General features: G+C 40.0%; 3 protein-coding genes across 6 annotated transcripts; 2 read left to right on the plus strand and 1 right to left on the minus strand.

The window, feature by feature from the left end:
- Nucleotides 1-4980: 4980 nt before the first annotated feature.
- Nucleotides 4981-109839, minus strand: MEGF10 (multiple EGF like domains 10). Of its 4 annotated transcripts, XM_038170738.2 has the most exons (27): nt 109497-109619; nt 98088-98189; nt 87198-87243; nt 83017-83143; nt 79865-79966; nt 78800-78900; nt 70792-70884; nt 55998-56244; nt 55275-55395; nt 53158-53294; nt 49606-49818; nt 43469-43643; nt 42475-42595; nt 39384-39547; nt 36182-36284; nt 25982-26128; nt 23639-23773; nt 23124-23252; nt 21300-21428; nt 19530-19658; nt 16970-17098; nt 16162-16398; nt 14713-14840; nt 14426-14549; nt 13367-13411; nt 10332-10538; nt 4981-9352 (listed from the first exon to the last, which is right to left on the minus strand). In XM_038170738.2, the coding sequence occupies exons 4-27, from the start codon at nt 83124-83126 to the stop codon at nt 9192-9194; spliced, it is 3387 nt and encodes a 1128-aa protein (XP_038026666.1). In that variant the 5' UTR covers nt 83127-83143; nt 87198-87243; nt 98088-98189; nt 109497-109619; the 3' UTR covers nt 4981-9191. The 4 variants fall into 4 exon arrangements, with proteins under 4 accessions (XP_038026666.1, XP_071887228.1, XP_038026664.1 ...); XM_072031127.1 differs by lacking the exons at nt 87198-87243; nt 109497-109619 and adding an exon at nt 109821-109839; XM_038170736.2 differs by lacking the exon at nt 87198-87243.
- Nucleotides 109840-120070: 10231 nt separating this feature from the next.
- Nucleotides 120071-121616, plus strand: LOC140000778 (uncharacterized). The gene is made up of 2 exons (XM_072031538.1): nt 120071-120301; nt 120441-121616. The coding sequence occupies exons 1-2, from the start codon at nt 120078-120080 to the stop codon at nt 121501-121503; spliced, it is 1287 nt and encodes a 428-aa protein (XP_071887639.1). The 5' UTR covers nt 120071-120077; the 3' UTR covers nt 121504-121616.
- Nucleotides 121617-129547: 7931 nt separating this feature from the next.
- Nucleotides 129548-131953, plus strand: LOC140000761 (uncharacterized). The gene is made up of 2 exons (XM_072031500.1): nt 129548-130645; nt 130778-131953. The coding sequence occupies exons 1-2, from the start codon at nt 130422-130424 to the stop codon at nt 131838-131840; spliced, it is 1287 nt and encodes a 428-aa protein (XP_071887601.1). The 5' UTR covers nt 129548-130421; the 3' UTR covers nt 131841-131953.
- Nucleotides 131954-144179: the final 12226 nt, after the last annotated feature.

Raw genomic sequence — 144179 nt, forward strand, 5'->3', positions numbered from 1 at the left:
TCCCTCGATATAAAATAGTTCATATCGGTGCTTTATTTGGCATTTAAGAGACAACCAGTTTGTCTTCTGAGCATATGCTTCTATCCATAATTGACATTATCCCATTAACCCCCCAAACTTCCGTAGTTCTCTCTTAGTTTTGGGTAGGGGTAGCTCACCAGTTCCCTGAATCTTCTCTAGATTTATTCTTTATTTTTTCCTCAGACACCACATGCCCTAAATACTTGACTTCTCTTTCTACACATTGTAGTTTATTTCTTGATACTCAAGCCCTGTTTTCTTCCTTTAATAGCATGTTAGTGGCTTTCTTTACAACTGTTTGCTCCCCTTCTGACAATAAAAAATCATTCACAGATTGTAACAGTAGCACTCCCTCCAGAGGCTGGAATTGCTCCAAAATCTGTTCTAGAACTTGCCCCAAAATTTCAGGGACTCTCTATACCCCAAGGTAAAACTGGCCACCTGTATTGTTGCTTTCGCCCCATTTCAGGCTCTTGTCACTCAAAGGCGAATCTATCTTTGCTCTCAGGGCCTGAGAGCACCCCGTTAATAACACTTTGATTTCAGTCTAAAAACTGATTATTCAAATGTTCAATTTCATCATCAAATCCCTTACCAGCAAGTTAGTCCTTGCCTCGGGTGCTTATAGTAATTGCCCAGTGATCATTTTATCCCCTGGTCTCAGCTTGGTGTCCACCAAAAGTAGCACTGTTACCCCAGTCCTTTCTACCCCTGTCAGCTTCAGGGTTTCATTAGTTAATTTCAGCCCTGATACTTTATGGGCCAGCAAAGACAAAGCTGCTGCAGTGTATTGGGTTTACACGGCAAGGGTTTGGTACTGGGGAGCTGCAGAAGTGGCTCCTGTGAGAAGAGCCGAGCAGCTGCCCCATGTCACATAAGGGCTAGCTTCAGCCAGATCCAAAGGGAGCCAGAGCCGAGCCATGAGTGACACTGTGCTTCTGTGAGAGCACACCCAAGAAAAGGTGGGGGAAAAAAAGAAAACAAACAAACAAACAGAAAACTGCTGTGCAACTGCAGCTGGGAGAGAGGATTGTGAAAGTGTGAGAGAAGCAGCCCTGCAGCTCCCAAGAGAAGGGCCGCAGGAGGGCACGAGGTGCTGCAGGCAGGCAGCAGCAGTTCCCCTGCGGGCTGTGCAGGGAGAGGCCCCTGGTGGAGCAGGCTGTCCCCCTGCAGCCCATGGGTCCCCCATGGAGCAGATCTCCACGCTGCAGCCCCCCCATGGGTGGAGGAGCCCCCGCTGGAGCAGGTGGATGTGGCCTGGAGGAGGCTGCGGCCCATGGAGAGCCCCCGCAGGAGCAGGCCCCGGGCCGGAGCTGCAGCCCGTGGAGAGGAGCCCACGTGGAGCAGGGGGTCTGGGGGGCAGGAGGTGTGTGGGTTCAAAATCAGCTGCCTGTGGGAGTCCCAAGCCTGAGCAACATGCTCCTGACGGATGGACCCCGTGACAAAGGCCCACACCTGGAGCAGCTCCCAGAGAGCCGCTGCCTGTGGAGAAACCCACACAGGAGCAGTCCTGGAGGGACGGCACCCCGCAGAAGGGACCCCATGCCAAAGCAAGGGAGAGAGCGACCGTGAAGGAGTAGTGAGAACGAAGCACCACGGACTGACCACAGCCCCCACTCCTGGCCTCCCTGCCTCACTCAAGGCCAGGAGGAGGTGGACCAGATTGCAAGGGGGGAGGTGCCCCTAGCTTGTTTCTTTGTTTCTCACTGCTCCAGATGGTCAGTACTAAATGGTATTCATCTCCCTATGCTAAGTGTGTTTTGCCCATGACAATCATTGTAGAGTGATCTCCCTGTCTTTACCTCAACCCTTGAGCCCTTCTCGTTTATCAAGGCCTCTCAGTGGGACTAGCTTTCTGAGAAGCACTGGCTCCCCTGGTCTGAATTTAGAACAGCAAACCATGTGTCCTCCTTCTTCCACTCTGGATATTCCTATTGGGAGTGGCCATGGAGCTTGGCCACATTTAAACAGCTTCTCAAAGCCTGTCCCTGCTAGGATTTAGGTTGCAACCCAGGCAGCTTTCCTTGCCTGCCATCCCTATGTCTTTCTTCCTCTCCCTTCTCTCCTGGGTCCAACTTCCCCTGGAAGTTTTCTCCAAACTTGATCTCCAAACCTCTGCCCCACCACCTGGTCCCCTGTGAACACTATTAGTTTTGCTCTCTGCTTTTCCTTCTCATCTTCCCTCCTGACATACACCTTCTGGTCCTCCTGCAGGAGCATCTCTAGTGACCGTTCTCTCCATCCTCCCACCTTCTGGAGCTTTTTCTGTCTATCTGGCCAGGCTTTCGTCACAAAATGAACTTTCAGGAGCCCTTGGGCTACAGGATCCTCAGGACTCATCCGCGAGTACTTTCTCATTCTGACCCGAAGTCTCTCGTATGGTTTCTGTGTTGTGGGTCATTATTATCCCAGTTGGATAAGCAGGTATGTCTGAGCTATCAGAATTACTCCCAGTCCGGGGGGGTCGGTTCTTTCCCATTCTTGCACAGCTGCCTGGGGGGATCTGCCCCCACCCGTGGGGGACCCGTGCTGGGTGATCCAGATTCAGCTGGAGACTGGTCTCCAATGGTGTTCCCCAGGGTTCAGTGTTGGGCCCGTCCTCTTTGATATCTTTATTGATGCCTTGGATGAGGGAATTGTGTGCTCCCTCAGAATGTTTGCAGATGACACCAAGCCAGGGGAAACGTGTTGCTCAGACACACTGTCTGATTTTCTTTCACATCCCTGTGTGAAACCAGTGGTTGTATTCAAAGATCTTTGCAGGTATCTTGCAATTTAGGATGCTATGAATCTGTGGATTTTAATTATATATAATGTGTTTGAAATGAGGTGTAATTTCATTCAACTACAGATTCTGATCAGATTCTGAATAGGGGTACAAATCATTTGGCGCCATATCATTTAAGTGACTGTAATTTAGGGTTTCAAAGATGTTTTTGTTGCATCAAATGAACCTTATACATGTATTCTGCACATTTTAAAATAATTAACAAAAAAGAAAGTCAATTAGTGATTACAGAGAAAACTCTGATAAATCAGTGATGTTATATATGTTTTTGTGTGCAGAATGGATTTTCTTCTTTTAATAGAAATTAGATTTTAAGGCCCTCTTTGGAGACTGTAGAGGTAGCTAAAAGAAGTGTATAAGGAGGAGAAGCAGTCAAAGGGGTGACTCACATACTCTATTCTTCAAACTAGTAACTCACTAATCTGTTTTGGTTTTGTTTTTGTTTGGTTCATTTTTGTTTTGCCCAGTGTGAAAAGCACAATAGTGCTGTGTCTTGTTATTTCAGGAGCTAATGTTGCAGCTCTTAGCCATCCTCAGTCACAGTCAACAATGTCACAGATAAAAGGGGAAAATGGAAGATGCAGATGAGTAGGAAGAGGCAGTAGAAGATGAAGTGCAGGTTTTCCTTTTTATTTTGAAGAAAATAATAAAGTGCTTTTCTAGACCACATCTGGTAATACCTTACTTTCCAAATTTTTTTGCAACATACTTTTTGTTATTCAAAGAATAAGTAGAAGCAGGTTTTAACCATAATGGTACACAGAAATTGTTTGCATTCTTCAGACAAATGTAGCAGAGCTTCTGCATTGCCATCCATTATTGCTGATTGTGTCACAGACTCATGACGGTAAGAATCTGATTGACGGAACACTCTTCGTCTTCATGTGCCATACAGAGCATACAGTAACCATGCTAGGTTCCATGGTGATAAAATAAACCAATGGCTAGAAGAAGCTCATATCCAGTCTTTTCTTTGTCTTGCTGCTGTTTTCAAAGTGTTATCTTTTCCAGTTCCCTATTTTAAAATGATGTTCATGTGGAACAAAATCTTACAGACCATTAGCACTGCCGTGATAGGGATTTAGGGGAAGATTAAAGTGAATGGAAATCAAATTTTCCTTATATTATCTCTGATAATTATCTCTGAAGAGAAGGGATGAGCTGGAGGGTGTAGTGAGGCGGGGCACTTGTTCAAAGGCAGGTAATTGGTTTGAAAAACTTCTTTTCAACTGCTGCTGAGGTTATACGTTGGCTGATTGCAGTGTAAAGTCTCATCACAAATTTAAGGTGTTAATGAGGTAATTTAACCCATGCAAATATCATCAGATCCCGTCATTTTTGGAAAATGTGCACATATGTTTGAGGCATTTCATTTATTGTTGGCTATCCTGTTGAAGGCAGTCCACTTGGTGTTTTAAGTGGTCCTGGGAGAACTAGAGAGTCTTTACTTTCTATTGGTGGTTAGAATCCTAGAAGTAATCTGTATAACCCACACAATCACTCACAAATCTGAGGCATGATCTTCAGTGTAGGTGTCATGGTAACTAACTACTACTTCTTTGCTTAGGGCGAAACATAATTGAACCAGTCCTTAAGAATCTTCAGTGGGATGTAACGCTTTTCTGTTAGTATCTAATGCTAAATCCCTCATCCTTGAGCAAACGGTGATAGCAATGAACAATTTCCCACACCACCTACCCATAGCCACTGCTTTTAGGTTCATATAGAGAGTCAAAGTTAAAAATCAAAAAGAACAGCATCTCATTTTACCCCATGTTTTTACATGGATTGGTTTTTACTTTGGCTTTGGTCGGTCGAATGTTATTGTCCTACAAAAAAGGAAAAACACCTTGCTTTTGGCAGTTCAGTTCCACATCTTTTTCAAGGGCAAAGCTTTATGCATTCAAGAGACAGGTTTGAAAGAGTCACCCGCTTCAGAGAATTGATTCCTGCGTGATCTGACAGTAATAACAAAAGTTCAGCAGTTTAGAATCCCAAATCAGCCTTGCTATTCTGCAAAGCATCTCAGAAACTACTGGCTTTTTATGAGAGAAAATAAAATACATTACTTGTTGGTCCAGCAATGATAACATTATTTATATTTCCCAGTCAATTTAATATTCATCCTAAGGAGCCTAAGGGGGAGGGGGAAGGAGGAATAAATTCAACCATTTCCCATCTTTCATTAGAAACTTTATTATGTTAACCTACAAGTATGTGAAGTGAAATAAATGGTAGTGAAGGGCAAAATGATGAACATCAGTCATCTTTGGAAAATAGATATATTTTAACAATGAAACAGGTTTTTGTTTTTGTTTTGTTACAGCTACGAAAAAAAAAAAAAAAAGGAAAAAAAAAAAGAATCCAGACATACTTGATAGGTTTTCTTTAAAAATATATTACAATTCAGTCTTATCAAAGTGAAGTATTGTGGGCTAAAAAACTGAAAATATAAGGGTTAGGTTCAGTGCTCTAGCACTAGTGTAAGTGTACCAAAAATGGAAAGATTTTCTATACAGTAATTAATAAACACACACACAATTGTTTTCAGTCATTTAAACTACTATATATACAATCTTTAATATAAAGCATTTTTGTCAAAATTAGCTCTGTATTCTTCAGTCTGGATTATAGAGCTTCAGCGTAAGGATCACTATTTGGAAACATCTAATTAAAATATCCAATTGTAGTCACAGTACTTTGAAAATTCAACGTATGTTAAATGATGCATTTTCTGCTTCTGAACTTTTATTCTAATTTCAGTATTAACTTGACTTTGCAGATTGTCTTAGCAGAAAGTACGATTACAACAAAATCTTCATTCTCCTCTAATCTGCATGTGCATTTACAATTAAAATTGATGGGAGTTCTCTGAGTAGATCAAGATAAGGACAAAGTTTATGCATAACAGTGTGTTTAAAATATTAAAAATATTTGATAAAATAAAAAGCCCTTGGGGTTTATTATGCTTTCAAGTGACCAGAATTAATAAGCCTGTACTATTTAAACTTAAAGTTTATACTTACCACATTCTTTAAAATCAGCTATTCACTTTGTGCGGAATTTTGCACTTTATTAAACTGCTAAACAACTTGCTAGGGGATAGCTATCTCAATTTTTCAGTGCTATATTTCTCACTCTTATCATGTGAACATGTAGAAACAAGCATTTCTTTCCAATCCTATCTGTGGTGAAGCCAATTCTCTGTGTAGCTGGTGTTTGGTAAAACTATTGCATCAACTTACTCATTAAGTTCCCACCAGCATATGGAATATATGTTCAAAAGCATTTTAGTTCTTTAAGAGCGGACTATGATCTGCATAAAGGATTGTTACAGTCATGAGAGTTGAGTTTTGAAACTGTTAAATTGATAACAGATGTACTCCAGAGCTAGCCTCCTTAACAGCCGTGCAGGAGATAGAAAGATTGCAAACAGAAGTCCCAGGTGCTTTTTTTCCTCTCAAATGAATGATATAAGGATACCATTCAAGAAGAACGTATTACCCCTACAGGCAACCCATTTTGTGAGTGTCTACTAACAACCATCCGCTGAAGTGAATTCACAAGTCATTTACTTGACCTAGATGTACTGCAAATACAGCTCAGACATATCCAGACATTGCTTACGCTGACTACACAGCAGGATTTTTACTCACAGAAAGGTTGGCTATGTATACATGGCTATGTATATACTTAGAACATACACAATTGGCAAAAGTATCAGAAATTCATTTGTTCTCACAAATATCTGGCTGAATATATCACTAGAGGAAGTTTTCAAACCAATTAAAATTCATGTATTGAGCTTTTCATTGCTTCATATTAAAAAAGAACTGTTTCCGTGATGAGGATTTATTTATCTAGAGGTCTCCACATTTTATACAGAGTAAGAAAATAATTTTTTGTGAGCTTACAATTGCCAAATACAGCATTTTCTATTCACGGCTTCAAAGAAAGGTTTTATTTTAAAGTCTGTTTCACGCAGTACAAACACATGTATATACCATTAGCACTACATGTTCCTATATGCACACAAATTTGTTTTATGGAGGGATTAAATGGTGACTGGCTTTCAAAACCTTGTATTTAATTGCTATGCTGACAACAACCAAAGCTGATCAAGTTTGTTCCAAGGAAGTGCAAAGGTCAGTGCTTACAACCAGCAAGAACCAGGACCATTAAGGGGCGCTGCAAACAGGCATGTGCTTTCCCCGAGGTTAAGCACACCTGCTACAAAGTCTCTGATGCAGAACTCTCATGTATCACCACTTCAATGACAACAAATAAAAGCACATGGTAGTTCCATTTCAAACCAGGGGTTTGTTTTCAAGAACATTTCCAAAAGTGTGTGTTTGTTTGTTTTTCCATTTGATACCCTGTTGCATTTAGTATTTCAATGGCAACTGGTTGTGATTTTCACAGGAGTGCATCTATTCCACCATGATAGATAATTCATTGTCTCAGGCTCTGCTGCACTCCAGGCTTAAAACTGTCACAGCGGTCCCTGTGCTGAGCTGGCACACATACCAGACTACTGACCTATCAGCTCCACTTCACATCATATAGTGAGTGTATCACAGGTCTCATGTGCCAAAATGTGACTCCAGTGCAGAAAGAAGAGACTAGTAGGACTTTATGCTTCCCATTGTATGCCATAGTATGCAAGCACTAAACTCCTCATAACAAGCTACAGAGTTGGTGCTAGGGCAGGGTGAAGACTGCTGCGATTGTGTCACAAGCACATCAGCAGATGGCATCACCGTACAAGCAGCTGGAAGTAATATTGCAACAGCTGAGAATATCTTTTTTAGGTTTCTAAAGGTATCTTTACTTTTTCAGACTGTTTCAAACAGAGAAAAGATCCTTTTGGAAGGATGGTCTCCATCCATGTAGTCAACAGAATGAGCTACACTTCAAAGAGGCAGTCTGGTTGTTTTTTTTTTTCCGTTTTTTTTTTTTTTTTTTTAATACTTTTTTTGCATTGTTATTATCCCCAACAAAAACACCTTGATATTTTATTTTTCCAATGAATTCATTTCATAAAGTTAAACTATTATGTAATTGCTAACCACCTCTTATAGTATCACTATGACATTATCCTTACTTTAATCCTCTTCCTCCACCCAGAGGTCTCTTTAACCAGACAAAGTAAAGGCCAGTTGGCAAAAATGCAAAAAAAAAAAAAGACAAAAAAAAAAAGACACACAGTAGAATATTTTTTGCAATTACAAGCTAGATCACTAGGAACACAGACATACACCTTAAAAATTGAGACAGAAGTTAATGAAGAATGGGAGTACATGTGTCACGTTATTAGCAATGCAAAAGACCAGCTTAAGCATGTTTTCCCCTACATCAACTATAAAAAAGAAAAGGTGCCTTTAGCAAGTATGCACAGAGATTGCTTAGTTATTTCTAAGAAAAAAATCACAACATTTAACTGTTTTTACCCTATATTACAGTAATTATTACTACCTGTTTATAAAATGTAAACCTTTCATTGCAAGTCAGGTTTACATAATTCATCACCTTTTTCCACTCCTTACACACTCAGTCCATGCTGACAAAAATAATCTGATTTAATTTACATATTTTATGAAGTAATTACTGATATGTTGTGGATTATTAGTTGTGTATGGAAGAAATAGTGGTCAGAACTGCAGCATATGGAGTTGAAATGTAGCAAAAGATTTGTTGAGGACTGGTGCTGGGTTTGGAGTACCCAGAGATCTTGAGGCATCATATAATATTGATGTATGCAATGCTTTTGTCATCTTCAAAACTATTCAAGCAAAGTATTCCCACCATCAGTAAGGGACAAAAAATGCCTGATGATGGAATTCCCAAACAATTGCAGCATTGTGCTTACTCACAACCCATCTGATCTTGTTTCTTAGTATGTCTTGACTAAAGATCAGAATGGAAGGTAAAATTTGGCAAGGCAGTTTTTCTTCTACATAACTAATCACCTGTATAAAGTGGCATTTGGCAAGTCGCACTGTCCTGGGAGTATTTCTACTTTGAAACATGACAAATATCAAGTCCACATATAAAGTAGCTGAAGTGGGATCTGTTAGCAAAACCAATCTGCAAACTAAGATTTTTAAGCCAGTATATTACAGTATAAATGTGTTGTATACCTGTTTCTATAAAATTAACTGCCATGAAAAAAAAAAAAAAAGAACAATCAAGGTCTCCCAAGTGTGGCATTTGTCCATCCATCACTTGTATACACAATACAAACTTCATGTAGAGATTCCTGTTTTATGTACAGCAATCGCTTGCTGGACAGATTAGGAGCCATAGGATGGTAAACTAGAGGAAGGAGCCATGCCACTTGTCCCCTTGAGAGTCCCACTGTGCTACACTTCAGCTTTTGGGGTCATTCACTGCCAACCTCCTTTGTAGAGGACGTGGGGCTGTCTCGAACTGGTAGCAAGTCATAGTGACATGGAATGTGGCTGTTTTTCGGAAGATCATAAGGATCCTGGCTGAAACGTCCACTGCTGCTGAATGCTCCCTGGACAACGCTCACTGTTGGTTCTGCAATAAAAGAGAGCGCATATGTTCAGCACAAGAAATGGCAAAGAGAAAACACTGTATTTCATTGCAGTTTGCATAACAAAATATTCTATCTCCTCCAAGACAAAGATTCCTTGTCATGCTGAGTCCTGAAATGAAGGTGTGTTGGTGAGTTGATGCTAAGGCATTCCAGCTTTACACCAAATAATGTCTCTAAGCTTGCATTGGGGCCCTACCATGAGTATATTTAATGACAAAACCAAGTGGATCAGCATACATGTATGTACTCTCTATATGGACAAATAAAAAAAAATAAAGAATTATTTTTTTTTAAATGGGGGATTTTAATCAAGATCTTATAAAAATCCTTAAAAAATACAACATAAATACTGATGGATTTCAGAAGAATAGCTAACTGGGAACAGTAATGGAAAATGGTGTCCTGTAATGTGTGACACACACATTATTCTGGTCTTGAGACCATTAGGGAAATAATATGCTACAAGACCCTAATGTTTTCTGTAACTACAGTAATGCAGCAACCATATAGGACTCCTATCATCAAAATATCACTTCTGTGGGTGAAAATGAACTTTTCTGCTCATGGAGAGGAAACAGACCTTTTCTATCCCTCCTATATACTTGTTCCACCTGTGTTCAGTACTTAACAGATCTGAATTATATTGCAGTTAAAAACTGAGCATATCTTCTGCTGTTGTTTACAGAAAGACTTTCAAACTAAGGAAATCCAGAGGTACCTGTGGATTATGGAACATAGAGCTCAAGGCATTTTTAAATGGTGCTCTTGTGAATTACACCACTTATCTGACAATAATGAGTTTGTTTTTACAGTTTTTGAACAAAAAATAGAACTTGAAAGGATCATAATTTTTTTCAGTAGGTATTTTTTCATGTGTTTTCATTAAATTGATTCAAAGGAAAAGAATTTTGTGCTTCCTCTTATTAACCTTCAAAATCTCGAAGCAGAATTTCTACTTACCAACTTCATAAACATTTTTATTGGCTGAAGCAGAGCTGGCAATCTCAGCGTATGGGGAGTCCCTGCGAGCTGGTGACTTCATTTCAACATAGCCACATTCTGAACTCTTTGGTACAAGAGCTGGTGGGTCTTTTATAGTAGCGTATGGGTTTTCAGAGCTACTCAATGAGCAATTGCTTAAATTGTATTCTGAGTTCTTCACTAGATCTGAAAAAAGAAAAACATACTCTCTCAAGTACACAATGTAATTTGGACGTTGATAATAAACAGAGCAAAATGCATTTCCACTTTTACACAACTCTGAAATTACACAGACTTTCTTTAACCTTGAGTTTTAAAAGTCACTCATACATGAGTATTTATATTGAAACTAGTCATAACATTTCCAAATTGTTATACAGCAATTAACCCCTTTTGCTGATGGCAAGATAGATCTTGCCATCAGCAAAAGATAGATCTTGCCATCAGCAAAACATCTGAGTAACTTCACTTCTGATTAAGATAGAAGCTAGCATTAAATACAGACAATGTGTAGAATCAGATTTTTATACGGTCTTCAGAATACTTTTGCCTTTGCAAGTGCTGAACTAAGGACATGATTAAAATAAGTGATCTAACAAACTATTTCTGATAGCAATGGCAAGGTGGCTTCTAGAGATGGCCTATTTGGTGCAAAGTTTGAGCATGCAGCCACACCAAAAGAGTTTCTCAGAAGTTTCTCTTAAGAGATTTTGTGATGTCTGTGTTACTTTATTCTCTGTGTTGCTCTGTGGTATGTTGTTGTGGTGTAAATGCCTGAAGTAACTAGGAAAATAAAATTAACATTCACGCTTTTAAGAAAAAGGTACAGCATTGAAGAGGCTTTCAGGGTAGGGCATAACTGCATTACCTGAGCATTCCCTAGGCTCCCAACCTTAGATGCTATCGCGCTGGGGAAACTTGGTGTGCTAGCTCTAAGGAACACCACGGAGCGTGGAGTGGAGTGGAGACACCACGGCTAGGCTCTGTAATCAGGTGGGGCCTCGATTGTTCTTGTGCACAAAGCTGCACTTTTTGCCACCCTAAGCCAAAGGCCTGTCATGTTTTGACAAATGCTGTACCCTAGTGTACTTTTTGCTCATTATAATATCATTATAATACCAAAACACACCTCCATCCCAAAAGCTACCCGCCTCCAAGGTGCGACCACCCCCCTCCGAGCAAGCACCCTGAATTTCTCGGAGCCTATTACTTTAAACGCAGACGGGAAAACTTTACACCAATCATAACTAAGATATGCTTGACTAGAGCCACTCAAGCTCCACCTAAAAGATAGAAAACAATATAAATTGGCCCAAGAGAGAGGGGATGTTAGGGAAGATACCATCGTCAGGGGAGATACCATCCCGAGGACATACAACATCCTTAGGACCTCCTGACTCCTGGGATCAGTCGACGGGCTGAGCCTCTCTTCCCCCCCCATTGGGACGCCTTTGGGTGAGATCTGAATATTTGCTTATAAATCTCTCTAGAGTCTTTGATCCTTTTAACACGTTTATTTCTAGGCTGCACACCTGTAACACCTGTAACACCTATAACATCTGTAACACTTATAACATTTATAACATCTGTAACATCTATAACATCTGTAACACCTACAACACCTGTGTATTTCATGCATACTAGCTTGCTTTTGCAGATAGTCACTATCACCGGCAATCCAAAAGAACCTGATTATCTGTTGCTGTAATAAACCATACTTGATTGCATTGTGATAGCTCTCATTAATGCAACTAGGGTGAGGGTGGTTATCCGTGATAGTTCAGTGTTCTGAATCTAACCAGACCCCCAGACGGTTAATGCATTTTTGGTGAATGTCTGAACGGACCCCCAGGTGGTTAATACGTTTTTGGTGAATGTCTGAGCGGACCCCCAGGCGGTTATTACGTTTTTGGTGAATGTCCGAACGGACCCCCAGACCGTTAACGCGTTTTTGGTGAATGTCTGACTGGACCCCCAGGCAGTTAATGTGTTTTTGGTGAATGTCCGACTAGTTCAGTACTCTGAATCCAACTGGGCCCGTAACGGTTAATCAGCTACACCCCTTTAACGCGACAGTTGTATTATTTAAACTTCAGAGCTGAGACTTTCTCAACTGGTTCCTGAGTAAAGATTCAGCTTGAGAATGACTTTGGTAAGCCTGCCAGTGGGTATGTGCTCATAAACTTGTGTCTCCTTTAAGATATGTTGCATTAAGACCCTTCTAGTCCAGCAAAACCAGGGAATGTCAAGTAGCAATATATTGCAAATTACTTCTCCAGCTTAAATTGTCCAGTATTATAAGTGAGGTGACAAACCAGCTGTTCTTTCCAACATATTTAACTTATTTAGCTACACTTTTCCAATCACCCTTGCTATACCTCAGTCATAAAACAAAAACAGTTGCATTCACAAGTATGGTCCAGCATCAAGTCTTATGAGTAAACTGGATAATTCAAAATATCAAAATACCATCATTACCGTGAATGTCCCAAGCTTTTTATTCTTCTCTATGCATTCATACTTTGATAAACATTCCAAAGTCTTGCAGTGAGCATGTTGAAGCATTGCAGGCTTGTTTGTGATTATGTAGTCCTACACTGTCCATGCCATTTGCAAGAGGAATTGGTTCTCTTTTAAAGCCTTTCATCTGAGGCAGCATGCATCCTTACCTAGCTCACTAAGCTGAAATTCTTCTTCACCTGGCTAGAATAAGAGCCATTTTGTGCCTCGTGCATTACAGAAACATTTGTTGTATGGGACACATAATGGACTTAGAAAGCCTTGAGGTTTTTTGTTTTTGTGTGTGTGGTTCACTTCGTTTTAAGAAACCTACCCTCACAAAACAGAAAAAAAAATACACAAACAAAAATTCATGCATTTATGGCACTGATTCAATTACACAGTAATTTAGTCCAAAATTATATTATATTCTCTTTGCAGAAACCAAATATAATTTATAAGAGTAAACTGAATATTGATGTCATTTCATCTAAATGCAACAGAAAAAAACTCACCTTTCAGGGATTTTCCCAAATATCCCCTATCAAGTCCAAAAGCACCTGAGAAAAATGATATCAAAACCAGAGAAGTTTTAAAATCAAAGAAAACTGATTACATAACAGCTTCTATATTTTTCAAATTACCTTTGGGATTAATTTCTACCTTAGTGGAAGTATTCTCTCATAAGCCCTGTGAGACTGCCCAATATAGGGTTGCAAAAGCATTATTAGTATCTGCAAGCTTTCAGTAGCTCTCTGAACAAGAAAGGTGGATAAGGTTATAAAGGACTATGAAATTACCTGTTTGACCTCACACAAGTCACAGGCCATTACATTTTGCCCAGTTACTCTTGAATGAGCCTAATAACTGATGTTTGATTAACACATATTAACTTCTGTCTGGGTAAACTGTATCTACCAGAAAGGCATCCCATCTTGACCTGAAAACCTCAGAGTATGGAAGTTCACTCCAGCTCTTGGTATTTTGCTTTCACAGTTAATCACTCCCACTGTGTTGTCCAAGGTCACTCATTTACAGCTCTTTGACCTGAGGGAATGGCCTGAACTACTAGTGCCTAGGTCTACAGCTTTACAATTAGCTGTTAGGAACAAATTTATCTCAATATATGCAACCTCTCAAATTTATCTCTATATATGCAACCTCTCATTTATTTACTATGAAATCATAGTTTTGCCAAACAAAAACACTACAAAACACACTACTGTAAAACATTCATTGCATTATGACATTAATTAATATGAAAAACTTTTTATAAAAATGAGATCTTTTGCATATCACGCCTCCATGGGGCATGAAATGGAGCAACAGATTGATTGACAGTCCCTCATAAGGAGTCACTTTTTCCTCTGTATGGGTACTGCCTTAAAGGAAGGACAAACCCATAACCCTGAGCCTCACAGAATCTGACAAACCTGATACTACAAACAAGGCTTACTAGTGTCACAGAAGAACCATTCTGATATGCTGACTGGAGAACACGGAAAAAAAAAATAAAAAATCTGTTTTCTATTCCATCTCAGCTACAATAAAAATAACATTGATTTTTTTCTTACCGAGCTCATTGAGGTAACCACCATGTTTCCAGTCAGCAGGCAGTGTTCCAGTGTAGTCCATCATGGTGCCTCGTTTTCCAGGTTCCACATTTTTAAGGTTCACAAACAGCTGATTGTTTTTTGCCTATTTCAAAGAAAGACAGATAATAGAAACTGAAACTGTTAGGGGATTGATGCATGCCACTAGGAGATAGTCAGGGAAAGCAAAATAAATCCAATGAGAGGGAACATAGTAAAATAAATTGGCAGCTAATCTACACAGAAGAATCTAGATTTTTCAGCTTTACCTTTGCCAGGGTCAGCCTGTCCATGTTGTTGACATGAGGTGGGGTAGTGCACTGTGTTAGAGTGTGATAACTAGGGTTAGAGAAATAGTGACTGTTAGCATTTCCACCATTACTGTGAGGGATGGTTTCTGAAAAGGAAACGAAAAAAGAAAATGATCAACTTAAAATAACATGCAATTTCTTTCTTAATCTATGTTTTCCACAGTGCTACATTGATTTCAGAATCTAATCTGGAGTTTCTTGAATAAAAATCTAGAAATCTTGCATACATCTAAATGAATAAGAGATACAGAGCAGTAACTGACTAGTTGCATCCCCACTTTTAGCAAGAGCATTCTCAAGTATTAATGTCTTGAGACATTAAAGTCTTAATGACTTTCCTTTCTGCTCTGATCCCTTGTTTCATTTTGCATCTGTAACCATGGCACTGTCCAAGTCATAGACACTTTCACCATAGAGTTCACAGCAACATTTTTTGGTGCTTAAACAGCACCACTGTCTTCGCTGGTATATCTTTCTTTGCTCTGACAACTGCTTCTGCTGGCTTCTTTAGCTGCCAGCTTCCTTAATAGCTGTGAGCAAAACAAAGGATTACCTGAATTTTCATGTACACCTGCATCCCAACTCACATCCATGGATCAAAAACTCCTGTCCTGTTTCAGGAACATTGCTCCTTCCCCTGACCTATTTCAAACTTGGACCACTCTGCCCCTCTACACAGACTTGCTGCAGCTAGTGAGAAATTCTGATTTCCTCAATCTATAGCAGTCTTTCTGTATACAAGCTGTTGGCATTGAATTTGAAGTCCCAGCAGAAACTACATTTTGCCACACTTTCCAAGTCTGTTTAAAACTAGGCACAGAGGAATAGTGAGGTCCATATATCCACTGATTAATACAGAAAAATATTTAGGGGTGTAAAATGTTACTGAGTAAAGCAAGATATATGATCACTTGATCCTTTATTTAGCAAGTAGCATATTTTACCTGCATATACCAGCTTTTTTGTACTAAATGCGCAGATGAAACGACTACGATACAGAACAAACTAAACAGTTACAGATGCTGAACCAGCATCCTTCTGAACCATGTTGAACTGTCTCTGGCAGCTGGAAGGTGACACAAGCCTGCCACTGCTCTGGTGTGCTGGTTTACTAGTAAGTAGTGTGGTCCCAGGGGCTGCTCTGCTATAAAGTGCCATAGGAAACAGTGAGTCTGACTCCTCTTTCCTAAAGACAGAAGAACCCTCCCCACCTCTTTCAAGGGAGGCTTGAAAAGCAGACTTGCAGATGTACTCTCTGGTGACAAATATGCTCCTGCTCAGAGCAGCCTTCACTAATGTAGAAAGGTGAAATGCACATTCAACCCTGTTATATGAACCCTGTCAGAGCTCGACTGAAAACACGAAGTCAAGAGACAGAGGAAACAATCTGTTCTAAATCTCACTTACCTGAAATGGTGTAATCTGCATTGATGACTCTCATAGCAGGTGTATAGGTCACTGAGGGCATATTTGTTTCTTTCCCTTTCTGCTTTTGTCTGTAAATGATGAACAGCACTAGCAGGAAAAGTACAACCAAGACAAGAATGATAATGCCTGCTATAGCCCCTATCTGGTAAGAATCAGCAGGGATGGCAGTACTGGTACGGCTTAAACTGTTCAAGTTTCCCACTATAATTACACCAGCTGAAATACAAAAAGAAATGAAAATATATTACATAAATTATGAGGCTCACGTGTCAGGAGCAGAAGACAATATTTCACTTCTCAATCTTTCTTTCTGTTAATTTTAACTGTACTTCATAATGCCAAAATAGAACTATGTCAGAAACCAACATAAAAACAGCCCTAGCCTGGAGGAAAATCATTCATCTTTTTCACAGAAAGAGGTGAAAAAGTAAGAAAAAAGAAATTTTCTAGGCAGAAGTGCAGAGCAGATAAAGTGCATGCTCTTATCAGCAGCTTTGGACAGTACAGCACTGTAAAACATTTCATGCAATCAGCACCTGAGTGCTTTGGTCCAATAAACTACCACTGAGGCATCTAATACTCACAAATATACAAAATATATACAATTTATAAAAAGACAATTTAAACACATATTAAACACACACAAAATTAATTTAATGGCTGATGCATAGACGACCTCAAACAGGTTGTCAAACAGGTAGACCTCAAATAGTCAAATAGGTTGACTAAGTTTTAGAGAAAATACTTACAGTAATTTTCAGCATCTACAGTAATTTTGGCACCTTACCTTGATCACACCTGGCCCCCTTCCAGCCCGGGCTGCAGTAACACGTCCCTGTGATGTGGTCACAGGTCGAGTTGTTCAGACAGTCACATATCTGCCGGCATCCGTACCCATAGGTACCTTGAGGGCATTCTGCACAGAATTAGACAAAATACGTGTAAATGAAAAGCAGACAGTTAGCGCTTCTGAAATGTATACAGATCTGAATGTATTGCAGGCCTACAGCACTACACCAGCTACCATTTGCTGTCTAACCACGGATGTTTTTCCACATGGCCTGCAGATGGCGATATCTTATTAGTGGTAGAACTGAAAGATTTTATGAAGAGGAACGCTCTACCTACGTGTGTGTGTGCGTGTGAAAAACGGAAAAAGAAACAGATTAGAAAGGCAGAAGACAGCGAAGACTAGGCATGCCTGGTCTCACACGTTACACAGATCTAAGTGCTTGAAGAACCCTGTAATGACAGGAGTGACGCCAGGCATCTGGCTGGTGTTACGTCCATGACAGATGTGTTAATGTGGTGACAGGGCAAGAGACTAGGACTGCAAGACTAATATGCACCACCTACTTACATAAAAATTAAACTGATCCCAGACTGCTTATAGCATACTTTGATACCATAATGTGTACACTGAGAAGCTACACGGAGTAGAAAAATATTAAATTATGAAAGATAACTTAATTGGAACAGTTTTACATGCATTTGTCTCTCCCAGAATGATTTGTATACAATAAATAATTACCAATCAAAATGTATCCTACATCACATAATTAGCATGATAGAAAATTATCCTACACTGATAAAAATTATTTCTTTCATATTGACACCTGTGTTACTGTGTGAGTTGTTACATTGTTGTAGTACTGATAGTTTGAGGAAGAGTGGTGTTTCTCTTTCTGAGACTCAAATTTCTGAACCTCAGGATTTTTAACTATATTATTTTGTCCTTTAAAAAAAAAATCTAACACATCTTTTATGTATTCCTAGTTTACAATAATTTATGAGATAATATAACACAATAGGTGACAAAAAAAATTCTTTGCAATCTTGATAAATCCAGATGCACGTGTAACTTCCTGCTTACATACCACCACCTTCTCTTGGTTACATTCCATAAAACAAGATTACAACCAATGAAGTCAATGTCTGTGCAAAAGATACTATTCCAAGATATACTTTGGCATCTTGAAATCTAAACTGGAATGCAAAGTCAATTCTTTAAAACTGAAGTTCCAATTCATAAATATCAGAACACTTAGTTTAATATTGTTGAACCATCATTACCAAATTATAGTATAAAATGTCCAATCTATAAACATCCTAACACAGCTAGATTTGCTAAAGTATTTGAAATAATATTTTGATATGATGACATCAGAAGAGGATCTTAAAAACTTCACCTTTTCCTAAGCATTATTCTCATTTTTAAGTGAAACATCCTGATATCATCAGAGTAGAATAAGAAAATTTAAATAACTAATAATTACATGTTGCAATGTATCATTTTACTGAAATAAACATATTCCTCCAAAATATTTTGATTTCATTGTAACTGTATTTTTCTTAGGAAAAAAAAGTACTTTACTGTATTTTCAGTGGTTCTACTCCAGGTGCCCATTAGCCTTACCTACAAAACACCTCCAGCAGCTGGAGCTAGGCTCACTGCTGAGGGAATAAACTGTGTCTGTGGGGATAAAGTTCAGTACATGGTAACCTCCCCTCCCTTCTGTTAGAGTACTGCCAGGTGTGACATGCCATAGATAATACGGAACAACCCCCACATATCAAAACCAAAGACTTATGCACAGTGCTGACGAAAAACACAAGTTTAAATCTTCAAAATAGTAATTAAGTTAAATTAGGGGTATGTGGGACCTTGTGTGGAACGGATTGCTTCACATTGCACTAATGCATGAATATGGAGAGCACCACTCACACTGTAATGCTTCACTAATAGAGTTCTGTCTTCACGAGCTTTCTGTCTTTATGAGCCTGATTATCTTTTAATGTTGTACAACATTATACCACCACTGATGTCAGTGGTGCTATTCTTAATTTTCTGGGGTAAAGAATCACATGTAGGAAAATAAAATGACATTTATTATGCTTTTATAATCCATCTGAATTGTAAAGACACATCACAAATTTTAATTTTATCCTAGTAATGATGTGATACTACTTATCTATAGTTTTCTAACTAATAATTTTCATTGTTCTTTATGCTAATGATAATTATTCAGACTAATTTGTTACTTTTACGTGTCAGAGCTGGTTTTTTTTAAGCATTATGTCCAAAGCAGCTAGAATATGGTACAAACGCCTCTGAAATGTAGCTACAAGGTGAAAGAAACAACCACCATCATAATCAGTCTTAATAACTAATTCAGGGGGCATTTATCTGTTTGGAACTAGCCTGGGTCTGACTCCTGAAGCTCTTGCACAGTTAAGATTCTCACTGAAGCCAGGAGGTTGCATCACAGCACTTGCCAAAATAACAGGAGCTTGGCTCAGGGTTTGGTGTTAGTTATCAAGCATGGACAACTCCCGTTCCTACTCACTCTGCTCACAGTGCTTCCCCATGAATCCTGTGCGGCAGGTACACTGCCCACTGATGTGGTCGCAATCAGCTCCATTCTGACATTGGCATATCAATGCACAATCCTTCCCATAAAACCCAAGGGGACATCCTGCAAAACAAGGAGGGAGAGGAAAAAAGGAGTGAAACAGGTGCTCTAGCAATAAATTCAAATATTCTGATTAAGTATGTCATTGAAAAGCCATTTCAATGTGGCACTGTATAAACACAACAGATTAAGACCTACCTCATTTTAAGGGATTTAGAATATTCATTAGGCAACAAATACATAAAAATGAGATTGCAAATTTTGGGGACAGCAGATGATCATAAGAAGGCAGCAAGAAGGGCTCCTCGAAGAAATATGTTTTAAGGAGAAAGAGGGTACTTTGTGAACCAGAGCAGTGATTCTGATTAGTGATGAATGAACCTTTGGACATATTTTCTACACAGCTGATGTCAAATCATAAAAGAATAAAAATAACATATTGAATCTCAGCTCTTCACAAAGATACCATTTCAGTATGAAGAAGATGTATCACCGCAAAGAGATCATTATTCACCAGCAGGAAGCAAAATAACCATGATAGCTGACAGCTGAACCAAAACAGTGAGTGTTTTCCAGAGCTGCATCCATATGGCACTATAATGTATGTGTTACTTCCTGCCACTATGACATTGTTCAGCTGAAAAAGAGAATTCTGATTTTATGAAAACGTTATTTAAACATGGCATGCTAAACAGTCAGTAGTCTTATTTTTCGTTAGTTTGAAGATAATGGATGTGCCCGGATTACAGAAAGTGTGGATACCTGTATTGATAAACCAAACTGAAGCCATTAATTTACAATTTGTAATAAAGATAAGAAGACAACTTGTCAGTATCTAAAGTTTCTCTCTCAGACTTTGTATGAATTGTTGCCAAGCACATAATGTGTGCCACATACCTACACAGTTGCTGTACTTTTTGTATTTTTACTTGGATGAAAAGGTCTCAGGAAAAAATCAGTATTCAAGTACTAATTACCTAAAATCCAAAACAAATGATAGAATAACAACTTAGTGAATTTATGTTTCTAAGTTCCAAGTAAAATTGTTTCTACATAGAACTGTGAATTACAGCTACTGACCTACAGCTGCTGTTGCAGTTGCCCCCTGGATGTAACAGCTACAGGTCAGAGATGTAGTCTGACCATTTTGGAATGACAACAGGGACTACACGTCGGTAGATCACAGCCACAGCTAAGCCAGAAGCTATTCTCATGGCTTTTGTCAGCATTGTGTTATGTTATTATCTTGGTTGTTGGTTCTCCACTGCAACAGTATTTCTTAGGGAGGTTTTGGAGAGTGAAAGATTTACATGGTACCGTCATCTTGCCTGGTACATATTTAACATTAACCATGCTATGGTCCACAGCCATAACTGTACAGGTATAGTGGTAGCACCTGAATGCCAGTCATTCATTCTGCATGTGCACATGACAGCTTTTTCCACTGGGATGTCTGCCTGTGGCCAAAGGTTATCTTCCTCTGAAGGAAGGCTAAAAAGGAGCACAAATGCAATGGCCAGCAAGCCTCCAGTGATTTTGCAGGGCCTTCCCCTGCAACCGTGGAGGCTATGCCTTGCATCTTCTGGATGAGAAAGGCTTAGCAGCAGCAGCAGAAATTAACAAAGTGTGAAAATACTGAAGGAAAATTTTGTCACTGATTTGTAGACATGTTAAGACTATGAATGGACAATAACAGTTACTTACGCTGTGTACAGTAAAGGCCAGTCCATCCTGGGGTACATTTGCACTCTCCATCGTAGGCACTGCAGTAAGCTCCATTATGGCAGTTGCACGTGTGGATGCAGTTTGGTCCCCAGTGTGAAGGTGGGCAAGCTGAAACAACCAAGAGCAAGTAATCAATCACAAATGACAAGTTCTTTGGTACTCATGAATGGAGAGCTGCTTACAAGCACATGAGAGGGCTGTTTGGTTTGGGGTTCGTTGTTTTTCTTTTAAACAAATATTTTGGGCTGCTCCATTTAGAGACAATAGCCACAGACTTTTATAAGTTATGGATTCATTTTACTAAAGACAAAAAGTGCTCAAAAAGACTGAATGTATGAAACCAGAGATACATACTCAATTCTTAGTAACTAGAACACTTAACACCAGCTTTCTTGTGGAGAAAGCCATGTAAGCTTCCTTAAGTTCATCTGAAGACATACAGTTGAAGACAACCTGAGCACAGTTAAAGAGATAAGCCTTTTAAACCCCAGATGTGAAGGAGAACAGAGAAGTCTGAAATATATCTTGTAGCCTACACCTGAAGAACGATACTAAGATTGCTCCCTGCATTTCCACTGTTAGATGCTACATACACTCTTAGATGCTACATTAAAGGTTGGACCTGGTGTTTAGGGACATGGTTTAGTGGGTAACATTGATTGAAATTTTTACATGCATGCATTGCAGATTGTGTGGATTTTGGTACCTTATACAATTAGCTATGTGCTTCCTCTGAAAATTTTGCTTCATCTAGTTCTTTCTTGTCAACAGTAATTTGTATGGATCCAGTAAGGCATCTGGAGAATGCCTTATTTAGTAATTATTTAATAAAATAACTTGATCAAATATAAGAAAACTAGGGCCCAGGCCTGCTTTTTATGTCAGTAACTAAGTCTTCACTGATTAGCAGACCATGCACAAATCAAGTGAGGTAGAACAACACTAAGAAAGTGCATCTGTGAAACTTCTTTATGAAAGGAAGGAAAAAAAAAAAAAGTACTTACAAAAAGTCATAGCGAAAGAGATTTCCTAATAAGATGTTAACAAGTTTAAGAACAATGAGCTTGTTCTCACAACCACAGTACAGACTTGCTACTTGAGAAAATCTTGGCTTTGTTCTGAGCCTTGCCTGTAGCTCTCTATGCAATGGTAGTTAAAAAACAAAACTGAACAAAACAAAACAAAAAGGCCACGAATATTCATAAAACTGTCCTGAGGATACAAATCATGGGATGCTTACAACATTTACTGTGAGGAGACTACATAATTGCACATGCTAGCAAATAACAGGTCATGTAGCCTCTGCACAATGCAAATTCACAAATCACAGAATGCTTCAGGCTGGAAGAGACCTTTGGAATCATTTGGTCCAATATTCTACTCCAAGGATCTCCAACAATAAAAATTTCACAACTTCTTCCAGAATGGAGACTCTGGAGCTTTGGAGGAATTTTTTTTCTTGCATCCTGTTAGAGTTGCCCTTGATGTAATCTGTGAGCATTGTCTCTTGTCCTTTGGCAGCACACTTCTGAGACAAGCCTGATGCATATTCTCTAAAACTCATCTGTAGGCAGAGGAAGACTGAAAATGGATTACCCAGTTGTATGCTCCAGCCCACTTACTAGAAAATTCATTGTGTTTATGATAGTGCAAATGAAATGCAGTAAACTTTAGGATCTCTTAATTAAATACAATGAAGTCCTCATTTCTGATTTATCCAGTATTTCTTTACCAACAAGGAGAGAATTTATGTAGCTGAACCTTGATTGCTTCAAAAATAAAGGAAAAAAAGCTGATACTTACGCTGAGAGCAGTCACTACCAATCCAACCAGGGTAACACTGGCAGGATCTGTCAATAGGATTACATGTTCCATTATTGGTGCAGGTGCATATTCCAACGCAGTTCTTGCCAAATCTGCCACTGGGACATACTGAGAACAAGTTACCAGTGTTAGAATTCCTTTAGTAGTCAGCACAAAATTGTGATTTCTTTATTTCAAGAATAAGAGATTTATATTTGGATCAAGAAAAGTATTTCTTAGTATAATATAGCAGCATGCATTACAAATTCTGGTAAGCCCATTATACATACTCATTATAAAAATAATATATATAAGCATAAAATGCTGTTTTGAAGAAAGATATTTTTCATACTTAAGGATCAAGTGTTCAGAGAACTTTAAACTGCTTAAGATTCTATATTTGTAAACTGCACATACCACAACAGAAATCACTTTTTGTTTTATACTTTCAGTAGATGGAATGAAAAACAGCGCCTGGTCTCTGCACCCCACAGAGTCTTTACTATAGCTTGTACCTTCATTACAGAGGGCTCCAGTAAATCCAGGTAAGCAGTCACATAATCCAGTAATATGGTGGCAGGGGCCACTGCTGTGTACACACTGTGGACATGTCTGGCTGCAGCGGTGTCCATAAAACCCAGGGGAACAAACTGGAATCAGAAAGAGCAAATTGCCATTGATCCCTGCACTTTATACACAGTTATGAACTGCTCTTCAGTGCAATTGTTTATAACTTCTAATTAGCTCTGCTTTCTAAATATGCGAGGGTTGCAATGGTCATCGCTACTTGTACAGATCAATGCTTTATACCTGTGGAAGATTTGCTCATCTTCCTATGGAGCTTTCTGTACTATAGTCAGTAACTACTTATCTGACATTATGTAACTTCTCAGGCCATATTTTACTTGTGTTATGTTTGATATGCATATATATTTCATATATTATGCATACTTGCCTATACATTATATGCCCTCTACAATATGAATGTCCTCTAAAGTATATTGGAATAAAAGTACCTTAAAAAACAGGGTTAGCTTTATCTGTAGATGAATACAGTCACCTTAAACCTTAACTTCTTCTGTTTCCTAACCTGGCAAACAAATTGCCAGCTCTTCACTCAGAAAAATGTACAAATGTTTTCAAGTCATCCATTCATCTAGATACTGTAACTCATTACCTTGTGCAGACAACTACACACCACCTAACTTCTACAGAAGAGGTGAAAAATACAAAGTGCTCCACTTAATACTTATGCCGAAGGTACTCATTTCTTTGGGGGTGGGGAAGGAGGAGAGAGGAGTTGGAGTTTTGCATAAAATCTCTTTCTTTGTTGCTCTAATTCGTTTTATCATTTTTTCCTTGTAAATTAGAATACTATGTGATACAATCACAAGAAATACATGTTGCACAGCAGCAATCAGCACTGACAAAAATGCTGTTGGAATCTTTCGATATTTCAATTTCATTCAAGATTGTCTTTTGGTTATACGCGTAATACAAATTAGGTGGCCACATCTCTCTAAGAAACTAACTTTTCCAAGTGAAACCGTGCCAAAAGATCTTCCTGTTTGCTGAAAAGGCACTTTCTGATTGGGATCCAAATTATTCCTATGACCTTTGTCTTTCGGCCTCCAGACCATGCACCAGAGAGGGGCTCTGAGATGCACTGGCATGGAAGTCACTTGTCCTGATTTTAGGCATAGTTCCAAAACACAAGGGACATTTGTACATGTAGTGTTACATTTACTCTACCTTTGGATTATCTGATTAACTGCAAGTCCTTTAGAGATTAGATAGCGAGGATAATTACTGCACTTACTTAGAAATGCTTAAGGAATACTAATGCTCCACTGATGTGGGATTTAGAAGTACCAGAGGCAATCACATTCTTCAGCTTGAAATCTTGCCCATTCCTGGACTGTTTGTCTTCCTCTGCCTTTTCGTCACTCTACCTTTTGGTAATCATTTCATGTCTCCTTCTTCCTTTTCTGCCACTTCTAGAGGACCAAGTACCATAGCCAGGGCTTTACTTCCCCTGCTTCTTGACCCTGTTCCTGGGAGAGCTATGAAAACACTGTTACCTTACATTTGCAGAGGACTCACATTTCTCTGCCCTGAGCACCTTTCCCTCAGAGCTTCAACAATGTAAACTGAAGAAAGCTTCATTGCTGGGAAATGGTGATACATTTTCTTGGTTAGGTAGATATCTGTACATTATCTTATTTTTCCCTCCTTATTTCTGGTATGAATTGCCTCAGTTCATCTGTATCTTTCTTCTTGCAACGCTTAAAGTTTACAAGGACAAGTTTTTTAAATGCAAGAATACACACCTATGCTATCCTGTACTTACTGTGAGGCCTGATCCTATTAGGCATTATCTGATGCTTCATAATAAATGTTAAAAAAAAAAAAAAAAAGCAGTAGTTAAACTAATGATTCCTACCAGATTCAGTGGGACAGTGGGAAGCTAAGGATTTTAGTTTCTGAAAATCATGGATGTTTTATTTACCTGTCAAGATGTGTACTGAGAAATTCACATTTGTCAATAACATTTGGAAATGTTGGCCTTAGAACAGAGTTCCCTACTCTATTTGTTTCTCAAAAAGTCATGTGTGTAACATTGTCACTGCACACAATGTGAATAAAAGTAAAGTTATACAACAAAGAGAAGAGCACTACTAGTTGGAAACATTTACTGAGTTCAGGTAACACATTTCTGTGCACTCATACATTTTGAAAATTAAAATGTCTGATCAAGGACTGTACTTGACAGCACAATTAACAACATACATGTATCTTATGTATTCCAGTTACAGGATGAAGAAGCAGAAGTTTTAAAGCAATTATTTTGTCCTTACTTCTTTGACAAGTAGTGCCTCGGTATCCTGGTGCACACTCACAGATTCCATCATCTGGAGAACAAGATGCCCCGTTTTTGCAGTAACAGGACAGCGAGCAATTTGGACCCCACTGTCCCTCAGCACACACACTGTCACAGTGTATGCCTGCAACCACAAAGAAAAAACAAATGGTCAGCTCATAAATAGAAAGCACTGTTATGCATAGCTGTTTTAAACCTTTGCTTCCCGGAGGACTATTTTTTTAAAACACTACTACAAAAAACTGCTTATGAAAACTTCACCAAAATCAGGAGAATAGAACGAGAAGAAAGTAAACCTGTATCTCTGCTCCTGCCTTCCCCAGACCCCCAAACAATGAGTTTCTTTTATATTGCAGTTTGATGAGATGTACTTAAGGGCTGATCCTGAGCTCCGTAACAGGAAAGCACTTCCGCAGCCAATTCACATGGAACATAAGAGCTCCATGGGATGCTAACTCTAGGCTTCCTTCCCACAAACACTTTAAGACTTACTACAAAGATGAATGCAAATTTCTCGGTATTACGAAGAGCTCCATCATTTTCCAGGACCGTTACACGTATATATTAAAAAAAAAAAAGAGTCTTTTATTCCTCTCACCACTGGTATCAATAAAGAGAAATGAAAGTAGAAAGTAATTCAAATGTAGCGAAACAATGTTTTTTGCTACCTCCATAATGACTGCTTTAAAACAGCAAACGCTTATTTTCAAATTTTCTGTTAGGAAATACTTGATGAAAAGGTATTGCAGGAACTTTTCCCCCTGAATGTAAAAATTCTTAAAGTCTGAGATAATTTTGTCTAATAATGGGGTGCAGGACACAGAATGATTTCTAATTAGTAGTGAGCTGATTACTGCTAAGCCTCATACCAAATGGAAAAATGTAGTGCACACAAAGAGTTTCAAAACACACCATGTGAGCATTCCAAAATGCTTAGCTGCAACAGTGTTAAGGATGCTGGTCAGTCAGTGTTTTGTCTAACCATTTCTAGCATAAAATTGATTAGAAGATCACCACAACCTGAACCCCTATACATGAGCCATAGCACAAACCACTAACTATCATCACCTAATTGCCTTTTTTTCCATTGCAGCACAGAAATGTGAAATATAACATTCCTGTTTCTTTTTCACACTATCTGCTTTTACAAAGTACGCTGCATGTTAAATGCCAGCAGGCTCCACTGTGGAACTCAGACCGCATTGTGTCTACAGTACTTTGCATTAACAATTAAGTATTATTGTAGCGCCTCTACTGAATGAAGCCCTTCGCTAAGGGAAAAGTGGACTGAATCCAACCACAAGTATGTCTTGCTTTGTAAGTATTTCCAGCAAAATATGCCACAGGTCCAGTGGCTGCCAGGATCCTAAAAAAAGCAAAACAGTTTCACATGTGACAAGAAAAAATCTTTAACTTTGAAGAGCAAACCCCAGTGTTTGTAGCAACACTGAAAAATAATTACAGTGTTTATTCCTAGGCCAGGCACAGAGGTAATTCCCCAACCCCCACAGCATGTGCCGTGTAAAGCTGCCTACATCCAAAGACCAAGTCTCTAATTAAAGGAAAGGTGAAACTCCAGACACTCAAATTGTTTGTTTCTTTGCAAGAAAATCAACAGATTGAATAATCAAATATGTGGTTCAATAGACTGCACCAACTAATGCTGGCAGTAGAGAAAACACTTGATTTTTAGAAGCCAGATAATAACCATCAGCAGACAGTGTATGGGCCACCTAAAAGCACAGTTTGTAGAAGATCATTTAGTTAATACTGACCTGAAAAGAATTTATTGCCAAGAACACAGCCAAACAAACAAAAAATGAAAGGTTTCTTCTACCATTACTTTTTTGATTCTATGATTTTTTTTTTTTTTTCATTTTTGCCTGGACGGGCAATGTCATTCTCCTAGCTGCATCCACATTTGAGAGGCAGAGAGCATAAACTGCCCTCTCAGCAGTCTGGGACAACTTTTTTCCTAAAGTGCACTTGTGCACGAACCCAGATAGAAGAGAGCGGTTTGATTCAGAGAGATGATGATGCACATGAGCAGGATGAGATCACTGCATATTTTAGAAACAAGACCACTTATTTCAGACACTTCAGACTTCTCTGCTTGAGGTTCCCAAATCTGAAAACTTGGGTTTATGTCCGTGAAAGCACAAGCTGACACATGCAGGGGCTTTCAGTGCTGAGTCTGACACTCTGTTCGCTTGAGTGTTATCTGTCATATCATACAGAGCTTCACTCAGTGAACCCTGCCAGAGAAAAGACATTTTTCACAGAGTCTTAATGGGTTTCAGTGGTGTTCAATATACAATGGTCACTGTTAACAAGTCAGTGGTTGCCAAGAGTTACCACAGTGCATTATCTGAGATTATGTAGACCAGTGACATACAATAACACCAGGCTCAATTATATCGTCTTGATCAGTGCACAGAGGATGCTTTATGACAGTGCAGTGTCAAAGGGTGATACTGGGCATACTGGGATGGAAAAGACAAGAGACCCCATGCTATACAGATCCACAGAACTTAAAAGAGCCAACAAGCACCATTAAAAATGAAAAAGGAGCAAGTTCCTCTAGCACACATCAGGGAAAATTATGCATCAGGGAAAATGAAATTTAGCTTTTGTTCCCCACTTTCACCACCTTTGAGGAGGCAGTCAGAATGACATTCCTCTACTTTGAAAAGCAACAGTGCATCCTAGGTATCACTGAATAACAGTTGTGACAACATAATGTACTGAAAGAGTGCTGCGTATGGCATCTGTTTCACTATAAAAGGAATTTTATTAAATTCACTACTGATCATAAACAAAATCAATTACACTCCTGTGCCTGATAGTGCCAAGAATGAATGTAGCAGGGCAGAAACATAAATTGATTCAGGGGTTTACTGCATCTCTGTTTAGAATATTGTTGTAAGTCTCACTCACTCACTGGTATTTAGATGAGCCCAAAAGCCATTTAAAACTGGGAAACTGAGTTTAAAATTTTCACAGAATTAATTACATACATTTTTGAGAAATAATGTGTTGGAAATATTAAAAGAGTTCAGAAAAAGAAAAGAAGAATTTTCCTGAGCCTGATGCTTTATATTTCCATAAAAAGAGCTATGCTTTAAGAGAAAATATAGACATCAGAGAGGAGAAAATAACATTTTACTAGAAGTTGGAAGCAGGATTAGACTTACCTTTCACAATGGTATCAGCAAGCTTATGACTGATACAGTTTTAAGTGAATATTAACTTCTTATACAACAAAATTGGTTTTGATAAGTTTTCATGTTGATTTTGATAGTGATAAGGATATCTGTGAGGAAATGTTTTTGCCAGAGCAATGGACAAAGAGCTCTTTGATGGCCTTCACAAGTTGCTAGGCAATAGCTGAATGGTCATGATAAACTTCAGCTAAGCTGCTCTGAAGAAATGCTCATGCATTTTATGCCCAGTGCTTTATGCCAGGGGCCCCACATCTAAATCAGCATTCCCCCAGCATTTGTGATTGCATGAATGAAGAAAATAATTATTTAAGGATAGGAATGTTTCTGCCCTTGTTAGCAGAGTGTTTAAATACTCCCTATACTATATTCTGAATATGTTGAGACTCAGTGATCTGTCCAAGTCAGTTTAACATAGAGTTAATGGGTTTTAGCACTTGAACTGGAAAAATATAACAATTATTTCTTATCTTCCAAGTTAAAGTTATTATTGGACTAAGCATTACTTCCCAGTTTGTTTCCTTTAGTCTGATAAAAGTTATCCAAACATTAAAAAGTAAGGTTATTTTTATTTAATTATTTTTAATTATTTGAGAAAAACTATTAAGCACTAGATCACTGCCATTAAAGGAGTCTGAGACTTCTGATGGGGGAAAACAGAGAATTCCTTCCTTACTTCTTTGTCAAATGGGTGAGAGCCAAAAGGAAGTAACAACACAGGAAAGTGGTGGAACATTTCACAGACGCTGTAGAAGTATCCTCATTGTCCTGAGGGGAAAAGAAGGCCTTGCTCCATAGCTGAAGATAGCCGGAAGAGTAAATATAATTGTCTCTTTAAGGGTCTAGGGAAAGGATCAAAGATTTTTCTCCGAATGTTCTTACTGAGGCTTCTTCACTGGTGGCAGTAGAATAGTTTGCACCCAGGAGTTTTGATAGGAAGCCAGATACAAATGCTTCTTTACAAAACCAGTGCTGTATCAGCTTGAAAGCAAACATCAGTATCTGTAATTTTTAGTGGAAGAATCACTTTTGAGATAAGCTTGGTGTCTTTCTGAGGGCTGTATTGTTGCTGCATACTGTTGTCTGACCCAGTGATGCTCTTCTTATCGTCTACTACAGGAAAATAATAGGAAAAAAGACACTTCTCCTTTTCTTGCCTTCTTCACAGGTATAAAATAAGTGTACTTAATTTACTGATTTAACATTTTTCTTTTAAAATAGTACTATTTCTTTCACATGAAGACCTATTGCAAAGTATAGGCAACAGAGATGCAGACACAATAAAGTCCAGAGGTAGAGTATATGCCTAATACTGAATACTAAAGTTTGGAAAGCAAACAGTTTATCATGACACTGCTTCACTTTGTGGTGCACTGATGTTCACAGCTATAGGAACTCATGCTTCACAAGCAGAGGCAAAATCAGCTGACATGGAGGAAAACCTATGTCTTGGAAGAGGCTGCCAGCTTGGGTGCATGAAGGCACAAACACTATGCACACTCTCAGCAGCATCTCATTTCTCAGTCTGAATGTGAGAAAGGCCTATGACAGTACGCTTTGGTGTCTTTTTCTTCCATGTAGTGGAAAAAAAAATAATTGTGTAAGCACTAAAAGCTAAGGAGCATAGGAAAGGTCTAGTTGGTGCTTCCCTGGGGACCTGGTTATTTGCATCAGTGGGATGGGTGTCAGATGACGATCCTCTCTGTTATAATCCAGTAACAAATGTGCCTCTTGAAATAATGTCAGAAGCACATGGAAAGACACAGCACTTCCTCACAGCAACAACACATCTGGTGATGGACAATCTGACTAGCATCAGCAGGTGTCCGAGACAGCAGAAAGTCACCAATATCCTATAAACACTATGCATGCTGGTAAAATGTAGGCTGATATTTCTGCATCTGTCTTTTCCATAAACCAATGCTATTGTTTTGGTTCAGATAGCAGACTACTGGTGTTTCACAATCCCTGGCACCACACAACCTTTAAATTGATTTTAAAAATAACAAGTGTGGTTATTAGTATGACACGACATTTCTTTACAAACAGAAATGTCCAACAGAACTGTAACCAAGAAAACACAGAAGGAATTAATGTGTTACCACTGACACTCATGTTGCAGTGTAATACACAAACTGTCTAGAAGAAAACCTTTGCCTCTTTTACAATGCTTCTGTGAAAAATCTCAATTTGCAGAAATATGAATTCTCTACTATTTCAGGGAATTTGAATATCTGTGTTTTGACAGCTTCTTGCAGGACAGCAAATAATGGGATGAAACTAACATGTACTGTGGTGCTTGATGGATTATGGTTATTGAGATAGGTGGTAGAGGTTAACTTCTTTCACACAAGTTAACTTAAGGTTTTGGTAAAAACTACCAGGAGACTTTATTATCTACTGGAGGTTACATTTTCTGTGTCTTTCCTCTAATTCATGGCTCTGTATATTAATGCTTCTTCCTCTTTTTCATTGTCTGACTATTGCACTCCTTCTAAATGAAGAGAAGTTATTTATAAGTTCTAGTGAAAATGTCAAGGGATGAGAGTGTTTGGGGCAGACATCATGTTCAGTGTGGGCGGATGTTTCTCATTTGTACCATCATGTCATGTGGCTCCTGGAACGTGATGGAATGGTGAGATTGCCAGGAAAAAAACATCACCCTTAACTCTTGTTTTTCTCAGCAGAATTAAGTTGCTCCATAGCGAGCACTCAGTAAATTCAGAGAGTAGGATCTCTAACAGGAGTCCTATAAATGAAGTGACTTGTTTAGTATGAAAAATCTGAGTAGGTAAAAGAAACTAAATTAAAATCAGAAGGTCAATAAAAAAATTTTAATTATTTCTAGAGTTTTATAACAGCTATTGACACTGCAGTAGTCAGAAACAACTTACCATTTCATTCATAACTGGAACTTCCAGATAATACATCAAGCATTTTCAAAAATAAAGAAAAGCTTCTTTAAGAAACTATGCCACATAGGACCTCATTGCTGACATAATGCTCAGCTGCAGCTCTGTCTTGAGACCAAAGGGCAGGGTAGCATGTCAGCTAGGCTGCTCCGTGGTACATGACAACAGCACTTGTGCTTGCTTCAGAAGCAGGGAGCTCCCACACTATCGGAGGGAGTACGCACCCTACTGGGTCAGTGACTGCCACCAGGGCAGTGTATTTCCTCTTCCCCAGCACTGTGGCACAACTGTGTCATCCAGCAAGGGAAAAATCTTCCAACCCTGATTTATTTCTGCAAAGTTACATAAACTCTTCCCTCTGATGAAATTCCCTGGAGAACAGAGCAGTAGAAATCTGCCCTGTTCAGAAGGCTGAGAAAAATGTTGCATTTAAAGTAGCTTCTCAGAAGCTTTATGTGATTCTGTTGGTATCAAAACATTTGTATTGTCTTGGATTCATCAATTTATTCTTGTTTAAAAACAAACAAAACAAACAAACAAACAAAAAAACCCTTCATTTGGGTTAGATAAGAATTAGACTGATCCAAAATCATTTTCTCCCTTCCTTTGGGGGGATGAGGAGCATGGATGGGGAGTAAATAACACTAACAAATAGAAACTATTAAGTCTGACAGTTACTTTAACAAATCTAATAGAAAAAAATCTAACCTATTCTAATATAATTTGTTGCAGTTCAGTACTTTCGTGTATGTGTGTCTGTGTGTGTGTTTGCGTGTGTGTGTGTAAAAAAATAAATTCTCCATCTGTTTCTTCATGTATTATGCATCCACACATGTATTCAAAAACTTTTCTTAATCCTGTGGACTAATGCTATCCTTGCAAAGTAACATTACAGTACAGCTATTTGAGAACCTGTTTCTAAGATCTTCTTTCCTTTTTTTAATTATTCTAAATATAAGTGTCTACACAAAGAACAGATTCCTCATGGGTACTGCTCTGACATGTGAAGTGTGGGAGTAGGATTTTTCCAGGCACTCAGTATAAAGCAAACTATCCCATTTATGTCATGCTGTGTGTCTAGACATCACCAACATGTTGAAACTAGTCTGATACACACGCTGTTGAGATGACATCATCCAGGGGCAGATACTCAATTATATCTATAATCAAGCAAGAAGTCTTTTCCTAGTGAAATCTTATTGCTTTATAAATATGAAATTGAAACAAGCTTTTACTAAAGGCAAAAATATTTTATCCTTTCCAATACCTGAGTTCAAGCACAGGCAAGATTTCTGCTGTGCCTGAAGTTCTTGTCACATACTACATTAGCTATCCTGCACTGGTTGGAAATTTTTTGGATCTGTTATAAAAGTTGCCAGATTTTTATTGTGGCCTTTCAAACCTACTTCTTTTAATCTGGCTTTATTCATTTACATACTTTTGGTGTCTGATGATTTCTCTCAGTATTAGAAAACTTGTAACACTTACTTCAGACAGTACCTCTAAAGCTTGTGAACGTATATCTATCTACACCAAGTTGCTCAAGATCACCAACTGACCATGTAATTTTTAATGTGGGATACGTCTATTAACTTTTTTTAAAAAATCATACTTTAAACAGTTCAAAAAAATTTGAGGAAGTATGTCCAAAACACACACATGCAATTCGGAGACTACCTGACAATGAGAGCATCAAAGGCTGTTAAAATCACAACATGGTTGCCTAAAAGACAAAGCAGCACCTTTAGAAATATTAATCAATGGAATAATAGTTCATATGTTTTTTATCTTTTTGTTTGTTTGTTTGTTTTGTTTACAATTCACTCAAACCACTTCTATTGTTTTTGCATTACTGTAGTATTCATTTCCCAGAGGTATAAGTTCCTGACTGCAAGTCACAGTGTAGCTTGTGGGAAAAGAATAAATTCAATCAAATCCTACAACAGTTAGCTGAGTGCTGGCTCTGGAAGCCTCTCTCTTTCACACTGAAAGGAGCAACAAGAGAGAGGTACAAGGAGAAAAGCCTCTTCAAAGGACTTGGCAGAATCTTACAAACAAATTGCACAAATAAGGAATGGGTAAGTACTAATCAACCTGAACTGCAGACACAGAGCACTAAGTAGCTTGAACACAATCTTTGTGATCCATCTACAGAGCTAAAAAATAAACATGTGAAACTCAAAGTGGGGAGGGGAAGAGGAAGAGGGGAGAAGGAGATCAGTAGTGATTGTTTCTGAGGACATTATAAGCTCAAAGAAATTTTTTTGAGCAGAATAATTTGCTAAACTTGTACATTAGGTAACTTGTTGCAGGTTACTTGCTCATCTCCATCTAGTATGTCTGGAAGTGTCAGAGAAAGAACAATACCGTATTATATTCACAGAATCTGCGTAGGACCACCCCAAAATCAGACCAGATGTCTAAGTGTGTTGTCCAAGCACTCTTTGAACTCCGTCAGCCTCAGTGCCGTGACCACATCCCTTGGGAGCCTGTCCCAGTGCCCGAGCACCATCTGGGTGCAGACCCTTTCCCTAACCCCCAGCCTGACCCTCCCCTGTCCCAGCTCCATGCCGTCCCCTCGGGTCCTGTCGCTGTCCCCAGATAGCAGAGCTCAGCGCCTGCCCCTCCGCTCCCCTCCCCTGGTGAGGGAGCTGCAGGGCGCCATGAGGCCTCCCCTCGGCCTGCTCTGCTCTGGTCTGAGCAAACCAAGGCACCTCTGCTGCTCATACATCTTGCCCTCCAAACCCTTCACCGTCTTTGCAGCCCTCCTTTGGACACTCTCTAATAGTTTTATGTCTTTTTTGGACTGTACGACCCCAAACTGCACACGGCACTTGAGGTAAGGACACACCAGCCCAGAGCAAAAAGGGACAATCCTTTCCCTCAACTAGCTATCAGTGCTGTGCTTGAGGCACTCCAGAGCACAGCTGGCCTTGCTGGCTATCACAGCACACTGATGACTTATATTCAACTTGCAGTCAAACAAAATCACTTTCTGTGAGGCTGTTTTCCAGCCTCTTGTCCCCGACCTGTATGTATAGTCAGGGTTGCCCCTTCCCAGGTGCAGAATCTGTCAGTCACTCTTGTTAAACTTCTTATTGTCGGTGATTGCCCTGCTCTCTAATTTGCCTAGATCTCTATTATACCTGAAAGCATAAAAAAAAATAATCCTTTCTTAAAGCTGCAGAAACAAAACAGCGTGTTTTTCTTCCTGACTTCTCATCCTTAAATGGTATGAGTCTCTCCTTGACATCAGACCCTTGCAACAGTACAGTATCACAGTGGGACACAAAGTCCTGAGCACTCAAACAGACAAACTTACAGTTTCAATTAGTCGTTACTGATGATGGAACAGCTTTTCTATCACCTAGAGCAGAGATCTACGTGAGAACTAAATCTTCTAAAGTGACTAATTATTTCATGATGTTTCACACTTCTGCATAGTTTCATCATGTTTTCAGAGATCCTGCTTTACACAAACAGGGTGACAACAGTGTGAAACATGAATCTGATAAATTACTAAATACATATATTTCCTAAAGCCACACAGACAATATTGGAGAAACCTAGTGGAAAAAAAAAAAAAAAAGTGCAACTGTTTGCATGATAAAATATATATATACAGAGATTTATTTATTTTTTCAAAAGTTTGAGAAACCCATATGGCAACACAGCTTCTGCATGACTTATGATCTTTATGGCTGCCTGATCAAAGTTCCTCAGTTTCTGGATATGATGCTTCCCTAACAAAACTGCCAGCAGAATCTTGATTATCTACAGTTGTTCCCCAATTTCATGAGAAGTCATATTGTGGAGGTGCCCAAGCTGTAAGATTTTGCCTTCTGTTTCCAGTTTTCTGTGGAACCCACACCCAGTGAAGTTTCCATGCCCATGCCTGTGAATCACAGGAAGGGACACAACAGCCACAGAACTGGCCCCTTCTTCTTCCAAGCCCACATATTCCTCCTCTACCCACAAAAAGCCAAGATTGAATACCATCATACTGGAAACTTTCATCATACTTTGCAACAGTCTCTTTTGTACCTGACCATCCTGGTAGACAGCGACAGTAACCCGTGGTAGGATGACAACCATCTGCATGGCTGCAATCACAGCGTTCAGCACAATCCATGCCATATGTGCCGTCCTGTGGACAGGAAAAAAAAAAAAATAAAAAAAATGGAGAGATGACGAGAACTGAGAGTTAGAGGAGAACAAGTTCTGGTCAGTCCTGCCCTAGAAGGAAACCTCAGATCTCTGCTAAGTCTGTAATCAGCTTACTTAATATAAAACTCTTCTGGCTTTTGGAAAAGTTTAATGTTGTGCATTTTCACTTTTTCATCCATAAGGAGAAGATAAAGAATTAATTAAATTCTCTTGACAAATCACAGACTGAGGGGTCTGGAAACTGTGATTCAGAAAATAGTAGCCTATGGTATCAGTGGTAGCAATGAAAGCTCTATTGTACTATCCTTCTAACTTCCCTTACAGTGGAGTCCCTACTCTGGGACCCAGGGGTCCTAAACAGGCAAGTATTTCAGTTTCCTTTCTGTCTCAGACCCTGACATCTCCTTATTTGCCAAAAAAAAGGAAGCCATGTAAAGCCATAATTTCTAAAACAGAGAAGCAAAATGTTATATTAAAATACATGTTCAGAGTGAAGTTTATTGCATAAACAATGCAAACTATACTACTTTCTTTCAATTAACAGTCTTTTCTTCTGCACTACAGTATATACTATGTTATAAAGAGAAGTTATCTGCCTATGACATGGAACAAAAAATAAAATTACATTTTGGATGTGGAGCATTTTTGAACCCACAAAGAAGGTTATCAAGAGATTAATGTTACAAGCTGAATATCCTTCTCAGTGTGTTCAGCTGTGCCAAAAGAACATTGCCAATTTTCAGGGCACTATATGTGAATATTTGAATATGCCTTTCTCCTTCTTCAGTAGAAGGTTGCACACACTTCTAGGCAATAATTCCATACAAAATTACTCTAAGAACGAAATCTCTGCAAAAAACAATGAAGAATGATCCAAGGAAAAACACAATGTAATTTCACATAATACTTCTCAGGCAATCCACACCAAGGGAGAAAAAAAAAAAAATAAGGAGAAAAAAAGGAAAAAAGAAACATGCCACGTTTAACCAATCATTTACATTCAAGACTAAAAATTGGTCACAGTCACATTAAAAACTGGAATTAAACCTGTATCAAAATTCATCTGCTGTTCTTTGATGTTTGTGTCTACATTTCTGTAAAGTTACACAGGATTTAGCTATTCAAACCCCAGTCTTTCAAGTCTCAAGTAGATAAAAAATCAAATATTTATTGAGAATAAGTAGTGTTTTGCCCATCTCAATAATCAATTTTTATAGAGAGAAAAATAAAAGATGAAGAAAGGCAATTCCTACACATTTAATCAGATTTGGAGAGAAAGAAAGAAAACTCTCAAATATATTTTTGAAAAGAGGTAATTCTAGTCTACTATGTATGTTTTCCAAACTTCAGTCAAACGTTGATTAACAATCTGAGCAACAATATTGATTTTCTAAACTTAATGAAACAAATTGAAATACATCAATTTAAATAAACCATCTGCATATGTTGCTCAGACAAGAAAAACATTCAGATGACATTGGACCCATGAGAACTATATTTCTCTTTATTCTCCCACTCTGGAATTTTGAGGTAGAATATGCACTACAGTGTGTAAATGTTTATGGACATTATTTGATGCAGAGAGAAATAAATCAGGGAAAAAGAGACAGACTAAGACACTGAGTGTGGAAATGCTGAGTTATTTGAGACAGAAATTCTTTTTGGCATTATTTTGCTATATTTGGAACAGTGGAACAAATGGCATAAAAATACTTTTTGTTTTAATAAGTTACTTTTGGAAGTTATTGATCTTGGGTAATCTTCAAAATTGGACACTAAGCAATAAACAGAACAGCTTTAGAAACAAAAAAAATAGTTTTCTGATGGAGATGCATTTGTTGGAAATACTGCATAAACACACACTGTAGACATTCTAATCAGCTTTCCAGAATATTTCAGAATTTGTTTGCCACTTAACTTACTATATCAGAATCAGCATATGCTATACCACAACAGTTCAATAGATCAAATTTTTATTCAAAACAAAGGTGTGCCTTCCAGTCATATGCTGTAGTTCGGGTACTTTTATCATATTACTGCTAAGCAGAGCTAATCCAAAATGACAGAAGCTTGAATATGACATAGGTGGAGAATTTATATGGTTCATGTATATTCAAAGGACAGGAAAAGAAGAGCAGAGGTAAAATAAAAAATCTCCCAGATTTTTTGTTTAAAATCTCCCAGAAAATTGAACCTTGCCATTGGAAAAGATAGAATCTGGAAAGCCACATTTATCTGCAGAAAATTTCCTTTTTCCTTTTTTTTTTTTTTGTTTGTTTGTTTGTTTATTCTATGAAATGTACTTACAACAAATGATTAGTAAAACAATATGCTTTTGCATTTTCCAATTTTTTGTATTTACAAATTAAATATTTTTATGGCTTCCCTCGGCTACAGATTGCAATGTGGAACAAAACTGATTAGAAACTTGTCTTCATCTACACAGTGATTTCTAATTGTGCCGTTCTCGAAGTCTGGGAGATGACGGAAGTTTGAGTCCTGATACAAAGGTAAAGATCTGTCATGGAATTGGGTGAAAAGGGTGCTTGCTCATGTCTGGTTGAGAAGGTAGGAAAGTTTATCACAGATATAAGATAATTTAATTAAAATTATGTTGTTAGATGTGGAATATATTTTTTGCTACGTTTTTCTCTCATCATTCTTCTTAGAAATAGTTTAACAGAAGCGGTTTGGATGGCATGCGATGCTGAAAAAGAATAAAAAATTTGGTACTGAGTGTTTCCACACATTCTGTGTGAACTTGTGAAAAGTCTCAGGTTAAACATTCCAGTATGAAAGTAGAGGAAATGTTCATCTCTGCATCTTCATTGTACGTATTCATTTTTTGGGTGGCTATCTATTCTGTTTGCTTTAGTGTGCTGCACAGTAGGATTCTTCCAGAAGATTTTTTTGGTGTGTGTTTCTAATCTTGAACCCAGTAAAATATGGGCTAACAGGTACAGAGATCCTTAGGATTTATACACATTAAGACAGGAGAATCACAGGAGTGTCCCCTTGCCCAGTATTCCACAGTGCAATACTGAGCACTTGGTATATTTAATAATATTTATTAAACTACCTGGCAAGGAAGTTCACACTTTTCTCCTCTCCAGCCTGGGGCACAGGTACAGGTTCCATCCAGAGCATTGCAAGCCCCTCCATTAAGACACTGGCAAGTCAAGTTACAGCCAAGTCCCCAGGTACCACTGGGACAATTGATTGAGCAGTCTACACCATGCCAACCTGCCAAGAATAAGAATTAAAGTGACAAATGAATCAGGTTTCCCTCCATTCCTCACTAAGGACATGTTTCCCTCCGTGTCCCACTTGGAATCTCTGAGATGCACAGCACCAGTAACATTAACTACAGGACGGTATTAGCTGTTTCAGCTGATTTGTCCGGATTTGAGTAAAGGAGTTGAAGGGCACCTTGTAACATCTGTGCACAGCACATACTTTGCAGATGGGTGCCAACATATGAGAGCTATTGATGGGAGATCTGAAAGGAAAACACAGACACCTTGAAATTTTGCTAAGAAGCACCAAACTATGTTGAAAGTTTTAAAGGACGGCCTGAAAAAAAACAGGATTTTTTTCCTTACACTTAAGCTGCTGCTTTCATAATTCTTCCACCATCATTCAATAGACAGTTCTGCAGCACAGTTTTAACAGAAATCTTAGACTCTTCCCAACCTCCTGCCTCCCTTCCCTGCTACCAACTCCCGCCCCAAAAACAAACAAACAAACAAACAAACAAGCAAACAAACAAAAAACACACCATAGAGAAAGCATAACAGCAAAGTAAAGTGTAGGTTGGATTTCTTCAAGGATACATAGAAGACATTTTAGATGATTTCTATACTTCTCTCCAAATACAAAATAGATTGCAATGGAAAGTGTTTCTAAAATGCAGCATTCACCGCTGATTATGCCTGATAGCAATGCTTCACAGACTGTGCTCTGGATAGAAAGAAATGTAAATAGGTTTTCAAAAATGTGATCATCTATTGGATATGACAGAAACCGAGTGAGCCAGTCATATGTTATCATCAGCAATGACACAGGCCAAGTTGCTAATTTTGTACCTTGTTTACAGTAAGTGAAGGGAAAAATAATTCTGTGCTGAGCCTAATCAATAGACTATGCAAAACACATGTATTGAAATAAAGCTGCCTCATGGCCTAGATTAACTTCAGAGTTTAGGGGTCATTTCAGGAAAATGTTATACTGTAGTAGATAGAAAATTGAGATATTTTCTCTAAGTGTCTTTCAAGCTTTTTAAAGTTTCCTTCCACACTTCCTAAAAGAGCTTCCCATATCATAAGCACTATTAAAAATGGCAATACCATGAGATATAACATCAGGTTTGGAATCTTCTAAGGCAGAGAGGTTATATTTTCCAGCCACGTGCTGACCCATCCACATTAACCTGTTTTTCTCAGAGCTAGAGCTGCCTCATTCCTAACATAATGTCTGAACAGCAATGTGACTATTAGTTCAAAAAGCAGAGGCAGGATTTTCTTAAAGATGGAGTGAAGCAGGGAAGATATTCAGTTATATGCAACATTGAAAACTGGAAGGTATTCTGACTTCACTGAAATCAATGGGATTTTCATCACTGGCTCAGTGGTGTCACACCAACCTCCAGAATGCTGGGCACCTGAGATATTCCATATGTGGGAAATACCTCTAATTATTAGCGACAACATGGAAAGATACATTATGTTATTGCTTTTGACTTGATCCAACATCTTTTACATGATGAGTGTTGGGTTTCAGTTTAATAAATCCATTTCACCATTTGCTGTGCTTTTCCAGTGCGGTATGACTAAAATGCACAAGAAGATAGGATGATATATGGCTCAAGTAGTTTCTCTCCTCACAATGCAGCTACTCTGCAGACATGCAACAGAGTCAAATCTGCTCCACCGTCTCTGGACAGAAAACAGAAGAACAGAAGCTGGAAACTCTGCACATTCACTGCAGGGCTGATTTAATTGTAACAATCCCTAGTAAAATTTGGGGTTGGAACTAGATGATCTTTAAGGTCACTTCCAACCTGAGCCATTCCACGAAAATTAGCAGCCATTTGTCCGTTTACTCTAACATTTCTTCTCCACTCTCAACTTTCTGGCATGGGATTTGCTTGGGAGCATTCAACAGCCTGCCCCCTCTCTTCTCAGCAGTTCAGCATCACAGCTAAGAGATGCTTGCCTATAAATCCTTCCTCACAACAGAAACAAAACAAAACAAAACAAAAAAACAACAGGCTATCAGTGTGTATTTCAAGAGGGGATCTCTAATCGGAGTTTAGAATAATATTTTTGGTAAACAGGAACTCGATGTAGATCTCTGGATCTTAGTATGTGAAAAGATCTCTGCAAAATGCACCTGAGGTTGTCAGGTATCCTTGTTCCTGCCAAAAGCATATGCTGCTGGGAGATGCAGAGGCAGGCAGGCACACATAATTTCTGTAGGAGGTACACTGATCATCAAAGTTACTGTTGGGAGGAGATATGTTCAGCAGAGGGGCTGAAAGGCCTGAGCCCACCCACAGTAATGCTGGTAGATGCAGAAAGTTTTGGAAGCAGGGAGCAGAAGCTAGCACTGTTGATGGTGTCCTGAAGCTAAAGCATGTAAGTGGGTTAGACAAAGATTTGTCAGAGAACTGCTGAGAAAAAACAGTATTCAAGAAGAAAAACTTGCCGGAAGGTATCCATGTCAGTGCTAAAATGACAGGAAAGAAGACTGTGCCTCCATGGTACTGAGATGGGTGAGGATAGCAGATAGAGATGGTATTCATCCAGATGGAGCAGAAATGGGGCTAAGTGTTTTGGTTAGGTAGGCTTACAACACAGAAATTGCATACCAGTACTCATTCTAGAAGCTCATAGCCCTGCCATGAGAGACAAGACACAGCCCATCTCTGAGTAAGTAAGTACTAGTAATTCACCCAGCCACATATCTTTCAGAATGAACACAAAGTACATATTCTTCTCCCTGAGCAAATGTCCTCCCATTTTTCACTTCCCAGTGCAGCAGAAGCATAAAGTACTGAATATATGGCCTTCTAGGCTGTCTTCTACTAATCAAATGTCCTGCTTCCTCTCTACTTCAGACACTCAACTTGATTTTATGATTACAGAAAGTTAATCTGAAGACATACTTACCTGCTTTGCAGGTACAAGAACCATCTACTGGTGAACAGATGGCTTCGTTTTTACAGTTGCACACAGAAGAACAGTTCACTCCATATGTCCCCGGTAGACAAGGAGTACCACAGTCAGCACCCTGAATTATACAATAAACAGAGTCTAAAAACTCTTCCAGGAAGATCAGGCAATACAATTGTATCTTTAACAAGTGACCTAGACATGGGATTGACTGGCTGTGATCACTGACTCAGGTGCTACAACAGTCAGAAAACATGCAACTCATGACCGTTCCAGGTTGTCACAAAGTCATTTTAAATTTAGTAAAAGGGAGTCCTTCAAGCTGGGCTCTTCATGGCTTCTAGGTCTACATAAAGCCACTCATTTTCTGTTAGTTGCTGTGAGAGCTCATCACACATGGTGAACAGCACATGGTGAGACCAATGCACAGTATTTTCAGTAATAAGGATGCCTTTTGCAAAACCAAAACACACTAAGGTAGTAGTTTAATGGAAAATAATATGGCTTGTAAAATATTTTTAAGAATTATTTTGGTTGAACTATTATTCCTAGAAGAACAGTCATACTGTAAAATGTTTTCTGTGTTAGACTAGAAGCATCCAATGCACAAACAGCAAATGTGTAAAAGCTACAGAATCCTAAACTGTAAAAACAAACGTATTTATCTAGAGTTTCTCTGAATGGATCATGAGTTGGTGCGGTAGGATGACTGAAAATTATACTTCCTTTTTTTACACCTCAGGAGCACCTCCTCATTAGTAGCGATGTCTTATAAAGCAATGAACTTTTCTTTGTTAAAATGGTTTCATTTCAGAACTGAGAGCTAATCATAAGGCCTTTCCAGGGCCTTATCCTGTAACACAGCCAGTGGTACCCAAATACTCTTCTCTCTCCTTTCTTGTTGTAGAGACACTCTGGCATCTTGAACAATTTCACACTTAACTAAAGGCAGAGGAGTTGAAAATGGACTGTGAAAGTGAAATGTATTTACCTTAAATCCAGGGGCACAGGTGCATTTTCCAGTCACACTGTCACAGTCAGCACCATTTTGGCAGCTGCAAATCTGCTGACAAGACTCACCATAGAACCCCGGGGAACATGTCTCATTGCAGTAGAGTCCAGACCAGCCAGGCTTGCAGGAGCATTCCCCAGACATAGGGTGACAGCTGCCAGGAGGGGATGAAAGGATAAATAATTCAGAGCTAAACATGACACCAATATTTTTTTTCCAGAGAACAAAATGCTGTTATAGATAGGTTGCATAAAGGATCTTGCATTCTATGCATAGAGATGGTTTTCCTCTGCAAACCATAGAACAGAGAGGATATATAAATGCATGCTAACTAAGATAAGAAGAAGCAGCATTGTACAATAGGCAGACATTTGGGTAGAACATAGAAAGAAGAAAAGATAGATTATTTTTCCGTGGCTTGCTGAAAACGAACGTGTCTTAAAAAATAGGTTTTACTATAAAATGCGTAACAATAGTTACACATATTAACGTGATGAAAGCATTAAATTACACAAAATGTATCACTAGGTTTCCATTGTAGGTAAAATGGGATCCTTTTCATAACTCCACCCATATTCATCCGTGTTTTGTCTGAGAAATGTGATGCTTTACAAAAATAATATCACAGCATCTAATGCTAAAATAATAAGACAACATCTGATCTAAGCAAGCACGCTCTTTTTTGTTAAACCTTTGGTTGAAAAGAGGACAGCTAGCAACTTCAGATATACCATCAGACCTGTGACCTTCTGGAGAGTATCTCCCCTGTGTTGGCCATACCTGGTAGGAGACCAGCTGTCCCTACCTGGAACAGCAGTTCCATTGAAGGGCCAGTCAGACAGCTGTTGCCTCATGACAAATGGACATCATCAGCTGTGGTAAGATGTATGTGCTGGAAAAGTGGACACAATGGGGTGCTCTGTGGCACTCTGGCAGACAAAGCACTTGCTTAATTCTCACCAAAGGAAAGTCTTAATATCCAAATCCAATATATTTACAATGGGAAGACTGTTTAAAGATACTTGTCTCCACTGATTGAAGTAAAGTTCCTTTAAGTGTGCTGGAAAAAATGTGCCTTCGTCCAGACACATTAAATGATCCATGACAAGAGCCTGATTCTGCAAGACTTGCTGACATGTTGTGTGGGGGTGTGTATTTTTCTAACCATCTGAAAGCTTGAAAAAACACCTACAACACTTTTAGGTGATATAACAAAAGTAATAATAATGTTATTTGAAAAAGTTGCATCACAACAAGGAAAAGCAGTATCAGTTGCAACTGCTCTTGGTCTCAAGGTATATTATTTCAAGCCAGGAATTTTCTGTTGACAAACGCAGCCACCTGATAATGTAGTGATGATCACAGAAAGCACGAATCATAAAAGGTATGGGATGATATTATGCCTACATAATTAATATGGCTGCGTATTAATGCCTACACTATAAAACTCCGATAATTTGGGGATTGTAAAGACATTAAAATCTATTTTTTAAAGTATTAAGCTGGTTTACATGAAGTGAGAGGAAAAGTCTTTTCAACTAAATGATACATGCAGTATTGGTTTAAAACTCATGGCATTCACAGTCAACAGTACTGGTTATTTATTCAGTTGTAAGTATACTTACTATGGAATAAACTGAAACAGAACTATTATCATAGAAAATAAATGTGAGATTATGAAAACACATGATACAGCAGTAGAATCAGACTTGTACCCTAGTCATAACTCCTTCTTGTAGGCACCTAAGTGACATTTTGGATCCAATTCCCCTGTTTCTTACCAGCAGAGGAATATGGAAAGACTGTGCAATCCTGAACAAATAGTCATTAGAATATGAATTAGGATCTATTTAAATTGTAAAATTAGCGGTACTGTCATTTTAAGACATAAACCCCAGCATTATTTGTTGTTGGCTTTTTTCCCTTCAGTAGAAGAGGAGACTACATGCATGAGCAAGCATTGGGTATGAAGCAGACAGAGGCATTGATATTCTGTGCCCCCCAGTGAGTGTTACTAAGGCATACTTGCACATATATTGATTGACACCAAAATTAGTATTCCATAATTTGTAATTAGATGTAGGAAGCTGCAGCACTTCTGAAGCTTTTTGATGGCTTCTCATGCAGTTAGCTTAATTGGCAATAAGATTTATATGTTAAGATAGGGAAATAAAGATACATTGAGAGATGCTGCCAGTACATTTGCTTTTATTCCTGGTCTTTTGTTCACACTTTCTGGAAATACAACCTTATTTTGTACACAGACAAAAAATATTTGTGGATAATTGATAATATACATTAGGAAGACTTAGATGAAGTTGATCATTTTCTAATGATTTATATAGATTCTAAACTGCTACAATAACCTGATACACTTAAATTCTGTATCAATTTGTGCAGTACAAAATTTCCATGAAAAGTTCTACATGTTTAGATGTAGAGCTTAGGGATATGGTTTAGTGGAGACTGTTAGTGTTAGGTCAGAGGTTGGACTTGATGATCTTGAGGTCTCTTCCAACCTAGAAATTCTGTGATTCTGTGTGATTCTATGTACATACAAGCCCATCAGAAAAATGCAAAATCACAAGATGCCTGAATCCTGATTTTAAAAACACCCTCTGACTATCTGGGTTAAGCATGTATCACATCATAAAATTTCCCTCGACTGTATGTTTCTCAGAAAAGGCATAAGACAACAGAAATGCCACTAGGGCTCATGTCAAGAATAAACCCTAATTCCAGCCTGAACTGTAGGAAATTACTGGTAATCCAGAATGACCCCAGATGATACTACCTACAGTAGTGTCTAACGAGTAGTGGGAGATTACCAGAAAGAGCTTAAAAGAAGAGATCAAATTTAGTTTGGAGATCAAGCTGAAAGGAGTACTCATTCAGTAACACAGGTGTAATGTAAATCTTTGTAAAGCTTCTAGACAAATATGCAACTACAGTCTGATCTCTTTAAATTTTTCAAGCAATCATTGGGTGTTACTTAAGCAAAGCCATGATGAAACCCAGCCTAGCCGTGTTTTAGCCTAGAACGCTTCTGTAAAAAATGAAGTAGTCATGTTGACAGAAGCAGATCAGGAAGTCTTCTGTGCTCATTCCAGAAAACTAGATTATCATAAAGACAACTTTTAATAAGCCCCACATGCAGTGGGTGTGGGTGGCAGGCACACATTGGTCTGCTCATACCATCTCACAGCACTGCTCCTGTCAACGAAGAGCGTTTTATGTGGTCATAGTCTCAACCAGCTAACTCTCAATCTAGTTTTATTGTTGACTACCTAGTGAAAAGGTGAAAAATCAACAGTGTCACCTAGTCGCAGAGTTCAGAGGGAGGTCTGTGTCTGATTTGAGCTCTAGCTCAAATCCTTTCATCCATATGACGAGATGCAACAGAGAAGAACCATGTGTAAAAAAATCACTTGACACAAGAGGGTTGTTATCCACTGCTGTCCTCTGGGCAACTCAAAAAGAACAAAATCTCTCAAGTACTTCTATATCTAACCCTTTATGGAATGCTTCACTGCTGATATACCCAAGAACAATGATGGGCATGCCTCTCATTCCCAGGAAGTGCTATAAACTAACAGCAGCAGTGAAATCCATGTAGCTTGTCCTACCCAAAACATAAATTGACTCAGGTTTAAAAAAAACAAAAAAAGTCTGATTGGCAAAGCTGTTCTGATTAATTTTCCTCAGTCAATGTACAGAAATAGAAATACATATTTTTTAATTATATCTTGTATCTGTCCCTTTAAGCATTTGAAGAAAATGGCTAGTTACATTCTTGTATGGTTCGACTTACCTACATGTATTTTACAGGTTTTTTTTTTTTCTGCTAAGCATTTTTTTAATTAACTTTTAGTTCATTATCTGAGCATTTTCTTATACAAAAACATTAGCAATAACCTGGGGCTCAAGGCTGGCCAACAGCTCCTCTTTGAGAACATCTAAACCAGTGGTCATACCCAGATGAAAGGTCCCATCAGAATACTAGATATACAGACACACAACGTTTATTCAAAGAAGGAAATATACCCCCTTTTAAGTAACTTGGAATTACTCATTGTTACACTGCTAAATGGTTAATGCCATGAAGATCCTTTGGCTACTACCAGCCTAAATATTACTTGTGGTAAGCAAGTAAGGGATGAGGCTATTCCCTGATGTATTTAGCAAGTTGTCTCCTGGATGACTGATATTTAGTCACAGATGAACCCCCTAGAAGATTCTCAAAAGCATAAGGGAACATGTCCACAAGGGAGCTTTCTCTTCCATTCTGTTCCTAAGATACTCTTTGATTTTTCTTATTCGGTGGTCTTAATCATTTCCTGACCTTAGGGGATGAAATGTATAAGAAAAATACACTTGTAAAGTCAGGAAAATTTTTGTTTTCCTCACTTTTATTATGCCTTTGCAAATGTGCTTCCAAATCTAAAGTGCTGTTTTGATTTGTCATATGGAGGTAAAAATGTTCAAAAAAAGACCAACCAACCATATGCTACTGTTTACATGTGAACACTTGTGATCCGATTTGACCACAAGCTGTCTTGCAATAGTATAAATGAAGAAACAGCTGTGTTGAACATGAATCAGAAGTAATCCCCGTAATATCAGAAATACTATACACGTCATGCATTCCTGTCAAACAAAGCTTCTACAACAGTCTAGAGACAAATTTTCAGGAACGCAGCTAACCATAATTCATAACACAATAGTATTCAGTCTGCTAGCATAATTTGAGAGCTGGACAGGTCAGCATTATAGTTCCATTTATTCTTGAATGCATTGCCGAGAGAATAAATGGCTTGATTTTATGTTGAAAACTCAGTATTTTTTTTCAAAAGGCTTTTCAAGTAAATGGGATAAACAGAAGTACAAGCACACAACTGTGAAAGAGTATGAATGGAAAGTAAATTCAGTTTGCTGTCACATGGTTTGCCAGCAAAAGATATGTTGAACAACTCAGGCAATCCACAAAGTAATTTTTCACAGAGGCCTAGCAGGTATTTCCACATAAGTGCTTGAGTGTTTTAACATTACTTTTACATTCTGACTAAAGGTTTTTGTTTCATCTGTGAGGAAAACTGCATCTTGTATACAAAGTACAGCACCATTCTATGCAACAGTCGATTTCTGCAAATTTCTTCCACAACAGCTTTCAACAGCTGAACCTTACAGTATGCTCACAGAAGTTATGTAAGGTACTGTGATTATTAATAAAGTCATGTATATAAACTCATGCACAACAACCAAAGTATTTCATCAAAACAATTGTGTTTTGTTATAAGAAAATAATTGTTCTATAAATACGTTGGCTTGCTTCAACTGACATTCCTCCTTCACAGCTGAAAGACTGTCTCTGAATAGCTAGTCTATAGATTTTCATCATAATATGTCCAAACAGTGTGGAATCCAGGAAGACATACAAAACTCAAAAATAGGACTCATTATCCCTGAATGAGGAGAGATGATAGAAGGTAAGCCAACTGGAAAACTATTTTCATTTGATTTCTAGGGATCAGATTTTAAGCTGTTCCTAGAAAAAATATTTAAGTGAAACAAACAAAAAAGTATTTCTGAAATCTAGAGTTACAATTGCTAGGACTTCAGATATTTTTATTAAAAGAACCTACTCCAATTCTTCTATACATATAGAGGAGGAGTAAAAAGAAAAATGGATTCTCTTCTTATGCCATATCACTTAATGTGATATCTCCATTGATTTCAATTCAGTTACTTCTCATTTACAATATGTGAGAATACTGGCTCCATATAGTGAACAATATAAAGATTTATTCATGTGGTAAATATAGACAAAGGTCATACTTTGTCTTATTTCATGGATCATTAATTGAATATGGAGGTTAATATTAAGATCAAATACAGTTGCAAACACCAACATTCAGAAGGTCTGAGTTGGTGTTTTCTTTCTTGATATGGTTAGAGAATACTAAGCATTCTCAGAATTCTTCAGCTGTTTTTGTTTGCATGAAAGTATATCAGGAAACATTTCTACCTCAGAATATATATATATTTTTTCCAGATTATATCCTGATTTCTACGTCCTATCCAGAAACAGAGAACACGCTAAATGGTGTAAAGCCTACCTCCAGGTATTAGGCAAGTGGCAGGGACACTTTTTGTCACATTTGAGACCATAAACTCCGTCAGGGCAAAGCCTTGTTTCACAGTGCTCTCCAGTATATCCTGGTTCACAGAGACAAGCACCACTAATATGGTAGCATTTCCCACCATTCATACACTGGCAGGTCTCAGCACACCGTACTCCGTAAGTCCCCACCGGACACTCATCTTGGCATCTGTGAGAAAAACAAACAAACAAATATTAGGTTTACTTCCCATAAACTATAGTTTCGGGGGATTTAAGGGAGGTAGGATTTATGAGGAATTTCTAATACAGGTCTAAAACTCCTCATAAGTAGAGCAGGAATTCATATAACTTTATATTTTAAAGTGTCTGTCTCTCTGGCTTCCTTTGCTGCTTAGTAAGTAAGACATTAAAACATTGCTTCAGCAGATTTCTCTGGAAAAGTTCTCCCTTCTCTCCAGTAAAGGAGAAAACATGCATACAGAGACCACTGCATTTCTCATTCAAGAAACAGAACAAAAATTAATCTACTTAAATTAGACTTCAGGAATGAAATGGAATAAATTGTCAAGTATTTTGTTTCACAAGTTGTCTACCTGTAACTTTTTTTCTTTTTTTTTTTCTTTTTTCCTTTCTTTTTAAGTGTTCTGGATTCTCCACTTAGTAATACTGTGAACAGCCAGCAGACATCTGTGCCCCTGCACTCAGGCTTGGAGGTTCCCTGACAACTGCTATCAGCTGACTGAAGAGAGTATTTTCTAATTATGTTTGCAAACGTAAAGTTTCCAGAATACCCTTATTTTCATAATTTTACACTAAACTTTTTTTTTGAAGTTGTATTTGTCCTTCGAAAATTTATTCAACAACATAGGAAAATCTTCAACATCCCCAAATTATTTCTTTCATCTGACTTTACTTATGTTCATACGTTAGAAAAAACCTGGGTTTAACCCATATGGAAGAGTAGTAATATTTTTTGTTGCTTGTTAAGCAGAATGTTTCCTAATAAAGACAGTTCTTCACTAAACCTTTCCCTTTTCACAGAGCTTTCAGAAGACAGATGTTTAATATGTAAAACATTAAAGGAATACAACTTAGCTTAAAGAAATTTAACTTTATCAGACTGTATGTTTAGATGTCCAACCTGACTACTAAAAGACAATTTCCAATACTCGACTTCTATAACTTCCAAATAAATTACTAATGAGCTTCAAAAGTTCATTTGGTTTCAAAAGTTCATAAAGTTCATTTGGTGATTTTAGAGACACGATGCAAGTTTATTTTTTTCAGCTTTAACTGTCAATAGTTCTACAGCATTACTAAAGTTTCCAGCAGTAAGTACACAAAATATTTTATATGTGCATCAGGGTAGACCTCTCAGCTAAACATGTTCATGCCTTGGTGTCAGGGATGACAACATTTCATAGCTTGCATGACACAGAAAATGCCCATATTTATCAATATAAGCATCCTATAAATTATGAATTATGTTTACCATTCCACAGAAACAAAAACAATAAAACAGTTAAATATCAAAGAATCAGATCAGAACACGATGACACTGAAAGTCAGAGGTCTGCAGTCAATTTAGCACAGAATATCACACACAGAACATCTTGGATGCCCGTAAATTATATCAAGTTACTGATTACTTGACAATATGGCACACTGTTAATGCTTTTATCAGATTATAACCTGCTCATTTCCCCAGTCTTATAAAAGGATCTCCATGGTGGTGTCTTTCCATTTTCCTTATGAAATTTCTTATAGCATTTCTTTTTAAATTATTTTTTTCTTTTATGGTTGATTTCAGGAGAATTTCAAAGACTGGTATGATACAAGACACTGCACCATGTAACAATTTAGCAAAGCCCTGTGCCTGAGGTAGAATAGGAAGATGTGTTCATTTCACACTTCTGCAGTATTTGCCTCAAATTGATATAAATACCTTGAAACTTCTGGACAATACTATCCCTGTTCTGAGTGGAGCCAGCAATAAAATACCTTTTACTTTACAGCTGAAGCATTACACTAAAGTGGACAGTCCTGTCTAAATATTTCTTAATGTAGTTATACAAATAAAGGTGAGAATGAAATCTCTCCAAATGACCATCAATGACACCAGGCAAATTAGACAAAATTTAACCTTTCTACTTCTTTTTAATTTCATCTTCTTCAGCCTCAGGAAGTTCTAGTTTAAGTTGCATTCCCTTGTGTTAATATGCCCGAGGAGTTCTCTGTTTCTTGCTGTTAGGCCAACTTCCAGGAGTCACTACCACACTGAAATCTCAGATAAACACCACTAAGTTACAAACAAAACTGAAAAATAGCTTAGAACCTTTAAATATTGTCCTTTTTTCTGCTGGTGCATGCAGCCAATGCCCACACAATTCTTTCAGTACTTCCATCCCTTGCCAATCCATTGACGTGAAAGAAGAACCAGCTGTCTACAACCTTGCTTCTGACCCATTCCTGCCCTTAGTGTATCTTGAAAAACAAAACGATTGCAAATACAGCCTGTTTTGCAGGAAAGAGGGAGTTCAGACTTGCAAAATAGATCAAAATACAGAAACCAGTAAGGCATTTCTGATTACAGTCAGATTTAAATTACAAGACATAAAATTTAACTGCTTTAAGAAAGTGGGAAAGTGAGAATACACATACCACACTTTCAGAGTGTGGTATGTGTATTCTCACATTGATACTCATTTGATTTCCCTGCTGAAATGTGTTTCTTTAAATGCATCTGCCACCTTCTGCACCGTTTCTTCACAGAAGCAAATTTAATTTTTGCAAGCTCTGGACTAATTGTGTCTCTTTTTCATGATTTTGTTTTCCCTTATGCCTGGCATGGCTCTCCCCATGTCCTGTGAACAGTTGCGTGGGAAGTGCATATGATTGTAATACCTACTATTGTTGGCAGAGATCCCCTGGACTGACCCCAGTGATTAAGCTACTGCTGACTTCAGCAAATGAGTTGGGTAGTATTTAAAATATATGCAGGAAAGCACTTCTTTTATACCTTTTTCCTGCCTTCACAAATGATGTCTTGCTATGTTTTCTTTTCTCTGGCATCTACTAAAGACTTTTTATCAGCAAAGTCAGAAAATAATGAAGTTTCAACACTTTGAATGGAATACTTTATGAGACAACTCTCCAGTGTGCTCATTTTGAAGAGGAGCTGGATGAGCTTTCCTTCCTATTACCACTGCCAAACATCTGCACATAACCAAGAGCTTCCCACCTTACCCCACAGCCCAAACTGCATTATTCTGCACAGCACTCAAATGAAGACACACAGGATACTGGCAACTCATGTGACACAGCAGAAAAATTCTAAAACAGACCAAATCTTCACAGAAGAGTAATCATGTAGGCTTTTTTAAATTGTGACCCATTGTCAGCTAAGCAACATAGCACACATTTCACAAAACTCTTAATCATATCATGGGCATTCTCATTCATCTTTCTAGCAGCTTCTTAATTTTCTCTGTTGTAGCAGACCCCTTGCAGTTTCAGCAGTCTCACCAAAAAAAAAACTTTTACTTACCGTTCCCCTGTGTAACCTGGGCTGCAATGGCATTGGCCTGTCGCTGAGTCACAGGTCCCTCCGTTGTGGCACTGACACTCCTGGGAACAGTTTTTCCCATAACGACCCTCAGGACAAGGCTGACCACAAACCGTGCCCTGTGTATACAGAAAAAAATCTTAACATTAGGTTTGGAATTGCAGGTCAGATGGACAGTGAAGAAAGGTTTGTAATGAAGGAAGATCAAGATCGTGTCACTCATCTAGTGCTGATCTTGGAAATGCCATACTCCTCTCCAGCTTTAAACACAGGGTACGCTTCAGGAATGTAGGAACAATCTTCTAGGATTTCCATTTTGCAGGCCAAAGCTCAGGGAAAACACTATCTCTAAGCAACAGTGAAAAAACTCAGACATTTAAGTCTAATTGATGTCAATCTCTTCCCAATTTCTTTATCAGGAGTAGTATACCTCAAGACATCTAGAAATGCCCTCCAATGAATAGTGGCTTACAAATCTGTAATTGCTGTAATGCCCCAATTATACTAGTTTATGATCTTTTTCTTTTTTTTTCTGACAAAAGGAAAAGCTCCTTTAATTTCATTGAAAGCAGTATATATTAAAAGCTTAGGTAGGATTTCTGCTTCTTTTCCACACGTTTTGAATTTCTGCACTGCTAATTACATCACTGGAATTAACTGCACCTAGGTAGTGATAGGAGTATCAGACCTTAAGACTTTTAAGAAGCTAATTCAAGCAAAGCAGATTTACAAACATCTCAGATGAAAAATACACAGGTATTTTAGCAAACGTAAGACACTACAGAGCTTGTACCTGGCTTCTTCATTCCATCATTACATGAAAAGCAAAAAAGATTATGCTGACAAAATTGTTTCATAAAATTGAAAAATCTAAAACTAACAAGTTGTGCTTAAATAACTACAATGGAAAATTAGTCAATGAGATACATAAAAAATGAGTAATTTGTTATTAAGACACACACTGGTATAAAATTTCCATCACTTCTTCATAGGCTATATTGTTTTTCATTAGCTGCATTGAGGATAATAGAGAATGTAAAGAATTTATGCAAATATTTTGAGTATTTGCATTTAAATTTATTTGCATAAATTTATCAGTAATTTCTGTTCTTCTATCATGAAGTGGAATAAAAAGCAAAAATTACCATAATCCAAGCTAGGGAGACAGTAAACAGTGCTACTCAAACACACAAAGAGACATCATCCACTTTCAGAAAAGCTCTCTAGTTGGTGAAAAACCACCACCACAAAAGTCCTCATGTACTGTGAGATAATTAGAAGAAAAACAAATGTGTTTTTTTATCTACCTATTTACCGACCCCACTATCTTAATGTGCTTTAAAAAGTTATTAATAAATACAATTGATAAATATTATCAGCAACTGTATTTTAAGAAAATAGTTGGGCTTTATTACTTCCAACTTTTTGGTCACCTTCCAACTCCCTTTTTTTCTAAATTAGAATTGGCACGGCAGCCTTGTGGTAAGGGGGCCTACAGACAAGCAAGGAATTTCATTTGTGGCTCAGAGGTAGATTCTTCTTTCCCTACCCACTGACAACAGGGTAGGAAGTCTAAAGATAATGTCCAAGATCTGATGTTCTCTTTCTGTCACCGTCATTTAACCATTTAACATGGTACTTTGGTGTTTTCTTGGAAATGTATGCATACCATACACTTGAGAACAGATAAAAAATCCACCACAACCAATGAATAAATTAAAAAAAATAATAATAACCTCTCTCTAGGGAGGTACCTAGGAAGGTTATGATCTCCCTAAAGCACCAAACTATATCTAGAAATGAGCACCTTCTAGACAAAATTTAAAGGATATTGTCTCTTCATAGCGTGATTCATGTCCTTAGCATTCCAGAATCTTACACGGTTAAAAAGGCAGCACAGAACTGGAGGACTTTCAGTAACAGATGGTTTTGCAAGTATTTTATTCCAGTTCCTGGTGTTAAAGTACACTTCTTAGTACTCCTGGCTACAGGGAGACTGCGTTTGCTATACTAATTGGCTATCCATTCCTGATGCTGCCTGAAATCTACAAATATGGAAATTTTATGGGGTCGTGTTGATTTCAGAAAGTGTTTTTTACCATCCATCCCGATGGGCAGGCGCACTCCCCAGTCACGTGGTGACAGATGCCTCCATTCTGGCAGGGGCACCTCTCCTCACACTGCGGCCCATGCTTCCCAGGGGGACAGAGATCCTCGCAGCTGGGGAGTTGGTGCACAACAGACAACTGTTACTTCAGCACGCGCCCCAGTCCCCAGCCACCGCTTCATTTTTAATGCTATTGTTAAATTTTCTGGCCAAAAGTATGCAACAGAAAGCAGTCCAAAATAAAGAGAAGCAAACTGAATATAGCATCCATAAAAACAAAAACAAAAACTAACAAAACCTAGGGAACAGACATAGCAAACTAAGAAGTATTTCTTCATAAAGATGTTTTTTTCTGCAGTGGTTGGTGTTCATTCACTTCTGCTGACAAACTCAATATATATTCTGCTAGGACAAAACCAAATAAGTGTTTCAACGCAGTTTTCCAAACTTGTAGCCAAACAATCCTCATGGTTGTCACAAAGAAGCTCCTGCTGCTACTTTTTGTGGCTTTTACTTAGCAGCGCAGATCGAGACGACTTGAGGACGCAGTGAAATATGGTTTGCACAGCAGCCTCTTATCCAGCCCTGCTTCTCTGTGTTACACAGCAGAATGAACAACAACTTAGTGGCAGAATTTACTCCAGACTTTATTTCTCCTGTTAGCACTATTTCAATCTTTAACCTCCCCCCAGGTTATAATATTCCCTCTGCTTACAAGGCACCAGTGTATCCAGGAGGACATCTGCACTCTCCAGTCACATGGTCACAGGTGGCTCCATTTTGACACTGGCATTTTTGATGGCAGTCATTTCCATACGTCCCTTGGTCACAGCGCTCCTCGCAGCGCCAGCCCTTGAACCCTGAGGAACAGTGGCAGGCTCCTGTGATGGGGTTGCACAAGGCTCCGTTTTTGCACTGGCATCGGCTGCTGCAGTGAGGTCCCCAGTGGTCAGGGTCACATGCTGAAAGGGCAGAAGGAACAATTTATAGCACTTTTGTAAACAGCTTGTGGTAGAGCACTGAAGATACTACGAGTCAACCATAAAAATTAAAAAAAAAAAAAGGTTATGTAGGTTATGTGGTGCTTCCTCAGCTGCTTAATAGAAATGAACTACTTGGTGTTAAAACATCTGGATATTACAGTTTTGGTTATCCAATGTGTCATCACAATCACTCAAGTGCATCTTTTCTCGTCTGCCCCAATGCAGCCCATTAAGCCCTATAAGCAAACCAGTCAGGATATTTCAGCATCAAAAGAAAAAACACATTGTTTAGGAAGAAATTTTTCTTAAGAGAGAAACATAGGAATTCTGTAAATAGCCGGAAGATTAAGGTCACACAGAGTTCAACAGGAATGTGCTAATCATATGGTCAAATGACCTGGTTTTATTTTTATGTTCTGTTGATAACAGCAATGCAACAGAAAAGCCTCAATTGCAGCTACTGGAAGTCTGGGCTCTCCCCTTGGTGACTGACAAGCATTGTTCTCCCTGTCTTCTCCTGGGGCAAAAAAGCCAGGCAAAGAACAGGCACGTTTTCCGAGAGTAAGACGACGTAATTCAAGACACATCCTCAGGGTAGGAATTATTGAGCTATGGGAGCTGTTCACTTAGGCTACACAAATAAAAAGGGATTAAGGTCTTTTAAAGAATCTTTTCCTTAAGATTTTTTTTTTTCCCCAGCAAAGGTCACAAGAATGCACATGCTTAATGGAGATATTGGGAGCAACTAGACGCAAGAAAACGCAGAGCAACCTGAAGCATTATAAGCACCCAGCATTACTTTTCAAACTGACAGAGTGACTGTCCATCTGATTACTGCCATTGTTTCTCCATTTACCTATTTGAAGATGCTTATTTTCTGTTCTGAACTATACACACAACACATGGTTATCTGTGCCACACAGCATGTCACAAGATGCCTTTACCCTTGATAACTCACATTCATTCACAACTTGTATATACTTATTTTAAATGTCTGCATGGAACAGAACATGTAATCTGCTTAATCAGTCCTCAAACTGTCCTCAGCAAACGAGATATTTGGAGATATATTTATATGTAAGGGCAGTGGGACTGAGACAGTTGCATGTCTCTGATCCCTATACTTATTTTATTTTTATTTTTTTTTACTTAACACATTAGTCTGGATTCAGATAACAGTCATCCTTCTGCTCCCAAGCAAAATAGATAATTTCAATTTCAGTTATTCCTCGTGGAATAATAATTACAACAAAAAAGAAGGTCCTGAGATGTCTGATAAACAGGAGAATTCAGACTGACCAAGCATGGTTCTTCCAGTGCAGAGCTCATTCAAGGATGAAACTGGCCTGAACCCACCCTAGATATAAAGACATGACAGACAGTGTTTGGTTGAAAAATTCCAGCTTGTGCTCTTCCACGAACAGCTGGAAATGGTGGAGCCCAACACATAGCTGTTTGTAGAATCAGCACAATGAGTCTCAGAGCCATACAGACCAAAACCATCCACCACGCATCTACCATTGCATCAGACACCCAGGCATGGAGATTGCCTTGCTAGAGATTGCCTCACTTGTGAAGCAGAGGATCCTCGTAGCCCCCTTGCTCTTTTTACAGCCCCATCCCCAGTCTGCCTCCCTGAACACATCCTGCTGACACCTGCAAATTTACTGATGTTCGAGGTGAACGTGCTGTGTCTGTGAACTTGAACCTCTCTAGACTATTTTACTGCAAGAGCATGTACTGCACAGTACATAATAATTTATTAGTTTCCTGACGTGATCTTCACATTATGCTTGCAGGAAATCATTAAAATAAAAAGCATGGTATGGCTGCTAATAGGATTTCCAGTCTCATGACCATTCTCCTGGCAATGGCCAGGTGGGTAACAAATATTGACTATGTAATTTTTCACTACATCACAACAGTGAAGCATCCCACCAGGATCATGATGGCCATACCATAGCATGGCTGCACAACTGTCCATTATGCAAGTTCTGTCACCAGCGTAGTACCTAACTGTGAGTTATGGGCAGAGCTGTGGAGAAATTTGCAGGATTAATGGGAAAAAGCAGTATTTTTGAATGAGACAGATAAATCATGTATTTTACCTCTATGTCCATTGACTGCTAATCAATAATGGTCCCCATAGGAAATTAAAGTGATTTGTCAGAAACTGATACGCAGTTTACTATTAAAACAGAAAAGGGCAAAGGGTAGAAATGTTTTCTGTGGTGAGTTCTGTTTATTTTTAATTGCTTTTTGGAAGCTAAATTTACCAGCTACAATACCAGACTATTTCTGCTGCTTCCTAGTATTCAGAAACTGAGAAAGCTGGACTGGAAGTTGCACAGCTGCTAATCTGGTGGAATGGATAGTGTTTGTGCTAATGACTATTGTCAGGTTACAGACTGTCAGCTGGAGTTTAATCAGAATAGCTGCTCCACTGTCCTGACTGCACCAAGGTCACAGACGCGCATATGCTAACACTACATGCACACACACACCAAAGTGCCAGCTCCTGGCTTCTGAACAGAGCTGAGGTTGTACATCATCTGTCTCAGCAGAGGGTATGCATGAAATAGAAGCAAAGCAGAGAGAGAGGAGTCCTCTGTTTGGAATGGTTTCAACATAAAGACAATGCATCTTAGCCCCACTGACTCCTGAAAACAGTCTCAATACTGCAGAAATGCAAAACCAAATCTGTAAACCAGGGTTAATTGTCTGTATTTCTCATACACAACTTGCCTGATACTGCTGTTTCATGCAGAGCCCCATTTTTAGAAAGGTCACTCTCCTTCCCCTTTTCACATATGTTGCATTCACCCCCATTTTTTTCTGATTTAAACAGACAAGATAGCTAGCTGTAATGCTCACTACCAGTTTTTGTAGTAGATTCCCGGGATCCTCACTACCTTCATCTTACACCGCTGGGAAAAAAAAAGCATCAAAGGAAATGTTTAACAACACTGTGGTATTGATGCCACACCTTGCTGCTGTTTTTACACATTCTGTTCATCTGGGAGCATCTTTTTAGTCTCCATGGTGCCTGCAGTGCACTTCATACTTTGCCACAAATACCATACAGAGAACTTTTCCTTCAAAAGGATGCTCAGTGAAAGCGAAAGTGTGCCTTTGGCAATAGGGACAAAAACCCTCATGTAAAATAATCAAGAATGGTTTGAAAATCTAAGATAATAGTCTGCAGACATAAAAAAATGCTCTCTGAAACTGAGTGCCAAATTATGATTTTAGGAACAAGGAGAAGCTCACAGATTCAAGTAAAAAAAAAAATCTTTCATGAAAAAAAAAAGAAGAAATTAAAATCTGTGACGCAAATTGCTATAATTCTTGGGCCTTTTGTAGCATCTTTGAAAAACTGAAGTTGTGTATTTCCTATAACTTTAACACAAATATTTACTATACAAGGTGAGATATGTTTTTATGCAAATGGTTTCTGTGAGCGGCTGGTGACTTGCAAATTTCAGTTCAGGGAGCCCTGATATTTTATATCACAGAATATTGGTTTATATAATAATTAGAAGCATATCTGAAGAATTTGGTGGCTTATTTCTGCTCCTTCTAAACAAAGATGTTTTTAACAAAATGTGGTTGCATATTTGTCTTTTTTTTTTTTCTGTCCTTTTTTTTTTTTTAATTTGATTTCATTTCATTTTTAGTTGATTTCATTGAAAGGCAAAAAAAAAAAATTTGAATGAGCAAGTATTTTCGACAAACCCACCTTGATCACCTACAATTCTATACTTCTGTAAAGAATGGCCCATAATGAGAACAAAATAAGGCTATCAAATCAAGTCAAAGAACATTTCAGAAGAAAATTCTCTTTAGAAACTCTGACTTACAACTACATTTTAAGTATGCTATAGCTCCCTTTATAACATCACATTCAAGTCAGTGAATGTTTTGTTTGTTTTGAAATCTGACTTGCTTCTCCTTTTGTCTTTCTTTTAGGCTAATGGGAAGGTAAAAGGAAAAAAATCACAGCAAAACTTTACTTTTCTTACCATTGCTTTTTGCAGCTGTCTTATATGTAGCACCAAGATTTTATTTTGGTTTATATATCTTCCCTTTTGTACAGCAAAATGCTGTTGTGTGTTTTTGGCAATATATAACATTGTTGCCAGAACAGAGGAGACCCTTACTGTACAGCTATCGTATTGTTATGGTCTTTTAAAACAACTTAAAATAATATCCCCTTCCACAAGTGGCAGAAATACATTAAACCACTCTCTCACTGCAAACACATTGTCAAGTACAAATTTAAAATAAATAAACAGTGGCAAATATGCAGAATTCCTATCTTTCTGTCTCCAAAGCATCAGCAAAATTTCTTCATATATGTTCAAGGAATCACAGCCTTTTCTAAATGAAAGTTACTTTTCCTTGCTTCAGTATGGAAAACAAACTGAAGCTGCCTGTAATATCTGTGGCTGTCCTTTCCTCATTTCTAGGCTGCCATATCAAGGACAAGTCTAAATCTTTGCTCTTCCCTTTGCATCCCTCCATTGACTCTCAGATATCTATTAACTTGTCCTTACTTCATGGCCTCTGTGGTCTATCCCTCATTTATCATTTATCATTCAGTATACAAATATCAACCACCACATTTACACTGTCCATGACATTAGCCCCTTTGTTACATTTTCAGACCATTGTTTTTCTTGCTTCTCAAGTTTCCTCTACAACTTGGCACAGCTCACCACAACCCCAAACTATAAAACTGTCATGTTGCTCTTCTCCATGCCCCTACCTTGTAACTCTTCCTTCCCATGAAGTCCACAAAAAGTAGACGTTAAGCAGCAAGTACATTGAAATCAGTATCTGCTATGGTCATTTGTCAGTGTTGCTTCCTTCCTCATCTCCTATGTTTTGAGCTTTGTGTTATGTCTTTCCTTTTCCTTCAGTGATGGGTTCTCTAGGACAGAAGCAATGTTCTATTCTGTATTTTTTCTTGCAGAAGGAATTTAAGACTACTTTATAATAATAAGTACAGGGTACTGCAGGGACAGAAAAGATGTCTACAAGGACTCCAGGAACCACCACCATCTACAACTAGGAGTATATCAACTGTAACATATCCTGTTTAAAAAGTATTCCAGTCTTTTGGAGCAGAGGATATAAATAAGAAAAGAGTAACATTTCTAGGAGTGTCCACAGGTGACTTGCATTACTTGTGTTGGTTGGCAAGAGCTGGCAATATGCAGTTGCAGCCCAGAAAGCCACCTGTATTCTGGCTGCACCAAAAGCAGTGTGGCCAGCAGGGCTGGGGAGGTGATTGTTCCCCTCTTCTCTTGTGAGACCCCACCTGGAGCACTGCATTCTGCTCTGGGGCCCCAAGTACAAGAAGGACATCGATGTATTAGAACAAGTCCAGATGAGGGCCAGATCAAGGGTCTGGAGCACCTCTCCTACAAAGACAGTCTGGAGGAGTTGGGGTTGTTCAGCCTGGAGAAGAGAAGGTTCCAGGGAGATCTTGTAGTGGCCTTCCAGTACCTAAAAGTGTGGTAGGGGGACTATAGGAAAGCTGAGAAGGGACTTTTTGTCAGGAAGTAAAGTGATAGGACAAGAGGGAATGCCGTTAAACTAAGAGAGGGAGAATTAAATTAGACATTAGGTAGAACTTACTTACTCTGAGGGTGGTGAGGCACTGTCAAAGAGAAGCTGTGGATGCCCACCCCTAGAAGTGTTTAAGGCCGGCTTGGATGGGGCATTGGACAACCTGATCTAGAGGAAGGGGTCCTTGCCCATGGCTGGGGGGGAGGGTGTGAATTAGACGGTCTTTGAAGTCCCTTCCAACTCAAACCATTCTATAATTCTGATTATCAGGGAATAACAGCTACTAACAGCTAAGAATTGACGATGTTAATGAAGCAGACTAACACTGAGAAAACTTTGATGTATCTAAACATCAGTTTTTGATTTATGACAATCTGGCTGTCAAAAACCACTCAAAAGCTACCCATAGTTTTGAATTTGGAGTAGCTTCTTTTTCCTCAACTACAGAAGTGAAAAAATGCTTGTCCTAACCTAAATACACGTTAATAGAACTAGTATCTCAGATATCCAGTATTAATAAAATCTGATGGATCTCAGTAAGAAATTCAGAACAAAACAAAATGACTTTTTATGAAGGCTATTTTTCCATTCATGGGTGAAATAGCCACTCAGTTCATCTACCCTTCTGAGGACCTCAATAAATAAATGCACGCATACTTCCTTTTTCTCAATTAACAACAGATGCCCCATCTGACTTCCAATTGTCAACAGGAAAAAGGAAATTCAGTTCTAATTCATGTATTGCATACATGAACATGTGTTCACTCTTCTCCCCAATTATGGGAATTTCCTCAATTCCTATAATTACAATATGAAGGTTTGCAAAGGCATGGCATACACCATACTCTAGATTAAAATCTTGTCAGAAAATTAGATCAATAACCTTCACAGGAAACAAGGTTTTCACATACATAACAGCAGTCAGATCATATTTTATGTTAATGCATTATGTAACTTTGATCTATACAAAACTAAATGTGATAACACCTTATGGATCCTTAATTACTCTTTGTTGATATGAACAGGAAAAGTCTTAGCCATGCAGATGCTACTCTTAATTTCTGAGCATGTTTGTGTTTAGAACATCTGTTGATTCACTAAGCAAAAGCCATGACAAAAAATATAAAAGTTGTCACTAATCTAAATCCAGATAAACCTTACTGGGAAGTTTACAGAGCATTAAAACTATTCTCTGATACTATGGTTTGGTTAGCAGTGGATCTGAACTGATGGCATTTGTTTCCCTCAGAACATTCCTGCAGGATAATTAATCTCCCAAGTGGAATTAAAACCAAATAAAATTCAAGTCCTGCTGATTCTGAAATCTATAAATTACCAAGTATTTTTAAAAATTGACAAGATGCAATAAGCCCCTAGTGCCAACAACCTGTATGTCAGCACAGACTACAAGACAGTAAACATGGAACGTGACAAACAAAAATTTAAGAGATGAGTCTAAAAGGCTAGAAAACAAAGCTGGCTATTCTGAATACAAGAATAAAAATATCCTCTAGAAAAGTTTCAAAGTCTGATTTAATTAAAAAAAATGAGATTATTCTCCATGTATTTTTGGATATGCTGTTCTAGACACCTCAGGATTTTATGAAAATACATGCACATACATATCAGAATATAAATCTTTTCCTGCAGAGAATCACTTATAATAATTATAAAATATCATTGACTTTTAGTAAAAGACTTAGTATGAAAACAACCTAGACACAGAAATGCACAGTGGTTTTTTTTTGTTTTTGTTTTTGCTTTTCAGAACATACTTTCTATTAAAATCTGAATTTCCTTTGAATCTTTTGTTTCTATCTGATTTCATTTGTTATATTAAAGGCTTTTTACCCTGTGGCATATTTTTCATTCTTTCTTTTTGTTTTGTGCAAAAGAAAGGATTTTTATTCAAAATGCTAAGCTTTAATTTAATTTAGGGATTTTATTTTATTTTATTACTTTGTAAAAGCCTTTTGATCCGTGAAGTGGAAGAACAATGAAAATGTGTTTTTCAGATACTATAAAAGACTAGAACTATATGCCTTTCACATGCCATAAATTTCAGAAGACTCTTTAAAGTGCTTTGGACATCAGAACACAAGTCTGGATAATGGCTAGGGAAAACACATACAGACGGCTCTTGGTGTTCAGTTTACTTGATACTGAGATAAAATGTGTCAAAAATAATCACTATTATAAGAAAAGTTACAAAAGATTGAATTGTATAAAATATATTGTTGTCCATGATTCCGATATTCCACAGACGTCCACGTAGGACCATAAATTAGCCTTTTTCTTTCTTTTTCTTTCCTTTTCTTTCCTTTCCCCCAATTAATTGGGAAATTCCATCTTAACTGTTAAGTTAGTAAAAAATGTTATAATTATCCTTCACATGTTTGAAATCTGCTAAATGAGCCAGTGACCAAACATATAAAACAGACTGAAAAGAAACCAACTCTAAAAATACTTCTGCATTTTTACTGGAAAAAAATAAATATAAAAAAATAGGTTATCCAACAAATCAACTCAGGTAAACGCCACAAATACACTGAGTTTAAAAAATTGGTCAAAGTCAAAATGAAAGACTTCTCTGATCCAGATTTTTTTTTTTTTTTTTTTTTTTTTTACAAATGAGTAAAATGATTGCCACTTACTTCGGTGTCTTTTCAGTAAATCTCAGTTTAAGTAAATTCTGTAACTGATAACTCAACTTTGTAGAATATATATTTTTGTTTATGATTTCACTTCAAGACTGAAATGGTAATCCATCCAAAAAAAAATGAAGCATCCTATAAATCCTAAAACTTTGCAACTCACTTGCTTTATAGAAATGATCTTACACATGATAATAATATAGTTTTAAATGCATTGTTGTACTCCAGAAAAGCACAGCTTCTGTGTAGCCCTGGGAATTTTGATATGACATTCTGTGGTCCCACTGCAGTGACTCCACTGACAATGAACATGATGGCTACTTCCATTAATATCTGTTTTCCCTGTTAGCACCTGTGCTAACTTGCTGGTGGGTCGGTTTCTCATCCCAGAAATACTAGCCTTGTTAGAGGAGAAAATAAATTGTTCAGCTGGCAAAACTGCTATGTCAGTTATGGAATTATAGAAGTCCTACCTAAGGGAAGTGAAAACTATAAGAAGGATATGCATAATAGGAAAAGTTTGAATTTAAGACTGTTTATGTTGTTCTGTCACTTTTGCTAACACAATGCATTTACATGTGGCCATTCTGAAGTTGAGGGGCAGGAGGGGGGTTCTAAATTACTTGAATGAGCTAATTCTCTCCGTTTTCCATAAAAATAAATGGCTCCATATCAGGACACTCTGCAGTTTTACTAGTGTGTTTAGTAGTTTCTAAGTTCTGTGAATTAATCCTCTGTAGTACTAGCACGTGATTAAAACCAGAACTCATTCCTACTGCCTGTTGATTGGCTTAGAAAAATTAAGGAAGAACTAGGCTCTTTATCTTGCAAGCTCTCAGTTCAAATGTTTTTGAGAAACAAAACAGAAAGCAATGCCTTAGCATTCAAGGCTCACAAGTTCTGTTGTCACATATGAGATGCTCCTAGGCACCTTGATTAGCACCTAGAATTTGGGGGCCATTTTATTTGGGGTGTAATGTTGTCTGCAGAAAATATTCACACATCCACCTCCTCAGGGTTAATGGATATTACAAGCCCCACTGAGAAACTGGCAGTGTCTGCAGCTCACGTGAGTGTCTCACACAAGCTATGCCAAGGGATCCAGTTTCTGCCATACTCTGCATCTGCCAAGTGCCATGAAGAAAGCAGCAAGATTTTCATGGAATTTGTAAACTTTATAAACATCCACAAGAGTAAATGAAATCTGACAGTAGCAGGGCTACTGTACCTTTCCTTAACAGGTGCATTTAAGGGTACAAAGATGTTTTTCTGAGCTGACAGCTTTCAACATTCAACTTGAAATACTAAAGAAAAAAACAAAGCTGTTCTTTTCTCATGGTTTATAAAACTCTGGAGCCAAACTGCTTAATGCCATAAAGCTACTTGTTCTACCTCCATGCCTTCAGACTATAGTCACAATATTATTCTATTAATTACCAACAGAATTAAATTACAAATGAAAATCCAATGATTCAAACAAATCTGAGATTACAGAACAGACAGTGCATATTCATGTTTCCATAGACAGTCTTAGCATAGTTGCCATAAACCAAAATGGAATACGTCATTCCCTTTCTGCCTTACTACTGAAGCTAGCTGGGGATCGTGAAGGCTATATTCCTTGCAGACATGCCAGTGAAATATCGATTTTGGCCTTTTGCCTCTGCTCCAGCTTATTCCGAAATTGTCTTATTGATTTTGAAGGAATTATTTGTGGACTACTGGGCATAAGAAGAAAAACAAAGTGAATGTCATGATCGCTTTACTGGGGATCCACATTAGGTTGCATATGTATCTAACTTGCAAACACATTCAAAACTGATGATGAGGTCTGTATATTATATATTACAGCAAAATACTGTTCCAATACTGAGAAAAGAAAATGGGCAGAAAATATAATCTATAAATGGAAAGCATAGTCTGATTTGCTCTACACATCTGGACAGACAGCCATCACTACACTTAGCAACTTTTACAGAAGACTTCTATACACAGCCCATAGTCAAAAATGCTCTTATAACAAATAACAACGCAACCTGACACACACAATTTAAAAATCTGATACAAACAATAATCTAGTTTAGCAGGGAAAGATTGGGGTTGGTTGGTTGATGTTTCTTTTCAATAAAATTTATTTGTTCACATTTTTCATCTATAAACATATCTATCTGTGTCCCTTTCTGAGTTTTGTCCTTCTCCCCAGGACCTATCAACTTACACTCCTGAAGTTCAAAAACACTTCAAAGTGGTGCTGAGAGTGTGCTGTTTGTGCTGATTGACTCACTTCAAGGTACTTCAAGGCATTCAACATGTCTTCTGTCCACTCATTTGTCATTAATCTGTCTACTGTGCTCAGTCAATAAATCTTTATTAGAATAACTTATCTTGTATGACTTTTATCCTTCTGCTAGGATGGAAGTGTTCTGTAAATGAGTGACATCCCAATTCAAGTTGTTGATTTTTTTTTAATTATTTTTTTTTTTTAGATAGATGTATGTTAGCATCATCTACTTCATCAATTCCCACTGAAATTCACTGCAAGCAAATACTACCTAATACACTGCAATACCTTTAACTGGAGAAAAAAAGAAAAAAAAAAAAAGAAAAAAAAAGAGCCTGAAGGAAAAAAAACAACAGTACTTCACAGAGGAAACATTCTCCAAGGAGATACTATCTAATTAGTCAAATTCATAAAACATGATCCATATTCTACACACAGCAGAAAACATCCACTCATACTTTTTTTGGGGTAGGATATAAGATTTTCAGAAAGGCAGATGATGTGAAGGACAGGAGAGCTAAGGGTTAGGTTAGAAATAAGCCCTGAATGAGGACAGCCTCAGAGACATTGACAGAGTATTCTACTTAAATCTTTATCCTTCTTTCCCCCAAACTGAAAGACGCTGCTGACCTAAGCTATTGGGACGTAAAGGTTGCCACAAAAGGAAATGGACGTCCACCAAAAAGTTTAGTCCCTGACAAGTTTATTAGACCATAGCATGTGATGGTGTGCAAAGATAGGAGGAAACGTAATTACCCAGCTTTTATTGTACAATACACCAATTTAGTCCATGCAATTACTATCACTTTTAGAGGGAATATTACAGTGTTCAGGAAGCACTCGTCTGCAATTACCACCACTGTGATTCAGAATTCACTGTAATACAGAGGCCACAGCATATGGTTTAAAAAATTGTTTTAAACAAAGTGGGTAAATAGAACTGAGAGCCAACAAATAAAGCATAGGGTGCGATTTGGCAGATGGACAGATGATGCAACAGGTCTAGCAGTGTTGTTCTGATACTTACAAATGAAATTCCTTTGTAAGGAGAATAATCAATCCCAATAGAGAAAGGATCACATTTTGGAAGAAAATCTTTAGTTCTGAAGTTTTATGAAAATTTCTGTGCTTAGGTAGAAAACAGTTGCTTCCAAGGTATCTGTGTCCATGAAAATGAACGGAGTTCCAAATCTGAGAGTTTGCCTAGGATCTCCCACTTTGAGAATAGTCTCTCCCCTTCAGTCAGACTATCTTATTTAGTCATCAGTAACCACTACTGTACTGGCATGTCTTTTAACCATTGTTCCTGCTTCATTATTCAATTAAGTAATCAAGTGTTTATATGATGCACATTAATACAGTATGGCAATTTACGTGTATTTTGCTTTAATTAATATCTTGTTGTATCAACAGAAATGATTGCAAAAATAAAGCTCTCTCTTCATTGTATCCCATTGTGCCTTTCTGTTACTAACACTAATCAAGTCAGGGATCAGGCAGAAAATACAGTTAAAAGCAAAATTTGAAAATCTCCTACACCAAGCGCCAGGGCAATCAACAATAAAAGCCAGTGCCAGAGATTCAACTTATCTTTCCAAGACTACTGTCTGCTCTACAATTTGATGTGATCTGCATTGTAGCTCTCAGACACATGGACAAGTAAATCACACATGGTTAGCAACAAATAGCGGCATTAACACTCAAAAGGACAATCTAGTGAAAGCAACATCTTACTTAAATTTGTCTGCATGGAATGGGACAAATTCCAAGCCAAATCTCCCAGTAACACATGAACAAAACTATCCTCCTCCTTAGCCTACCCCACTTCTAGGGCCACACTAGCAATCTGAAACAAATTTCTGCAGTTCCAGTTAGCTCTAATGTCATGCAGAAGCCTTCCGAGGATCACAAAACTCTCAAGAGATCACGCTGTTCAAAAGTGCTTGAACAAAGGCTCTTTCAGTTTTGGCCTGTTGTGTATTCACACCAGAAAGTATTTTTGCTATTGAGACTGCCATGACAAGCAGTAAAAGGCAGTGAACTGAGGAAGAAGCACAGGAAAATAGCCGCACATGTATTCAGAATGAATTATACCAGACAGGTAAGGGAAATGGACTCTACAAAGTAGAGTGAGAGGAAGGATTATTTCCAAAGAGAGATTTAGAGATTCCTCTCTCATCAAAATTGCCCTTTCAATGAGTTTCAAACTTGGAAATTTCAATAAATAAAAGTATTTCCTCATTCTAGGTTGTATAGTGATACACGTTTCTTTTGTACATTTGATTAGTTACAGAGGAGCTCAATTCATAAGGCTTTCAAAAAGAAAGATAACATTTCTTGACAATTTCCTTTTACAATTCAGCACACTAGATTAAGATCAGCATTACCATAACACTGCAATGCCAACTCTTTCCATTTTATGCCTTAAGCAAAATTTGCTGCTTCTTTAGAGCTGTTTATGAGAAGAAGCACTTGTAAGTATATACAAACACTATACACCAAACATGATAAGTTTAAAATGGTAAGTTATTTTTCATGTAGTTTATTCTCTCTCATATTTCACAAAATAAGCAACACATGATCAGTTCCAGATGAAGAGTCACTAAAGTATCTTACTAAAAAAAAATCCATATTTTTATTAAATGAAAAAAATTAGGGTGAAATTATGACCAAAATTATTTTTGTCCTGCTGATTATCTATGTTTTTCACAGTTTTACAGGAATCCCATACTAAGTAAACCGGTAGCATAATAGCATAATAGCTATGCAAGACATAAGCTGTTTTATGAATTATATTTTTATTTGGTCTTTTAAATTTAAATTATAAACATATCTTTTATTGTTGACTAAAAAAAAAATGCATTCCTTTCAAGAGGACAGTCACTAGCAGTGACCTACTTTGAACTTGACTGTAATGAAGTACATGATTTAGTGTTAGACTAAACATAATATTTCCAAAGACCTTACAAAAGGGAATAGAAAGACTGAATAAATAACTTGTTATAATGAGCAAAAATACAGAATTACTCCGAGAAACTCTATTTTTGGTAAAGGCAAAAAATAATTTGTGCAGACTATGAATTGTTTACCTTTGACAGATGAAGAGAGAGTACACAAAATGCCACTCCTACTATGGAGGGGTTTCTGCCCTCTGTCAAGACCCATTGTCTTATGACAGCCTCGTTCCTTGACTGCAGCACCTGGTTTCACATTCAGAGGGTCTAGAAAATTGCAATGCCTAAAAATGTTGTCAATTGCTATTACTTTAGTACTTCACTACATGGTTTTGCTATGTTCTTGTATTAAGTGTGTGATGGCCTCCACCTTCATAATTTCCTTATTAAGTATGACCACCAGCTGGTTGGACTGAAGCCATTTATCAACCAGGACACCATACCAAGGTGTCCTAGACTCGTTCTACATATGTCCTCGATACTCCTTTCTTGCTTCCCTTCTCTTCTGCACACACTCTTATGGCAAAGGGGAAGGAGAAGATAGTTGGAGAAAGATGACTGAAGTGAGAGAAAAATGTAAAGAGAATGAGCAAACAGGGAGGAAGTATTGTTGCAAGAGAAGAACACAGCTGGTTAAAAAAAAAAAAAAAAAAAAAAAGGAAGATAGGGTTGTCTGGAAGATTTACTTAGAGCTTTTGTACATGACCTTGCACCGTCATTCTTCACAGAGCAAGAAAATAATGGGGAAAAAAAAAAAAAAAGAAGAAAAAAAAAAAAGATTTTATTGCTCAAATACAACTTTGTTTACTTACTCCAGATACTAAGACCTGTACTTTTCGGAATGTTTCTGAGAACAAAATAGGTCAAGACATTTGGTGCTACTACAAGGTAACACTGTCTTCAAGTAAATGAAGAAAAAAATCAGAACAGACACAGTAATCTCACAACTCAAAACAAATGCCTTGACCAGGAGACCAAGCACAGGATCAGTGATAATCCACCCAAAATAGAGGACAACACATTGGAAAGGGCCCAAGACAGGCAGAAGCAGGTGAAAACTCACCACTGGAGCAGTTGGGTCCTCCCCAGCCAGGCTCACACTGACAGGTGTTTGGAGCAATACAGCGACCATGGACACATTTGTCAGCACAGTGAGCTGTCAGAGAAGGAAATAAAAATAAAAATTAATTATAGCTTTTAACACTTCGAAAGATATTCAAAACTTACTCTCATTCCAGATGTTTCATGCCTCAAATACCGTTTAAAAGTAAAATAAATATTAGCACACTAATATTTGATGGCTGCTCTTCAAAATAAGTTATCTGACTTCTGTCCCTTCCATTTTTCCTTATTCTGAAGGATCCAACTAAGCCAGGATGGTGCTACTCAAATACTTCTGCATTTAACAAAGAGACAATTGTCCACATTCAATGGCAAAACAGTCATAGTGTAATTTAGCTTAGAGAGCTGCCTGGACATGGTCATGGGCAGCCTGCTCTTGGTGGCCCTGCTTGAGCAACGTGAAACCCTTTACCCTAAGAAAGGGAAAACTGCAAGCCAAACACGTGGTTCTCTTGAAACAGCATGGACAAAATATGATTTGCAACACGTCAGGATTTTAATATTGCTTTTTCTGAATAGTTGCACAGTTCAAATAAAGCACAACAATACGCTGATGACACTTAAGGTAAGGCACAAGGTACAAACCCTATGAATCACTGCAACTTTTTAATAAGTGATAATCAGAGCTGCTTAAAAGTTTTCATTATTATTTTTTGTTACGATTTGCAAGAATGTATGTGTGTGGTTCTGCAGATAAGGCTTATTTTGAAATGTCTTATTTGACACCTCATTTTGACACAAAGAAAACTTGAATTAGCTTCTGTATGCTGCACACCAACATAATTGACTCATAATACAAGAGGAAGAACTGGCAACCAGCAACTTTGTTGGCATCATATTCATAAGGAAATGCCCTCAGCTTTCCAAAATATATACACTGGAATCATTTCCATCCAGTTCAAACAACAATAAAACTTAAAAAATGTGCACAGGATGAGAATTTTCTTTGAACCTACATTTCCAGAAAAACATAAAAATAAAAAAATGACAGGAATATGATCAGTGTACCAACTAATACAAGGTGAACAATGGGGAAAGACAAAGTTGGTGTTTACAATAAGTTTAATGAGACTTCACACAAATCATTTCTGTGCTGAACAGATTGAAAGTGCTATACAATAATCGGAGCAAATACTTGCAAAATGTCCTGTGATAGTTTTTCTAATTAAACATGATGAAGCAGGATAGTCATATTTATATTTTGTGTGGTCACAAAGAAAGAAAGCCACAAAGAGATCAACAGTACATATTACTTAAATCATTGGTTAGCTGGGATCCCAGCCACTAATTACATATTACAGACTTTAGGTTTCCTTTGCAACTTTTATGTTTAATAAGCTACTTTTCAGATGTGCATTAAAATGACCTTCCACAGGGAGAATATGTATTTTTAAATGTCAAAAGATAAAAAAACATTAATGTGTATTAATACTCCCTAAGCTATTTCATTCTATTACAGAAATAATGACTAAATAATACATCCCACAACTCCATTAGTTTTACATCTAGATATGAATTACTTACATCTTTGAAGATTCTTGCATAATAAGTGGTGACATGGGCACTAAAGCTCTCCCTAAACCAAGTGTGTGAAAAATCTTCCCAGTGAACCATAAAACAACACGAGATAGCAGTGCACATACATGCTATGTCTGCATGCTTGAATAACTTACTGAATACCAACATACATTACCCAACATCATTACCACTGTATACGTTTTTTGACAGCCAAACCTCTGCTAACTTCAGCAATTAAACAACATGGGATAAGGGCCAATGAAAGACCTCTTAAAATGCAAAATGTAAATGTAAATAAAATGTAAAATGTAAATACTATTGTTTCCAAATAAACATAATAAAAATTGCTTAAAATTGTATGTATATACATATATATATATATACATGGCATACAAATTTCTTTCTCTGAGAAGGGTGACATGAAATTCTTTACTTTGAAGAAGTTAAAGATCAAGAATGTTTCAAAAATGTTCAAGATTTATAAAAAATAACTATCCAGTATTCCTTTATTTCTTTTTTAAGTTACTTAATGCCCCAAAATATATCTTATCAATAAGTATTTCCTTCTATATTCTAGATATACCTATTTTGTAACTAAAAGAAATTACTCTCCAGACACTAACTGGGCTAACTGATTCTTATTAACTGAATTGTAGTTAACATTCCTAAGAGACAGCATATATACCAAGATTATTTCACTGAACATTGGGACAAGAGAACCACAATTTACTACATGACCTAAAAAGTGTGCAAGGCTTTCAAGCTGAAAAGACCTGAAGTACATCTGGAACAGAGAGACTTTTCTTGTAGGCAAGATGTAAGAAAATACTTATGGGCAAAAACAGATGAAAAACTTAATGTGAAATCTCTTTGATAATGAGCAGTGTAAAGAAGCACCAATAATTCACTGACAGCAGTAAATTGCATAAGTCATATCTTATTCTTTTGCAAAGGAAAATCAATCAACATACGAAAAGCAATGAGAGCTGAAACTTGCATACTTGCTTTTTTATTTATTTTCCATTTTCTTCTGTTTCTTATTGTTTCTTTCAAAATCTTCCCTAAAATTTTGCCTTGTCCTACTTACATGTCTGTATTTCAGCAGGTCACATCTTTTTCATTTTCTTAAACACAGAAGGTAGATTTGCTTTTTCTGACTACAGAGTATCATCAGCCAACCTGAAATATCTACAAAACACCTGCTGCTGCGCACACATGCAGGAGGGGGCTGCCCAGTTCCCCAGACACAAGTGTATCTTCATCTCTGTTCCTAACACCAGGCACTGGTGTTTCTGCACCCAGCCAAATGATAATGCCCTGTTGAGAAAACTCAGCAATGTGAATTAACATGAAAAGACACGTATAACCTGTGCAGATCGTCGACACAACTAGTACAGCAAGCTGAAAGCAGCGTGAAGCCAGGGCTTCGCAAAAGTGCTCACAGACATGCTGCAGCACTATAGCTTCATACTAAGGGGGGTTAAGCCAGTCGTGCCAGAAGCATATCACGTGTAATGCAATCTTAGATCAAGTTGTCATTTTCACATGCTGATTACGTGGCTCATACTGATACCAATGAAGGGAGGGAGAGAGTGCTCCAACTCAGGAGAAGATTACAATTCAAATACCTACTTATATGCTGATGGGCTCCACCATACCACCTGCGGTGGAAATGCAGATTGCTCCTCCGCTGTGATGCCTACTTAAAGTATCACAGCTGAGAGGAGTAACTTCAGTGCCTCATGCCTCATGCCACTTCCACTTCTGAACTAGAGCATGTATGAAGAGTGGAATATGATAAGACTTGAAATTTCTGAATGGCATTTTATGAATCTGCTCTCTGTGATTAAGAAAGTGATATGAAGTTATTTAATGATAAATCACCATAGACAACATCTAGACAGCTGTACATTACATTATCTGATGTTAAAAGAAGATACAGAAGAATTTCCAGTAATCAAATGTGAAAAGGCTATTTTTATCTTTAATGGAAGTTCATGAATGCATTTTTATGATCATATTATCTGTCATTTATTTCCTTTGAAAAGCCAGGCGTAAATCAACTAACACAAACAAAAGCTTGAGACATTTTGTCTGTAATTATTTATGTATGTAAATGACCAGGAGAATCCACTATGGTTCCCAATTTAGACTTTCAGCTTTAAAACAAATGTGTCACAACATCAAATAAGCAGCTACCTGAAGACATACTTGATTTCATGAAATTTCATACCTGAAATCTCATTAAATAAATCTCATATTAAATATAATTCTGATCAACTGCACTGAGAATTCATATTAGAAGGAAAAAAGTGATACCTGAACAAGGTCTGTTTTGGGGTTGTAAGTAAATCTCCGTATTATTTCTTTCACATAAATCACTTCCAACAAAAGAAGTCATACCACATGCATGACTGCATGCTCTGGGTTTGTCATTTCTGCTAATACCACTGTATCCTGATTTGGATTCCTAGAGTCTTCAGAAAGAGTAATTTGAAGAGATATATCCCTTTTCAAGAAAAAAAATAAGCTTCTTTATCTGTTAAAGTCCTCAACATTTTGTGAATGAAAACTGAATGCATAAACCAAGTTAGATTGGAAATGTAAAAGAACTCTTCCACATATTGTACAAGATTTAACTTCGACTTCCTTGAAATTAATTAAAATATAGTCCCTCAGCATTTTCTGTGAAAAATGAAACACACATAACTTTTAAACTACATTATAAATGTGTTCTTTCAAATAAATTCTTCAATTCCATACTGTATGCTAGAACGTATCCTTTGGTTAAACCTTTTTTTTTTTTTCTTTTTTTTTTTTCTTTTTCTGTGTTTACCATCTGTTTTTTATTAAGGTGAGGGAAATTCAGTTACGTGGTAAAATAGCTTCATAATTCTACCTATATTCTGCCTATTCTCCATTTTCTTTCTCAAGGAAATTCAACAGGCTTAATCCTGCTATGTTGTCAGAAACTGTAAATTAATGTTCACGCTACCAATATGCCACAAGGATGAATCTACTTTATGTGCGTTAATCTACAGCAAAGCTACCAGAAGACGTCTTAAAGCCTGAATCCTTTTGCTTCAGAAACATGATAAAATTGAATGGATTTTGTAAACTTAATAAATAATAATAATAATACACTTTTACTAAAAAGGTCTCAGCATGTAGCCCAGACTAGCATCCATATTCCAAATTAAAATAAATAAATTAATTAATAAAAGAGAGCTGCAGTATTCACAATGCTTTACACTTCCTTAACTAAATAAAAGATGAGTCAGGATTATGCAATCCATGTAAATACCTCTACTTTAACAGACAGTGTCATGATATTTTTCTACTGATACTGCTAACAATATCTGATTCTGTTATATTCTGTTATAGTCTCTACCACTAGTGTTACTTGCCTGTTTCTTGGCTAAAAGGTGAAAGAGTTTGGATTTTTTTGAGCAATCATATGTGTATTTATATTGTTAATTTTTTACTTTGTAGCACCATATATAGGCTTATCAATGGCATTAGTAAAAGGTAATACTAAAACTCTGGATCTGGGTTTGAACAGTTTACATTACAACAGTAATTTGTCGTTTAGAGAAGAACAAACAAAATACAATTGAAGAACAAACAAAATACAAATTATTGTTTAAGTGATAAAAAGGACTGTTTGTATATTTTCCACATATGAGTTTACTTACTGAATCCAAAAACAAAACACAAATGTAATTTTAACTGAAAAGTGAAATCTTAACAGAAGTGTCACCTATTGAACCACCTGAAACTGAAAGATTTTAGGAACAGCTATGAAAGTTAGAGTCACAATTCCACATAAAACTTATATCCTAAGACAAATTCAAATTCATATGTTCAGATTGAACTTGGAAAAAATCAAAAACATATATGCAAACCACTTAAATTTCAGCCAATGCTTTTCTCTGGCTGTTGGTCATTCTTTTCTTTGTGAATACTACATTTAGAGACTTCAGCAATGTGAGGCACCCACATTCTTGCTATAACTCTATACAGTGACAAGTAATTCTCTTCCCACAATAGTGCAGTAGCACTACCATTAGAAAGTGCTACCACTAGGACAATAGGTACTGGTGAGTATTCATGCTGTAAATTCCTAATTAGTATTTTAAAAAGGAAGTCACAAGATTTAACTTCATCACTAAATGCACTGAAGTGTTGAGTCATACCAAAATCATCTGCCAGTAGAATTTTCTAATTGAGCTTTTTAAACTGAGAAGTCAAGCAAAGGAACAAACAAAACATCAAACGAAAAACATCACTGTCCTTGGGGGTGCTTAGGGAAAGGTTGGGTGTAGTGCTTAGGAACATGGTCTAGTGGGTGATATTGGTGGCAGGGGGATGGTTGGACCATATGATCTTGGAGGTCTTTTGACCTAATGATTCTATGATTCTATGATCATTTTCATTTATATAATAACCAAATATAGACAAAATTTGGTTCTTATAAGTCTAATAAATACGTTAAAAAAAAAAAAAAAGATAAAAAAATGCTGATCTGATCTTAGATTGATTCTCTATTAAAGTAGGGTGGTTTTTTTCGGTATCATTTTGACCTTGCTTTGTCTTGTGCAGAAAATACATTTTAAATAAAAGATCTTACTGCTTTATTTTCAAATTCCAGTGAGTGCCATAAAACAAAAAAAAAAGTAAACGAGGATTTCATGATGTTTTGACATTCACGGCGTACAATTTTCCAATATACAACTAAATCCAATCAGTCACTTCCAGTATGCACTTCACAAAACACAGAACTGTGCCTCTGAACAAATCTAGGCACTGTTTCACATTTATATTGAATAAATAATGTTAATGTATGTATTGATACTATTTTTTCAGACCCTGTTTACCAGGGACCAAAGATGCATCCACTGTCCTGAATTCTCCTAACCTGGTTAGCAAAATCCAGCAGCAATGGCAAATCTCTTGTTATCTGTTATCTTTTGCAGAGCGTTTTGCTGGAGCAGCTCCTCCAAACTTTGAACACTATGCTTCACCACTGTCTTTGAAGCAGTAAGGGAGGCGATAAACCTATGAAATTATCTCTGTGTCTCCCACTCTCAGATGAGAATAAGCACCAGGTAAAGAGTGCTGTAGATGGTTAGGCAGGAGGTGTGTGGTGACAGACACAAGGTGACAGGGCCCAAGGCCTGCCCTGCCCCAGGATGGCAGGAGCCCACCCGCAGGCTGCGCCGTGCAGGCCCTGGGGGCCAGGCCTGGGCTGGGGGGACATGAGGCTGATCTACACACACAAGCAGCTCACATGTCCAACAGGGCAGCATACACGCTGCGGCTCTCCCAGTACGTAGGGCTTGTCACATTTTTCCCTTGGCTGGGCTTGCCAAGCACAGGCCTGCTCAGCAACTCGGTGGCAAGCTGGGACCAATCCAGACGCTCCAGCCCCTCACTGGGCTGCTCTTAAAGACACCCACAAATGACATTACTGACAAAAGACTGGCTCTGATAAACCCAGTTTTTCAAGGAGATTAAAAGTTGAAGACAAATTCAGTGTCCTGACTTCTGGAAAATTTACAGCTACAGTCCATGCTGTGTACATGTGTATCCACAGAGGAAAATGATGTTAAATACTACTGAATTAATTTTATTTTTAGCTGTACACATTTACACATCTCTGAGGACACACTGCCCTTCACATGTGCTCACCTATTATAAGCTCCTCGCTGTCACTCTTGCCAGTGGAAGCCCCTAGCTGTCCAGTCTGCCCTACAGCTTTGAACAAGTTTCCAGCTGACCTGTGTTCAGCCACTCACATATACTCTCAAGCCTATGGATTAACACACCCTCTATTTTCATTCCTTCTTTCTGCTGTGATCTTGAATGAATATTAGTTTAAGAATCAGACCTTTCTAGGTTCTTCACAAGGCTTTACAAGAGGGAGAAAGAGATCCAAGCCAGGGTCACTGCCAGTCTGGACAGAGTTCTTCAAATTCTAGATTTAGAAAGCTTTGGAGACAGCAACATGTGCCCTACAACAGGGTGGTGCTGCTGCCTTCAAACAGTTGTTACAGACCTTCATACCTGCAAGAGTTGCTCAGGGATCAACCTGGGCCCATGCTGAGGCCTTGCATTTCCCTACTGGTTTTGTTGGTGTTTATTTTTTGTGTTGAAAAATGCTCTGACACTTGTGCTGTCTGAGATGTAATGTGCCATATAATCATTAGTGAGAATCACATCAAGGTTGGTTACTTAGACTTCTGAGATCCAATTATCCTGTCATTTCCATATGCGCAACACCAATTGACTTCAACAAGATCTGCATGCGCACCACTGATGAATAACTGAGCCCCCAGTAATGCAGCTCCCACAAATCATCCACAAAAGGGAGCCAAACCAGCCCTGAAATGAACGTATGGAATTTCAAAGCAAAAAGAAGCTAGACTTACGGACACACATTTCCCTGCTTTCATAAAATCCAGGGCAGCACTGGGATTTACGTCTGTACATCGTTTTTTCACCATGTCTGTAGGCAGTACGGTAACTGATTCTAAAGAAAAGAATGAATGGTTGATGCATATATTTCGTGGTTCAGAAACTAAATCATTTATATGCTTACATATTTTTTAAAATCTTCAGATAGCAGTAAAGATATCTCATAAATATCAGAGATATCAGAGATATCTCAGAGAAATCTCCAGAAAGAGACTTTTATTTATCTGTTGATGTATTTAATAGTCTTGTTGATTCCACAATAAACCTTATTTCCATGGTTGGACAGACAGCAGTAACGTTAAGGATTCTGGCTACTTAACCAAATCAGAAACTAGAGTATCATTGCCATTAGCATCCCCAGTGGAGACTAGAGTGTGGCAAAACAAATCCATTTCCCTGATCACTACTGGTGTCAGTTTCCAAGGAGAGACTACTTGGGGTGTATCCTTACAAGGGTGAGTCTGGTTTCTGGGGCAGAGACACAGTGTTGATTAAGACAAGAGAAGTGCTAGTTAATACACTTGAAGATACCTTGAATATCTCTAAGGAGATACCTGGACATGATCCTGGGCAACCTGCTCTAGGTGGCTCTGCTTGAGCATAGGGGTTGGACCAGATAACCTCCAGATGTGCCTTCCAACCTTCTTTTTACTTCCTTTTCAAGTTACACACATTTTCCCCAGAACATAAGGTTCAAAGCAGCAAAGTGTCTCATGAAGTTTTTGAACAAATGCACCTGGTAGGATCTGGAGAATTTCACTTCATGCACTGCATGCTTTTTTCTTAACCTGTTCTTTTTCTGTTAGCCCTCAGTAGGGTGATATACCCTGACATGCTAATGACAGATATGTGACTTTGCTTGGATCAGACATTTTTCAGTTGACTCAGACAATCAGTGCTACACAAATAAGTCACTATAAATGAAGTATCCTATATGCCATGCTTGATTTTAGCAGACACAAGGTCTCTACACGTATCTACAATATCAGCAGTTTGACAATTTTGCAATTATACATCACCTGTGTCGTGTGCACTTAAACCAGTTTAGGATGTCAGTACAGCTGGTGTAGTAAATTTGATCAAAAGGATGTGGATATGACTCTTGCACTGTGACTGAATAACTGTGGAAAAAGAGAGAGAGAGTGAACAGATTATTGAGCAAGTCCTTGACAATACAGTGATTTTATTAAGTCTTTAACAAAGTCCTAGTAAGTAGCGGTAGTTAGAACAGATAACAAGGCACATAACAAGAACAGATAACAAGGCACACCTTTTAGGCACATCCTGTAACTCCTGGATGTACACACAGTCATAGCACACTTAGCAATAGACAGCCATGGCTTTGACAAATACTTCTTTGCTTTCTAAGGTGAGGAGTCCGCTAAAAAGGTGCTCCATAAGCCCTCACAAAGTTGTTTAGTCAATTTCAGCCTAATGCTGTCTGTTACAAAGGATCTATTATAGTCTGCTATTGTTTTTAACAACTATCTAAATGCTACTAGTTCTTAATTTCCTCTTTAAAAAGGGAGGCATAAAATATGTATCAAAATTCATGAGGAAATGCTTAAAATAAAGATATAAAAAATAACAAAATATTAATATGCAACAAAACAGCAAGTGCAAGTTCAGGCTAAATATGAACCAGCTAACTTTATAAAATAGAACATAAGGAAGAAAAACGTATATGTAGAAAGCAATCATGTCTCTGTGTAATACATTTGATGAAATGGTACTACTAGACATTTAAAAAAAAGTAATTATGTCTAAATTCTAAAAGCAATTGTTGTCTCGAATGAGCAGCTAACTGAAGCAGCAAGGCAATGAGAAGTGTGGCACGTTTTCTCCTGCTTTACTAACATCACCCGAGAGCTGAAGAACTAGTTAAGAGACAAGATTATATTTATTCTTTTGTCATACAAAACAGAAAAATCTCACACGATTTTCTGAAAAAAATATATATATTTTTAAAAACTGTAGCTGTATCCATAATAAAACATCTTCATCGGTAGTGGAAAGGTCTGTCAATGTACTTACATATAAAGGTGGGTGTTAATACAGAAGTACACCCACATAATAATTACTGAAAACAGATAGGACAATTGTACCATCCAACAGTCTGTTGAGCAATCAGAAATTATAAAATACTTAAATGTGTACTTTTTCTTGTTTTCTGGCTAATTTTGAACAGAGATTTTTATTTACTTATTTATTTTATTTATTTATTTTTTGGTCAGAAGTACTATACTGAAGACCTATTACTTCTGCCCGTCAAATTATGAGTATAGTGAAAATCCAGAGCCTCCAGAGCTGTCAGTGGGGCCAGAGGAACACAGGCTGCTGCAGAAGGGAAAAATATTGAATCACCCTAGAAAACTCTTGCACAGACTGTTTGTGCTGGCAGTCCGACAGTCTGTGGTTGCGTAAGGGGGTTAGAAAATATGGGAACGTGTGGTCCGTTCCTGCTGTAGTGCTGGTTCCTGGGAATAGTCAAAACACTTGCTGAGTGCACAGCCCGTCTGGCTTTTACTCACACTGTCTTTGACCCCCTCAGCACCTACTACAGGGTAAAAGCCACAGTCTCCTCCTCCTAATGTCATCACCTACACTCAGAGAAAACGTGTCCAGATCTACTTACTCCTCGCTGCCCAGCACTTGCTCCCTGTTTTCCCTATGCCCATATAGAGGCAAGCATCCCTAATCTCTCCAGCTGTCAGAGCGAGCCCAACAAAACGTCTGCGCTTGTTTTTGGACACGATGCTCAGCCCATCCGCTCTTGCTGTGATCGCAGTTCATTTGTAAAGAATGTTTCATGACAGGGCGGGGTAGGTTTATTTAAAGGATATAGTGCTGCCAGTGACAGCAGCAGCAATGAACTGGGATCTGTCGGTTTTACTCATTCGTAGCTATGTTCCCCTGCTGCCTGCTCTGAGACACAGCACAGATCTTTCAGTTCGTTCAACAAACTGGAAACACGTGATGAGTGTATTTTCTCTTCTGTAGACTTTAATTACTTTGTTTTAAAATACATTATGCACTATATTTTATTTTTTTTTTCCATTTTGCTTTCACTATGCTGCTTCTTCCCTCAAAAAACACTTGCATAGATAAAAACAGTTAAGAAATGATACACAACATGGAGTAGTATCAGGCTTATTGTGTTTTTCCTAACCATGGGTATCTAGTCTTGTGCCTGAATATTGTAACCAGGTATTTAGTATGGTAATTACTTCATATACACAATTTCGTATATGCCGAATTGCATACCAAGAATCTGCTCCTACCTTTGCTGCACATAAGCTAAAATAAATGGCTGGGGGAAGTCCTTAAGTACATTTTTTGATATACAGACCATAAAAATTTAAATACAAGTTTCAACTTCCTCTACAAAGGTTTAGCCCAAACAATTGCAAATATATGTACAGTGGCTCAGCAGCAATTCCAGAAACTAAACATAAAAAACAATTTACCTCCAACGGAGGAAATACTTATGGTCTCAAATGAACAGTTAGACTGTCTCAGGGGTTAGCTGATCAGTCATGGGCTTAATTAAATAATAATAATGAGACATTCAGGCCTGGTTTCACTACTATAATCTTTGCTCAAGAAAACTACAACAAATGCTTGTGGTTCAACCTCTCCTACCCACTGTGAGCAATCCACTTGCAATTAACCTGAAATTGGGTGAACAATTGGACTAACTAAACTGATGAATTTATAGCTGCACGTTATAAATTTCTGAACCTCATCAAAAAAAAAAAAAAATCTTAATTTAGATTCCAGTAATGTTGAAAAAGAAAGAATCAGCATAATCAAATTTGGCCAAACTCCAATATGGCTAATTACATTTTGCATATGTAAAAGCTCCTTTTCACTTAAATTGAAAAAAGCTATTTTTAATTTCTTTCTTGTCCCTAGACAGTTCTGTAATATTACTGGTGCCACTGTTGTGTTTTTCCTAACCACTACTGCAAAGATGGCTGCACTTCAACCCACTGTGAAATAGTCTTTTAGTTATGCATGAACTTACCTTGCCCACGTGGTTATGCAAAATTTTATTCCCGGATCATTATTTAACTGAAAGCTATAAATCAATTAAAATGTAATAAGCAAAACAAACCAAAACTTTCACAATCAGAATTTGTGTCAAGTCTTACATAAAAGGAATCATTACCTTTCCCAGTGGCTACACACATTTGGATCTTCAAGGTTCAAAGATAAAGTTATCCCCACCCAATGGTACAGGAGTATGACAGGAAAGCCAAAAAAGGAGTTAAGAACCATCTTTTCAAAAAGGTGACCTGTAAGAAAAAAAAAAAAATATATATATATATATATATAAAATACATTAATTATTACATAAACAATAAAGGAGCCAAAACCATTGACTCATTTTATTAGGCTATGCATAAAATCAAAGGTTTAGTGATATATATGAATAGGTACTTCAAGAAACACATGAAGCATGCCTAGTAGCAGCAAATACATGCCCATTTTGGTAGAAGAAGACAAATAGAGTAATTAATGCAAGTAGCAGGGCAGCCAGCAAGTCCTACCGCATTGCAGGCAGCCAGGGTCAGTCTGTTTAGAGATGGCTCATACATACCAGGTAACAGAGCTGCAGTTTTAAAACAGATTGGCACTTGCTCAAGACCACAAGAGTAGAAACACCTTTGCTCAAGGTTTTGCTGATAACATGCCACCAGAAAGCCTGAAGACCACTTAACCAAAATGCTACACCATTAGCATTTTGGTTAAGTGCATAGCAGCACCAACTTCTTAAAAACCCCAGATAAAGCCCCACCTCAAGCAGCTTTAATCCACGTAGCACCATCTGTGAAAAGCTCACCCCCAAATCACACAGTGACTGCACATCCCTAGGGATGCCAGAGCACTGAGTATACTTGGGCCACCAAGGGGATGATGCTCGGGAAAGGCTGTACTTCAATACCGGGGCAGTGCCTCAAACCCAGGCGCCTCTCTGTGGGGAGACGCAGCAGCGTAATGCAGAGAGATGGATGTCAGAGGAGCAAAAAGCAGTGTTATACCGTTCCATGATGGGTGCGTGCGTGTCTGTGTGCTATTCTTTTACGCAAATGTATACGTGAAATTATATATATATATGCATGAATGCTCCTCAGTTCTTCAAGATGTTAAACATCATTATTAGTAGCTACAATGTCAGCTCAGGACTTGCTAAAAATGGCACAGTGCCTTTTACTAACTAATAATTCCCATGCAAGCAAATTAATCAGTCAGGGGAAGGGTTTAAATGACTTTGCTTTAAATTGTTAACAGACAGTCTCACATTTTATTCTCTAGCGTTACTGCTCTTTTAAGTTGAATTCCCAGTATAGTTTGCATAAATATCCCCTTCTATGCCAGTTGTACAATTCCCAAACAGAAAAAGCTTTCTGCTCATAAAAAAGTTACTATTATAACATAAAAATCTAAAAGATTATCCCAGTACTTTGACTGGGTCTATCTTAGTTTTCAAGCAAATGATTTCATTTGCATACCAAAACACTTTTAATCTAACCTACCATTAGTTCAAAATTGCCAGAATGAAAGCTGGCAGAAGGTAACCTGTAATGATTCAAACGTCCCTTTCTGGGAAACATTTGACCTCTTATCTTCATTTTCACACAAATTTTAATACTGGTTTCTGATATCACACCAAAAATTGAGATAATTGAGTGTAATCCATAGGATAATAAAAAAATAACTTCTAATTTTATCTTCTAAATATTTTTAACAAAAATAACATATTTTTAACAAAGTAAAATAACTAGGAAAAGAAATGTTTTACTTTAAATATTATGGAACAGAATAGAGTAAAACACACCAATAATTAAGACAAAAAAAAAAAAGTCCACTTATCCATGAAAATAAAGAGATGTAATAGTCTTACTTTACAAGAACTTCTTCAGAAGTCAACATAAAAAGTTCACCAAAAAAAATGAAAATATTATATTTAAGATATCTGAGGACACAGAGATGATCCCATTTTGCTAAATCCCTCTTGAAAAACCATGGCTGCTGAAGGACATTTCATGGTCTATAACTGTTTCTGTGCACAAACACCGCATAGCAGTGTCGTCAATGTGGAGCAGTTTAAGACGGAATAAAAGCAGCTATATTTTCAGTTAATAATTTCAACGAAGTGGTGATTTCCCTCATTAGAAATATGCACTTTGATTATGCAGACTATAAACTGTATTTTCTTTTTTTTTTCTTCTTCTCAACTTCAGTAACTTTCCTTTTGGATACATTTAACAAAATTTAAAATTAAAAAAATAATAATTTGCATGAACCCCCTAGTGTAAAACTTGATTGCATTCCCAATCTTTTGCTTAATTATTAAGGAAAATCAAAACAGAAAATCAGTACCACTGATTAGCATTGCTAAAGTGTTTATATTAGCAATAAAAAATGCAGATGACTGATTTAACTCTTGCTGTCTGCAGTTGGCACTGAGATACCCTGTTAAGAGATTCACTTTTCTTCTTGCTTATTGCTTAAATCATCTCACCCAATACAGCATCAGTGTCTTCACTGTCTAAATACATACATGTATACATAGTACCTATGGTTTCAGTACTAAAAGTGCTCACTCTGCAGAACGCTTTCTCTATGTAAATCAATGATTAGTTCAAGTATGAGGGAAATAGTAATTCAGGCTAAAACAGAAAGCTCCTCCAACCTAGTACAGCATATATTTATAATTCACATCCCCAAGCCATAAACACTTTCTACAAGTCATCCAGCCCTCTCCTGTGAGAAGCACTGTTGACCTCAATGAAGAACAACTTCAAAGAGGCAAATGGTTGTTCCCAAACACTCTCTTAATATCCAGCAACACGTTTGCATATACAGGAAAAAAAAAAAAAAGACACTTTTGAAACTGTATTTAAACAATTAAACAATTTAAACAATTTGTTTAAAGAATTTAAACAAAAAGCAGAATTATAGAACTGCTGGCTAAGGCGATATGGCAATGACCAAGTCATAGGGAAGCTAACAAAATGCATATTCCAGTCATTTGGATTGTTAACCAGCATGTACAACTCTCTCAATCTATGACTTCAACATCTAACTGAACACACAATTAATTTAAGTGAGCCTAAGGTGTTTTACTGCCAGGTCTTTCTAGCATTGTACGCTATAGTGTACTATTAGTACAGTGCACAACAGAACACGTATATCTAAACAGAGCACTAAAATCTTACTGCCCCTTGACATTGTATCGGAGGAAAAAACTTTAGTTGACAAAGCTGCAGCTTTACTCTCATTTGAGCAGGATCTTTAAGGCAAGGCCTGTGCAATACGAGATCATGGTCTGTTTAGCTCTGAGATGTCTCTGTCTCCACAAACTTTAATACAAATCCGTGGTTTTTAAACTCTAATAGGAGAACAGCACAGCTGCATGAAACATCTGCAGATTACCCCCATGCATTTCTCTATTCCTATTAAATAAATTTAGCTAGTGATATCTCTATTATATCAAATGAAGATATTAATAGTAATCAAAAATAGTCATAGTAACACTTTTTTCTGATCATCCCAAGGCATATTAAAATTACTATCAAGTTCATTTTTAAGATTGTATAACAGGTGTACAGTTATCCCAAAAATATACTCCTAGAAATTACAGGTATTCACCTAAAATACGTTTGATGAATTATATTCATCCCACTAGTAAGCAGATGGCAAAGCCTGTATGTGTACTGCATAAACACAGACGGTTAAACCATGCTACACGTGATCTGAGATTTGTAGGCACCTTCTCTGTGACTGCTGCCAGTTCTGTACACTTTTTTTTTCCCTGTACAGTCCAAAATCAAAACTAGAAAAAGAATAAACAAACAAAAAATAAAACTAAACATTTCTCCTCCATCTACTGAAAATGAAGTCATGATTTCAAATGAGTTTCTCCACCTGCCCCAAGCAGAGCTACAAGCAGAACACAGAGCACACAGCTCTCCCTTATGTTGGTCTGCACAAAAGGTAAAAAAAAAAAAAAAAAAAAAAATAGGTGGAACTGGGGGTGAAGAGGGAGACAAAGCAATGCAAAACATGAAAGTGAAGGTTGCTTAAGGCTGTGAACAAATATTTTATGGTCAGCAAAATCAAGCACTGCTAGTGAATTAAGCAGGATTAGCACTGCATGAGCAATAGAGAATACGATGATACAGTTGCTAACATGACATAATGGACCCAAGAGCAAGGGAAATGCTGATGTAGCTTTCTCATTACTGTTGCAAAAGCGTTTTTACCACTCCAACATAAAAAATGCAGCAAGAACATACAATATAATTAGAGGAAGAACTTCCGGATAGTAAGAGCTTCTCATACTCTGTGATGGTGTATCCAAGGTTTAACAACACTCATTTCCATCTTCCTGCAGTGATACAGCAGAAGTATGTGAAATAATGTTATCTGGGCTATAATCCAATGGGTTGTTTTTAATTATGCTAACATTGCATTATCCTACATATAGAGCAAATACTATTTAAAAAAAAATAAATCTTCATTCTGTCCATTGTAGCTGAACTTCCAGACTGAATCTGAAAACTTCACACTCATTAGTGGAGACTGTTGCTAGCACCTCTGCCTTCACCACCTCCATACCATGACTAAGCCAGAGACCCAAAATAGGCTTAATGACTGCTAGTACCCACTAGAAATTACAGCTCCAGATGAGGAAAGACTTTTTGTAAAGATTTTGTGGTGAGTTCTTTGGTTCTTCACTTCCTATTTAGTGTTTTCCATACCATTATACTATTGTCACTCTCGAGGTTCAGCTGCTCTATCAGAGACACCCACACACACCCACAAGCAAACAAACAAACAAAAGTGACTACTTGTATTGATTACATTTGAAAATTAATAGATGAAAAATAGGAGATGATTTTTCTTTGGTTGTCAGTTAGATGTGGTGTCACATGAAACTTCACCCATAAAACAAATACGAACCAACCTTAATGGCAGCATTATCACACAGAGCCTAGACTGGCTGGAGAAAAATAAAATACAATAGAATAAAATAAAATACAATAGAATAAAATAAAATACAATAAAATAAAATAAAACACAATAAAATAAAATAAAACAAAATAAAACACAATAAAATAAAACACAATAAAACAAAATAAAAAAATAAAATAAAATAAAATAAAATAAAATAAAATAAAATAAAATAAAATAAAATAAAATAAAATAAAATAAAATAAAATAAAATAAAATAAAATAAAATAAAATAAAATAAAATAAAATAAAATAATAAAATAAAATAAAATAAAATAAAATAAAATACAACAAATGTAAATAAAGCAACTTTCTTTTCTTGAGTGCTCAAAATATGTCACTCGAAAGGCATCATCCCCAGTTAGGGGAGTGCAGAAGAGACCAAACTGCAACTCATCTGGCAAGGCTGAACAGAACATGTATGGAACATGCTTGACAGAACATGTGTGGAACCTGGAGCTAAGTGATAACCTGATAGGGCCCTAAACTGCAGGACTCTTTCACACCTTGATGATCAGAGATGACATGAGGCCCTTTCTTGGTGCAGCTTAATCAAGTTAACTCTGTTAACATGTGCTTCTTTACTTTTAAGCAGTAATGCACATCCAAATGTCTACTGACTGACAGGCCACTTCAGCCACACACTTAATGACAACCTGACCTTGCTTGCTGAATACGCTAGATGTATGACTAGCCATGACATGTAGTAACCCAGACACCAAGCAAGTTGTCCTCACAAGAGAGGATGTTGATTTCCTGATTCCACATCCTACAAGACCAGAGTTACTTAGTCCCTCCAGCCTTCCATTCCTTACACATTTATTCTTCCAATGGCTTTTTCATACCAGCAGTGTCTAGGGGGATGGTAGCCATTTACACTAGTTAACACAAGTTTAACACCAGTCCCAGCAATGTCCCATACACCCTTTCTCAGTTGTTAGCAGGTCTTGCATGAAGACACGCATATCCTTAAGAGTCTCAAGAACAGCTATATCTCAGACAGAGTCTCAAACTTAAAAACTAGCATCTTTAAGATTCAAAGTGAAAAAAATGAAAACTTTCAAGAGTCCAAAGCTCTTTAAAACAGACCATGAAAATTAAATGGAAAAAACATGAAGTTAGTCTGATATCTGTAAAATAACCAAATTAAAGGCTGAGTGTGCTAGAAAAATTCTCCTTTATGGGGACAGATGTTTTGCTATTTTTTTCAAGGGTAACATTATGAAGAAAAACAAATAATGAATCACTGTTTTTTGATTCAGTTACTTTTTTTTTTTTCCTGTCTCCTTTTAATTATAGAAGTTCCTAAAAAAAATGAGGCTTATGTAATCCTACTAATTGTGTATATGTATTGGTCCCAATGGTTCCAATAAATTCCAAATCTGATGGTCATTTCAAGTGAAGTTAATGGAGGGAAAGAAGTCTTGATTCACCAAGTTCCAGAGAATCCACTGACAACCCATGTCTGCAGATGACCAGGAATTTTTTGCCCATAAGTCACAGAAATGCCTGATTTGGAAGCTATGGCATCAGGATCCTTTAACAAATGATATCATTTCATAGCCCGCATGTCTGAACTGCTTCTTCTAAATAAATAAATAAAAACAAAATAAAAAGAGGACTAATACGTGATTTTATATTAAATAACAGAGAGCACCTGTTAATTTGTGTTTTGGAGCACCTTCTACTTAAGTGTGAAAACCTTCAGGTGGGAACCTGGAGAGGCTGGCTAGTGTCACAGTGCATATTGCTCCAGACTTCAATTACAAGGCCATTTCTATTTCCAGAATGAAATAGAGTAACTATGCATGTTGGAAGAATCAGAAATCTTTAACCCTCAGCAAACTTTCAGCTTTATGCTAGCTGTGCCACCCAGTGCTGCAGCACGGTCCAGACAGCGGGAAACCCTGCAGCACTGCTGCCCAGCATCACACTGCAGTACAGACACAAAACACAGCGCTGTTCCATCACAGCCATGAAACTGGTAGTTTGTCCTGAGCACTTGGGACTTGCCTGCAAGTCACTGAGCAGTATTCTTCACAATATACAACCTCACTGTAAAAGACTAAATGGGAGTTTCCCTAGGATCTTCAGGCCTCCTGAAAAATAAGACTCTCTTTGGCTCACCAGACTCACTTACTGCCATGCAACACACTGACTGCACAGTGAGAACTTCCACAGGCGTTACAGTGCCAGGGATGATACATCCATTCATCAGTCCCCTTCTCCTCCCTCAGATCAGTATTAAAAGGAAAAGTAAAGAAAGTTCAGTGGAAATCAAGTTTGCATGGGGCAAGGAGGCATGGTAAAGAACAAATGCCAGCATGCCAGATCCTTTGCAGATGGACTCATTATTATTCCTCTGGGGCAGGCTGCCAAACATCACAAGCATGGGGTCATTTCACTGTAGCTGTAATTGTGCTCAGAGCACTGTTCGCATTAAAAGTTGTGTTGTTTTTTTTTTCCTTCTCTTTTTCTGGGAAGATAACAAGTACAGGGCTTTAACATGCAAGCTTGTGATCATTAAGGTTAGTCATAGCACATGGAACTGTGTGAATGGCACATTGAACATGTTTAAAGATAATTCACACAGGAAGCTGAAAGGATGAATTGTTAACAAATAAATCTTTTGGCTAAATGTGCTGTCCACCTATTTTCTACTCAGATGAAAAGTTACCAAATAAAGACCGTTAAAGCTGTCTAGAATCCAAGCCAAAGTATCTGAAAAGCACACTTCCAGAAGATGAAATGGCAGCTAGAGCATAAATCCTGATATAACTTCTTTTAAACAAGAAACACGAAGTGAACCATATAAAACTATGTCAAGTAAGTGTACTTACTATCTTAGTATCTATTTCTGCTCTGGGTATCCCTGGAGAATGACTTATTTAGTTCTCATACAAAAAGTAAACAAAACAAAACAAAACAAAAAAAGAAGGAAATTCCTCAATATGTTTAATGTTCCTTCATCCCAAGCCAAATAATGTAACAAGAGTAAGTGATGGACAGAGAAGCTACATGTGAAATGAGGAAGTACAAACAAATGGAAATTAGTTCTGGGAAGAATTTATAATTAGCCAGTTTTGTAAATACAGATCACTGAAAATCTTAACAGGTTGTGTCTGTACGTTGATGGCAGCATTGCCTCAGGGTCACTGCAACCTGCAGCTTTCACTAGTGGAGAACCTTGGTCTCTCTCTTCCACACAAAGTGATGTGCATACAGGAGCCTGTCTTGCCTGATCTTTCTCTCAGGTTTTGTGTAGCTGTTCAGAGGTTACCATTTCCAAGCAGACCACCTGAACACAAGCAAGCTGCTACACCTGTTTGTTGCCTGCACCCTCCAACCAGACCTTTGAGGTCCTCCTCCTCTCCTTCCAGCCCCTCTCAGCATCTGAAGGCACCATGTCTGGCCAGCTGCTCCTGGAGAAGCCACCAACCACATTTTGGAAGAAAGCAGTGGCAGGACATAGGAACATGCAGGAGCTGGGATTTGGCTGGTGCCCTCCCCCGGCTGGGACGATGCCACCAGTGCAGGGGGCTGCAGTGATAGGGGGACAGGCACCAGGCGCAAGTCTGCAGGGCTGGCAGGCACGGGACTGTTCAGAGATGCACCAGCAGCTTTCAGTCCGTACACAGATGGCACCCATCAGCCCTGGGCATCCTTCCCAGCGTGGCTGTTGACAGATAACAGAAAGCAAATAACATACATTTTAAGAAAGGCTATGCACTACAGGAGTTGATCTAGAAGCTATATCCAAACAGACAGACTTTTCCCCTCCCTTTTTCCTTTTTAATCAAATAACGCACTCCTTCCTGGACTATCAGTCTGTATGGTAATCCCAGTGCTGTTTCAATAGTACAGGTGAAGGCTAGAGCACTAAGGTCTATCCAGATTATCCAGATGCATTTCTTTAGGACTAATTATTTCTAAATTTAGATGTTAATGGCATGTATAAAAGCTCTGTTTTTAACAGAATAACACAGGAAGTAATCTTCACTGAATTTTTAGCATAGTCCCTTTATCAGATAACATGACCAGACATCTGTTTTTTTTCATTTTGTTTTGTTTTGTTTTCCTAAGGATATAGAATTCATGGATGCAACTGTGAAAACTTTGTGGTTGCTGACAAGTTGCCTGGCACAATCCTGTGGTCGCCTTAATACACCAATTCCCTGGTTCCACTTATGCGGAAATTTTAATTCATGGTTTTACCCTCTCTTGACTGTAGCTTTTGTGAACTTTCTTTTCCTTTTATCTCAAGTACCAGCCTTCCAGACATTGTATCCAACTTTTTGCCAGTGCATAAAGGAGCACAACCACAAGACTCTGAGCTTCCTATGCATTTTAGGATCCATTTCAAATGTGTTCATCTTCCTGTAACAGTCTTTTGCTTTCTTGTTTCAGCTCTCTTCAAAGACCTCCTCTGTTGTTTTTTTTTCCTTCCCCCATTACATACACATTCTCTTTTTCCACATACATTGCCCTCCTACATTAGATTCTTCTCCTTTCCTGACATAGCCTCTGTTATCACTTGACAAAAATCTTCAGTCTGCACTTCCCCACACTTGCAACAGCCTTTCACTGGCATTTTCACTGAAATATTTCATAATGTTTCATTATGAACAACACAGGTATAAACATCCTCATTTGTTTATATCTTCTACTTGTTAACAACTAGCTGTAATTTGTGAATAAATTTGTTGGTAATACTGTGTCAGTACACTAATATTTTTAAATCATCCAAGGAAATGTCATTTACATATGACACTTTAGCAAACAAAATTGTTATTTCAGTTAACTCCTGTTTTCATGATTTAGACTGAGCATTTCATTTCTGGAAATTCTTATCACATAACTTTGTTACAGTCTTCAAGTTTCAAAGGAAAAAAAATAATTCTTATGCCAACTCATTTTAACAGTCTATGTAGCTTCTCAACATTTTAATGCATTACTCACCAACTTTTGTTTTCAATCTCCAGCAATCTATTTCAAAGCATCAATGACCTGAACAAGAGTCCCCTCCCCACAACAAAGTAAACCTAAAACATTCTGATAAAAGAACAAGGAACTTTGTGAAGATGACTTCCTTCACATTTCATTCATTCATTTCTTTCACATTTTGGCTTTTTAAAAAGTTAGAATGGATACTAGAATGGGAAAGTACTCCTCCATTCTTTCCTCAAAGGGGAAAATGGAAGACCATAATGCAAAACCAAAAGAGCCTGAATAATTCTATTTAGCAAGCCCACAGTTAAAGGAGTAAACCCTACTCCCTTAAAGTCAAAGGCAATTCTTCCCTGAACAGCTTTCAGTGAGCCTAGGAGATAATCTGCTGAGGCTAACCTACAGAGCGAACAACATGTTGAGACCATGGTTACCACAGTGAAGTGGCTTAATAATAGTGGGAGCTCCTTTTAGTGCATCTTTTGGATTTGTTACTAACTGAAATAAATGGAACAAGACATAGACTAACGTGCAAGATCAAGCCAACTTTCCCATCTTGTCATTTCACTTCTCACTTATTTTCCTTCACCACAGCTACTTTACTACATCTGAAGACCCTAAGAGATGCTGCCAAGTGATCACATCATGTCCATTTATTGTCGCTCTACCTCATTGCCTCCGCCCCCAGGAGAGCATGGGCAAGACTTTGTTTTACTCTTAACTGTATGCCCTTCGTAAAGCTTATGAACATCTGCAGTTCTGAAAATAATGCTTGCATGTGTAAGCCTTCTCTCTAAATAATCCCTGACCTTTACTTTAGACTAGCTTGTTTGATTTGTACTGCTCCTTGACATTACTGGGTAATGATCTGGATTGGTCATATTGCTCCATCTGTAGCCTGTAATATCTGCAGATGTATAAATAACCAAGGGGTTAAGGAACAGCTGATCAGTTAAGACACCTAAACCCAACATTTCATTAATAAAAAATAAAAATAAAATAAAAATCAAACTTAAAAATATATTTATGGTTGTGTAATTTTAGTACTTAGTGTTCCTATTTGTCAACAGAGAGGAAAAGATAGCCCTGGAGAGAAGTTCAGCTTGGCCTATGGGGTCTAGAGGTTTTCTCTCTCCCGCGTTTGCATGCATGAACACCTGCACACATCCACACACACTGGTGCATATATATAGATGCAGGTAAATGCACACCGACACATACAGATTCACTATACGACTTGCTAACTAGATGCAGCTGCAAGGCAAGGTGCTGTGCATTAGGGAATAAATACTACTTCTAAAGAAATAAAGCTGCTACCCAACACTAGTGACTGGTAGTAATAAAGCATGTTATTTCCAACAATAACAAAGTAAACAACTGTGCATTTTATGCATAAAAATACTTTGATAATATGAAAGTAATTTCATATCAAAGTTCCCAGTCATGATTTGTATCATTTTCAGTTTTCTCTTACCTCAATTTTGAATACATTCCAAATTATTACTTTCTTAAATTCATTTATTTTAATGATGAACCAGAATCTCCTTTAAAAAGAGTGCCTGGTTCATCATTAAAAGAAACTAATGAAGGCAATTGCCTTAGAAGCTCTAACAATCAAAAGAAGACCTTTCTGGTTTTAATTAATATTTCTTTCAAGATAAATTTTCCTATTAAAATATGTTAATTTACTTTGGTTCCAGGTTATCTGAAACCTTCCTAAAAATGATGTCTGCTGCTAATTCCAGCTGAAAGCAGTGTAATTTGAAGCTAGAAGAATCAAGACTGCATTTTTATTAACTTGAGCACAAGGTCTTAAATCCCTCAAATTGTTATCCTTTAGGACACATGTTGCATTCTTTAAATCTGTACCTCTTTGCAGTATGGGTTGTAAAAGGACAGCAGTAGCATGAGCACATATCAGTCATTACAAAAACGGTCTATTGATAGCATTGTCTGACAAAGCACCTTTAGTAACAAGGCACTCTATTCAGAGATCTAATTTTTGCAGACATTTGTATGCCAAACTCAAAGAATCTCTATGATGGTGGGTTTAATGAGGTACTTTGTCATTCTCTGTAATAAAAATTAAAAGACAGACAGAATTCTTCAGCTTAATTGCCACATCTGTTATTAGGCACTTCACTGTGATTGACTGGAGTGTATGTGTCAGAGACCATGCCAGAAAACAGGCAAACTTTGTAAGCAGAGTTATAACTTATAGCTCAACTGGTATTAACAGCATCTCTGTTACAACTTCTGCTGCTACTCAGTTAAAGTTACAGGAACATTGGCCTTGATTCAGACATTCATCAGAAGAAAAAAAAAAAAAAAAAAGAGTGCTTTTTTTTAAGCATTTGCAACATTCAGAAGGAAATGCAATGGCCATTTGAATGTGTGAATGTGTCATCTCTCATTAATTAATGAGCAATATAAGCAATCCGTAGAACCAACCAGGAGAAAATTTAACATTGAGTAGTACAACTGCTGTTTTAGTTTGATAGCAGATGAGCAAACAGCTGAGAGGACAGTGAAAAACAGCGCAGAATTTGCAGAGGGATTGCACAGTCACAGTCAGGGAGCTTCTAGGAAGAACAAAAACAACATGGACACTCTCCTCTGATTGGTGTGGAAATTTGGGATGAAACCTGAATTAAGTCATGAAACTTCTTATTCCCTCTGAAATACAGAGCAGCCCAACAGCTCAAAGCTGCCAACATTTGCCAGGTCACTTGGCTGACTGCAGCAGTGATGCCCCAGGCATCTTAACTGGGCACTTCATGCAGGGGTAGCAAACCTAACTGCAGTTACACAGGTAAGGTAAAAGCCCATGTTAGTGGGAGCAATCATAGCAGGCACCCTGAAGAACTGCCTGATGCTAGGAGGAAGCACATCCCTCCTCCTGCCCATGGCGATACGCTGGATGATGCTGACAGATGACTTATAACTGAAGACTCAGTTTCATGGTAATGACACCTATGACAACTCCACACCTAGGCTGGTGTATGACCACTGTTACAGTGTTTTTACTACCAGCTGATACTCTTTTGTCTCTAAAATCCAAATGATTCACATCTACTAGTCCTGACATAGCAAAATGACTCAGCTTACTCAGGCATTCTCCCTCAACTAACTGCTCTTTTCCAATTTCACACAGCCTTTTTACTAAATGCACAGAAATGTATGTTGCTATTGTTACCAAGGAAGATGGACAGGCCAGCTGCCATATTGCTTAAAATTGCTTCTTTTCATCCAGTTCATCCAGTAAGGAGCAAGGGATTATTTGACCTTCCTCACTGATTTTCTGCTCTGTGCTAGCAAGTCAGAAGAAAGGTAGGAATGCGTAGAAGAGCAACAAAAACTCTACCAATATCCGTTGCATCCTCTCCTGAAAGGCACCAGGATGTCCTTATGTTGAAAGCCAAAAAAAAAAGCTGTCTACCATGGGCTGGGACAAAAGACAGTCACTTCATCCGACCCAATCTATCAGCTGCCTCATGAACTAATCCATGAATAAACCTTTCTTCTCTTTGGAGGGCAGACTGGGACACTCCAATTCACTCCCTCCATGACAATAAGTGAACATTTTTTGGAAAGTCTTCCCCACTGGCTGAGATGAGCCAGGGCAGATGCTCTCTGCTACTGTCTGAAGGTCTTTGTTGTGCTCTCAGGAGTCCAAGGCTGCTCCAGACTACAAGGAGTTCCAGCAAGTTCCTGCGTAATTCTCTACTTTGCAGGTCTTTTTCTTCTTGTGTGCCTTTTGCAAATACCTGATCTCCCTTATTCTCTTTAATTTAGGCTTCACTTACTCAAGCAAAATTACTTTTAAGTGTATGTCATGAAATAATCTTGCATGTTGTATTTTTATCAGCATAACTCCCTTCGAGTTCTACATTTTTTCCAACACTGTAAGGCTTTTTGTTCTCTAGGCTACTATCAAGAAACACACTGTGTATACAAAGTATTTAAACTTCTGTCTAGATGTTTTATTTAATTTCATAAAAGGCATCAACAGTAGAGCAGAAAATAGAATTTAGGTCTCCTAGTCCCTGTTTTCAGCCAACCCTCAGGACTCAATACCTCCAGCATATTATTTTGCCACATTGTGCATACCATGTCTGTAGCATCATTATTAGAACCTGAAAAGACACGTTTGGGGGTACTGGGCATTCACAAATGAATCACTGCACAGAGAATCATGACTGAGACAATTTTTTAACAGATTTGGTTTGTCTCAGAAGAGGCCAGTAATGCCCCCTTATCTGTTCACTTTTGCATTTCTGTGTTTTTCCCACTGGTGTTCTTGTTGTAAACTGCAATGAAGAAAAACACACACACATGCCTAAGAGAAAACCTTCATGTACTATAACTTTGGTATTTCCCTGGAGATAGGCAATACAGAAGAAAGCAGGGTAATTTTTGGAAGTGTGGTAAGAGACTCCCACAGGAGAGGAAAAGGAAGCTTCAAGTATGTCCTCGCATGCAGCCTCCACAGATGTTTCTGAATTCCACTAAACATATTTGGAGTGACTGCAGTGGATTTCTACTTCATTCCAACAGCTTCCTACCAAATAACAAGAAGCAGAAAGCTAGGAATTTTTTACATTTCTCATTGCCAGGAGAAAAGCATTTCCTCCCTGCATCCCAATACTACTTTAGCAAACCAAACCAAACCAAACAAAAATCTATTTTCTGAAGTTGATTCACTGTCAAAATAGAAATCAACTTGTAAAAGGGTGGGGTGTGCATAGAAAGCTTGACAGTTTTGAAAGACTGAAAAAAGGAAAAAAAAATCTGTATTTTAGTGGTGCAGACAAGGACTGCAAATTTGGACTTTTTTCCAAATCACTGCATCCTTGGAGGTTCACTTCACAACTTCTGGCTGTTGTTATTCATACATAATGCAAATTGGCATAAACTAGCATTGAGCAAGAAAGAGTTGAGCACATCTTGAAAGTGCATTAAAGTTACAGAACAACAATACCATTTCAGAGATATGACCAAGTCTCCTGGCTCTCTGAAATGGGTTATGGAGATGGAAAAATCTACTGACAGCAGCTGGGATATTTACAGTGAGGAATTATATTCCTTGCTGTGCTTTTGTTTTGGTTTTCAACAGCTACTCACCCAACCTGCTTACTCAATAATTAAAATTTGATTATTTTGTGAATTCATGGTAGCTTGCCCAGAACTACTGAAATTCACTTCTGTTCAGTGCCATCTTCTGTCTTAAAGTGGTGAAGCCCTGTTGTATACCTGCACAGCAATACTTACAACACCTAGCTCTGCATCCAAAGTGACTCTGAAGCACACAGGGCACTAATGATATTATGCGTCCTCAGCAGAGTCCATCCCAGAGTTGGCAATGCAGCTCTTCTATAAAAGAAAAAAATAATAATCTGTTAAAAGAGATAAATTGTTCTGGTTGTGGACGCAGCACTGGGATTTCTGAATGCTCACATGCCCGACAGCACGTTACCCAGGCAAAGTGTGAAGATGCTGCATTCATACTCCTCACCTCATTTACCCCCTAACCACTGATTTCACTTGAGCTTTAACTGGTTTACTCGATGACAGTGGGAACACCAGGCCATCAGCCTCTGTTCTCTTATGCCTTTTATTTTAGAAGAAATTAAAATAGGTAAAATTTAAAATACGTATATTTGCAGACAGCATAAATCTACATGACATGTACTCCTCAATTTAAAAGACACACTTCAATCTCACTGGCAGATACCCGTCAGAAACAGTTGTTATTTACAATATCAGTCTGGGGAAAAAAAAAAAAAAAAAAAAGATTAAAGGATCAAGTTACTCTTCACTTCTAAACAAGCCTGGCCACAGCTGTACACCAGCTTCTGAGCAACTGCTTCGCGAGCACACAACAGAGCTTCTGTCCTCCCGCAGGGTTTGCTCAGGTCACCCACCCGCATGTGGCGCGGGCCTGGGTAGCACCATGGTGGGGCAGGCCAGGCCGTGAGGCTCAGGGGCCACGGAGCCCTCGATGCTGGGGTGCAGTGCCCAGACGGCCCCCATGCCGCCCATGGCAGGGGATGCGTGGGCACAGGGGACTGAATCAATTTTTCTCGGATTTTTCTCAATTGCAGAGGCAATCAGGGAGGGCTGACAGTTCACAACAAGGCCCCACAGGCCAGGCGTGACTGATAGGCACAGCGCCCATGCAGGCCACCAGTGCCCAGCTCTGTGGAGAAGATCAGCATGCTCCAGAGGGGGTGGGTTTTGGCTTCCAGTTCTGCTGCTTGTAAACACGACTCTGAGAAACTGCAGTTTTCAATATTTTTTCTTTCCTTTACACTATGCCAGGAAGGCAACCCCAGGTACAAAGCAGTGGCAGCACCAGACTGGCCAAGGGCTTTGTTATGTCAGGAGAATAAACTATTTTTCAATTGGCACGTGAAACAATCATTTGGTTAAACAGAATCTGCTATGACAATGATAGTAACTAAGTAATAATTATTATAATGTGTGTTACTTGGTCATCTCTAAAGAAACTGATAATGCACTCTTACTTATCTACTTTTTTATTTATTTTTCCCTTTGTCATTTTTTCTTTATTTTTTTCTATATTGGTATTATTGTTGTAAACCATGATGAAAAAAAAGCACACACACATCAGAGGGCTGGAGCACTTCTCCTACAAAGACAGGCTGAGAAAGCTTGGATTGCTCAGACTGGAGAAGAGAGTGACTCTGGGGTGACCTCATTGCTGCCTTTCAATACTTAAAAGGGGCTTATAAAAGAGGTGGAGAGCAACTTTTTTTTCTCAGGCAGACAATGACAGGACAAGGGGAAAGAGGTTTTAGACTAAAAGAGGGAGATTTAGATTAGATGTTAGGAGGAAATTTTTCACTCAGAGGGTGGTGAGGCACTTGAACAGGTTGCCCAGAGAAGCTGCGGATGCCTTATCCCTGGAAGTGTTCAAAGTGAGGTTGGATGGGACCCTGGGCACCCTGGTCTAGTGGGTGGCACAAGAGAACATGCCAGGGGAATTGGAATTAGGTGAGCTTTAAGGTCCCTTCCAGCCCATGCTGTTTGATGATTCTATGATATATGCCTAAGAGAAAACTTTGATGTACTAAAACTTTGGTTTATTTATATATTTTACATATCAGTATTTATTAAGAAAAAAACATATATATAATAAAAGTATAATAATAGTCACCAAGCATAGTATTTTGCATACTTTCAATGCATCAGAAAATTCCAAAAGATTGGGAGAATCTGACAGCATCAGGCAGGACTGTGGGATCTTATGTCATGAAAGACAGCGACACCAAACTCTATGAAATAAGCAAGAAACATACAGCGCCATCTCAGCATTATGCCCTACCTGTAATTTTTAAAATACGTACTCAAATGTCCTGCTTTTGTGGCCTCAGAAACAAACACGGTACAGACAGATGTGATCTTAGCAGAAAAACATACTTTGGACATGAGTTCATTTGTACAAATCCAAATGTTGGTATTTGAAAACAATTTCCTCTCACTGAGAATAATGGCCACATGAGAAAACAGATTTCATATTTGAAGAGTCTTCTTGCTTTGCTGTTTTTAGGAAAAGGACAATTTCCTGTTTCATATGATGTGTACTTTAAAGACATTAGAAATGACATTATAAATTATGCACAAAAAAAAAAGAAGTAATTATATGGATAATTAAAATCCACTGCAGTAAAAAGGCTGTGCTGTGGCCTACAAACATCCTTTAGTGGCAGCACATACAGAGATCACAAGCATCATTTCCATGGCACTTGCAGGAGAAAAGGGAAACCCAGCTCCTACACAGGCTGTCATCTTCCTAACACAGTTTAAAAATATGGAGAAGTACCAAATCCTTTTCTTGAGTACTGTTTGGGGAGAAAAAACACACACCTCCCTTCCTCCTGCCACCAAAAACAAACAAACAAAACAAAAATAAACAAACAAAAAAACAAACAGCCTATTAACCTATTTAGCCCCACTTTACTATTAGGAAGCCTTTATTCATCTGACTCACTAACCATTCATCCCAGCAGGTTTCTTTATCAATGGGATGAATTTCTTAGATCTCTTGGATGCCAGCTAGGCTGTATCACAGAATCACAGAATCATAAAATCATTTAGGTTGGGAAAGATCTCTAAGATATCTGGTCCAACTTTTAAGCTGGCACTGGCAAGTTCACTATTTAACCATGTCCTTAAGCACTATATCTATATGTTTTTTAAAGACCTCCAGGGATGGTGACTCAACGTCTTCCCTAGGCAGCCTGTTCCAATACTTCACAACCCGTTCAGTGAAGTATTTTAATAATATCCAACCTAAACCTCCCCTGGTTCAACTTGAAGCTATTTCCTCTTGTCTTATCACCCACCTGGTGCTTGGAAGATGAGATCAATCCCCGCCTAACTATAGCCTCCTTTAAAGTAATTGTATCCTCACTATATATTTTTTTCTATTACAAAAACTTACTAAAATACATAACTTAAGTATTGAAGAAGCTGGTCAGGAGTTTAACTATGCTTGTCTTGATCCCCAAAACCAACACCTCCTGGTATTTTCCCAACAAAACTCTTCGGTATCCTTCATGTGTACTAAAGGTACAAGAAAGAAGCAACAAGCACCAAAAACTGTCCAGGGGTCAGGTCAAAATTAGATGGGATTTTTATTGACATACAAAATTCAGATAAAGTCATTAAGGTCTCCACTTTTGACCTTCAACCACAAGCAACTTGTCATTAAAAATAATCTGTGCTGAGTCCATATACAGCCTGCAAGAACACCTGACAGTGATGTTTTTGGTGTGTGGGAAGTGAGGGTGGCAAAAGGCTGGATGAAGCAGGGCAGAGCTCAGACCTTTGTTGGTGCAAGTGCAAGAAACAAAAATCAGCTCTCTAGGCACTTATTAACATACAAATATCAATATACCATGCTTTTTGATTTATCATTTGTACCCCAAACACAAAATACAGCCTAACCCTCTCCAGCTTACTTCTGCTGACACAGAACTCTTAATACAAGGATAAGTAATTTTGGTGAGAGCCTCTCCCAAAACTATAGACAAAAACCCTCCACTAAAAAGCCTTATGACAGAGGACTGAATAAATAGGAAGATGAATTATTTAATACAACTCCGTTAGTAGTTACATAAAAAAAAAAAAAAAAAAAGCTTTCTTTCTCTGAGCACTTCAAAAGCTTTTCTAATGTAAAATATTCACTAGGAAAGTGTAAACAGAGTAAGAATTATGTGTCAGTGTAAACAAAACACAACCACAGAATACAGAATTATTTTTTTATTCTGAATTCTATATTCAAAATTATAATAGTCACAAATGAAAAACACATATTTGAACTTTTCAGGAAATTAAAGGTACTGACCTCATAGTGCTCTGTTTTTATACTAGTACTAATATAGCAACAAATAGGCAAAGACCACTGTAAATCACATTTCCCTTCAGCTGAGGGCTTAGGGGCAAGTTGAATAGTCTTCCGTCAGAATTCAAACAAAAAAGGTAACGCATGGCAGTATGTGAGGAATGAGGCCAAGGCACCTCTGCCAGGCATGATCCCCAGCAGCTCTGGCCAGCATTGGGTGCAACCGCATGTGTGCTGGAGAAGACAATCCAGCCCTCAGGGCTGCAAAGGCAAAACAGTTGGTATTATACAAATACATTTCTAATTGAAGAGCTTTCCACTCCAGCTGCTGTATCCTATTTTTTAAGTACATTTACAATGGCTGATGCAAGTATGCTGCCTCGGGGGCCAAGATTGCTGCAGTTCACAAGTTGTTAAAGACATTTCTTCATATATCAACTTGAACCCTTTCAAGAGGGATTTTAAGTCACCAAAGAAGTGCTTCCCACAAACACACATGACCATTATCTGTGCATAAGTTCTAGTAACCATAACATGTATGTGTTGACAGACCAGTGTGGTTCTAAGTTCTGTAAACACTCTAGGGGAAATTATAACTCAATTATGCATGCTTAAAAGTGCACTGTATAGAAGCACAGGGCAAAAGTAACTGAAAGATCTGCACGGTCTCTTGACATACTCTTTCTGATTTCCACCATGTCTGTTCTCAGTTCTACATTACATTTTTATTTATTTATTTATTTATTTATTGCTGATTCCTGACAGCAACTTCCAAAAACAATACACAAACCAGTTATGTTATTATGTAGTACAGTTTAACTAGACCTTGGCGCACCTACGTGTGTACACATGGACACATACATGTCTTTTCCTTCTTTTTAACATGCAACTGCTTCTAGCGTATTCACATTCTCAGGGCTACCAAGCTTAGTTTGACTATTGGCTTTCGGAGGATCTGATGCCAGCCAGCCATGCATAATGGCCTCTTTGTCTGGCTGTCACATGAACAGTGTTGTGTTACAATTATTGTCACTCCAGGCTTAAACTGCAAGGCATGCTTTCACACAAAACGTTCACTTTGGGGGCTCTTTTTGGCAGAGCCCTGTGATGAAGACTCTTTCGCTCCTGCAGTTAATCAGTTTAGCAATTCGGAAACTTTAAACATAAGGATTCAAAAGCTGTCATCCAAATCAACTGATTCCAAAACTTCTCTACGTAAAGAAAGGGGCAAGTAATGTAAAATAACCATCAGCTAAATCATTATGCATGAATCAAAATTAAACTCAAGTGCTTAATAAAAAAACCAGACAGCTATGGTACAAAAGGTCTGAATAAGGCCAACACTGAGTGAAAACAGAAAAAAAAATCAATCTAGTTCACCTTTGCAGTATGTGATGTAACCAGTATACCACCATGTTAGTGGGATCCCCCTAAAATCCAGCTTAGGAGAAGACAAGCACAGCATCACAGCTGCAAATTCCTCCCCTTTGTTCCACCAGCTAACAACCTCATTGTTCCTGTCTGGGTCTATAATGCAAGGCAGATGCACCCTGCAGCCCTGATCTTTAGATATGAATTATGACCACGTCTTAACTGCATGTCACAACGAGACTGCAGCATATGGCTTCCTCGAGCACACGCTGGTTCCTCATGTGAAGCCCCCACACATGGTCTGAGCTGAAGCTGGGGAGCTCTGGGAGAGCTCCCAAAACCTGGGCTAGCACTGTGGCAGAGCTGTGGTGTGACTGCCGAGCTCAGTCAGTGGACAGCATCACCAGACACACTGCAGACTATGGCTAAAGATCTCATCATGACTTTACCTACGCTCTTTTGGTAGTCAAGTATTTTGTTCCAAATAACAGCCTGAGACAGATTTGACTTGAAATTTTCCGTCTCCACCTTGAATATTTTTCTCCTGTACCTTAGAAAAATGCTTGCAAGATAAAATTTATATCAAAATATTTCTACAAGATAAATATGAGTAACTTAGCAGGTAAAAATATTATTACTTGTTATGTTAATCCTTTAAATTTACTGAGCACCCAATCAGACTCCGTTACAAAAAATGTCCTGAAAAGTAGATAAACAAGATTTTAGTGTAAGAGAAACTTCAAAAGATGCTGTGCACATGCTGAACTCATTGAGACTCTAAACAGATGTCTTTGTTTTCATTAATACAAAGTCTTCTCACAAGGCTAAGACTGAAATATGTTAAGAACTACATCCTCATGTCTTCACCGTCTCTTTGAAACATTTTGCACTGCATATATTTGTTTTATACTGTTGCTTATGGGATATAGTACTACTCACTTTGAAGAGGGCTTATGGGATCTAACCCTGAAGGAGATAAGTGTAGCAAAACTTACAGTATAGTGCTTGCAATGTTTGCAAAACTTTAAAAAACAATGTCTTCTTTCCAAAAGACATGGGAGTGTGCATAAAACAACAAACTACCAGCTTGTTTATTTGTTTCCTGCCCAGTTCATTTTTCTTTCCGTTATACTCCCTTAAAGCAACATAGCTGCTGCTAAACCCAGGTTTCATATTCTATCCTACTACTTCTCACAGATGTGTCAGTCACCCTAAGCACACATTATTGCTCTCTTGTTCATGTTTCTTTCTTTAGGTGCATCAACCAGCCCTCCCTGCTCTCAGCATCCTCTGTTATTGTTTCAAGCGTTCCCTCCTGGACCAGCACTGCCCCTGAAAAACACCACCAGGACAGGTCAGGATCCCCCATCTTCATGTCTGGACACCTTCATTGACACCACAAAGCCCTGCTGGTTTTCTCTAGACCAGGCTGACAACTCTGCCTTCTGCATCTCCATAAGCTCATGACTCCTCTGAGCCAACACACAGTCTCAAGCTATTTCACTTACTGCCTCTTGGGACATCAAATGAAATTCTTTACCACTAAAGCTGGAGTGCTCTCATCTCTTCTGAAAACCTTCTCGGTATCTGTGGGACACCATCCTTTTAGCCATTTGGGCCAGTATCTGATGAATCATCTTTGATATAGTTCTCTCTCTAAATATTCCTATGTTTTGAATTCAATTTTCCTGGATGTTTCCTGCAAATGTCCAAATTATAACTTCCTATCCACACACAAAGCTCTTGTGCAGCCTGACACCTTTCTGACCAGTGCAGCTTTTTTTTTTTTTTGGTGAATTGGAAATCTGATCAATACTTTTTCATATACCTTCAGAAGACTGCTACAAAGAATATTTCCCCATTTCTATGTGACAACATGTCAGCTTTCACTGAAACACTTCCTGAATTGCTTCCTGTTTTCATAACTCGTGCCTTTCATGGCCTCTTCCCATACTCATCATTTCTTGTATCCAACAAGATGCTGACCCCTTTTTTGGAAGGGCCGTGGCACCAGCCCTCACTGGTAATACACTAGTTCTGCAGGGAAACAGTTTTGTGCCATCTTCTGTTTAAAGACCCCCACTTAGGAGGAACTGTTAGTACCTGAAAAAACTTACATTAACCTCTTCAAATATTTTCATGATTTTTCTAGACAATACTATGACTGTGGCTTGACAGCTGTTTTTATGATTTCATTGTCCTTCTTTTTTTTTTTTCTATTGTCTTTTGTCTTAGATTTTAGACTATAAAAGGCAAGATCATTTTTGCTTTTGTTTTTGTGCTGTTATACAGCTCCTGTTACTAGAGCTGCACAACCTACAGCTGTTAGCAGTGCTAGTATTTCTACTTTAAATATAAGATACTTTTATAGTAAGTCTTTGTATTCCAGTAACTTTGCAAATGTTAACTTGCATCTCTTCAACAAAAATAATTTGGTAGCAGTGTTAGGAGCAGTGTTCTTTTACAGCCACAGAAAAAAAAAAAATCAACATCTTTTCTGAGGCCACACAGCAAGTCAATGTCAAAGTTAAAGTTATGCTTTCTGATTACCAATCTATATTCTTTCATTGTCTTGCATATTGAAAAGACTCAGAATTAGTGCCTCATTGCTGGCTGTGGACTAATTTCTCTGACAATCAGATACAAAACACAGATAAAACACTAAGAGCTGGCTGTCTACATTTTAATATAAACCTAATGTGTACATCCAAAGAAATGAACCACAAATCCTTACACAAGCAAAACATCAATTAAAATCCAGACAGTTTGAATGGGTTAATTAACAAGAATGCTGACACAATCAATAAAGCTATTCTAGTAAAGCCAATCCTTGCCCAGAATACTCCTCCTACTTTTCTGACAGATGGCTTTAGATCATACATTACTCTTTTCATAAGAAAAACATTTGGAATATCCAGAAACAGAATCTAATCATAGATATCATTGCATTATTTTTTCATCTAAGTTCATGATTCTATTGATTCTAGTGCATGTTTCAAATCTTTGAAGGGAAATATGAGTACCAATTACTCTGAAACCAATCTCTTAATATTAAAAATCAGAACCAAATTGTATTGCTGACAGCCAGTTGGTAACATAACTACCATATAGTGAAACCTAGTGCCACTGGCATCGTTCATCAAGCAAGACACCACCTAACGGGAATATGGGTGTAAGAACCTTTACCGTAATTCCACTGCTCTATTCCACCCCACACCTAAGAAAAGGTTCACTGTGGATTTTTATTGCTGTATTCTGTGTTCTTTAAAAAAAAAAGAAAAAAAAAAAAAAGAAATGAACAAACTATATCACATCCATGTTACAGCATTCTCCACAGAAGAATTAAGCTATTGTAATTATGACTAAAATTGTAGCACATGTGAAGAGAATCTTTTTTTTTCCCCCTCAAAAGCCACTTACTTTCCCTAATGAGAAGAAGTGAAAGTGCCTAGACAACAAAAAGGTATGTAGAGACATGGTGCAAAACTCCTGCCAAGTAATTTGAATATAAATTTAAGGGACACTTACCAGCTGCAGTCAAAAGCCCACTCCAAACTCTGTTAGATGTTAATCAAACTTAAGTATGTTAATGCGTGGTTCCTGTGCTCTTTGCACAGCTGAGCTAACTGCTTTTGCTAAAGTGCCTTTGCTTCCCTGGGTCTACACCCCCATTTAGTAGAACATCCTTTTGTGGAAAACATGGTTATGAAAGCCACCAATGGCTCACAAGGCCAAAACTGTCACCCCTGGGCTCCTGCCTCCTCCACCTTCTGCCCTCCCTGGATACCTGCCACACAATTCCAGGCTTCTAATTGTGTTTGAAGTGTAGGCATTAGCTATGCACATTTCAGCTACAGCAGCTAAACAGTCATGGTATACAAAAGGGGTGAAAAATCACATAACAGAGGCAAAGGCATCACAGTTTGTGTCTACTGGTGCTGCCTATGGAGGGTTGAAACGCGTCCACTGTCCTGCCTCTGGAGAACAGTGCAAGTATGATAGGCGATTTCCAGGAAAATTAAATAGACACAACCAACTCACTCCCCATAGGTCACTGAGCAGCCAGCAGTTGTGATTTATTTTTTTTTCCCCAAAATGTGGATTTGAACCAGTGAGGAAGAAATAGAAAATTCACTGCCAGTCCCGGGAGCTGCTCAGCTTCCACCAGAGATTCCTTTAAATCTATAACACTAACAAATTCAGCATCCAAAGAACTCAAATGCAAAGTCGTACTGTCTCCAAAGCATTATTAACAATCAGTGTTAGCATCATGCAACTGATCTACCTCTTGTGGGAGTGATCTGCATTTAAATTTGATTGTATGACAACGGCACATGGTGATTGCAGTTGCCTTTGTAAGAGAAGTGAAATACTACATTTTACTAGATTAGGTCTGATGTTCTGAAGCTGTGCAGCCACATGAGTTGTATGAACAACTAGGAACTTGTACCTAAATTACACTGTTTGTCCAACCTATTGGAAAATCCAGACCACACCTGCTCATCTAGCATTTCTGACTCGAGATCAGGGAATCACAGAATATCCTGAGTTGGAAGGGACCCATAAGGGTCCTCAACTCCAGGTCCCGTGGAAATGGAGATGGAAGACAAAAACAGGCTTTCTAACACTGTTTTACTTGGAGGTCCACAGAGTAGCAACTGATAATTTGCCCACCCAGCCTGTTTTTTCCTAAATTCTTTCTCTGGAGTTGCATACTCCCTCCTCCCCACACACGTACTTACACACTTCAAGAAGAACACACATGGCTAATTATGTCTGCTTTCCTCCCATTATTGTGTTATTGGGCACAAATGCCATTTAGGGGTGTTGACAGGGAAACTGATGCCTGAAGCCAGCTTTCAGTTTCAGTCTCACGACAGACATGCTGGTCAGTCAAAGCATCTAAGAGTTTTCCACACGGGTCTGTAGTTTATCTTCTTGGGAAAAAAAATGTCACTCTCCAGACTTTTTCTTTTTTCCAAGCTGGTGGGTAAAATCATTTTTTCCTACATATAGTCATTATATTAATCTGCTGCTGCCAAATCTCAATTACAAACCTGAGAAAGTACAACATCAGACACCTTCAGTACTGATGGCATATTCCAAGTTGAGGTTTTAAACTCTGTCTAAACAGAAGTTAGGTACCCAAGCAAAACTTCAGAGCTCATTTAGGGATACTGAAATTGCACATCTGCTTTGACTACACGAAAACACTCAGAGATTGGCAGCAACACTTAAGTAATTTATAAGATTACAAATAAAACGACATTCCCAGCTCATTCTAGGAAAAGCAGCTGTTTTGGGGTGTTTCGTTTTCCCTAACTGATTTGTACCTACATTTCCAATATGAGCCTCCTTCTTGGCTGAAACAAAAAATAGGAAATATTTACACTTCTATGACTGCAGCCAAAACAAAATATGTACGGGATGCCACACAAGTGCGAATTTTTCTAGGCAGCCTGTGCAGAAAGACGTCTGCTGGAACGAAGTCAAGCTATTAGGCAGATGTGCATTTCCATGTGCAGGTCATGCTTATTTACATACGCACACAAACATCCCTCTCCCTCACTGTACGCCCTACTTTCAGTCTCTGTTCAGGACTGCCGAAAGCTTTCCACGACAGCGATGGTGACCTTTGAAAAACAAAATAAAACCGCTCAAACCAGCGCGCCCGAAGCCGGCGGAGGGGGTGAGCTTCTACCTGCCTCCTACCCCGCAGCGTGGGCTCGGGGGGCAGCAGCGACACCCCCAGACCCGCAGCCCCGCCAACGAGAGCCGGACCCCCCCAAAAAAATTCAGCGACGCGGAGCGGGATGCGCGCGGGGCTGCTGCCAGCTGCTCCGCAAGGACGGGGGGACACCAGTGGTCACCGCAGGACCCTTCAGCCCCCCTCCTCACCCCTCCTCACCCCTCCGTCCCGCAGCCCCCCCCGTGCCCACCTGCCCCGTCCGACCGGGCGCTGGCTGCCGCCGCCGGGTCCCCGCCGCCGCTGCGCCGGGCGAGGGGCGGTCGGTGTGAGCAGCGGGGCCGGCGGGGCGCTGCCCCTCCTTCCCTCCCTCCTCTCCCTCCCTTCTCTTTCTCCCTCCCTCCTCTCCTTCCCTCCGCCCGCCCCAAACGCCGGCCCGGCCCGGCCCGCCTCCCCCCCAGCGGAAAGACGGACGGACGGACGGACAGAGGGACTGGCGGGCACTCAGCCGCTGCAGGGCTGCACCACCTCCCCAAATAATCCCCGTGCAGTCCCTTTCGAGCGGCTTGAAAATTACCCGGGGAGGCTGTTTGGTAAAAGCTGGGTGGATTGTAGTGCTCGAGGGGCGAAGCCCTGCCCGGACAGACAGACGTCCCGTGCCCCCGCCTCGGCACCGCTCGGGTGGGGAAGGACATCACGGCTCTTCCGCTGCCGTGTGCTCACGCGAAATTAAGTGGGGAGAGGATTTGGGCTGTTTCCCACACGTTTCAGGTGAATCGGACGTGGAAGGAAAATGTTTCGCCAAGCTAAGCAAGTACTGCCTTGCAGAAGAGCCCCAGAAGGACGGACAAACGCAATCCTATCCCCTAAAACTCCTCTTAGCACACCTTCTGCAGCGTTGGTTGATACGCTTTAAATATAAAAAAGCAACCATAAATACCCAGGATAGTATGTAACCTGCCAAATTGGCGGTTGCAAGGAGAAGCCCTTTGCTCAGGGCAAACTGAGCGCTGTTTCCTCCCGGGGATGGAGGTCCGGGCTCTGCTGTTCCCGCACGGGGAAGCTGTGCCAAGGCAGCATCTTCGGCTTCCCGGCAGAGCGGGTGGGTTTCGGCCCGAGGACCTCTGCCGGGTGCGGTGGGGAGCAGTGACACCTGCCGGGACGGGTCGCCTCCGCCCTCCCTCGGGCACAGCGCGGAGCTGCAGCGGCTCCGCGGGCACCTGGAGACCTGGCAGGTGAAGGCCCGCGGGTCTGATTCCACCTCAGCTCTCAGGAATCAAAATCAAAAAAGAAAAAAAAAAAAAAAAAAGGAAAATCGATGAGCCGAACGCTCTTGTTACGTGCACTCCTATTCCCTGTGTCTGATCCTGTTAGAGCTAAGTGCAGTTTTCACAGGATCTCAGAATGGTTTGAAGGGTTGAAGATCATCTAATGCCAACCCACCTGCCATGGGAAGGGACATTCCCCACTAGAAGGTGTTCAGATCTCAAGTCTAAGTGATTTAAAAATAATAATAATAACATTAATATGGCAAATAATAAAAAATAATAATAATAAAAAGTTTATTTCCAGGTTGAACCAGATTAAAAATCCTGATTAGACTTTTTAAGACTATCCAGAACTAAGTGGGATTTGTCTGCAAAAGGAGCTTTTCTACCCAAGTGAAAAAGATTACTATTCTCTTTTCCAAGGTTGTTGCTTAAATTTAGCTTCATTGCCCTTCATGGGAGAATGTATCAGTTTGTTCGTTCTCAATATGTGTGCCTTAATACTTATTAGTGTTTTAAAACACAACAGTCATTCCAAATAATGGTAAATTCATAATTTAATTGCAAATCACTGCTCCTCCAGTTTTGGTGTCTGAAAGGGATATTCTTAAATATTCATTTTCAGATCCTAGTCAGCACATCAAAAAAAAGTTATGGTAGTGCTGTGCTACTCCTTGGCATCTCTTACAAGTTGAAGGACATTTTCTCTGTTTCTCTTAATCTCAACTGTTACATATGCATATGCACATGAAATAGTGGGAATAGTGCTTTATATTCCTCATCCCCTTTTGCAGTGAGAACCACATTCTTTTGTGAATTGTATCATTTTCTTAAAGGGAAGTTGCAGAAAGAACTGTGCTGTAAGAATATTGCCCTAAGTGCCCATTTGAAGACAACTTCCTCTTTAGCACAGTTGTCATGGAAATGCACATACCAAGTTGAAAATGAACAAACTTAGCAACAAGTGATACAGAGATCTTCTACTGGAAAACTGCATCTCCTTTGAGAAGTTCCTCTCTCTCTCTCTCTCTCTCTCTCTCTTTCTCTTTGTACGGCTTCCAACGGAAATCTTCAGATAGTCCACATCTTACTATTAGGTTAAGAATCAGTGTCCATTTTAGAGGTCTGTGACACATACAAATCAGGGACAGAGACAGCATTATTTGCTTTAGAAGCTAGTTCCTACTTCTCAGTCTTAAAGTCTACACTGTTTTATGGTTATTTGGAGTATTATTCTCAGTAACTGCAAGTGTAGAAAAATATTGTGTTTTCATTTCCACCATCTTAATCTGACCTCCTTAATCAGACAAAGTTTGTAACACTGTTCAGGGAATATGCTCAAACTCATTTGACAGTTCACGTGTTACTCTAAAAATTATGAACCTGCAGAAGATCAAACATTATAAGAAAATACAGCCATCACTGAAAGTTAAACATCAGGTTAAGCTAGTCATCATTGCAAAGGACAATTCAACTTGGCTGTGGTAAGACACTGCTCTTGGGATGTGGTGAATTGGCCTCTAAAGGTGTTTGTCTATCACTGCTGACTAAACACAACCTGGATTGGATGTTTAGCTTTCAGACAGTGATAGGTGGTGTGAGATGAAAGCCACTCAATGCTGCATGCTCAGGGATGTTCTAGGCAGTTCCAGATTGCCAGACAGAAGCTCATGGTGAGCTGCAGTCTTTCTCTTTTCTCTTTTCTCTTCATTTTGCAATGAAGATGTAATTCCTGTTCTGAATTGTAGGAGGAAGCTGTATATCTTGAATACTGCTGGATGATAAAAATGCCTGACTTGTTAATGAGATCTAAACAGTATTAATAATTCTGAGGATTAAAGGACAAAGAATGAGACTTCTCATGTCTACACTCTCCCGCTATCAGTAATGCCCTTCAATTCAACCAACAAGTCTTAGTTTCAAAACATTCCAAGTGGAGTTTCCATATGTGGTCTGCCTTAATTTCTATGTAAGTGTGATTATTTCTCCACAGATGTACCTCTTCAAAATAGCCATTGTCACTCTTTGACTGCCCAGAAAAAATAAATTGTATGATGGTGTCTGTGATTCTTTTTTTTTTTTTTTTTTCTTTTTTTTTTCAGTATGAAAAACTTTTAAGTTATTTTGTGGAACTTCCGGATTCTAGATAGCAATTAGAAATCACAGGGGGATCATCTTTGGTCATACCAATATCTCAAAGCCTTTGAGCACACTCATAATGTAACACAACACCCCAAAATGACACTGGGTAAGTAGTAAAGCAGCAACAGGAGGAGTACAGATACAGAAGAGAAAAGGTGCTGAACAATGTGTACTGAGAAAAAGAATTACAGAGGTATAAAATATGCATGTATAAGTACAGCACAAGAAGCGTTATCTACAAATACACCTACCCAATATTTTCTAGACTGGGACCATTTCTATTTATCACCAATAATTTATCAAGCAAAATTATTTGGTCTGAAAATAATTACACCTGAAAATAAATAACTTGACTGACTCAACAGCAACACAGCAACATGTTTCATTAGAACACAAAACCTGCAATCACAGTCCAGATTGTGTCTATAATTTCACACTGTCATGATTTCAAGGTGAGGTATTCTTTCTCAGAAAATGAGGTACAAAGAAGAGAAATGGTGTGACTCCCAGTCCAAAGTGGTTTTCTCATCCCATAACCTCTTCAATGGCTCAGGAAAGCATGGTAATGCTGCTGCATTCTCTGAGTGGTTCTTTATACTCTTTTTTTTTTTTTTTTTTCTTTGTGTGTGTGTGTGTGTGTGATATGGGAAGTGTTACTTTGTTAGAAACTGTAAAAACAGGCAAGAGAAAAAGTTAAAGAAGGGAGTCACTGAGATCAGTCTGTCTCCTCTTATTTGTGCTTTCGCCTTCAGAAGTAAAAGTTGAAATGATCATCAGCTGGCCATAAACTTGAATGTAAAAGGCTGTGGGTAATGGTGATGGGAAAACAGGAGAAAAAAAGTAAGGAAAGAAAGGAAATGAGTGTGGAAAATTAGAAAGATAGCAAGGATAAAAAGGCAAAGCAATAAGTAGACCAAGGAAGGAGAAAGGTGTAAGAAAAAACATACAGAAGAGAACATGCAAGAATGTTTTTTGAATTGTCAGAGTCTTTAAATCCATGCTGCATTACAAGAAAAACAATATATTTTTTATAATTTCTTATCATTTTACAGCATTGTACTGTATTGTGTAGTATTGTGGGCCTATTTCTGGGCACGAGTAACAGAGGTAATCCTTCTGTGACATGTGACATTGAGATAGAATGGAACAATTTAAAAATCAATGACTATTTTTTAACATAATATTCTAGTCAACAATTATTTCTTTTAACAAAGATCTCCTTTTTTTTTTTGTTGTTGTAGACTTGGGGGTGCATCATTACAGGTTTTCAAATGAATCTGTAAGATAAAAAATGTCAAAAACTTAAGTGTAACAATAGAACCATCTACTACTTGAAGACACAGGCAAAAAAAAAAAAAAAAAAAAAAAAAAAAAAGACATTCATTGTTGGAATTCCTAAGTTTTCACTGTGTAAAACACAGTGAACACATGCTTGTGATATTTAAAGGAATGTAATAGGAAAATCCAGGACTGCTTATCCTACTGCCAATAAAATGACAAACAGAAGTAAGAGGTAAGAGTTAAGTAGAGTTCTTAAAAATATTTCTTCATTGTTTTATAACACTACTTATCAAAAAACTCTCAGTTTCTTGCAAGCATTAATTCAGAGAATCTTGAGATCCTTATATATCTCACATACACTAGTAAACAGAGACTCAGCCTGGCTGACTGATAGAGCTTAAAACAGACCACATCATCATAGAATATCTTGGGTTGGAAGGAACCTTAAAGACCATCTAACTCCAATCCCCCTTCCGTAGGCAGGAAAACCACTCACTAGACCAGGTTGGCCAAGGCCCCATCCAACCTGGCCTTGAACACCTCAGGGATGGGGCATCCACAGCTTCTCTGGGCAACCTGTGCCAGTGCCTCACGACCCCCTGAGTGAAGAATTTCCTCCTAGTGTCTAGTCGAAATCTTCCTTCTTTTAGTTTAAGACCATTCCCCCTTGTCCTATCATTATCTACACAAGTAAACAGTCCATCTCCATCTTTTTTACAAGACCTCTTCAAGTATTGAAAGGCTGCAATGAGGTCACCCCAGAGCCTTCTTTTCTCCAGGCTGAACATCCCCACCTCTCTCAGCCTTTCTTCATAGGAGAGGTGCTCCAGCCCCTCTGATCACCTTTGTAGTCCTCCTTTGGACTCGCTCTACCAGACCAGAGTCTTTCTTATGCTGGGGGCCCCAAACATGTCCACAGCACTCCAGGTGGGGCCTCACAAGAACAGAGCAGAAGGTGACAATCACCTCCCTTGACCTGCGGTCACACCTACTTTGATACAGCTCAGGATGCAGTTGGCCTTCTGGGCTGCAAGCACACACTGCTGGCTCATGTTGAACATTTCGTCCACCAGAACCCCCAAGTCCTTCTCCACAGGGCTGCTCTCAATGAGTTCTTCTCCCAGTCTGTGCTCTTGTCTGGCATTGCCATGATCTATGTGCAGCACCTTGCACTTGGCCTTGTTGAACCTCATGCAGTTCACATGGGCCCACTTCTCCAGCCTGTCCAGGTCCTTTACAATGGCATCTCTTCATTCTTTGTTGTCAACCACACCATTCAGCTTGGTGTCTTTTGCAAATTTTCTGAGGGTGTGCTCAATCCCATCATCTATGTCATTGATGAAGATGCTGAAAAGCAACAGCCCCAAGACAGACCGCTGAGGGACACTGCTTGTTACCTGTCTCCACCTGGACATAGAACATTTGACTGGTAGAGCTCTCTGGGTTTGGCCATCAAGTCTATTCGTTATCCACCAAATAGTCCACTCTTCAATTCCATATCTCTCCAATTTGGAGATCAGAATGTCATGTGGGACTGTGTTGAAGACCTTACAGAAGTCCAGGTAGATGACATCAATCACTCTTCCCTGGTTGACTGATGCAGTGACTCTGTCGTAGAAGGCCACCAGATTGGTCAGGCATGATTTATCCTTGGCAAAGCCATGCTGGCTGTTCTGGATTCTTCCTTGTCTTGCATGTGCCTTAACAATGCCTCCAGGAAGCATTGTTCCATGATCTTGCCAGGCACAGAGCTGAGTCTCACCAGTCTGTAGTTCCCCTTGTTTTCTTTTCTACTGTTTTAAAAATGAGAGTGATGTTTCCCTTTTTCCAGTCACCAGGAACTTCACCTGACTGCCCAGGCCTTTCAAATAGGATGGAGAGAGGCTTGGAAACTACATCAGCCAATTCCCTGGGATTCATGTCATCAGACATGTTCTCTGTCTTCATTTGTCAGAAGCACTACACTCTCCCTAGTCTTTCTTTTGTGGCCATAGTACCTGTAGAAACCCTTTTTGTTATTCTTTGCATCCTTCGCCAAGTTTATTTCTGTCAGTGCCTTGGCTTTCCTGATCCCATCCCTGAACATCAAGACTGCATTTTTATATTCTTCCCAGGGCACAATGGCCTTGTTTCCACCATCTGCGACTTTATTTCTTTTGCACAAGTTTGATCAGCAGATCCTTATTCAACTATGCCAGTTTTCACCTCCCTGCTTTATTTATTTAGTATGGGAATAAGGATCTCTTACACTCCAAAGAAAATATCCTTAAAGAGTTGCCAGATCTGATCAGGTCCTCTGTCCCTAAGGACTGTGTCCCATGGGATCTCTTCCACTAATTCTTTGAACAGCTAGAATTTGGCTCTTCTGAAGTACAGGGTCCTGATTTTGCTCTTAGCCAGGTCTACATTCCTTGAGATCACAAATGCAATCAGGGTGTGGTCATTGCATCTTAGGCTTCCTCCTATCTTAACATCTTTAATGAGTGTGAATGCCTTGAATCCTTATTCCCTATTTGCCAATACCATATGAGACATATGAGACTTCTACACTGCTACAAATATACCCCACACACAGCCCCACACCACCACTAAAACTTGGAATTAGTGTTTTGTTTGTTTGTTTGTTTGTTTGTTTTTGTTTTTGTTTTGTTTTGTTTTGTTTTGTTTTCTCTGAAACCTCAGAATGAAATGCATTGCCTGGTGTGCTTCTCAGTAAACCTCAGATTTTACTCACTTTTAAAAAGAGCAGCTGTAACAGCATCTTCAGGCTTACTGACAGAAATAGAGGTAAATTCTCTTTAAAAAACACTCCAGCAAACTAAGGCAATGCATTTTATTTTTTTAAATAAGATTTTGCTTTGTAACTTTCCAGTAAGCAGAACTGGTAATGCCCAAGGGGGGTACTATACTCTAACCAGAGGTGACACCAGTCAAGGAGACTGCCCCCTCCCTCCCCTTCCCCATGGAATGCTCTGCATAAGTGTGCCCCCATATCTTCTCACTGTCTCTCTGCTCTTGACTTCCTGGAAGAAGACAAATGGGCAGTTCAGATCACACAATATGACACAAACATTCTGCTAGTTTACAACAGCTCAGAGTAGTGCACCGAGGCTGGTAGCAGAAGCCAAAAGGGGTTTCCTCATGCTGCTCCAGAATATGGTCAAGCTTGGCATAGACAACAAGCAAAGATATATATTTCAACATGATATTGTATTCATATCCTCTAAGTGGTACGCAGTGATAAAAAGAATAATCTGAACAGGTCATCTAACAGCTAAGCATCACCTCAGTTAACAATGCTACAGGTATTCTTTTATCTTTAGCAAAAAAAAAATTAATGTTTCTGTTTCTTTTGTTTGTCTCAGACCAAACTCACATATTTCCACTTAAAAATCTAAACAGCACATTTAAAGAATATCCATGTACAATGAACTTTCTCTTTTCTAAATGATAATACTGTTCCAAAGCATTCACATTAGTGAAGTACACTTCTGTTGCAGGGCAACAGAGCTGCAATCTACTCCAAAAGAGTTCTGTAGCAATGCTTATACTTGTACGAAAACTATTTATAATACAAGGTTGGGATGGGAGGGGATGGGGCAGAGACGGAAGGGAGCAGGAGGAAGGAAGGAGAGTTGCCAAAACTTCAGGCTGATCGGTTATCTAGTCCTTGAAATCTTTTTAATGCAGAAACATGAGTTCAGTTTAATTCAAGTTCAGTATTCCCACATAAGATGTTAAAAGATATGTATTCATTTTCAGAAGAGGAGCATCTTTTAATTTCACTCATTTTTTATGTTTCTGTGCTAGACTGTAGACCAATTTCTGATGTGTGGAACAGTCAATGCAATAGAAGGAAGCTATTTCCAGCTTATGCAACCAAGCTAGTAATATCCCTTGCAGCAATAAAGCCATGAATAGCACACAATCACTGAAATAATCAATCAGATATACTTTACCACATGTTTATACCCATTGTTGGAAGTAAACCTATTGTCTCCTTCATTTAATAACTAGTGTTGCTTGTAGAATTACAGAAATCACAAAGGTCCAAAAGTTCAGCACAGTTTTCTTTAAGGTCAAGTGCATTGATAAGACCTTCTTTGAACTTCTTCTTCTCTAGGGTAAATAGTCCCTGCTGTATCAGCCTTTCCTTACAGGAGAGATACTCCAGTCCCTTCATCACCTTGGTGGTCTTACCTTGGACTCTTTCCAGTTTGGTCAAGTCTTTCTTGTATTGGGAGGACCAGAACTGAAGACAATAATCCAGGTGTGGCCTCATCAATTCTGAACAGAAGGATCACCTCTCTTGATCTACTGGTGATACTTTGCCTCATACAGCCAAAAATACCATTAGCATTCTTAGCAGCAAGAGCACATTGCTGCTTCATGAAGAACTTTGTGTCTAGCAGGACCTCCAGGTCATTTTCTGCCAAGTTGATTTTCATGTGGGTGACTCCCAGCATCACCTCGTACCTGGGGCTGCACCTCACCACATGCAGGACTGAAAATCATAGAATCATTAAAGTAGGAAAAGACATCAAAGATCATTTGGTACAACCATGCCCCTGCCATCAATATTGCCCAATAAATCATGTTTCTGTACCACATCCACTCTTCCTTAAACAGCTGCAAGGACAGTGACGCCACCATTTTCCCGGGTAACACCAACCAAGGCCTGAATACAATACAGGAAAAGAAATGTCTCCTAATTTCTATTGAGAAACTACCTTGGCCTTTCCCTCTAGTACTATCACTAGATATCGGTGACAAAAGGCGGAACCCCAGCTCTCCAAAACTTCCTTTCAGGAGGCTGTATGGTTGTAGAGAGCAGTGCCAGCTACAGCAGAGATCTTCAACGAGGTGAAGGGCAAAGTCCTGCAGCTGAGCAAGAACGGCCCCAGGAAGCAGCACTCGCTGGGAGCTGTCCAGCTGGGGAGAAGGGCTTTGCTGGGAAGGATCTGGGGTCCTGCTTGACACCACCTTGGAGTCACTGCTGCTTTGGAGCACCAAGAGTTGCTGCAGGGTCCTCCAGTGAGACCCAGGTCCCAGTGGCAGAGCCACATCGGACCCTGCAGACACACAGCAGGAACCTGGGGAAAAGCTGAGCTGGGTGAAGCTCTGCAGCCAGTGGACCCTCTGAAACAGTTACTTCTGGAATTTCTTGCATATTTGGAAATCTTTGCTGGATTTCACACTGGCAATGCTGTATCTTCCTGGACTTCCCCAGGAGTCCGTCCCTACATGGGCTTGTGACACTTGTGTCCTGGGTTGGGCCCACGCAGCTTTCAAAAACCTCCAAGCTCTGGGATGCCAACAACTTGCTGGACAAACCATTCAGGTGTTTTGGGAGCCTCCCAGAACTTTTGGTATTTCCTGATCTCCAGCCTGAACCTCCCCAGTCCCAGCTGATGCTGCTTTTCTCTGCTCCTGCTGCCAGGCACTGCTGGGAAGAGCCTGTCCCCATCCCTGTCATCCCTTCTCCCAGGCACCAGGCAGTGCTGTCAGGTGTCCCTAAGCCTCCTCTGGTCCACGCTGAGCCAGCCCCAGCTGCACGCACCCTCCTCACAGGGCAAGTGCTCCAGCCCCACCGCATCAGCGGCCTCTCCTGAACCCCTCTGGCTTGTTGATGTCTCTCCCACCCAGGACCCCAAGGAGGACAAGTGCTGAGCAGAGCAGATGACCCCAGAGAGGGGTGAAAGAAGGGAGAAAAACACTGAGAACAGGTCAAGGGCTGCCTTTGGCTTGGCATGGGAAGAAGCAGGGCAACTCAGAGAACTGGCCAGCAGAGCTGGAGGGTGGGGAGAGCTTGTGGGACTGTGTGGTGCTGCCTCAAAGGCAGGCGTGAGGTTTTATTGACTGGACAGTGTCATTGAATGGACTTGGAGATGTCTGCCGTGGCCAGGGTGATCTGATGGTGCCCTGGGGAGACACGGCCAAGGCTGCACTGCCTGGTGGATAACATCGATGCCAAGAAGAAGACAACCACTTTGTGGGGCAGAGTGGTAATGACATTGTGCTAGACACAGACGCAGGTGCCGGGGCCAGAGCCCTGCCAGAGCGAGCCCATTGTGATGTCTCCGAGCGATGCACTGTGAGAGCCGTGAGCGACGCATTGTGACTGCGTGGCCCTGGCTGCTCATATGCGGGCGCAGAGTCCCACCGCGCCGGCTAGTGCCCGCACTCCGGCTGAGCGGTTACGTGAGGTCTGGAGTGAGGAGCGAGGTTGGCCTTGGTGCTGGTGTCGTGCCCTGGGAGTTGCTGCAGTAGCTCTCAGTGCCCTTCCCAGAGCCATCGGAGCTTCTTCGGCGGCCCTGCGTCGTTCGGGCCGTCGGGAGACCCAGGACGAGCGCTCAGAGCAGCAGAGGTGAGCGCGCTGGGGACATCTTGTCCCGGGCCCTGGGCCCTGGGCAGCTGGAAGGGTTTCCTCCTTGAGGGAGCTGCACAGCTCTTGCAGCCGGCCCCGGCTCGGCCCATGCCCATGGCCTCTTGTCTGCCTTTTGCAGTGTGACTCCTGCTGCTGCAGCGCCGGTGAGAGGGAGCGGCTCGTCATCGCCACTTCTCCCCAGCTCACCTCAGCAGGTGGAGAGCATGGCCACAGAGCTGGACGCCCGCTGTCCCATCTGTCTGGACAGCCGGGTGAACACCAGCTACGTGCTGCCATGCCTCCACCGCTTCTGCTTCGCCTGCATCCAGCGGTGGGCTGAGAGCAAGCCCGAGTGCCCCCTCTGCAAGCGCAGGGTGAGCTCCATCGTGCACTCGGTGCGGGCGGACAACAGCTTCAAGGAGCTCGTCATCCCACCACCTGCGGAGGCACCGCTCGGCGCCCAGCAGGCAGACGCAGCTCCTGCCCAGCCAGCTGCCCGACCAGAGGCTGCAGGACCAGTGCCCGCAGCCTCTGTGGGCGGCCTCCACCCCTTCGCCTGGGCGTCCCTCTTCCGCCTCTACCCTGCTGTGCTCCAGCCCCTGCTGCCCTGGCTGCGCCACGAGCTGGGGCAGCTCCTCGGGGATGACGGCAGGGCAGCCTCAGAAGCGCAGCGCAACGTCATCTCAGGGCTGCGCTTCTTTGGCCTGGACGAGGGGGCCCTCGCCCTGCTGCTCAGGACCTCCCTGGGCAGGCAGACGGCCGGCTTCGTGCAGCGGCTCCTTGCCGCTGCCGTGCAGCATTGCAGCGGGGAGGCCCGAAACATCCTGGGCCTGGGGGCCTCCCCAGCTGCCGCAGGACAGGAGGGCAGCCCTGCAGCAGTCCCCAGCCACGCTGCCGCATCGCTGGGGACACCAGCAGCCCGCCCAGAGAGCTCCGAGGGAACCAACGCACAGGAGCTCTCTGGGACCTCAACCGCTGCCCTCCGCCGGGGACCCAGCCACCGTCCATCCAGCCCGGTTCCTGCACCTGGAAACCAACAAGCGGCAGCAGAGGAGCCGGAGGAGGCCGGGGCTGGTCCCTCCACTGCTGGCCAGGGTGGGGACCAAAGACGCAGGGGGCCCCGGCGAGCTGCCAAGAGGAGGGCCCCCACTTCCCAGGACTCTGCCCCACCCGCAAAGAGGCCACCCCGCCGGCGACACTAGCACAGTGCCCCAGGAGCTGGCCTAGCTGGGGCTGGGCCAGCACATGGGGCACACGCCGGCAACCGGGGGGAACAGGAGGGCTCACGGCACTCTAAGGCTTTTAGACAAAGCAAATAAAGCCAGGAAAACTGCAGAAAACGTCTCAGTATTTGTGACAAGACAGTTGGTGTCTCTGTCCCTACCCTCGCTGCTTTCTCCCCCTTTGCCTCCTGATGTTCCCACCGCTTCCTCGTGTGTCCGCTGGGCCCGAAGGCCATTGGCTTCAGACAGGTGGCCGAAGGATACGTCGATGCAGCCCTTCGCAGGGCCGGCTGGGGTGTCGGTGTTGCTGTGATTTTTCCCCACGTACTACTGAGCGGCACTACTGGGCCGCTCCCCCAGAAAACACATGCTGCCCATTTGCAGGCCTGCACGTCTGCAGCTGCTCGGTGTGCAGACAAGGCAGGAACCCCAAGAAGCTCAACGAGGTGAAGGGCAAAGTCCTGCAGCTGAGCAAGAACGGCCCCAGGAAGCAGCACTCGCTGGGAGCTGTCCAGCTGGGGAGAAGGGCTTTGCTGGGAAGGATCTGGGGTCCTGCTGGACACCACCTTGGAACCATAGGATCGCAGAATGGGTTGGGTTGGAAGGGTCCCTCACGAGCACCCAGTCACACTACCCCTCCCAGCATGCCCCGCCATGGCCACGAACACCTGCCGTTAATTGAGGAGGCCCAAATCTCCGTCCACTGTGGTCTTGACCGCTTCCAGCGAAGGGGAAACCACAGCTTCTCCGAGCAAGCCGTTGCAGTGCTTCAGCACTCTCTGAGCAAAGAACATCTGCCTCAAGTCTGATCTAAATCTACCGTCTTTTAGTTGAAAAACATCACCTTTTCTCCTGTCAGTACCCTCCCTTGTAAAGAGTTTTACAAAAAAGTAAATAAATAATACCCTCAGCAACCAGCACTGGGCAGAGCAATGGTGAGCAGAGAAGTGTAGTGGGTTGACATGGCAAGGCTGTGGAAGCAGAGGGGAGCTGCAGGGACGGCTTTTGTTAGAAGTGGGGCAAAGCTTGTGGTGAGCAATTGTTTGGGGCATCTTTTTGTTAGCTTGTTTGTTTGTTTTTGTAATTTTGTTTTCTTTTATACTTACTTACTTTTTAAAGTGTCCTCATATCAGCTCACGAGTTCTGTTACTTTCCCTTCTTTCATTTCAGACCCTATTCCACTCTGGGGAGAGTGAGCCAATTGCTTCATGGTGCTTTGCTGCCTGCTGGCTAAAAGTAGTCTTCCAGGTGTCAAACACGGGGCACAAAGACTTGGCATAAATCTGTGCAGAGCCTGTTAGAGAGCGGATATTTGTTTAGGATTAGTTAGGGGCCTGATATTCATTCCATAGTTGCCAGTCACAGTGCTGCTTTACTTGCTCTCCAAGTTGTGTTGTGTCGCCCTTCCTTGCCATTTATACTCCCTCTTTTACTGTGTATCACCTCTGGGGTCTGCCTTAAGGTTGCTTTTGGCTTTCTGTCTTTGAAGTGCTGGGCAGCACTCACTGGGGGTGTGATAAAAGCACGGGTCATGAACCTTGTCCAGTGTTTGCACAGAGCACTGCTATCACCCTTGTAGCTCAGGAACCATCTCTTGTGCTGATTCACAATCAGACTTTTCTCTTCGGAGAGCCAACCTTTGCAGGAGACAAGGAGCAGAACCTTCCCCTTCTCCTTCCACCTCTCCTTTTGTCCCTGTCCAGCTACAAAGTTCTTGAGAATTTTACATCTCCTGGGAATATTCAAGCCAACATATTGCTACGGTGGCTCCAAGGAGCTGGAAGGATGGAGAGGAACCAGCAGTGGATGCAGTGGCCCAACAACCCTAGCAATGCCAACAAAATCTCTCTTCCTCCCTGCATCCTGTAGTCTGCATCTTGGCTGTGGAGAACCTGTCCCAACAGGTTATCCTACAATCAGAGAATCACAGAATATCCCGAGTTGGAAGGCACCCATAAGGATCATCGACTCCAACTCCTGGCACCACACAGGTCTACCCAAAAAATCAGACTGTATGACTAAGAGTACACTCTAAATGCTTCTTAAACTCCAACAGGCGTGGTGCTGTGACTACATCCCTGGGGAGCCTGGTCCAGTGCATAACAACCCTCTCAGCGAAGAACCTCTTCCCGATATCCAGCCTGAACCTCCCCTGTGGCAGCTTGACACCATTCCCTCCAGTCCAGGGTGCAGTTGTTGTTTTTATTTTTCTTCTTTTTCCTTTTCCTTTCCCTTTCCCCAACCCCCCTCTTATATATATATATATATATATATATATATATATGTATTAATTTTTAAGCTGCTATTCTCTGAACACTGCTTTTGTGTAACACAGCACAAGATGCTTGAAAGTACTCCACATTTCTTGATTTGGACACTGCCACCTGAACAGCTTGCACAACGGCATCTTTGTCAATGCCAAACCTCCTCAGGAGCTCAGATGACTTCCCACTTCGTGGTACGTGAGATACAGCCAAGTGGTTGACTGTGATACCAGGCTCCCCCACTAGTGCAGCGCGCACCGCTTTTCCAATGGTAGGGGTAGTGGTCCTCCATGGTGATGATTCTGCCTTTGGTTGCTCTTGCATTTTCAAGTATTGTCTTCTTATCCATGGGCTTTCTAGTGCAGGGATCAATCACACGGAGGAAGATTTTTTTCTGCAGAAATACAATGAAGTTATTTTCGACCTGGCCTTGGACAATGTAAGACAACAAGGGCAGCACAGGCAGCCCCTGCAATCTTCTAGAGCCTCAAGGTTCATTGGCTTGAAGAGAATGATGCCTTCCTCCTCACCCACAGGGACCTGTGTCTCAGCTGGGAGGAGCAGCAGTTCCTCTACTCAAGAGAGAGGCACGGTGCAGGCACACCACATGCCACCCTGTGGTTTTACCTGCGTGATTGGAGAGGGACAGGAGGAAGTGGGGTGGAAAATACACCTCGACCCTAGCAGTCAGTCTTGAGTATGTTATTGACTGGAGAAGAATGTTTAGGAGGGGACTGATTCGGCAGGCAGCTGTGCAAGAATGGGAAAGCACCCACCCCCCCGGACTGGGAGTAATTCTGATAGCTCAGACATACCTGCTTATCCAACTGGGATAATAATGACCCACAACACAGAAACCATACGAGAGACTTCGGGTCAGAATGAGAAAGTACTCGCGGATGAGTCCTGAGGATCCTGTAGCCCAAGGGCTCCTGAAAGTTCATTTTGTGAGGAAAGCCTGGCCAGATAGACAGAAAAAGCTCCTGAAGGTGGGAGGATGGAGAGAACGGTCACTAGAGATGCTCCTGCAGGAGGACCAGAAGGTGTATGTCAGGAGGGAAGATGAGAAGGAAAAGCAGAGAGCAAAACTAATAGTGTTCACAGGAAACCAGGTGGTGGGGCAGAGGTTTGGAGATCAAGTTTGGAGAAAACTTTCAGGGGAAGTTGGACCCAGGAGAGAAGGAAGAGGAAGAAAGACATAGGGATGGCAGGCAAGGAAAGCTGCCTGTGTTGCAACCTAAATCCTAGCAGGGACAGGCTTTGAGAAGCTGTTTAAATGTGGCCAAGCTCCATGGCCGCTCCCAATAGGAATATCCAGAGTGGAAGAAGGAGGACACATGGTTTGCTGTTCTAAATTCAGACCAGGGGAGCCAGTGCTTCTCAGAAAGCTAGTCCCACTGAGAGGCCTTGATAAATGAGAAGGGCTCAAGGGTTGAGGTAAAGACAGGGAGATCACTCTACAATGATTGTCATGGGCAAAACACACTTAGCATAGGGAGATGAATACCATTTAGTACTGACTGTCTGGAGCAGTGAGAAACAAAGAAACAAGCTAGGGGCACCTCCCCCCTTGCAATCTCGTCCACCTCCTCCTGGCCTTGAGTGAGGCAGGGAGGCCAGGAGTGGGGGCTGTGGTCAGTCCGTGGTGCTTCGTTCTCACTACTCCTTCACGGTCGCTCTCTCCCCTGCTTTGGCATGGGGTCCCTTCTGCGGGGTGCCGTCCCTCCAGGACTGCTCCTGTGTGGGTTTCTCCACAGGCAGCGGCTCTCTGGGAGCTGCTCCAGGTGTGGGCCTTTGTCACGGGGTCCATCCGTCAGGAGCATGTTGCTCAGGCTTGGGACTCCCACAGGCAGCTGATTTTGAACCCACACACCTCCTGCCCCCCAGACCCCCTGCTCCACGTGGGCTCCTCTCCACGGGCTGCAGCTCCGGCCCGGGGCCTGCTCCTGCGGGGGCTCTCCATGGGCCGCAGCCTCCTCCAGGCCACATCCACCTGCTCCAGCGGGGGCTCCTCCACCCATGGGGGGGCTGCAGCGTGGAGATCTGCTCCATGGGGGACCCATGGGCTGCAGGGGGACAGCCTGCTCCACCAGGGGCCTCTCCCTGCATAGCCCGCAGGGGAACTGCTGCTGCCTGCCTGCCTGCAGCACCTCCTGCCCTCCTGCGGCACTTCTCTTGGGAGCTGCAGGGCTGCTTCTCTCACGCTTTCACAATCCTCTCTCTCCCGGCTGCTGTTGCACAGCAATTTTCTGTTTGTTTGTTTGTTTTCTTTCTTTCCCCCACCTTTTCTTGGGTGTGCTCTCACAGAAGCACAGTGTCACTCATGGCTCGGCTCTGGCTCCCTTTGGATCTGGCTGAAGCTAGCCCTTATGTGACATGGGGCAGCTGCTCGGCTCTTCTCACAGGAGCCACTTCTGCAGCTCCCCAGTACCAAACCCTTGCCGTGCAAACCCAATACACTGCAGCAGCTTTGTCTTTGCTGGCCCATAAAGTATCAGGGCTGAAATTAACTAATGAAACCCTGAAGCTGACAGGGGTAGAAAGGACTGGGGTAACAGTGCTACTTTTGGTGGACACCAAGCTGAGACCAGGGGATAAAATGATCACTGGGCAATTACTATAAGCACCCGAGGCAAGGACTAACTTGCTGGTAAGGGATTTGATGATGAAATTGAACATTTGAATAATCAGTTTTTAGACTGAAATCAAAGTGTTATTAACGGGGTGCTCTCAGGCCCTGAGAGCAAAGATAGATTCGCCTTTGAGTGACAAGAGCCTGAAATGGGGCGAAAGCAACAATACAGGTGGCCAGTTTTACCTTGGGGTATAGAGAGTCCCTGAAATTTTGAGGCAAGTTCTAGAACATATTTTGGAGCAATTCCAACCTCTGGAGGGAGTGCTACTGTTACAGTCTGTGAATGATTTTTTATTGTCAGAAGGGGAGCAAACAGTTGTAAAGAAAGCCACTAACATGCTATTAAAGGAAGAAAACAGGGCTTGAGTATCAAGAAATAAACTACAATGTGTAGAAAGAGAAGTCAAGTATTTAGGGCATGTGGTGTCTGAGGAAAAAATAAAGAATAAATCTAGAGAAGATTCAGGGAACTGGTGAGCTACCCCTACCCAAAACTAAGAGAGAACTACGGAAGTTTGGGGGGTTAATGGGATAATGTCAATTATGGATAGAAGCATATGCTCAGAAGACAAACTGGTTGTCTCTTAAATGCCAAATAAAGCACTGATATGAACTATTTTATATCGAGGGAGTCACTGGGGAGTTCAAGCAATGTGTGATCCACACATTGTGCTATGGAAATACGTATCTGGCTAAACAAGTATGCAGGAGTTGTGTAGTATGTCAAAAGGTAAATAGGAAAATTATCCACAGACATCCTAAAGGGAGGCAATACCCAGGAATTCAACCCTTCCAAAGCGTATGGGTAGTTTTTGCAGAACTCCCTAGAGTAGGTAGATTTACATACTTATTAGTCTTGGTCGATCATGTCTCGGGGCAGGTGAAAGTTTGCCATTCTGTATCTGCTACTGTGAGCACAGTAGCTAAGGTAATTCTAGAGCAGATAATTCCCAGCTCCAGGATCATTGAAAATATTGACTCTGATCAAGGAAGTCACTTTACATCACCAATCTTGCAAGGGCTAACACAGACTGTAGGAATTAAATGGGAATTTCACACTCCTTGGCATCCCTCCTCTTCTGGAAGGGTGCAGTGGATCAGACAGTAAAGAAGCAACTGACTAAGTTAATTCTGGAAACTCTGCTCCCGTGAACAAAATGCTTACTTTTGGCACTGCTCTGAGTGCAAACGGCACCAAGAAAAGAAGTGGTAGTTTCACCATGTTTCCTATTATTTGGATTGCTGCACCTGTGCAAAGGGAGTGAATTACCTCAATTCTGGACAAAAGATGCTTGTCTTAAAAACTGTAAACTTGGGCTGTCGTCCTCTTTGGCATCTCTCAGGACAAGTGGATTGTTAGCCCATATCCCACCCTGGGAAGTCCTGATCCATCCATTCCGAGCAGCAGATTGGGTTCTGATATGAATATGGAGGGAATCAAAGCTATAACCTGAGTGAGACTGACCATTGCAAGTACTCCTGACCACTGAGGTGCCAGTAAGAACAGCTGAGAAAAGGTGGAGTCATCACACTCGTTACGCCTGCGTGAAGGCAGCAGTTGACCCTGAGACCTGAGAGACTGTCCCTCTAGGAGAACCTTTAGAGTTAAAAATTAGGAGAATTTGTCAATCAAAGCTGTAAATTAACTCTTAAATTCTCCTTAGGGAAAAATAAGGAATACAGTGTGTGCCTGGGGAAAAGAGTTGGATTACACAGTGTTCCCAAGGAATTCTGTTCTTATTTTATTTTATTTTATTTTATTTTATTTTATTTTATTTTATTTTATTTTATTTTATTTTATTTTATTTTATTTTATTTTATTTTATTTTATTTTATTTTATTTTATTTTATTTTATTTTTTCTTTTGTTTTCTTTGTTTTGTTTTATTTTGTTTTATTTTATTTTTTACATTAGTATGTATATCATTATTCATAGTAATGGAATTTCAGGGGGTGTGGGAATGTTAACTGGGAGGTAAGGAATTATCCATAGTGTACTGAATATGGTGTACTGGTGAATATAGTGTACTGCAATATGGAATTATAGGAATGCTATTGTATATAATGCACGCCAGACACAACCTGGGAATCATCCTGTAACCTGATGGCTGGTCCCAAATGGCAAGGGGTGGTAGTGGCTATGTGGAAATGAAGCCAGGAAGGTGTTGCCCCTAAGATGTAAGAGAGCTTGTACCCTGGGGGCAATCATTCCAAATGCAACTCTTAATGAAGACATACAAAGCCAAAGGCCCCTTGGGATCCATACACGCAGAATGAAGCGGACTCCAGGTAATCCTCTAGTGAAAAGGAACGCGGCATTTCACAGTTGGGTGTGGTGCTTTATCCATTGGTTAGGGGTGAGTGAATTAAAAAAGGCTATTGTGAATAACTCAGCCATCGCTGAAGAATTACAAAATAACACTCTAGATACGATCTGGGCACTGCAAGAGGTGACAAGTCTGTGAAAGACAGTATTCCAGAACTTAGTGGGATTGGGTTTATTACTGTGAGCCTGCATGGTCTGAGCCTGTGTTACTGGCTGCAGATTGGTTCACACACCATTGGGCCCCATAGACTGATATGCACCCAGCTGGAGCAGCAAATCCCACAAAAGATCAGAGCACACAGCCACTCGCTCACTCTCCCCGGTTGGATGAGGGAGAGAATCAGCAAGGCGAAAGAAAGTGCAAGAACTCACGGCTTGCGATACAGACAGTTTACTAGGTAAAGCGAAAGCCACCCGCACGAGCCAAGCAAAACCAAGGAATTCATTCGCTACTTCCCATCGGCAAATTCGTGTGCCACCACTCCAGGCACCATGGCATTGCACGGTGCCTGTGCCATGGCAATTCATCGTCTGCTCTTGCAGGGCACCTGAGCCCCTACCCAAGCACCACGAGGCTGTCCCTAGTCTTGAGGGCTTCCTCAAGAGAGAGCCCAATGGAGCTGGGGCCTCTGTTTCCATACGGCTTGCTTGGCTGCAATGAGCTCATTTGGGGACCCTGTCTCCATTTCACACGGGCAACGGTTTCTCTGCCGGGACTTCCCCGTGTGTCCCTTCACAGGCTTGTGAGCTCCTTTGTGCTCTGGGCTGGGTCCGCTCAGCTCTTGAAAACCTCCATGCTCAGGGGTGACGCCACCTTGCTAGAAAACCCACTCCGAAGCCCGACAGGGCTTCCTGACTCTTCTTTGTAACCCTGAGAGGACAACTCTCTGCTTTTCCCTATCACCAGCCTGGACTTGTCCAGGCCCAGATCTGCCTCCGCTCCTCCTGCCAGCTACTGCTGGGAAGATCTTGTCCCCGTTCCAGCCATCCCCTCCCCACAGGCACCACGCTGTGCCCCTAAGCCTACTCGGGTCCATGCTGAACCAGTCCCGGCCCCACACGCTCCTCACGGGGCCAGTGCTCCAGCCCCACCGCATCAATGCTCTGCCCTCAACTCCTCCAGCTGGTGGACGCCTCTCCCGCCCGGGACCCCAAGGAGGACGTGATGCCCGGATGAGGCCTGATGGGTGCTAAGCAGAGGGGAACGCCCCGCTCCCCCCAGAGAGGGTCAGAATCAAGGAGATCCCCGAGGGCAAGCCAAGGGCTGCCTTGAGCTAGCTATGGGGAGAAGCAGGGCAACTCAGAGAACTGGCCAGCAGAGCTGGAGGGTGGGGAGAGCTTGTGGGACTGTGTGGTGCTGCCTCAAAGGCAGGCGTGGGGTTTTATGGACTGGACACTGTCGTTGAATGGACTTGGAGATGTCTGCCGTGGCCAGGGTGAGCTGGTGGTGCCCTGGGGAGACACGGCCAAGGCTGCAGTGCCTGGTGGATAACATCGATGCCGAGAAGAAGACAACCACTTTGAGGGGCAGAGTGGTAATGGCATTGTGCTAGACACAGACGCAGGTGCCGGGGCCAGAGCCCTGCCAGAGCGAGCCCATTGTGATGTCTCCGAGCGATGCACTGTGAGAGCCGTGAGCGACGCATTGTGACTGCGTGGCCCTGGCTGCTCATATGCGGGCGCAGAGTCCCACCGCGCCGGCTAGTGCCCGCACTCCGGCTGAGCGGTTACGTGAGGTCTGGAGTGAGGAGCGAGGTTGGCCTTGGTGCTGGTGTCGTGCCCTGGGAGTTGCTGCAGTAGCTCTCAGTGCCCTTCCCAGAGCCATCGGAGCTTCTTCGGCGGCCCTGCGTCATTCGGGCCGTCGGGAGACCCAGGACGAGCGCTCAGAGCAGCAGAGGTGAGCGCGCTGGGGACACCTTGCCCTGGGCCCTGGGCAGCTGGAAGGGTTTCCTCCTTGAGGGAGCTGCACAGCTCTTGCAGCCGGCCCCGGCTCGGCCCATGCCCATGGCCTCTTGTCTGCCTTTTGCAGCGTGACTCCTGCTGCTGCAGCGCCGGTGAGAGGGAGCGGCTCGTCATCGCCACTTCTCCCCAGCTCACCTCAGCAGGTGAAGAGCATGGCCACAGAGCTGGACGCCCGCTGTCCCATCTGTCTGGACAGCCGGGTGAACACCAGCTACGTGCTGCCATGCCTCCACCGCTTCTGCTTCGCCTGCATCCAGCGGTGGGCTGAGAGCAAGCCCGAGTGCCCCCTGTGCAAGCGCAGGGTGAGCTCCATCGTGCACTCGGTGCGGGCGGACAACAGCTTCAAGGAGCTCGTCATCCCACCACCTGCGGAGGCACCGCTCGGCGCCCAGCAGGCAGACGCAGCTCCTGCCCAGCCAGCTGCCCGACCAGAGGCTGCAGGACCAGTGCCCGCAGCCTCTGTGGGCGGCCTCCACCCCTTCGCCTGGGCGTCCCTCTTCCGCCTCTACCCTGCTGTGCTCCAGCCCCTGCTGCCCTGGCTGCGCCACGAGCTGGGGCAGCTCCTCGGGGATGACGGCAGGGCAGCCTCAGAAGCGCAGCGCAACGTCATCTCAGGGCTGCGCTTCTTTGGCCTGGACGAGGGGGCCCTCGCCCTGCTGCTCAGGACCTCCCTGGGCAGGCAGACGGCCGGCTTCGTGCAGCGGCTCCTTGCCGCTGCCGTGCAGCATTGCAGCGGGGAGGCCCGAAACATCCTGGGCCTAGGGGCCTCCCCAGCTGCCGCAGGACAGGAGGGCAGCCCTGCAGCAGTCCCCAGCCACGCTGCCGCATCGCTGGGGACACCAGCAGCCGGCCCAGAGAGCTCCGAGGGAACCAACGCACAGGAGCTCTCTGGGACCTCAACCGCTGCCCTCCGCCGGGGACCCAGCCACCGTCCATCCAGCCCAGTTCCTGCACCTGGAAACCAACAAGCGGCAGCAGAGGAGCCGGAGGAGGCCGGGGCTGGTCCCTCCACTGCTGGCCAGGGTGGGGACCAAAGACGCAGGGGGCCCCGGCGAGCTGCCAAGAGGAGGGCCCCCACTTCCCAGGACTCTGCCCCACCCGCAAAGAGGCCACCCCGCCGGCGACACTAGCACAGTGCCCCAGGAGCTGGCCTAGCTGGGGCTGGGCCAGCACATGGGGCACACGCCGGCAACCGGGGGGAACAGGAGGGCTCACGGCACTCTAAGGCTTTTAGACAAAGCAAATAAAGCCAGGAAAACTGCAGAAAACGTCTCAGTATTTGTGACAAGACAGTTGGTGTCTCTGTCCCTACCCTCGCTGCTTTCTCCCCCTTTGCCTCCTGATGTTCCCACCGCTTCCTCGTGTGTCCGCTGGGCCCGAAGGCCATTGGCTTCAGACAGGTGGCCGAAGGATACGTCGATGCAGCCCTTCGCAGGGCCGGCTGGGGTGTCGGTGTTGCTGTGATTTTTCCCCACGTACTACTGAGCGGCACTACTGGGCCGCTCCCCCAGAAAACACATGCTGCCCATTTGCAGGCCTGCACGTCTGCAGCTGCTCGGTGTGCAGACAAGGCAGGAACCCCAAGAAGCTCAACGAGGTGAAGGGCAAAGTCCTGCAGCTGAGCAAGAACGGCCCCAGGAAGCAGCACTCGCTGGGAGCTGTCCAGCTGGGGAGAAGGGCTTTGCTGGGAAGGATCCGGGGTCCTGCTGGACACCACCTTGGAACCATAGGATCACAGAATGGGTTGGGTTGGAAGGGTCCCTCACGAGCACCCAGTCACACTACCCCTCCCAGCATGCCCCGCCATGGCCACGAACACCTGCCGTTAATTGAGGAGGCCCAAATCTCCGTCCACTGTGGTCTTGACCGCTTCCAGCGAAGGGGAAACCACAGCTTCTCCGAGCAAGCCGTTGCAGTGCTTCAGCACTCTCTGAGCAAAGAACGTCTGCCTCAAGTCTGATCTACATCTACCCTCTTGAAGTATAGAAGCGTCACCCTTTCTTCTATCACTACCTTCCCTTGTAATGCTGAGCGGGAAAGTGCGTTGGGCTGACGTGGCAAGGCCATGAAGGGGAGCTGCAGGGACGGCTTCTGCCAGAAGTGGGATGGAGCTGGCTCCCCCACAAGGGACCCGCTGATGGCCAAAGCAGAGCCAGCGTGCAATGCACAGGGTGCAGCTCCAGCTGCAGCAGGCTTGCCTGTTAGGAAGCGTTTCTTCATGGAGAGGCTTCTCCAGCCTCGGGACGGGCTGCCCAGGGATGAGGTGCGATCCCCATCTCTGGAGGTATTTAAGTGGCAAGTGGTTGTGGCCCAAAGGACACGGTCTCGTCATGGTACTGTCCAGGTGAGGCTGATGTTTGGACCTGATAATCTTGTGGGTCTTTTCCAACCTGGAAGATTATATGCTTCTACAACAGTGCATGCAGGCAGGCCGAGGAAAGAAGGGCACTCACTGCTCTTTTTCAACAGTGCCCCAGGAGCTGGCGATGCCGGGGCTGAGATGGCATGTGTGGCACATGCTGCCAAGCATGGGGGACCGGAAGGCTCACAGCAGTCACAACACGCCCACAGACAATGGCTCCACCACCTCCCTGAGCAACCCATTCCAATGCCTAACTACTCTACAGGAGAAGAAATATCTCTTAATTTCCATCCTGAAACTCCCAAGCCATTCCCTCCAGTCCTATCACTAGTTATCGGTGAGAAGAAGCTGACCCCCTGATCCCCACCCCTTCCTTTCAGGTAGCTGTAGAGAGCAGTGAGGTCTCCCCCGAGCCTCCTCTTCTCCAGACTAAACAACCCCAGTTCCCTCAGCCGCTCCTCACAGGACTTGTGCTCCAGGTCTGTCACCAACTTCGTAGCCCTTCTCTGGACATGCTCCAGGGCCTTGATGCCTTTCTTTTTGACACTTCATGTGTCCAAAACTGAATATAGTACTTGAAGTGATGCATCTCCATAGCAGAGTACAGGGAGACAGTCACCTACTCTCTAGGCTACACTATTCCTGATACAAGCCAGGATGCCGTTGGCCTTCTTGGCCACCTGGGCATACTGACAGCTCATGTTCAATCATGAGTGTCAATCAGCACCCCCAGATCCTTTTCCTCTGCATAGCTTTCCAGCCACTCTGTCCTTGAGATTGTCAATGTTCCTCTGGATAGCAACATGACAATCTGGTGAGTCAGCCGCTCTCTGTAGTTTTATGTGGTCTGCAAGTTTTCTGAAGGTGTGTTCTACCACATTTTCCAGATTATTAATACAGATGTTAAAGAGGAGTGGAACCATTATTGACCCCTTGGGTACTCTACTCATTTCTGGTCTCCAGCTAAAGTTTGACCACAACCCTCTGGATGCAGCCATTCAGTCACTTTTTGATCCACCTCACTGTCAGCTCATCCAGTCCTTACTTCAACAGCTTCTCTATTAGGATCCTTGTTTCCCCCCTCTCCCCATTACAAGTAGCTTTTGAAAAACATAGCCCAAAATCTCTGATTGCACTAGAGGCTGACTGGCTGTCACTTCAAATTCTTCAAGGTTGCTAGTGAAGTCTTCAAATTTCATTTCTGGAAAAATACTTCAGGCCCAGCATACAATCTTCTGCACCAACAAATGCAGGTATTCTGTCTGTGACATTACATATAAACAAAAATGAATATATATGACAGTCTATACCAAGAAACAATTCCAATCTAGCAAAGACATTTTCATGAACATGATGACAATAGGTGAGGCTCTGTTCTCTGTACTCACATACTCTAGGAGAAGTGTCTGTAGCCAAAAGAGCCATGGCAATTTTGTTTATTCAGTGTCTAGTATAAAACTATAATTTATCCTATTCCAATATTAGATTCTACATATATGAATGAGGAATACGTGGTTTGAGGTGACAGGAATAAGCTCGGTAAGTTTTGAGATCACTTGTGTCTCAAGTAATTTTGTACATAGCCTATCAAGTTGGTGTTGACAAACTAGCATTGAGACAACACAGTAGGGAAAAAATGCACACAAATAAAGAGCATTGTTTGAAATTAGTTATGTGGTGTGGTTTTTTAAGTAACATATTTAAACATTTAATTTTGTTGCATTACATAAAGGCAAAAGATTTTCCTGAACCCATTGGAAGAATATAGTGCTTATTTTGTAGGTTCTGGTACCTTATAAGAAAACAGAATTAATTTTCCAGTTCATTATAACTTCTCAGTAAGGTACATCACATTAGCATAAGGAAGCAAAGGAAATTGTTCATTTGCTGCAGAGGTATCCAAGTAGAAATCTCAACACACAACCTAGCTACAAAAATCCTGAGGATGATATTTAACATTAACAAGAACACAGAAACAAGATAAATGAGGCAAATCCATATGCAAATTGGCTGTTAAGAACTTCTTCACTTTGTGTTTGTTTGTCTTGTTTTGTTTTGTTTCTTTTTTGTTTGTTTGTTTTGTTTTGTTTTAAATCTAATCTGTTTTACCAAAAATTTAAAGCTAAGTAGTGAATTATGTGCTTTTACACAAATCCATCTACAAAGTTTGGAGAAAAAAATTAAGATGTTCAGAGCGTCATAAAACTGAGTGCAGTGTAAATCAATCAAACCTTTACACGCAGGGAACAGAAGTAAATTATCACTCAATTAGGTCCACAAACACTGGAGTGCTGTGTGCTGCCTGGCATTGACTGCTGACATACTGGCTTGCTTTGGGAATTGTCAGAGGTGCCTTATATATTCAAATACATGTTTAAATGTTTCAGATTCTGTAGCATGTAAAACTGTGGAGCATTTAATTAACCCTCCTTAAAGATTTAGTGCTTTTTTATTTACTTTTTTAAGAAAATTGTGTTGTGGGATTATGCCTTTTGAATTGCAAATTTAGGTTAAACATCTTATTAGTCTTCTTTGCTAAAGGCATGTTATTCAAAGTTAATGCAAGCTATATTTATAGGTACGTTTTTCTGTCAGAGTTGGGAATTTAAAAGTCTAGAAAAGGGTGCCAGGCTAGAAAAATGAAAGTTCAAAATACTGCCACATTCCCTCCAATGTAATTCCATAGCCTGAAAACCAATTATATGCCATAGGTTATTTGCTACATGCACTCTGCACTAACTCAAGTCCTGGACATTTATTTTCATTATGTAGTTGTACATTTCCAATTTTTGTAACACGTGGGACATCTGGAAGTAATGTTGCCTACTGCCCTAAGTGCAACATAAATGGGATATGGGATAGTTGCATTACAAAGGATATATGGAAATAGGATGCACAGAAAACATACAGATGTTGCATGCAACCCTGAGACATTGCAAATGTGTCTGTGTTCAACACAGCTCTCTTCTCCTGCTGCACACATTGATATCTCAGAGGACAGAAATCAATAAGGCAATTATATTTGCAGCAATGCAGTGCTACTGGCAAAATCCCTATGGTGTTGAGGGCAATAGATCAAGTACAGAAACTTGTGTGAGTCTCAGACTGGAGAGCAACCACATTGCAGCTCAGCGTGCATTGATAGCATTATTATAACCTTTGGGTTTTATGTAACTATCTTTTTTCCCTTTTTCATGAAGTAGTCTACCTTCACATGCTACTGGAAAGTATGCACAACTTTTTCTTTTTTCCCTACACTTTGCTGAGAAGTGTTACTGTTTATTTTACTAATTATGAAGTTCATTTTGCCTAAAGTGAATATTAACTTCACTCGTAGAAATGACAAATTATTTTCGCATGTCAGAATTTGAAAGATTTGGAAGTCTATGTGGTGCCTATTAATGTGTGTTACCTTAGTTATGTTATAGATTCACAACCAGCAGAGTCATAATACGGTAGTGGGGGAATACTTGCATGGTATTGTGTTCTGTAGTTCACTGTACTATCCCACAAACAATTGCAGACACTCCATCCACTATAATGCGGATGCTTTTTGACCACGCTGCTTTTGATGCAGCCCAGGATATGTCTGGAAAATTCTTCAAATGTTAAATACAACACATATTTTGGAAAAAAACACATATCTTTTATATCATATTTTGAATAATTGGATTGTTCTTTTGAATTTCATATTCATCTTTATACATTTGGAGATAAACACAAGCAGGATTTGACCTAGAAACCTCCCAATACCTTAAATCTCATTCTCAGACTTCTCTTAAGTCTAAGGATCTCATTATAGAAGGTCTTGAACTGCTAACAACTCCATCCATCAATAACCATAGGCAGAACACAGCACAGTTACTGAAATCTCATACTGACAGATTTCAGTATGTTTCTCTAAACATGTCAAAATTATTATTTCTGTTCTGCATTAGAATGTAAAAGGATAAATGATTGCAAAGGTACTTATGACACCTAATGATTCAGAGGCCAAAATCATGCTTTCTTTTCTCAAATACACTTGAAATGTGAGGAGTATTTCCTTAAGACCTGCTCACTAAATTTTCAATGTTATAGTTTTGTCATTCAAAAGGAGCTGGCTCCTGAACTTTTGGCAGAATATGTAACAGTCCAAACCTGAAAGACATGATTGGTATTGTTAAGTATTGATAATACGTAGCCATTAGAACTATTGACTGTGAGAGTAAGTAGCTATTAGTACATAAATGTGCTAGTTAACTTCTCATTAAGACTAATTCCCCACTGAGCTCTATAATTGTACAGCAAAGCTGCTAAGTATTGCATGAAGCCAGTTTAAAACAATCTCAGGCATCCCTATTCTTTGTTTCCATCTTTTTTCTGCATGGAAGGATAATCTGATAGATAGATAGATAGCTGTCAAAGATGAAATAAATAAATAAATAAATAAATTTAAAAAAAGGATCTTTTTTCCTCCAATTTTAGCATCCACAAAACCATTTGTTCAGCCCTCTTTCCCTTTGTTTTCTTACATTTGCCACTTGAGTTGCTCTGGGATTTCATGCCTCAGTATTGTTGCTTCCATCCCAGCCACAAACAGATACCATTGCTCACTCTGAAATGGTCACCTTCATTTAAATGTATCTGAGAAACAATCTGTTATCAGAGCCTACCCAGTTCTTGTTTCAACGCCTAAGGCAAATGTCTGAAAAAAATAGTGAAAAATTAGCATGCATGAGAAAAATTGGCATACATTAGCTTGGATGTGACATATGAAACAAGCACCTCCAGCATTACCTGTATGTAAACAAAATAACTGAAAATTATTGCTAGAAATATTTCACAGTCTGGGCTGGTTTTGAGCAACAAGTTAAGCCATGCTTTCATCAATATAACAAAAATTTCACCCAAACTCAGTCCAGACATCATCCCTTACACTTCTCCATGTTCTTTAGGTATACTTTACTGACCAAGAAACACAGTTTATGGTTTATATTGGGTGCTCAGGACCAGGATTTAGAGTTTGTGATTTTGGAACAAAATCCATCAACCAGGGTTGTCTGAACCCTGCAAAGCACCATAAATTTGGTGGCTATCAAAGCAGACCCTTGTCACTGTTTCCATTTCTTCCCAAGTAGAGAACCAAACTCTGGTGTGTTTATTAAGAGTGGTATACCATTACATCAGTTGTGAAAGAAGCTGTAGTGATTTTAGGGCTGGTTTACAAAGAGTAAGTAAAACAGTTGAGTAAGAGCACAAACAATAGCATCCTTTGTCATTATGTCACTGTCTCATATTTGTAACTGTTGTGGCTGAATTTTGTCAAAACATCATTAATGACAGACACCCAAAGAAGCTACAGAGACCTCCCAGTCTTTGCCACAACAGCCAGATGCTGGTGTGCAATAGGTGCAACACTGGAAGGTGTACAGAACATTATCTCATTATTTAGTGCCCTTTGCACATGCCAAAAAGGGTACACAGGGCCTCCTGAAACTGGAATATGTGCTTGCATTTATTCATTATAATCTGAACACTCTGCGACTAGCAGGTTTACTTAACTTCCCACCTGAATTTAAATAGTACATATTGGGTTTCTAGGCTGGTAAAACGCTGAATGAAGCACAGATGAATGAAGCACAGCTGGAGGTCCCGACCAACTTGATTCACACTTGATTCCATACCACTGCATACATATACGCCTGTGCATGTGCTCAGAGATGACTTTGTGGCAGTCTGTGAATAACAGAAAAGTGGTGAAGCAGAGTGAAAACTGTTTATTTTAGATAACTTTCCTAAGTGGAAGTCATTTTCTTGCTCTGAATACACTCTATCTCATGTGCAGAGAATCGAAGTTTCTAAACAAAATCTGCATTTAATAGCCGTTTGCATGCGCGTTTAATAATAACCATCATCTAGCAGACTTTACTGTAGTATTTGAAATGTTGCAAAGTGGAGCACAAGCCACAGGGTGCCGCTATTCCCGCTGTCAAACAACATTTTTCTGCATTTTATTGCCCAAGAAAGAACGATAGGGAACGTTGTAAACGGTGCTATGAAATGCAGTTAGAAGAATCAAGGAACGATGTGGTATCTTGATGACTGCCCCTGAGTAACTGAGGTCTGTTATGATTGCTCCAGTACAATTAAAACCATTAGAAAGAGAAGTGAAATTCGGCATAAGTGAAGCAACTACAGAAGGGAGTACAATTTACAGAGACAGATACTGACAGTTTCTAAAACAACTTTGGTTTATTTCCACTCCATCATCACACAAACTTCTGATCGTTCCTTCTCCATCAGTTGTTGTAGAAGTGGGACAAACAGAAGATTATGCAACTTCAGCTCACTGTATTGATTCTTTGAATCAATTAGTGGTGGTCATATTCCTCGTCTTAGTTCTCAGCTAAAAACTTGAATCTTACCTACAATTCCCTTTCTGGAGTTCTGATGTCTGAAGTACAGGAAGCAGTCACCAACACCTCCACGTGTAATGCAAAATGAACAGTAGAGCCAAATATAAAATTACATATCAACGAACTTTGCAATGGATAAAATATTGCTGTGTGTACTATCAGAACAGTAGTATCAAAATCTGATTGTGAAAAATGTTATGCCACTGAATTAGAATGCTTACTATACTGGCAGACAAGTTCAACTTATTACTAAGAAGGGATGGAAAATAGGTTATTTATTTAATTTCCTCAGGACTTACCATAAGATATTCAGTAGACATATTATCTGGATTTATAAGCATAAGTTTGTTCTAGCCCCTAAACTCATCATTTGTAATATGATACTAAATAGAAAAATCAATAACAAATTATCTTGTGTGATAATTCTTACCATACAGTTATCACTATATATCCAAAATATATATATATATAAATACAAATGGTGGGGGAGGGAGGTGAACAAAACAAAATAAAAACCTTAACTGTCTTCAGCAAAGCATAGCTTAAAAGGGTCAGATTTTCAAACAAACTGTTCGGTATTTTCTGGAAATCACACCCTTGGAAATGTGTGTTGTCTCCTTTGGGTTCAAGAATTCTTTAGTTCTGACATGGGAAGTTTTCTTCAAATTCATGGGTAATATTTATATTTTAAAATTCAGTAACTGATAATAATCACTGATTACCTGCCCTGTGAGTTATCCACAAGCTCCTCAGGAACATCAGGTAGGTCAATACAGTTGGTGTTATTACTGGACTGTAAGTATTTGAATAAAAGGATTTCAGAAAAGTTGGGCATAAAGTAAAACTCACTAAGATATTGTCCTGAATTTATGTTAAAGTCATATGATGTCAAAACATTGTAGATATACTAAGAATTCAAAAAAAAAAAAAAAAAAATCATCAGATTTGTAACTGTATTTAAATTTTATTCTCTACATAGGCTACTTAACACTGTTTTGGCAAGGACACAAATACAAATTTGCCGACCAAATGACAAGGTGAGAGGACTTATTAACATGAATGGAAAACCATGAGACAACTACAGACCTGTTACATTGCGTATATGGAGTCAAGTGCAAAATGTATGTCTCTGGAGTGGACTATTTTATCTCTCACTCTAAAATGACTCTTTCATCAGATCATGAGTATCACATAATGACCTGGAAGTAGATTTGACACGTAAAAAATAGTTATAAAGATATTGTACAAAAATCATAGTAAGTTGGTTCTCTAGGTTACAATAAGGAAAATATTTTAAGCTTTGTTTACTTTCATGCAAATAATTTAATGTTAGCAGTAGAGTAAATCAGTATGTTACCATCTTTTCTCTAATATTCAGCACTAAAGTATATGTGGGACCATTATAAAAAAACTTCAGCTCACAGTCTTTCCTCAGCTGCTCTTAAGTTAATGGTGCAAATGTCAAATGACACTTTGGGCAAAAGTAGAAGTTTAAAGAGTCTTCAGTAGCCTGTAAAACTTTTTCTGCCATGGGTGGATCCAAATGCATAAAGATCTTACCATTTAAACAAGAATCCCCACAAAGATACATGAAAATAAAAGAGGAGACAGAAGAATATACAGGAATTCTGCCCACTTTCTTTACATGGGAGTCCACAAATGTTTTGCTAGTTATACATAACCACATCCTGTTTGTGACCATGTTTGGGAAAGCTTCATTTGTGAACTGGATAAAAAGTGTTACATTGCGTCTTGGACAACATCTCTCTCTCTCTCTCCTTTTTTTTTTTTTTAATTATTATTGTTATATTTTCTTCTTCGTTCTTTAGAAAAATCCCACAAGATTTGTTGCAAGTCTATGCATTATTTTTTTTTTTAGTTGGTTGCTTTTTTGCTGTGCTATTCTCTTAAAGATTTAAGCCTCTTGTCTCAATCTACTCCTTCATGTCAGTTTGATCTCATCCAGATTATTTGAACATTGCCCAGCAAATTCACTTGTTGCCAGTTAAAAGACAAAGACTACATATCTATAGAATCCAGAAATTCGTGGAGATTCAATTTATGTCTTACTGCTCTGGTATAAAACATGCTCAGTTTGAATTTTTAAATGGATCCAAAATTCATTTGTTTTAAAGACAATTTAATTGCCAGATTGTAACAGGTTAATTTATACATTTTTTTAAAGGGAATAAGTCTGTGTTAATTAGAAGAAATTTCCTACAAGCATAGCAGAAGGCCCTCAAAATGCTGGATTTTAATTGCCAATACAAGAGAATTAGAAAAAATCTGAAACTGATGTAATGTTTATAACATTTTAAACAATGTATTTTGCAGTTATCTCTTTCTTACAAGTGTTGAGCCATATCTGTCAACACCTTAAACACAGATGCAGTTTAGCCCACTCATTGCATAAAAAGCCTTGTTTAAAGGGCTGGAGTTTTGCAGCCAGAAATCTTCTTTCATAAAACAGTTTTCAAAACTCTTCCTATTTCACTTTAAATAACTACTCAAGTGATACTTTTAACATAAAGCTGAGACTTCCCATTTTCTTTTACTTGTCGTCTGGTCTACTTTGTTGTATTGACTGAATTCTTCAAGTATAGATCCTGTATCTGGCCTGTTGAAGTCCTGTCATTTGTTTCAGATATTTCCCATAAAAACAATTTTTAGTGATGCCACTGAACTGGTGACTTTAAAGACTCAAGGATTTTCAAGAGTATTTCATTGCCAACTGTGTAACCATCCAGTTTTTCAGTCAATGATAATTTATAACCAAAATAAAAGGTCTGCAATTCTGTCATTTTTTTCCATGCTAGCACATGCTAACTGCAATTAAACTTAATGGCTGAAAGTACTTAAAGCTTTATTTGTCTTTATGAAAATGTGGCAAATATTAAAAACATTCTGAAGCTCATTATAGTGAAGAATTGTTCATTAAAATTAAATATTACACCTACAAATTTTGATTGTTTATTTCAATGTGTTTGATGGATTTACACTGCCATATTGAAGAATTGTAGGCATGTTTTAAAAGAACTATATATATGTTTGTTATAGCCTTTGAATTATGGTATGTTGTTCTGTTCTTACAAAGTAGAAGTCCTTGAACAGATAATTACATACAAAATCTTGAGGCTCAGTTTTGCTTACTAACAAGTACTCCATATTGCTGAAACCAAAACAAGTACTCTGCTTTGCTTAAGCCAAAGGAACAGCACAGCATAGATTTTGAATCAAAACTGAACATCCTTGAAATATAAAGAAAACTTTCTGAAAGAGATTCTGAATGCTGTTCAGAGTAAACTCATGCCAGTTTACTTTGGTCTTACAACAAAGAAAGTGAATACAATAAATTATTAGTGTCCAACTTGAGTTTGTCATGATCATAACAAATACAAATGTTACTCCATTTGGTATTTTACTTCTTTGTATTGCATTGACTTTGTAGATATGCAGCTATGAATTAGAAAAACCATGAGAAGGGGGAAGGATGTGGTCTTTTTTCCTTGCTATGTGTCTTTCTCAATGCAAGTAAAATTTTCTTAACATATTACTTTCATCATGTCATATCTCTAGTTTCATTCAGCCCATGACTCTTGCTTTTCTGCCATATCAAATACAAGTTAATTCTCCTTCCACAGCATTCAATGTTCAGCTGTCATCTCTGATTTTTAATCTAATATAAAACTTTTGTATGTATTCTGGCATTCACTTTCCTTTGATGATGGCTTACTGACTGATGGCTTACTGATGATGGTCATACTGACTGGCTACTTTTGGACAAAAAAGTGAAGCCATGTTTCTCTGACTCATCTATTTAGGATAGATGTTTTTTCGTGCCAGTAGCAATAATTAGGTGTCACCATCATATAAGACATCATATAACTTCTTTGCAATGTTATCATAATCATAGCAACACCCAAGCACAACTTAGCCCATCATCTATAGTACCAGGGGCAGTACAGCCACATATGTTAGGGAAAGCAAAACAAAAGAAAAAAAAAAAAATTATTAGAAGGTTAGCTTTGAATGCGGTTTGAGAGCTGAATCATTCAGTGATCCATGCAAATGGAATCATAGAATCACAAAATGGTTTGGTTTGGAAAAGACCTTAAAGACCATCTAATTCAAAACCCCCTGCCACGGGCAGGAACATCTCGCACTAGACCAGGTAGCTCAAAGCCCCATTTAACCTGGCCTTGAACATTTCCAGGGATGGGGCATCCACAGCTTCTCTGAGCAACTTGTTCCTGTTCTTCACCACCCTCAGAATTAAGAATTTCTTGCAAATATTTAATCTAAACCTACTCTTTTTTACTTTAAAACCATTACCCCTTGTTCTATCACTACACCACCTGACAATGAGTCCCTCCACAGATTTTCCACAGGCCCCTTCTAGACACTGGAAGGCCACTGTGAGGTCCACCTGGATCCTTCTCTTCTCCAGGCTGAACAACCCCAACTCCCTCAGCCTGTCTTCATAAGAGAGGTACTTCAGCCCCTTGATCATCTTTGCCATCTCCTCTGGACAAAAGCATGCCATAACTGAACTTTGCTGCTGTGAGACTGTAATAAATGGCTAAGTCCCAAATAGGGTTACAATCAAAGTTTACAATTTATAAAATGAATAGAGGTAAGCAAACAGCGCTGGGTGTGCCGGGAGTCTCTGCTCCACCAAGACGCACACAAGTTACTTTAGGCGGCTGGTT

This window comes from Anas platyrhynchos, chromosome Z (assembly GCF_047663525.1).
Source record: "Anas platyrhynchos isolate ZD024472 breed Pekin duck chromosome Z, IASCAAS_PekinDuck_T2T, whole genome shotgun sequence".
Taxonomy (NCBI): domain Eukaryota; kingdom Metazoa; phylum Chordata; class Aves; order Anseriformes; family Anatidae; genus Anas; species Anas platyrhynchos.

Excerpts from the sequence above, each read along its gene's own strand:
- LOC140000778 (XM_072031538.1), top strand. The coding sequence starts at position 120,078 with ATGCGGGCGCAGAGTCCCACCGCGCCGGCTAGTGCCCGCACTCCGGCT. Across the intron at positions 120,302-120,440 it reads GAGCGCTCAGAGCAGCAGAG|TGTGACTCCTGCTGCTGCAG; the intron begins GTGAGCGCGCTG and ends TGCCTTTTGCAG.
- MEGF10 (XM_072031127.1), bottom strand. The coding sequence starts at position 83,126 with ATGGTTCTTAACTCCTTTTTTGGCTTTCCTGTCATACTCCTGTACCAT. Across the intron at positions 78,901-79,864 it reads TTTAAGTGCACACGACACAG|AATCAGTTACCGTACTGCCT; the intron begins GTGATGTATAAT and ends TCTTTTCTTTAG. Across the intron at positions 53,295-55,274 it reads CCTGCCCATCGGGATGGATG|GGCACGGTTTGTGGTCAGCC; the intron begins GTAAAAAACACT and ends CTGTATACACAG.
- LOC140000761 (XM_072031500.1), top strand. The coding sequence starts at position 130,422 with ATGCGGGCGCAGAGTCCCACCGCGCCGGCTAGTGCCCGCACTCCGGCT. Across the intron at positions 130,646-130,777 it reads GAGCGCTCAGAGCAGCAGAG|CGTGACTCCTGCTGCTGCAG; the intron begins GTGAGCGCGCTG and ends TGCCTTTTGCAG.